Consider the following 144,179-nt stretch of genomic DNA (forward strand, 5'->3'; position numbering starts at 1 on the left):
GAAGTAGGAGGTACAAAAGTAGGCGTCTACGATAGGACATTTCAATTGTAGCTAATATTGTTTAATTTCGACGTTTCTTCTTAGCAATGTTCCTTATGAATCTATTTTTGTATTGAGATACATAGAATACGTCGTCTAATGCTCTTTTAATGTAAGTAATTACTTTCATATATTAAAAATACGCCGTAAATAGTTATTGAAGACTGAATTTTGACATTGTGACATTTTTAAATTAATACAAGATTTTGTACAAAAAGCCCCTGTCAAAACCAATCTTGTTAACCAACACGAAAACCCCGATTGGCAGTGTAACTCAATGTTCCTGTGGCAAAAAGTAAAAAGCAAAATATTAATTGATGCTGTTGGCAGTGCGTGCGTTGCCAACCTAACAAAACAAAGCGGCGGGAATCGTAAACTACGTGAACGATTTGCTAACAGGCAGATGTGGGTACAGCAAGTGAAATGTCAAGGTATAGTTACAACCTCTATGTAAACGTAATAGAGGTGTTTTTAATGAATTTGCTCAGACGTATGTTTTGTGGATTGTATTAAACTGGTACACACGGAATGCGGAACTAGTTCGAGCGGATTGTACCGGAATATCCAAGCGCACAATTGCTCCTGGCTTTTTGTTAAGATTCAATGTTTTCGTTTAGAAAATATTTTATGCGTTGTACAAACTAAATTTTTATTTAAAATTGACAGGAAAATAAATGAATTGATCTATCAATAACAAAAATGGACATACAAAAAATACTTTAGCAAAATTCATTGTCCAAAATTTAATTCATACTTACCTATAATTATGTAATATATACCTAATACTTTTACAAGGGAACCTTATGAATTTAATTTTATCTATTTCTTGGTAAATTATTATACTCTTATGATTTAGGCACGGCCATTCCGCTCGTTTTAATGATCAATCCGATTATCTTTCTAATTTAACCCCAAAATAAATATCAGGCTAAAATTACATCTTTTGTTATTCGCAGCAGAAGGCGATGAACAACCTGAATCTGTAGATGAACCTAAGGATAATAGTACACAAAAATATAATACTGAGAGTATAGAAATCAAGTCATCAAATTTTTGCAATATTAATTTGAATTTATATAGCTAAGTTACAGAAAACACATTGTAACAAGCTTTTATTTAACATGTAATTTATGTATTAATGTTCAACTCAATTTTGAAGTAGATATCTTCAACCGATTGAGCTGAAATTTTGTACACAATTTTGGTTTGGATGACAATATATTATTATGATAAGCTTGACTTGATGTAACGGCTCCCAATGAGGTTACTTATTAACGGATTACTGCCGGACGTGATTTTTATGTCACTCATTGAATTTGTCAAAAATGACTATTTTATAGCAAAATTTATAAATTAGACGACGCACTGACATCTATCTTGACTGAATACTTTTTGTATATAGATTTATTTATATCATAGATTATATTTATATATATATTATTTATGTAGATTTTTACAAGAAGAAAGGCGAAGCATTTGCCCAGCAGTGGGATACAACAGGCTAGTTTAAAAAGCCTTTTTCTCTGTAAAATTAATGTTTCACACCAGTAACGTAACAAAAATTAATCAACAACAGAATTATCCACTTATTGCCGAACACTAAATCACCGCGAGAGAGAGAGAGAACACGGCAAATTGCTCAAGAAAATAATAAAGGTTATTTAATGGCTATCGTATTTATTGGTGTTATAACTGAATGTATAGAAACGGTCGCAATAATGTGTAATAACAAGCTTATATGATTTAGAGCCGGCGTTAACGTAACAAATAAAATTGTTATTGCTGGTGTAAAGTGTTAGGATAAAGGTTTCGGATGTGATAATTATGTTAGGCATAACTCGATCTTTGTTTGCACCGTAATTTCTGGTCATTTTTTACAAGCTTTTATTTTGTACATGCAATGAAACTATGTTGGTGTGTCCCTATGTCGCGCTGCGTTATTTTGACGTCCGTCGATAGATGATCGATAGACATTGTGTGAACATTCGACGTACGTCAACTCACGCCATTGTCAAAATCTACAGAATACGACGTAGCTACAACAGCGTCATCGCATCTGACTAATTGGCAGCAAACTGTTGGCAGATTGAGTGTTCTAGATATGTTACTACCACTTTTTCAATATAGATACAACAATTTTTTTTCTGCACTCTGAAGTTTTCACAATTATTTCCGAAATATTTACTTGAATTTGTAAACACACGCACATGAGGAATGGGGCATGGCTTTAACTTACCGTCGGCACGTGGTTGCGGTTTGCGGTCGCGTATATCACAGAACAGGACAATTAATCAATAATCTATCATTTCCGTGGTGTAATGGCCGGACTCGCGTCATCTGCAGGTTCTGATTTTGATTTCCGGGTCGTGCGAAATCTGGGAGATCGTTCTGTCGGCTTCGAACCTTTACGGCTGAAGAAGAATCGAGAAAACAATCAAATGAGATTAATTAAGATTGTTGCGTGTGAATTCGCCCTAGAATAGGACTACTCCATATCCTCCCGTGTATGTCGTACAAGGCGACTAAGGGACACACAGTCTAGGCAGCAAAATTGTAAGTTTTTTTTACGCAGGGCTTCGCGGCTTCACAACGCCGAACGTAACCGAGAACATGCAGAGATGAGAGAGAGAGAGAGAAAGAGAGTAATTAAAAAGTTATTATAGCATTGAATTCACCTTGTACACAAATTTTAAATGATCCCCAAATAAATGGCTAAAGTCTAAACACAGAATTTACTACTGAGGGTCATGTTTTGCGATCATTAAGTGTTCAGTGGAAATAAATGTAACGTGCTAATGATCTGAAGTATTTTTTAACTCAGAAGATAAAAACAATATTTGAAGGTGCTTGTGCTTGCAATGTATGTATGTAATTACGTTCGGGTACGGGAAACTCGATTTTGAAGCAGAAATCTTCAACGGAGTTAGCTGAAATTTTGTAAACACTTTTGCTTTAGACAATGCATGTCAAGCATGACCTGATGGTGTACCCAGGAGCGGTTCACGACGAAGAAACTCCTCAACGGTTCGCTGCACGGACCTGATTTTTTTGGCACGCATTCAATGCAATAAGATTTGTCTGGTATAAAAGCTTTTGAAAAAAAAACCTTAACAACAAACTTTAAAAACGTAAACTTAAAAAACTTTTACAGAAAAACGAAATAAAAACAACAATGGTACAAGCCTTTCTGACTTGATTGGGACCAACACTATTTAAATGAGTTACTTTCGGCATTTCTCATTACTGTTAGACTAATTACACTAATTAAAATATTAATTACTCTATTAGACTAACTACTTACGAGTATTAATTACTCCATTAGATTAATTATTACTGTATATAATACTAAAGTTTCACTTTTGTACGTGATAAAATACTTTTTGTTTTAAAAATGTAGATTAAAATAGTGGGATTTTCACTTATTATATTATTATTATTATTAACTTGTGCCCGCGGCTTCGCCCGCGTCAATTTCTCACGGGGACAGTATTTTCTCAGAGTTCTATCATTTCTTGCAATATTTCACGAATGTCGATTGTATTGAAGATTGAAGTGGGAACATACAAACTCACTTTAACATTTATCGTAGATGTTAAATGAAATTGAAAAAGCGGAATAAGCAGGCTTGAAGCAATCTGAATTTTATTTTAGGACTCGATTGTAATACAATATTTGTTTGTTCTATCAAAAATAAAAATCAATAAATTAAAGTAGAGTAAATTTTTTTAAATTTATTTATTTATTTCCAAAAAAATTACAACAATCAAATTTACGCAATCAAATTTACTAACTACATATATCTCAGTTCATGACGAGATCCCATACGAGGTCGTTATGCCTCCTAGTTGCAAGGTTTCAGTCCATTTGTTTTATTTATTCATGGTCTCGGAAACAAGATGGAAAGATTCTCCATAAATCGATATAAATATTTTATGTGTAAAAATCTAAATGGGTTTGCTATAGCAAACTAATCTCTCTCGTCTTTTCCCGGTTGCTTCGCGGTTTCACGTCGTCGGAGCCCAGTATCAGCTTTGTTACTTTGTATTTCCACTTCGCACGGTCATCGATATCATCAAATCATTCGATAGACATTTTTCTGTTGCTGGGACTAGGAATAATATTATCACTTACTTTGTGAATATTAGGCCTATCCTACTTGTATTATAAATGCGAAAGTTTGTGAGGATGTATGTGTACGTATGCGTGTATGTTTGATACTCTTTGACGCGAAATCTTCTGGACAGATTGTTATGAAATTTGGTACACGGTTAGAATGTAACCTGGAATCACGAGATTCCCACGGGAGCGAAGCCCCGGGGCGCAGCTAGTATTTACATAAATTGTCATTTAAAGAAACAATTACATATTTTTTATTCTCATCAATTATCATTAGAGCTGTTAGCTTCGTAGACGACAGTGCTACAGTATAAAGTTCGTAGCTAATGCTACGAATGTCGTAGCTAATACTATGACGATGACAGTGCGCAATGAAGCGAAATAAAAAGTGCATATATTTATTATCATAGAAAATTTTCAAACATATGTCCAATCAATACATATAATAAAATTGAAAAAAGGCCAAATTTGTACATTGGATATTTTTTTAAAATTCTTCATGGAATATACTTGGTTACTGATATAGATGACGAAAATATAGTTTTGGACATTTTTGTCTATCTGTCTGTCTGTCTGTCTGAACGCGTATCACTCGAAATCTACTGGACCGATTTGCTTGAAATTTGGTATGTACCTTATATACCGGTTTAACATCTTAGATACATTTCATCCCTGTAAATGGTCAGGTTTCCGTTGGATAATTGAAAAACTAATTATGAATCAAAAATGCCTCAGAATCCCGGGTGAACTTATAGACATTTAATCCCGGAAAATACGCGATAAAAAAATTACTGAGATTTTGTTATGAAATTCACGCGGGCGAAGCCGCGGGCAAAAGCTAGTTAGATATATAATGTTTTTATTGCACATTACGAAAACCACATTTCGTATGGATGTATTTAAAGACCCTCTTTGAACATAGTCTATTTCTTTTTTTTTTAAATCAACCCTTTGAATGACAATCATGTCTGTTCCGGTTTCGCAGAGAAATTCACGCGGGCTAAGTCACGGGCTTCTAATCTAGTAATAAATAAATAAGATCAAAAGTTCGATAGTGAATATTTACTGCAGCAAGTAGGTGATGTAAATTAACTATAAATAGACTTCATTAAATTCATAAAGTGTGTCTAAAATCGAAAATTATTTATAATTATAAACCAGTCCTGACATGTGTCGTGAATTTAATATAACGAGCAATTCTAAAATGGTCCAAAATCGAGCGCACACTAAGCAAGGGTTAGGCCAATTTCGCTCCAATTTTAGTTACGTCATGAACTAATTGATTAATAGCCAGTGGCTGTGATATATGCGACCACAGCGACATCTGTGGACAAAATTATACTCAAATCTTCGACTGTTCACTCTAAGTTATAAAATCAATGTTTTATTCACTAGAATGCGTATTTTTTTTACACTATGGGACAAATTTGAAATAGAAACACGTTAGTCTCGAGAACTACAAGTGTTAATTATTCCAATAGAATAATTTACTATCTTGTGGCCTAAAACTCATCATGTTATAGAAGCAATTAAGAAGTAATATTTTTTTTTAATTCGTCATTAATCTTTTTTTTTCGGAAACTCTTATAGCTTGAGGTATTTTATCATATACTAACGGCCCGTACAGGCTTCGCTCGGGTAAAAACATAATTAATTATACCCCTAAACCTTCCTCAGGAATCATACTATCTATTGGTGAAAACCGCATAAAAGCCTTGCAGTAGTTTACGAGTTTATCGCGAACAGACAGACAGACGCGGTAGAGGGCTTTGTTTTATAATATGTATGGATTTTTGTCGCCATAATAGTAACAGATTTTGCCAAAAAGAGAGGTTCTCGCATGAATGTAATACTCGTGTCAAGCGAGTTGTATTGAGCTGGATGTTTGAAACTTCAAATGTTAAGTGAGGTCCAATTATCTAAATTTCAAAAAATTCACGGAAATAAAACATTGAGTCACAGCTTGTATAGTTATAAAATATTCCCATTCGAATGAAAAGCTTAGCATCAAAAGATGTTAATCTCGTTCCAAACTTCTTTAATGAAGGTTACTCATTAAGGAATAAAACAAGATGGTAGAAATGGTAGAATCCAATTGAAAGTCGGCAAATTGTCACGCTCAAGAGTTGGTTGTTTGTTCCTTAGCAACGGACGCACAAATAGATTTGCTGAATGCTTGAAACAAATAAATTTACTTTTGACTTTCGTCAAACGAACAAATTTTAGCGTTTCATCTTTTATCTAACATGTTTTAATGTCTGTGTCACATTTGTCCACACAATGTCCGGTGTCCGAGAACTGTCATGCTAACTTTTGATGGACGGCGCGCGTGGACAAATATCAATAGTACAGTTTTATTCTTTTTTTCTTATATTATGGTTCATTATTCGACGAAGCGACATTTTTGTCAACTTAATATGTTAAGCATGCTAAGGATACGGCACTGTGAAAGAGTAGCTACCGTCGCATAAATTTGACAATTTCCAATTTTGTTCGCAGCAAATTAGCGGAATCTAAAAATTATGGAATTATGTTATTCCCGTGCATTTCCCGGACACTTAAACAGGCTATATAATAGTGCTAATCCAGGTTGTGTCATATACCTGTCATATACCAAATTACGTCAAAATTCGTCCAGTAGATTTTGCGTGACTTAGTAACAAAGTGAATGTAAAATATTAGTATTTTATAGAAGGAATATAATAAACAAGCTTTTGCCCGCGGCTTCGCCCGCGTAAATTTCCCACGGAAACAGTTATTTTTCCGGGATGAAAAGTATCCTATGTCCTTCTAATTTAGTTGAGACTAATGTAAACAAAAAAATATTGAAATTTTTGATTAATTTAATTTAAAGATTGGTCGTAAAATAGAGTGTGAAGTGGTAACAAACAAACAAACTTACTTTCGCATTTATAATATTATTTAAGATTAAGATGTAGCAAAAATTCACAATCACAAATTTACATATTGTCACAATACTTTTTAACGTGCACCAAACTGCCATTTGGCCGAATATTTCCGAACATTTCCGAACACATATTAGGGGGGAAACAAGCTTATTATTTAGTATTCCGGTTCGCGCCAATACTCAATATTCCGAGTCACGTGAAGACGTGAAGGATTTACAAACAGCGTGATTGCGGAGTGGCCCTTTTGTCCCGCTTTGGGCGAGCGTGACAACCCAACGGAGGTTTAGGGCACTCGCAAACTTAAACAATATTTTGTACAAACTACTTGAAGAAGGAATTAAATTATAATATGAATAATAATGAAAAATATTCCATTGATATGAACTTCGTTCTTAAATTAATTCATGTTGATCTAAAGGTACTTCTTCAATATAATCTTGCCTCGTTACATTTCAAAAATACATCCCGTTTTAAGCAATATTGACTTTTTGTGATAAGTTTTTTTGTATGATTTTTTTAAAATATTTATATTTGTCTAAAATTTGTGTATTCGACACAGCATTTTGTCTTTATTCAAGCACCACTAGTAAATAACATGTCTATCTTTAAAGTTACTCTATTTAAAAATGGTTCTATTAATCGAATTTCATCTAAAAATCACTGAATTTGTTAAATAATTATTTTGATTTTGATGAAAAAAAAAATTACCAGGCTTCTGCTTGTGGAACAATTTTTTGCAAGCATGCACGACTATTCTGAAAGCGCATATATAGCATTTTGTCTTTTTTTATGTTTGTACATAAAGCTCTCATTTTAGTAAGTTTTGTACGTGCATAGTAACGATTTTCTATAAAAATGATTCATATTACACGAAAAACTTAAGATAAATCGAAATAAGTTTAAAATATATTGTAGTGTACGGCCAGCCTTGTGTTGTGTATTCGAAGAAATCGGATTTAATTAATAAAAAAGCTGTAAATGAGGAATGTTTTGGAAGACGAGCGAAAACGAGCGAAGGATTTGTTCAGACTACTGAGTGAAACGTTTGTGTACAGTCAGCAACAATACATATGACTCTATTCAAATTTAATCCTTATACCGCTTGGTTTAAGACCAAAGTTCACTTGTGACGCAAGGCACGTGATTCCTGTTTCATTCGTGTTGTGACTGATGATTCACAACATGTACAATATACCTATAGGTATGTACACAGATAAAAGAAAAATTGTATGTATCTTCGGTGAAAGCTGCTTCCTTTAATGTTGCTTTCAATAAAATGCTGTTTTCTTGAAACAAAAGGATATTTTCATCTCTTTTTTAATGTAGCTACATTTTGCAGTGATTACTCAAAAGCGTTATATAGCATTATTATAATTTTATTAAAACTAAAATGTCATGTTTGCTAACCATCAGATGGTACATGCTCGTTTAAATATATAAAAAAATATGGCGAGGAATAGATTTCATTAATGAAAATATAGGATCACTCACGTGTCGTCTTGAGAAAGGTCTACTTAAATTGAAAGTATAGTTGATTTTTCTGTATCCTATTTTAGCATTTGTTAGATATACATTGTTGTGCATAGAAGTCATTAACTTTTTAGTGTCTTATTTATTGTCAACTGAATAGTTAATATTGTGAATATTTCCAAAGAAATACAGACCCATTAATTTTCATTTCGCGCATATGTTTAAAGTTATAAATTATTAACTAAGGAGCTGCTTTTAATGATTTGATCATGTCAAATGACAACCCTTTTTTCTAAACATTTTTTAAAATCAAATGTATCTAATTATTATAAAATAGCTTTTACTCGCGATTTCACCCCCGTCAATATCAAACAGACATACTATCGCATTAATAATATTGTGGAAGAATTGATTATTATATTGTTGAGTTGTGTGTTAACATAAATATTTTTGTCTATAATAAATGAATATGTATTCTTATAAAAAAGAAACTCGTTTCATAGAAATGTTTTTCGCAAATTCACAAACCGATAGATTACGTGACATGGCTTTCACATTACCCTGTTGTGTTGGCATGTCTCAAAACAAAAGAATATGTTAAACCTATAACGTATCGGGTTTGTGAGTCGATCGCGAGATCAAAGATTCAGGTACCCACGTCAAGACTTGCCTCAGTAATCTGATGTTTTGTGTACGTCACGTCGAGTTATCTTTGAGAAACTGTGGCGTTTTTTCCCGTGAATAACGTTTAGATTTGTCGTGAATGATGTTGGATGTATAACACACTTTTATATAGCGTTTCTTCTCGGTATATGTTAAACAATAAGTCGTTAGGGTGTTAGTTTGAATAATTTATTACAACTGTGTTTCTCTCTCTTAAGTCTTATCTTTGCATGTTTTCGGGTCATTCGGGACTGTGATACCGCTAAGCCCGCTGGGCGTTACAAATTTGTACAATATATAAACAAAACGAACAAAACTAAAAATTAATAATTAGTTATTTGGATTTCAATATTGAATAAAGGAATATATTTATGTAAGTCGTCTTTTTAAGATTGGTTTTGCTATGATAAAACTAATATTGTTCAGAAATTAGTATTATTTCTCATATAGTTACGGAGGCAGATGGTATAATTATTTCTGCATGTTGTGTGAAGAGAAATGCGCCTGGCAAAAAAGGTGATTAACATGAATGTTGATTGATGAAGAGAAATATCGATATATAGAGATGGAAAGACAGCGCAATGAATTATATAGAAGTCTTGAAAGTGAATGAAATTATGGTTGGATTTGTTTTTTTTCATTTATTGTGGCACAAGCAGTCATAGTTACAAAAAGTATTATAAAACAGTATAACAATAGTAGACCAAAGAGTGCCAATGATGTTTATGTTATAATTGTTATAATTTGAAATAGATGTTAGTGGGAGCAAAATATATAACGCGTCGACCATATTAATATTGAGATGAGGTTAGTAACAAGGAGATTGTATTATTTTGAAATAAAAACCACGATAAAAAGGGACTCATTACATAGAATAAAGTAGTAAAGATATTGGTTCAATACCCAATGGTCTTTGTAACTATCCGTAAAGACGTACTTATCTATTAGGACATTAATGCCAGCGTTTACAAGCTCGAGAAATATCTAGTAAATTACAAAAATAAAGTTACCTGTTCTAAGACAATGCATTTAGGTTAAGCTCGCGTTCACACCTTCCGGTCGGTCAGCCGATCGGTCCGGTATAAAGTTCAAATATGAATTATGTAATTTCACTATTTTGAAGAGTATATATATATATATATATATATATATATTCTCGCGGCTTCGCACTCGTGAATTTCAGTTCTTAAAAGGAATCGAAGTAAAATTTATTTATTACTATGTGATTAAAATTCGTATTTTTTGTCATCTTTAGTTTAATTCCCCGTTTCCCGCTACGATTTCTGCTACGTGTCTCGTTCCAAAACTTGTCATGTCCCGTTTCCTGCAAATTGTCCCATCCCATCGTTTCCCGCAACGTGCCCCATCCCATTTCCCGCTACGTATATATGAAAGTCTACTTTGTCTAGGTTTTCTAGGTTGTTTCTATAGTCGTTGAACGTCGGAGCCCAGGGACCGCTTTTCTACTTTTTCGTTTCCACTTCGCATGGTCGTCGGCATCTCAGGTTGTAGATTTTGATGTTAGCACGAATTAGGAGTTGTGTATAACTTTAACGATTTCTTTATGAATTCAGACGGTTGAAATTATTATCATTGAGTCAATATAAATAGGCTCAATAAGACTGATGCAGGAAACTACATTATACCTCATATATACTATTTATTTAATAAAAAAATGTAACTATGGTTAATATACCTTGACAGACACCAGAAACTTTTTGCCAATAAAGCTCAAAATCCACTTAAACCGTTCAAAAGTTAGTAAAAGAAACAGTATTTTCACACGGCATTTTAACCGGACGGCCGCGCCGGATACTGTGTGCACGTCTCACGGCTAATTGCTATAGGAAGTGGATTAGTCGGCTTCGCAGACTTAAGACTTCCGCAAATCAGATTAAACCACTTTAAGTCGTTCGTAATAATGACACACTCGATATCCGCTCCTGGTCATTATTTAGGAAAGTGACACTAATTTTTATATTAAAAGAATAAAATGAATAAATAGGACAAATCTCACAGACTGAGCTAGCCCCAAAGTAAGCTCGAGACTTGTGTTATGGGATACTAACTCAACGATAATATATTCTATAACAAATACATATATAGATAAACATCCAAGACATGGGCCAATCAGAAACAGATCATTTTCCATTATGACCCGACCGGGGATCGAACCCGGTTCAGAGGCAAGCACTTTACCACTGCCACCGAGGTCGTCGCTCTAGACATATTAATGTAATCTGTATTTTATTATTTATAAAAATTGCATATTTAGGTACTTTCCTGTATTCTGAGTATAATAAAAATATTACAAAGTAACATTTTAAATTAAAAGTCTTCACAAAATCAACAGCATATTAACAGATCCAAATTGGCTTATTGTCGTTGTCAACCTGCAGTAGACTGTACTATTTGAAGCTCAGCATTTAATAGTACATCATCCATTAGATCTATTGACATACGTGGTGATGCATACGTGTGTGTGCATTCAATGCAGCATTTACTGAAAGATGGATGTGATTGGGACGCTCGTTTAAGTAATGCTTGATTATTGTAGTGATTCGTCGAAGGATTTATCACCGAAGTAAAGGAAAATCGTTAATATATTGTCCTTAATGATTGAAAATTACTAAATAAAAGGGAGCATACAAAAAAAATTAAAATTGTAACTTTACAACGTTGTACTGTTGTGTTGTTGTGCGCGCAGGCTAAAGTTGTTTGGTGCAACAAAACCTATTAAAGAAATTTAGAGGAAAAAATATAAAATTTTCCTTTTTAACAAGGATAGATTGAGCCCGATCGTCATCGAACAACGAAAATATTCATATTGCAGCAAATGTACACTAAACAGCGCAACAAAAATTCAATTAATCAAATTTACCGTAACATATACATAGTAACATTCGCATACCTTGGATTTGGAAGAATTTTGCAGTTCAGTTCAGACGTTAAAACCAATGAATGACGTTTATTCCGACTACAGCACATCATTTCCACTCGAATAACTCAGGTTTCATGACGTGACTACAAAATAATGAGATTAAAGAATTCTACACAAGTACAAGCTGTGTTTTTCAATTTGACAATAGACTTAAAAGTAAATTGACTTTTGCCAACGGCATCTTGGGAATTAAATAAAATACAACAATTGAATTATCTCACACATAGCTTGAATGGTTTACTATAGAAACTTGACTACAAGATACTACTACATATGTCTGTAAAGAAAAATCGTTCATAATATTTTTCATTCGCCTAAATACCGTCTCGTAAAAAAGTCGATGGAAATTGTGTGTTTAATTCCACATAATGAAATGACTACGACCCTCAGACATGAGGAAATAAGACTGAATGAAGAAAATAGAAGACATGACCTGTCTACAATCTCGATATTTGTGTTATAACGCATCGCGCCTTGACTCAAGTGAAATCCGAATGGTTTTCCGATGACATCTCGAATGGAATTGGATTGGTATCGTAATTGGCCCCGATGTCGACTAAGAGGGGGGTGTGGACGGGGGAGGGGGACGCAAATTACGATGCTTGAGGGTTTTCTCCTCGTTTTGACAAGAATTAAGGAAGACACTCGAATTCATGATATTAAATTGATTGAAGCAAAAAAATTATATTGGGGAAAACAAAAGAAAAATATATTGGAATAATGAGACGTAATTCCAGTAAAACTTAAGTGAGAAATAGACAAAACGTAGCACAATCACGTATAAACATAGTACGTAAAAGTTTGTTATGTTATTATTTTGATAAATAAATAGGTATTTTGATTTACTAACGTGTAGAACATTGACTAATTGATTAAATTAATTATACGAAGATCCAAAAAGAAAATTTTCAACAAATTTTATGTTTTTAAAACGTATTTCATAATTACGTTGATCTTTCGGCGTTTAGTCAAAGTTTTTTTCGGGATAGGAAGAAATAAGGATATTATAAATTTTGAGAAAAATTAATGAAATTAGACCGACAAGGGTGGATCGCAAATGAGTGCCCGATGCGACGGATCAAACGCCTCCCTTGGGCCTGCTGTAAAAATATTTTCCTATTTTACACTACACACTGTTGCAAAGAATGGCCAGCTTTTTTAGAAGAAAATATCTGATGTTTGATAAATAGGTAGATAAATTCGTTGCCACAATAACACACATGCATTTCAATTTAACAAAAATCAAGCCGGAAAGCGAGTGCTCGGATAACAAAGTATTGCAGACGTGTGCTGCAGCAATAAAAATGTCACACCTCAGTGCTTAACAGCCAGTGCGAGATAATTCATGACGTAATCATGTATTATGAGAAAAATATAGTAATATTGCGATATTTATTTCAGCAGCCAAACAGTGCATTTATGAGTTTGAAGGGTGAGAGAGGCAATATAATTACAAAATTCTCTGGGAAAAACTCCAGGTCACAAAGTAGGTAATGCGTATGTGAGACCCTTGGTGTTGCGGGTGTCCACAAGCTGCAGTAAACACTTACCATCATATAGGCCACATTTTTCTTTGCCTGCTTGGTAATTTAAAAAAACATGGATGTATGTATTTTGTGATTTGTTGTACAGACATGGTGTAAGTGCCGATAGTAGTAACTAAGTGCCTGTAGTTGCCGCTCTGTAATAGGATCCATATTCCCGTGGAAATCGTATGAGGCGACTAAGGGACACATAGCCTAGGCAGCTCATAGGCAAATGTAGCATTCCCATGGAGGGTTGACGTCTTGCAGGCGACCGGTTGTAACATCACATCCGAATCGTTAAAAATTAAGAATAGTTTTTTTTTCTGATACTGGATTTCGCGGCATCACAGCTCTGAATGAAATTCAGAACAACGCATTATCCCGCGAAAAGGGATGTTTAGGGATATGGGACGCACAAACATTATATTGGGTGGACCGAAAGCTTGCCAAACTTGCGGCCACGTGTGTCACCATCTTAAAAAAGAAAACGCATACAAAATGAGAGGATATTGCGGAATTCGCTGGCACCTTTTTAAATATGCAAATTTAAATACGATTACGTTGAGCGGGATAGAATCATGCCGTGCATTGCAGATTGCATAAGTGTGAAAGTGACAAACGTATGTTAGTAATTTCGTTCGCCTAGTTGCACACTTCAATTACCCATAGCTATTAGTGATTAAATATCCAACCTTAATGGGATTGTGGTAAGGCGGCAATCCATTGCTCTGGAGTATTTTTTCATGTTTCGTTCCGGTTAAGGACTCGGTTCATATAAATTTGCATTTTAGTGAAAATGGAAATATAACATCGGAGTTGGTTATGGAACTAGTGGCTTTTGCGCGCGGTAAAAGTATCTTCTTATGGGATTAATGGTAGCCTATGTCTTTCTTCGTAATCCCAACGACAGTAATCTAGTAATCTACTTAAAATTCAGAAGCATAATTTCTATAAATACAAATAATTTGTAGCAAATTTGTAGTAATAATATTTACCAAAGTAAATATTATTTAATTTAATATGTCGTGAAAAGTGCTTGTTAAGGCCTAATTAACAAATGAATGATTTGATGTTGATATGATTTAATAACACACAAATGAGCGGAAACCTGGAAAGCCTAAAACCAGATGGCGAGACGATTTAGATAAATATCGTCTAAACTGGAGGCCTTTGCCCAGCAGTGGGAGCCGTGCAACCAGCCATGGACTCAGGATGGGGTAGCTGTGTAAAATAATGTGTAACTAGCAAACTATACCCGTGATCCTGTCTCGGTCATTTATACACCCACAACTTATAGCACCCGATATCTGTATGTATAATTCGAATTATCCAAAACACATTATTGTTGTTCACCAACCTATACCACGAAATCTTTCATAAAAAAATGGGATCAATCAATATACCTAAACTATGTACTTTCGGATTTTTTAATTCGCTCATTAGAGCATTAATTGTAATATTTTGCGTAATTTTACGCTCACTTGCAAATTTAAAGCATTTTATGTGTATATATTTGGTATTCAGTAACCTAGATCAGCCATCATGCGTGTTCATACATATCGTATATTCGTCATGCGATTTATCATCACCACAGCATCCTGATTTCCCTGGTGACTGTAGAATGACCTAGGATAGAACAGGATAGAAATATATAGGAACGAAACTTGTGTTATGGGATACTAAACCAACGATACTATATTCTATAACATATATACATATACAGATAAACAGCCAAAGACTCAGGTTAATCTAAAAAAGATCATGTTCCATGTTGACCTGAACGTGGATCGAACCCGGGACCTCCAGTGTAGCATTAACTGCATTAACTCCGGAGTTCGTCGTTATATTTCCTATTTGTGGTTGATTTAGCTCTTGAGTTGCGGTGGTGACTAAGGTACGGTTGCACCAATTCAGTCAATTTTTCCGGTCAATTTTGACTGTGCCAGTTTCAAATCAATGAGTCCACAAGAATTTGAATGGGAATCTGGCTCAAGTAAATGTATTAATTCAATAAGAAACCCATATGTTTGGAATTTTAATTTAAAACTACGTCCCTCATATTCACAATTAAGAATTCTCATTTATTCTTTTGTACATAAAAGGAGCGCTTTTATTTCTAAGATTCTAATAAATATTATGAAATAATCAAAAAATAATACCGTTCCCTTCCCTTGGCTCATCCCTTTTTTCAAATATGGGAGACCTCGTGAAATATTTAATTTCATCGTGTGACGAGGGCGCTCCTTATTACGTTTGCACTTGACAAATTATATTAGGCGCTCTGTTTTGATTCTGGCTACACATGTATGTTATGAAAACATCTTGGTAAAAAAAGTTTGAAATTCTTTATTGTACACATGGAATTTGTAGGTACTCCATACAACGAAGTACTTACTAAATCCATGATTGCACACATAATAGATTTAAAAAGGTGCCCTGCACGCGGGGTAAACATACTATTTACCTACTAATGTACTACATTATATTTATTTGACAGCGTCTTCGCCCGCGTTAATTTTCCGGATTGAAAGGTAGCTTATGTCATTCTCCATACTGCGTGGGGGTCCTCCATTCTCCATTCTTCTACATGTAGCTTGAGTAGTAGAGGTTTCGAACGGACGAACGAACGGCTATTGGTATTAATTTTATTCCACGTAACTATCACGATCCCCAGAATGTTTACAATAAAAAGTTAAGGCACTTTCTACTTTTCGTGCAGATAGTGTGGCCTTTACGTTACCTTAATTAAGATTTAAGCGTTAACACTTCAACTGTATGTGAACTCGGGCATTGAATCCCAGCTGTCCGCATTGCGGCGAGGTTAATTACAGGTTCAACTGCGATTGTGTTTGTTTGTGAGACCCAACGTCCTAGGTGAGCGACTAAACGCGGTGCGACGCGACACAGCGGGAGTGATTACAGCGACGATATCTGACATATACGGTAGACTGCAAAAGTCTAGTAATACTAATGATTTTACAACGGTAATAAAATAGTCATAATTTAATTTTATAAAACAGTATTCTAGATAGTAGACCCAACAGTGCCGACTATGTATAATTATTATTTGCAGGCGACCGTATCTAAATCATGAAATACATCTATACTTACCTGATATTGTTGCGATACGCTGCCTAGTGAAAATAAGGCACTAAATAAGAAACTAGGGCTATGGGTAAATTACAAGGTTTTTACATTTTATATACCTATTTACGAGTACTATCATTTGTGCAAAAAGACAATTTGAAATTTGAAAAATCATTTATTCCGATCCATCGTGTTAGTACAACTTATTCTATATTAGTGTACATATTTAACTAAAGATTATGTAATTTTAATAAGGTGGCCCATCACAGCACACCCCATATCCATAGCGATGACCTTCAGAAGTCTGTTTGAGCTACCACGATTTCTGCTTAGGAGGGACGCTGAGATTTTTTCCTGAGTAGTGAAGAAAAGCTGTCCACTCCTGTCTCCGCGAACATTGATGAGGCGCTGCAGAATCGTGGCAGCCCCAACAGTATCCTGAAGGCATTGTTATATTGGACACATAGGACGCTCAAGGCACGTTGGGTGGTCCACAGGGCACTCGTGTACAGTGAAATGCAGTAAGCTCTGAAGTGCGTAATTTTAACTGCACGTGTACAATGAGCGAACCTGCGAGCCAGCATGTCAGCCCGCATGGCGAGCCCCCACCTTTCCCGCTCCATGTCACAATCATCCTTAAGGTCATCGGTGAGAAAATGCCCAAGATATTTAAACTTGTCGAACGTTTTCAGTGGTAGTCCAGTAGTTTCATGTAATGGGTAGATAATTCACTGGTTTTCTCCCACCAACGGCCCCAAAGATCATACACTCGGACTTTTTACTGTTGTAAATCAACCCGTGTGTGGCCGCATAATTTTCACAGATTCCAATAAGCCTCTGCAATGCTCTGATCGACGGCGCCAGCAGCACCATGTCATCGGCGTGGCTAATATTGTTAAAACATTGTCAATGTAACCCCCGACATGCGTGCTGCTCAGCTCGTCAATTAAGTATTTGATTTATTTTGAAAGTTACATATAGTTTTTGTTTATGCCAACTAGCTGTTGCTTGCGGCCGCCCATAGTTGAAAATAGCCCTCCCATATTCCATTTTTTATAGCTTATATTATGTGTCCCAGTGCTAGGCAAAGGCTTTTGCCTTCCTAAGGTCTCTATCCTGGGCCATTTGTTGCCAATTCCTCCTTTTATGGCCATCCCATAATGTCGAAAATAAATCATAATCCAGCTCACCAACTGTTTTCATGTCAAAAATCAAAACACACTTTCGCATTTATGATATTCAAAACGAGTAATTAATGGATATCCATCAACACTAGCAAAATCCTTATGGATTTTGTTTTAAATAAATGATGGGAATATGTACAAGTGAACATTTTATCATAATTAATCTGGTCTCGTTAAAATGTAATATCAAATATTTTACTTATTGTTATGTTTTGTATATCTTTATAATCAAATTTAGCAAAATATTTGAAGTATCATAACTATTTTCAGAAAATTAATTTTAAGTGAGAGCTTCCAAATAGTTTGAAACAATTAAAGTCAAACGTTTTTCATATCGAGAAAAGTTTTCTAATAAAATTGTAACAACCCAAGAAAGTTATTCCATTAAGATTTTTGGAAGTTCACTGCATACCAAAAGCTCATGGAATATTAAACTATATGATGGATAAATATTAATTTCGTTTATATTGAGCCCTTAGGCTATCTTTCGAAGTTTTAACCGATGGTTATGTTTTATGATACGCCTATTTAATCAATTAATAATAAAACAATTATAAATATTACATGCGTGTATGAGGCAAACATATGTAGTTATTAAATAAATACATAAATAATTTATTGCAGGCACTTGTAAAATACACGACCCCTATTACAAACTATAGAGATATTAAACATAATAAACTATGGCGCTTTCTCTCTTCGGAAATCACAATCCACAGTTCATTATGCATGCGACTAGATGGCGGTAAGTAGTCGTAATAGTCACATCAGATGCCTTTAGGCGACTTGAATAAAATCTGATACCAGTGTTAGCAATGACACACTCGATATGATGATGATGACTACATCTGATGTATATCTTTTCTTCTAAATAATTTATTTAGTTTCATCTCAGGCTGCCGAAGCATGTGTAGTGGAGGAGGAAAAATATAGACAAAGGCGGACGCTCTATGGATAGAAAAACGCTCAGACGAGAGAGTCTCTCAGACTACATCATTGTAGGTCTATTTATGGGTAGGGTCAGCAGATTTATCACATAATAAGCGATAATGATCGATTCTGTACGCGGCACGCTATCAATCAACCTTTTTGTCACGCCGACCCATTGTTTGTCTAACCCTACTAATGGTGACGTCTTCCAGATACGCAGTCTACTTTTTATTTAGGATATTGATGGATAGCATCGGTGTCATGTAGTGGCATGTTTTTGAAAATTGTGATTGGTAATCTTGGGATTATTATTTGCTTCTAAAATATTAAAGAAGTACTTACCAAGCAACATAATTTAATTTATAAGATTTTTATTTTTAATTTTACTGCTCAAAATGTGAACTTAACCCTATACGGCACTCTCAGTCAATTTCAGTATGGACTGAATTAAATATTCTTCCAGATACGCAGTCTACTTTTTATTTAGGATATTGATGGATAGCATCGGTGTCATGTAGTGGCAAGTTTTTGAAAATTATTATTTGCTTCTAAAATATTAAAAAAGTACTTACGAAGCAATATAATTTAATTCATAAGATTTTTATTTTGATGTTCAAAATGTACAAAAAGTGAACTTAACGCTATACGGCACTCTTTACCAGTCAATTTCAGTATGGACTGAATTAAATAAAAATATATAATGCTTTCTCATGATATGCAGAATTTGGCTAAAAAGGAAGTAACAGATCGGTTATTATCAGACAGGGAGAAGTGGAGGAGACTGACATGCTGTACCGACCACACATAAAGGGGGATAAGGGTAGGCTGATGATGATATAATGCTATCCCATATAAATCATCTCATTATCAATCAATACAAATGTTAATATCAATATTTTTGCGTTTTTCTGCTCAGGTTATAGTCAACGTCAAAGTTGACGGTGCAATTCGTTGTTAGTTGGCAAATAAATGAGAGTTATGATCGCGGCGCGGATCCGCATCTTTGTATTTTATGTTATATTTCAAACATTCATCAATTTGGCCCAAAATAATCTTAGCATAAATTGCACTAAGATTTTTCCAGAAACTTAAGAAAATTACAAAACGACGTAATTAATAATTTGTGACCATTTTTCGTAATATTTTCTTTTTCTTGACTTATTTTGTATCTCACTGCTGGGAAAAGGCATCCTCTTTGTAACAAAAATTATAACTTGCACCACAATATATTATAATCTAAATATTATGAAACTTGAACAATCCTATCACTTTTACAACAATAATTGTGACCATAACAACAAGTTAACTACATTTAAGCATAAGCGAGAAGTTGAAAATGCGCAATTTCCGTCTCCCATCAGTTAAAGGATTTCTTTAATTTTTCTTTTTTACTCATAAATCTGCAGTTGATTGTTACAATTTTATTTTCCAACTCATCAAAGTTTTATAGTACGCAATTTAACTTTCGGCCATTTTAACTGTCACAATAATTACGTTGTCATAATGTAATTTTCAAAGTGAAATTCTGGAATGAACAAATCCCAATGCCAACTAATATTATAAATGCGAAAGAAAGTTTGTTTGTTACCTCTTTATGCTTTATCTATATAATTTCTATCTTTATCAATATTCTTCAAATTTTGCATACAATGTAGTTTAAATTACGATGGACATAGGGTACCTCTACATCTCGGAAAAATAAATGTTACTTTGAGAAATCACGGAGGCGAATCCGCGGGTAAAAACTAGTAATTTAATAACTATAGTTCTTGCCTGCGGCTTTGGTGATTACGCTGTGAGAAATAACTATTTATATATACCTATGCTATATCCACGCTTAATTTATATCTTCTTTTTGACGTGGTAAATGGATACACAAACAAAATTAAAATACCTTTCAATATTCATTTGGTTACAACTTTTGAACGGCTGAACCGATTTTTATCAAACAATCTAAGAACCACGGTATATAAATTTGCTGTCAAATAAATAAAAAAACCGCATACAATTCGGTTCACCTGTTGATGAGCTACGGTGACACGGCGTACACAGACAGATAGACACACATAGTGGTAAAACTTGTAACACCCCTCTTTTTGCGTGGGGGATTAAAAATATAGAATCGGAATAACATTTGAGAACGATTATAAAGTAGACCTTATTACTCGATACCCACAAATTGTTTGATCTAGAAACGCAAAATCAAAAATTTGAGAGTAGCAAACTGTAAAAAAATTAAGTCTAATTTGATTAAAAAGATAAATCGCTAGTTTTCCGCGTGGTCAAAAATGTTTACCATCAAATTATGAACGTTACCCTTTTCAAAATTTCCCGCATATTGTTTAAACAGTATTTTGGCGGGAACAGACAACGTGCGGTTTCATTAGAGAGGAGCGAAACTGCTTTGTGGAAAAATTAAAATTGAACTTTGATGTTACATGTCTACAGCGGACGTTTCAAGTATTCACAAATCATTTATTTACCACATTGGATTCAAGATATTTTATTGTAATAATTTTGATATATTGATGTCTTAAACAACAATAATTGAAATAGAGATTAATTAATATGATTATATAATAAATGCTACTATTTTATATTATTGATATAATTTTTATTTTACTAAAACTGGACCAATTATATCATTTATGAAAATACAATATGCACAAAATGTCATTATTGTTAATGAAAATTTAACTTAAAATCAGGTCAAAATTATGAACCGATGAAAATTTATTTGTATTGAATTATAAATATATAACATATATTATATTAAAATTTATTTGAATCTAATACGTCACTTTTCTTTTTTTAGGGTTCCGTAGTCAAATCCTTGGGAATGTTGCCTAGGATTTGTCTATACCTTAGTCGCTTAATACCACCACATCTTCGGAAGGTTAAGGAGTGGTCCTGTTGTAACCATGATAATTAACTAACTTTGTATATACATATTGGTAGAACAATATTATACAGGACGATTTTCAGTGTCGTCTCTATAATTTTAACTCGATAAAACTCAACCGTGGCGTGGTCCAGTTAAACATTTATCTATTGTGACTGACTTTCTGGCGCACGCTAGTCTCATTTATTAAAGCCAACGGGAATTTTATTAAAGTTTCCAAAAAAAACAAACGGAAAATGCCGTAATTTTAATTTTCGTTTGATAAAAAACAAATGGAACAGACTTGTACAAAATAGCTTAAATTAAAGAAAAATTATTTCAGTTAAAAAGAGATATTTAGAAGAATTAATATAGAAATGCTAAGCGTGATTATACTGTTTATTGAACATTATATTAACATGTGCTTAATAAGCGAAATATATTTATTTACTATTTATTGTTATACAAAAGTAATGGCTTCTCTCCAACCTCCATAGGTGGACACAAAGTTTAGACTAGGAACTAAAAACCGCCAAATCCAACAAGAGTGACAATACAAAACCGTATGTAGCGTATAATTAATGTAAACGTTGACCCCCAAATAAATTGTAATACATCAAGGGACAAAACAATATGTAACTGACTATAAAAACCACAGATCTACAATTTCCGTCACTATTTCGATGGATTAAGGCCACATTTTTCGCAGTGCGTAAAATATTAGGCTGCGTATGCTATAAGTTGCCTCCTTAGTCGGGTCCCGGGTTCTTTACGATGGTTCTGAGCCAGATTTTCGGTGAATCTTTATTTATATCGTCTTGGATATAACCCTTTTAACAGTGTTTTATTTCTAAAATTCTATTGGTTTAGGCTGTTCCAGGTGGGCGAATTGATGTACATTGCGTAGTGTGTATGAGAGCTTTTATTTACTGCAATTAAAACCAGCAATGTATGCTGAATCCGCCAAAGAGTGGCGGACTGTTCAACGTTCAATGTATTAGCCGACATAAGGTTACAGCGTACAGATAAGAAATAAAATAATTTCCACGTAAATGTCTCTTTAAATTCTCAAATCCATTGCCTTAAAACAAGCGAGCAGAACGTATGTATCCCGTCCCAAGTTCCTAGCAAGCCGTAAAGACTCACCTGCATTATGTGCCGTCGAGTAACGAGCCATTACTCCCTGAACAAGTTAGTGCTACATGAGCACATATAGTGAATCTACTATTTTATTCATTCGCTTTAATTACTTTCCCGTTCAGGTTAGTTTTAGAACTTCTATCTCATCTGATCAGTTACATCTCTTTCTCTTATTTGCGGTTTAATTCTTAGCTGTGAAACCAATCCAAGGTCCGCGTATCAAATTTATGAGCAAGTAAAATAGTTATTATTGATTTTTTTAAAGTTTTGTTCGGATATTGTTTAGGTATCGTATAGCATGTTCCACATTCAGTAGAATGTTCCGTTTAACACAAAATAGTACTTAGGTACTAACGTTCTTTTGCAAATATTCTTTTCTTTTTTTTCTGAAGATTCGGCTCCGAGATTATGATGATGTCAACCCGTTTTGAGAATGTCATCGCTTCTTATCAACTCTCTCATCGTCATAACAGAATATAAATACCGGAATATAAACTTACACGCGTGCGAAAAATAACTGTGTACAGCTCTCCTCATATCACATTAACTCGACCACGATGAAACCTCATCTCGCACGTTAATTGGCACTAAATCAGCTTTCCATAAACGTTATTTGTAGCTAATAAACGAGATCTACCTTGGTTGGTACGTAACATACTAGATTAGTGGTTCGCAGTGCGCCTGACACATTTGTACTCCTAATTACATGTTTAGTGGGAACTGAATTAATTACTCGCTTTTGACTTGACACTGAGGTGCCCTATAACAAAGTAGATACAGAAGGTCAAGTATGTCAAATTCTTTGTCTCGGAATTAATTATAAAAATAAATATCTAACATGATCATTGTTGTCAAACATAAAGGGAAAAGTCTCATATAAAAATCTAAGATGTACTCGTATCTAAATTTTTATTTTATTCAGGCAGTTTATATTGTTTATTTTTTATTTGCAGTTTATACTTTTATCTTTAAGTTCTTTTTATATAAAAAATAAAACTTACAAGTGAACTGACAAGTATTTTAACATGGTTTTTAATAAGTTGTTTTAGTAAATTACTAAAACAAACTGACTTCAGCTCGCTGTTTTTTTCGACCATTACATTCATTATGCAGGGATAGGTTTATGTCTATACGCAAACTAGGCATAAATCATACAAAAATATTGTTCAAGCCCGCATCCTCTCAGCTATGGCAAAAATATATTCGCATCAGAAAAAATACGATATACTTCACGATGACGACTTTCTGTGGTCTTTTACTGTGGTATCTTTATTAATACAATAATGACAGTGATCTGCCATGTTAATCTTACACATACTTAGGATAATGAACATGTGTACTTAGCAGTGCTGCATTTTGGTTGAAGCATAATATTGATTCAATCAATTAGTGTATTAATTAATGTATATATCTGACTATACTATCACAGCCCAAGGATTTATTTTTGTAGGAATTTTAATAAGTATACTACTCAAATTAACTTAAAAAAAGTTATATTTGAGTAGTATACTACTCAAATATAACTTAAATAAATATTATGTTTGGATAAAAGAACATACAAATATAAAAAAAGTTTTGAAGCTGCAGTCTATGAGCCGAAATCTTATGAAATTTAGCTTTTTTAAGAACGAATTCCAAAGTATGCTAAAATATAGATCTAAATGCAAAAATTTTGATGCGAGTGAGGAAGGACTGATGAAGATTATGTTTGTTACTGAATCACACAAATTCAACTGCACAGATTTCTATGAAATTTAGTACACGAGTAGAACATAATTTAGCTCTGGAATAGCTCTTAACATTTTTTCCCGAAATGTTCACAGGAATGCAGCCTGAGACGCAAGCAGTTAGTTACAAATATAAATGTTATTCATAGTCTATTTTTTCATGAAAATAGCATCACGTTCAGCAAATACAAAACAAGTAACACGGAAACGGAAAATTGTTTCAGTCCAGTATTTTATTGGCACAAAATTGTTGACTCCCCTTCTAAATTCAGTTTTGCGAGTCAAATCTATGCGCGCCACGTGACTCCGTTGCGAATTCCGCGGAGCCACAGCGAGTATTCTGTCGACTGACCCCACTTCAGCTGGACCCACGGACCTAGTTATTAGAACAATTTTTATTGAAAAATTTTATGATTATTATTATCGACCTCGGTGGCGCAGTGGTAAATTGCTTGCTGCTAAACCGAGAGGTCTCAGGTTCGACCCCGGTCGGGTCATGATGGAAAATGAAATTTTTTTCTGATTAGCCCGGGTCTGGATGTTTATCTATATATATATATATATATTTGTGTAAATGAAAAATATAGGATTGTTGAGTTAGTTGGTATCCCATAACACAAGTCTAGAACTTACTTTGGGGCTAGCTTATTCTGTGTGATTTGTCCTAATATATGTATTTATTATTATTTATATTTATTTATCATTTCGATAACTACAAATGTAAAGGTCTATTAATATCATAATACAGGATGCGCCGAAAATTCGCAACAGCTGTAAAAGGTGACTAAGTTATAGCACTATTTGTAATTAATTTTAAATTATTGCAACACATGGTTGGCGAATAAATAATGTGAATTAGTAATGTCTTTCTATTGCAAATTCTAGGCATTTCGGTAGAAATCTGTCAATATCGTTCTATCATATCCTTTTAGGTATAACTCTTCTTCTGCGGCCGTCCGGTAGAGGTCGGTCCTGGAGGTAGCCAATTTTGCCCACCTTTCTGGTCGCAGATATTGCAATAGAAAGAGGCTAGTGGAAAAAAGAGGGGAGGCCTTTGGCCCAGTACAGTTGTGGAACAGATCATCTACAGGTAATACAATAATTATCAAAAATTTTTTTGGCAGTGTTGACTACACAGTATTGTCGACGGAAGATTCGTAAACTGGTCCTACGGGTCCAAACTTAGCGGGGTCGGTCGACAGAATACTCTCCTAGTAAATAATCTCGGTATGGAGAAATTTGTATTCAGTTTAGTTGGAGACTGCCGCTGGTTGGCCACATATATACAGTAAACAGTGCATCCAATAACAAAATACCCAATTTTATTGCAAAATCACAGCTATTCCTACCGCATAGAGGTCATTAGATATTTTTTAATGCATTTGGTCACATGTATCGAAGTAAACATAGATGGATATTTGTTGGAACTGTGATTTGAACGCCGTATGTGTTAGGAAAGATTAAGTATGTATACGCTAGCTTTTGCCCGCAACTAAACTCGCATTCACCCCCTTAAAGATGAAATTTCCAAAAATCATTCTTAACAGTAGTCCCTTAATCTACCTTCTCTTTAGGTGTATAATTTATGGTTGGCTGGTTCTTCTTGTAATTACATTTTTAAGTCTATGTCTCTAAACTGATAAGGCTTAAAAAGCTGACGACTTAATAGTCGAGACGAGTGACAATTATTATTCATCTCAGACCGGCAGATAAGCGTGGCTTTGAAACTTTATTACTGCTAAATAAACGTCTTGCTTATCAGCCACCAACTATGACTGACGATATAAATCGACTCATTTTATTATTCATAATTTGCCTAGTCTACTGTTCATGCTGACCCCGGGCTTCGCGGCGCCACATCCCCAAACATGTGGAGAACGCAACCGGAAACATGCGGAGATGAGAGAAAATTTGCATAATCGTTCTCTTATCAGGTGAGATTTGATGTTCTTCGTCATACTGAAGGTTATTTGCACCAGTCAATTGCGCCGCTGGCTTACGTTTAAATAAAATGGCGTACTTTGCGTTTTTTTGCGCATGTTAAAGTTAACGTCAAAGTCGACTGGTGCAAACCACTGAAACAGTCACATGTTTTTTTATCAAAAACTAGCGTCTCGCCCCGGCTTCGCTCGGATAAAACGATAATAAAAAGTAACCTATGTCACTCCTGAAGGTTCGCCTATATCTGTGCAATTTCTTCAAAATTGGCCCAATAGTTTTTGGGTTTATTCTTACAAACAGATAATACAAATCTTTCTTCTTTAAATATGAATATATGCGACGCGATATTTAGTGGCGTTGATTAAAAAAAAAAAACTTTGTCCCTATTTTTAAAAGTCCTTATAATCATAAGGACTTTTAAAAATAGGGACAAAGTTTTTTTTTTTAGCTACAAATAAAATCTCCTTCACTGTTTAATAACAAGGCATACATTTTTACACTATTTTCCTTGTTTATAACTATTTTTCGTAACCATCTACGAAAAAGGACGTATCCGTCACTGTTTCATAACAAGTTATCTATCAACTTGTAACTAAAAATAAACAATAATACTCATATAATCATCGAATTAAAAAAAAAATCTTGACCTGATTTCACCACGAACTAATTACGCAAAAAAATCAATACTTTCTGAGGGAGTATAACTGTATAATAAACTTATTGTATCTTATCGCAACTTGTGCTTAATATTTAATTTATTCGTACAATATAATGAATACTAATTGAATAAAGTTAAATGTAATTTTTTTATGAGAAGAAATATCTTTGAACCTATAAAAAAAGACTAGGTATTCCATTCTTCCGTATTCTGTTCGACGACCTCAATGGCGCAGTGGTGAAGTACTTGCCTCTGAACTCAGAGGTCCCGGGTTCGAACCCCTGTCGGGTCATGATGGATGGTCTTGAATGTTTATCTATATATGTATTTGTTGTAAAATATAGTATCGTTGAGTTATCCCATGTCTTGAATTTACTTTGGAGCTAGCTTAATCTGTGTGATTTGTCCTAATATATTTATTTTATATATTCATAAATTGAATAATGAAAAACGTTTTATGGAGAACACGTCTACTTTAGCAAAATTTGAAAGGTAACCCGCACCGTGGTACATTTAACGAAGTTAATAAAGAGGAAAAGTGCGGAAAACACATTTTTTCGTCCATTAATCCGGGACACCTATTGCTGTGATAAAATCCATTTGCACATTAACGTCTTCGAGTATTTAGTTTATATTCTGGAGACGACAACAAACCATTTCCATAAAATTGAGGCTTGTTTATTTATTAGACAACAAAGTTTTACTTTAACCTATTCCAACTTGTTCTACTTAATCCTATGTGAAGCTACTATATGATGCTATATGATGTACTCAGTAGAACTAGTGGAAGTATTATTTAATCCGTGGTGGAACTAATGGGTACGAGCGCTAATTATGGACAACTAGCTTTTGCCCGCGGCTTCGCCTACGTAGTTTTTCCACGGTAACATTTATTTTTCCGGGATGAGGTACCCTATGTCTATCCTTGTCCGTACTTCAAACTACGTGTATGTAAAATTTCAAGAAGATTGGTCGATTAGATAGAGCGTGAATAGGTAACAAACAAACAATCGTATTTATAATATTAGTTAGGATAATTGTGTCGAAATGTCTTCATTATAGGACAATAGTCTCGAGACTCGTAAGCAACGCGTCTAATATTGTCCTTAAGTGCTACATTGTCTCAGACTCGGCTGCAAACACTAGTTTATCGACGCTAAGGTCACCATCATAGCCGTTTTGTCATTTTAAACCGACTTAAAAATTAAAGTCAACTTCGTCTTGATATTTTTTAAGGTAATTTATTTTAAACGATTATATTTGACGTACCCATACTTATTAAAAAACATTTGTATAATCTTTTTTTCGTTTCGAGTGTGTTATTGCTAACACTGGTGTTAAATTTTATTATACAAGACGCCTAAAGGCATCTGACATTCTTTTACGACTACCTACTGACATATTGTGTATTACTTACCGACGAATAAATATGATACAAGTTTGACGCATCTGTTAATCTGTATCATCGCTCGTAGCTCCCAAACGAATGATTCTGATAATTATTTTCAAGTTTTAAAATGATTGTTTGTGCTTTGCTATGATTCAATGTCAATGTTTTAAGCTCAAACAGTAAAATAATTGATAGAGACATATTTATTTTAATTTATTTGTTTCCAAAAATTTAAGCTTCATTATCCCGTGATCATTTTTTAATGTTTAATGCCCTTCTTTACGTATGTTACTAAACTCTTAAGCGTTGTATATCCAAATATGTTATTAGCACATAAAACTATATTTGTTCAGCAAACAAAACTACATATAGGAAAACTGCCCACCATTCATGATCTGTTTGGACAAACCGACGTTATTTTCTTGTTTTTTCTATCATAACACTCGCTTGTATGAACTTCAGGAAAATATCACTATTACTGACGTCTTCTTCAATAGTTTTCTGAAATATCTCAACATTATTTAGTGTATTATTTAAAAACATTTTTTCTAAAAATATGTACTATATAGGTACCTCACTTTGTTACCTGCTAGTTCCCTAATTTTTAATGATCTCGATAAATCAGATGTATCTAGTGTTATCATCGAGTTCCTGCCCTGCTCTCAGTCAGACGGTCAGTAACAACAGTATTCCCAATGAGGGTCAGTCAATCGTCAGGCAGGCGGCCGGTGATAAAATCAGCGCCGAATCTTTAAAATGTAAAGACTTTTTTGTTACTCAGACACCGGACTTCAAAACCGTGAATGACACTGTTCCAACAATTAACGAAGACGATTTTTTTTATCACGTACTAGTATTTTCCTTTGTGAACACGAAACATTACTGAATCTATCCACTGCACATGTGAATCTACAATGACAATTTAAATTAAACCTAACCCTATTATCAAACTTTCCTGGCAAAGAATGCTCTTTGACGCTCACTACTACAAAATAATTCCTCTCTTAAAAAGCGTAAAACAAATGACGCCGCGACAGCGCAAAAACCTATAATACTGGCGACCCTATTCCCAGCAGCCTCTTTGCTCCCGGCGAATTTGCTCGAATGTCGACGAACTCTAAAATAAATAAGGGCTGTCGTTTGTCACAAACACAAACACAGCCGCTGCAAAGGACTTTGTTTGTAGGTATTCTGATAGTTACAATCTAATGGAGGCAGTGGCACAAGTTAGATTAACACTTCTTGTAAGCTTAGGTTTATCGATCTTTTGGGTAAATGGTTGCAAGGTAACACTGAGCCGCTACCTATCAGTATACCGAAAAAAAATCCTCATGATAAGAGTATATCGTCTACCTTACGAACCGGTGCAAGTGCGTCGGTCAAACAATTTGTGTATCTATCGTGTCTCTGTTCTTTGCAATCGATGAGACATATAAGATGAATATTGCCAAAAAAGTCGATGCATATGTTTCAAGTTCCAAATTTACACTGATAAGAGCATATAGAAATAAGAAAAACTTACTTCAATGACTTACATGAATGCTATAATAATATGTCTTACAATGAAGAAAAAAACTATTTCAAAATAGTTTTTTTCTTAATGGACCGATTATAGGAATTGATTTTAAATATTTCAGGCTATACTGACTCTTAAACGCTAGTTCTACATTCAAATAATTTATTTTAGAAAAATAGCATATTTTGGGTAAAAATAAGAAGTTTTGTAGTCAATAGACTAGTTATGTCAGCGGCGCGCGGGTTAAAGTCAAATGTGATAAGTGCAACTCACGCTAAGTGATATATATATAATGTTATGTCGAATTAAGTCTTTTGGTTTCGATGAAAACAGAATATAAATTCGACATATACTTTATGTACCTAGCTATCTATCTTTATCTATTTTTTATGGAGTGTATGGCTCCCAATTATATTCGGATTTGTTTAAAATTGTACCAGCCATTTTAAATCTAAACTGTCTCGGAAGTTGGAACTTAAATTAATCATTCATCAAACGCAATTTATTTAAATTATTATCTGTGTTACGTCCCTGGGTCTTACTGTAATAAATGAGGAAATAAATAGCAAAGTTTTAAGTTAGTACCTAACTTATAACATTTAATTCCTGAATACTTAGTTTGGTTGCATGTTACTTCATCACGACTCGATGGATCTCAAACAAATTTGATACACGTGTATTTCATCTCGAATTTTCTAATAAGTAGTAACCCTCTGGAGCTCCGCTACCAAAGGAAATTCTGGATGAAAGGAAATAGATTACAAATATTTTTATTTAATGTGGCAAGCCAGATTTGTCAGAGGTTATTTGTTCTCGTAGAATAGCAAAGTTGATGCGGACAAAGTGAGAAACCTACTTATAATTTTTTCAAATACTTAGGGTCAGTTGCACCAGTCAACTTTGACGTTAACATTAACCTGCGCAGAAAACTGCGCTGGTGAAACACACTCTTAATTCGAATCTGGTGATTGAAAAGTTTGTTAGCAAACTCTAGTTGATGATTATTAGTAGTGAGGGAAATAAAGACGGCAATGCCAAACCACTGCCTTTAATGCCAAGGAAGTCGGTGTGCATGTGTTACATTCCACGCAATGGCTACGACCATCAGCCATGAGGAATACGACTATGAAGAATAACTTAAATACTTTTGCTTTTAACATAAATATATAAGTTTCTTTAGGAAATGTAACTTTCAAAGCGAGTGGTAGGTTTAAAAATCTCTTTTAACTCGTAATAAGTCCCGGGTTGCCATTTTAGATTAAATTTCGCTTACCATTTCTTATTTCATTCGAGCGACCTATTTCGAGTTAGACTTCAGCTGAAAAATAGCACAATCTTATTACGAGCTTAAACTTGAATCTCGAATGAAATGATTACGTCCTAAAAGGAGACATTTAACGTTAGACATTTTTAATATGCTTTTATTTAACTTGCAATGTATGTGAGCTGAAATTTTATATACTTACTCGTCTAGTTTAGCTATCCATCATCACTCGCACGCATGGACATACATTTTTCGTTACGCGTTACTTGAAACAAGATCCCTCTAATGACAATAAAACTTTGTGTCAAAAATTTTTGGTATTTGTTCGCCATATAATATTGTTTCATTACTCGAATGGTTGAAATTGACACATATATATATGACACATGAACGTATTTCACTGTGAACGAGTTCCTCTCGGAGTTGTAAGTAAATAAGTGGAATTACTAATTAGTGTGGGACAATCAAATTTATCGTCCGAATAATGTAGTGGCAACAAAGGGATATAAATGGAACACACAGCCGTTTGCTGTGACACATGGATGTTGGAAAGTCGGGACATGGCTTTAAAATAGAAGTCCAAAAGAAAGCGTGACAATTTTTATCATTTAAAAAATAATAATGAACTAACATTTACAGTGATTCATCCGATAAATACGATACGAAGAAGAACAGAACAAGAAACGCTGGTTTGATGATATGCATGTCGTAATATTCTAAGGATGCCGAAGACCTTGTGAAGTGGATAGGAGTAAAAGTATGAAAGCGGAGCTCCGATGTCTGTGGAAGCAACCAAGAATATCCTCAGATGTGAGAGATAGGGTTACAAGTCTATACTTATGATAAAAATTGAAGTCTTTATCTGGATTGACTTTTACAATCTGAACCGGAAATAAAGTAGCTGGCATTCGCATCTGAGCATATTTCTGGTGTCTTCGTCGGCCGTTGAGCGTCGGAACCCAGGATCCACTTTTTGTCTCCACTTCGCTTCGTCGGTATCCCTAGTTGCAGTCCATCAGTCAGCTGGCACATACTATATACAAATTCCCAGACCAGCCAGAAAAGTAATAGTATTCTGAAATATTCGTATTAATAAAAAGATATGTCGCATCTGTCTGTATGAACGCGATAAACTCAAAAACTACCGGACGTATTTTTTTCACAAATAAATAATGTGATTCCTGAGATAGGTTAAGATGCATAATTTATTATGGTTTCACCCGAGCAAAGCCGGGACGAGATATTCGTTATTCCTCCCTCCTTGTATATTGTAGCCAGCTGCGAATTTCGGCCGAATTCTGTCAATTTACACAACAATGATTTATACTGATATGTGCGTACACCCGTTTCTCATTCACTCACAGCGATATGTACCAATTTGTGGTTTATTATGGAGATTCGTATGTTAAAAAATGAATATTCGGTCAGGTTGAGGAAGATGTTGGGATTTTTTTATCTCACCATAAATCTAACTGGATATAGGATTTATTGAATAACTAGCATTTGCTCGCGGCTACGTGGACGAATTTTCCGGGATGAAAGGTACTCTATGTTCTTCTCCATACTTCAAACTACATGTATGCAAAACTTCAAGAAGATTGGTTGAGTAGATGGAGTGTGAAGAGGTAACAAACAAACAAATAAACAAACTTACTTTCACATGTATAATATAGTTAGGATTAGGATAGAATTACGATAACTATTGTACTATATTTTGAAATGAAACGAAAATTTTTCATTCAGAAAAGGCTTTAATATAGGAGAACTCCATATTCTCTTGCGGATGTCGTACGAGGCGAATAAGGAATACATAGCCTGGACAGCTGATAGGCTAAAATAGCATTGCCTGACATCAACCCCAATTGGGACTGCTATTGTTGCTTCATAATCATCATCATCAGCCTGTAGCGTCCACTGCTGAACATATTAACTATCAAGACTTTGTGTTGCTTAGTCATCTCTTACGACATCCACAGGAGGATATGGAGTAGAGCTATTTTAGGGCGGAACCATACGCCATACAATAATACAAGCATATTATATACTATTTGAATTTGTCGCGGTAGTGGTCCTGTAGTTAAGACCGCCCCCCACCTGAGGTCGAAAGGTCCCAGGTTCGAATCCTACTCATGACACATGAGTTTATATATCAATCGTATTCACGTATTTTTAGTTTAGACAACATCGTGAGGAAACCTGTGTTTCGATTCTGTAAGAGACGTCAAAAAGCTCACATCGGATTCCGCGCGGACATGGCTAATTTATATTCTGTAAAACTCACTCGAGCACTAGAGCTACACTTACGGGTGCGTCAGCGAGTTGAACTAAACTCACTTCGGAATTTCGACAAAAATATGTATGCGTAGACGTGCAAATTTGCATTCTGTAAGGAAGACGTCAAAAATCTCACCTCTGAATCCGCTGGGAATCCGACGTGAGTTTTTTGAAAGATCCACTGGCGCTTGCCAAGTGATTGCAGGGCGAGGTGGAACTGAGTTAACAATATCGAAACTGACCATTGGTTGACAGTTTAACTTCACTACTATGTCTGCGACTACTTACCACTAGATGGTTTGGCAGCAGTCGTAAAAATCATGTCAGATGCCTTAAGCTGACTTGAATAAAATCTTACACCGTTCACAAGCATTAACGCACTCGAAAAGAAAAATAAAGACAATAATATAATAAACATAAACTATAGCCCATTTGCAGTATTCGAAAAGACTAGCTTTACATAATACAAATCTTTGAAAAAAGGTCTTCTTCATAATCGTATTCGGCATGGCTGAGGGTAGTGGTCATTACGTGGAATTAAACACACACAACAACTCTTGGCATTATTAATGGAGTGGCTTGACATTGCCTTCTCCATTTCACACACAAGTTAATGATCAACCAGTGTTCAGGTTTCCTCACGATGTTTTCCTTCACCGGAAGCGAGTGGTGGTCGATGAAAACTACTATTACATGAGTCAGTTTGGTATACAAACTCATATGGCACGAGTAGGATTCGAACCTGGGACCTTTCGATCCATAGGCGTCCATCTTAACCATTACACCACCACCGCTTCACCGAAAAAAGGTATACAGATTAAAAAACAATACGACAAATCGCATTTGCAATAAACAAAATTTATTAGTACCCAGGTGCTTCCTCTGTGATTTGTCGCAGAAGACTGATTTCCCTAGGGCGGTCTATGTTTAGTGATATGGCGCTTACAAGTTTATTTCAATGTCTGTGACCCTTTTTCGATTGACCAGCGTTATTGAATTTTTAAACCCCAATGTAAAAAGAGGGGTGTTATAAGTTTGACCGCTAAGTGTGTTTGTCTGTCTGTGTACGTGGCACCGTAGCTAATCAGGTGTACAGATTTGGATGCGGTTCTTTTTTATTTGATAGCTAATTTTATGCGGTTGTTCTTAGACATGTTTGATAAAAATCGGTTCAGCTGTTCAAAAGTTGGCAAAAAACAGCCTATGTTTAAACGGGGGTCTTTAACTACATACAAACCAAATTTTATCACAAGTGCGGCATTATTTATTTAGCCATCAAAGCGGAACAGACAGACAGACCTTCGCATAATATTAGTATGGATTATTTTTCAATATTTAAAAAAATAGAATCAACTAAACTATTTACCATATATATCAGAATATCTGTGATTTCAACGGGTAATATTTGGTATATTTCTCCCTTTTTTATTTTACACTTATACACGTAGCCAGTAATAATACTAATATTATGATTATTCTTTAAAATATTTAAAATTAGAATCAACCATAGTGCGCTATCGTGAAACACGTTTATTTTTTTTGTGTGCAATAAATTCAAACGGCCAGTATTTGGCATATTTTTTAACTTTTCTTTATTCAGGAGGGTACACAATACGGGAAAATTATCGCGTCCGACCGGAAATTCCGGATGGGTACGGATGTGTTACACACGCACCCCCCTTTTCGGAAACATGGTTAAGGTTTGTTCTTTTTCCTTAAAGCAGCTATTATTAATGTAATGGGCCTGAAATTGAGCTCGTTATACCGTTCTTAATTTTTTTTTGGGTTCTTTGGTTACAAATCCAGCCATTTTTAGAATCAGTAAAAATAAGTGTTTTATGTGGTTCTCAGAGCGATTCGACGACTCAGTACCGCTGTGGCCGCGCTGTCATTAACAAAGTCAAGAATTAGTTTTACTAGGTATTGACTTTAAAATATTTAATCTGTACTGTGCTAATGTCAATTTTATGAATTAGTGAACCGTAAGACCTAATAGAGATAGCATTGTGGTGTTATAAAATGCATCTGATATATAGAAAACTTACTTTATTCAAGTAAGTTATTATAATATAGATATAAGGCATCTACCAATTTACTGTCTGTATATATGGGTGGTTATCTCTTGCAGAGAGACCCAAGGTTCCATCTGTTAGATAGTTTTGTTACTGCTGTCATATTTAAATTTAAGTTTCATGATATACCTTATAGTGTACATGTCTTGGTTAAATAAATGTATTTATGTCTAAAGTCGACTGGTGCAACCCTGAAATAATTATTTTTCGGTAAAATTTGAAGAAGATTGGTTGAGCAGGTAAAGCTTGATGAGGTCAAACAAACTTACTTTCGCTTTTATAGTGCGCTATATGTGAAGGGCAGGTGATATTTTCTCAATCCGATATCGAAGGACCAAACGCCAAGAATAAACTGATGAATATGTATCATTCGGGACACGTGTGCCGTAAGCATCATTCACAAGATTGGTTCGGACAAAACTCATGCAAATTTTAATACAATTCGCCTATGGCCTATTCAAGAATAGATCGGCTACGGAAACTGTGGAGTTGTGATATTTTTCGTGTAAAAATAACGCCAATTTTTTTTTGTCTTTTATTAGCGTAGGTACTTAAGTAAATCTTATTTAATAAATATGCTAAAATTATTACGATCTACACAAATAGGTGGCTATTAAGTAATATTACGTTGACCTACGTTCAACGTTATACGTCTATATATAGACGACCTCGGTGGTGAACTGGTAAAGTGCTTGCCTCTGAACCGAGAGGTCCCAGGTTCGATCCCCGGTCGGGTCATGATGGAAAATGATGTTTTTCTGATTGGCTCGGGTCTTAGATGTTTATCTATATATGTATATGTTATAATTTTTTTGTTATAAGTTTATATATATATATATATATATATATATATATATATATATATATATATATATATATATATATATATATATATATATATATATATATATATATATATATATATATATATATATATATATAGTATCGTTGAGTTATTATCTCATAACACAAGTCTAGAACTTACTTTGGGGCTAGCTCAATCTGTGTGATTTGTCTTAATATAGTTATGTATTTATTTATATAGTATAGAAAGAAGAATGTCCAGCGGCACTTTTCTTAATGTCTCTATTAAGGGGAAGGCACTTTGTTTATGTACCTTATACACTATTATAAGACACATGAACAAAACGCCAAGTTTAAATAGATATTTATATGTGACATGATTTCTGTGGACGACCTTCGTGACCTAAAGGTCGACAGCTACATTGAAGGTCCCGAGTTCGATTCCCGGTCAGGTCAACATAGAAAATATATTTTTCATAAATATCCAACACCCAGGTGGTGTTGTATATTTATCAATATATGTACATATTATAGAATATGAGTCTGAAACGGATCTCCGACAATTACTTCGTCTACGAACGTTTCGTCGACAGAATGTTTTGACATCGGGCATTTGAAGGACAAAACATTATACGAGTATATGAGTCTAAAACTCAATCTGTGTTATTTGTCTGTATATATGATTTTGTATGTCATTACTGTCGCTATACGCCTACCTACTGTCTTGTAATAAATTGGAGTGTTTGTTACAGGGAACTTCAGATGAAGTTTTGGTTAATATTTAATAATGGCTTTACAACATCTGATATAACTTTTAAGAATATGCAGCCATTTAGAGAGGCTGTTGGAAAAATATTCATATTATTTATTCGCCAACCAAGTGTTACAAATCATCTTAAATTAATTACAATTAGTGCTTATAACTTAATCACCTGTTACAGGTATTGCGTATCGGGACCGTGGCCCAGCTATTACCAACGCCATAGTTTCAGTGGTCCCCCTGGCCACTCGTCACACACAAGTCCGCACAATATTGCACCATTCACTACCCGGTGACCCTTGATCAGCGATTCCTGACCCAGCACGTCTACCTTTGGCTTATTTGCTGCGTTATTTGACGCTCCATTTGTTTGGATTCGTATTAAGATACACGGATCTTTTGTGTATTTTCTCAGGACAAGTAGCCAAGACTGGCGTCAGTTTCAAACCGGCTATTCATTGTGACGATATACATTCTTGAGAATGATTTAGATATATATAATATATTTTTTTTATTGGTTTTATCCTAGCGAAGCCGGGCCGGGGCACTAGTATTTAATTGTTATAATTTAAAATAACAGAACTGTACTATTACTATTAATGTTTCAAAACAAGACATTACATTAAATCAATATTCGGCTATAATAAATTGAAAATAATCTATTAATTAGAATCTACTACATAAAGAAAGTATTTGGATGTATTCAAATTGGAGTAAATTGATCGTGTAATTTTTACATTCCATTTCACATAATTATATTCTATAAATGTGTCTCGAAATTGCTAACTGATGTATATGATCAAAGGTTTCCTCATTTATGAACTGGTATTACGATGTTTATTATTTGTAAAGCGACTTAGTTCTCTATATTTATGTCTGATAGAAATAGCATTTAACGTTAAATACGTCCATTGTGGTAAATAAATAGCGCAAGCGATTTTTCAGACTATTTTTCTCATACACCATATTTCATCGAAGCGATACAGAGTTACGCATACAGCATACATGCAAACCTAGTACTCAACTCTTTCACATTGTTTTGCCTCTCTCTCATACCGGTTCCTCAATACTAAAACAATATACTTTATTTGTCAGTATGAGTGTTAGAAATCCCTACGTCCACTAAGATCCATCTCTTGAAGATCCATCGACGGATCTTTTTTCACTTTTATATCCACTTTAATCTATGATACCGGATTTTTTGAAAAATGGATTTTTTCAGAACTAAACATGTGTCTAAAGATCCAATTTCACATGCAATCTCCTCCTTCCTACTTACCGTCTGAATCCTAAATAGCGTCCCGCCGTACCGCAAGCACTTGAGCGGTCTTAGCACTACGACAGTTCGATACGTTCGCACATTCTTAATAATCAGATCATTGGACACACATATCCTCCTTGACAACATGAAATCAGCAGTTTTTTGTTTACTTACCCCTTCTACTAGACCCAGGTTGGAACGATATGACTAGGCATTTGTTTTCCACGCAACGTGTCTATTTTCTCTTAATTGCTGCGTTAAGATTATGTCTAATTGAAATTAATCCTTAAAATTTTTGTATCACAAAACCCCACAGCTATGAAAAGGAAAACTCGCCATTTAGCAGGCATTTTTAGCCGCAAACTGGTAAAAAGTTCTTTGCAGAGTCGTTTAATGAGGGCCGTAGATGTACGTCGAGTAACGGGGAGAATTCATATACTTAGAAACTGGAGAAAATGGACGATCATTTTCTAGCGGCCTCTTTTATCTAGAAAATAAAAACTTTGGTAGTGTGTGCATCTTCACAATGTAATACTAGTGTCATGGTCGTTGAGTCAGGGACTTCCCGTATACTAATTTATTAGCTCAAATATGCAAATAGGACAATTTTCCACATAAGGAAACTAGTTAAGTTAGGTCCAGGTTGCCAGGCCATGTACTGTGTCCCGACAGTACATGGCGACCCTGGCAGGATTCCAGAGAAACAACGGTACAAGTGAAATAGCCATTACGATATTACACTGATTTATCATGAACATAGAATACTATATAGTTGAATATAATAACAAATGTGGCGTTTGTTCGTATACTATAATAAGTTTTTGATTTATTTGATTGTGAAACCGGTAAAAGAAAGTATTTTAAAAATTTTCTTAATCTCTTTTGTGAAAAATTTGTCAAGCACTATTTCACAGTCTCAGTGGTCTTTGTACTTTGTCCAGGCAGAAAATGCGGTTTATGTGATAAAGTTTAGGTAAAATCACCTGTGGATCCCCACAAGTGGTGTTTCTCAGTCGGTTTGCTAAAAGCCAAGGGAGCTCGATTCTCACGTAACGTCAAATATTTTCACTATTTGACGGAGTGATTCATGAGGAAGCTTTTGTATGTATTCATGTTAAAAAAGGATTATTCCTATGGGATATACGCGTGAGTCGAGCCACGAGTACACTAGTAATTCATATTTCGAGTGTTGTTAATTGTAATTTCGTACAGAATGGTTACGGCGTTAGCAAAGCTTAATCATTCTAATAATGACGATCGTGCTAATAATGACGTAGACTGGACTTCGCATGGTTTTCCACAGTAGACATTCTGGATCCAACATATTCTATTGCGCGTTTCGTTTTTACGCTTTCACGACGTAAAGGGTTAATTAAAAAGTTAGATTTTTGTTTAAGGACAAAACCTTTATTACCAGGACGAATTTCGCGGCCGTACATCAAAGATTTTCATACTAATTTAAAGCTTCTTTCACGAGGTTTTTGGTTAGTTAATTGAAGTTTTAATTTAAAGCTTACTTTAAAATGTTTAAGTATTTGTTGCACTTAAAACTTTAAAATGTTTATATAACGTAAAATCTTATATAAATATTCTCTAGTTATGTAACTGTGAATATCATGTTTAGAATAACCATTTCTTATGCATAAGCCTCTATTTACTAGAGGTAGCGATCTCTTACGACATCCAACGAAGACCACGGTATTTTGTTGGTCTTATTCAAAGGCGGGAATATTAAGTAGACTTAAAACTGAGGGTGGGTTCCACGTGCACCTTTAAGGTGCGCAGAATTTGTCTAAACGTCAGCGGCGCGCTGCTTAAAGTTAAGAGAAATTCGATGGTGCACCCTGTGGTAAACAGTAGGTTTGTAAAGCTACAATATGGTTACCAATAGCGCGTAGACGTAGAGGTTCCGAAGAAACGGTTCCTCCTTCTTTCTTCTTCCGAAGAAAATGTTTACACTCAATAATGATTTGTAAAAAATACAGGCCTTTACATAGGCTTGAGAAAAAAAGTAAATATTGGTAACTATCACTTAACACAATTGAAAAATAAGGAAATATTTCTATCCCGTGAAAATTGGGCACGAAAATCTACCCTTTGTGCTCCCGAATAAAATTTAATTAAAGTAATAAATACTAAGACGGTCCCCGAATGCAAATGGGACTTTCGGAATGAACTTTAGAAAAATATTTTAATTAAAGCCGGTATATTATTTAAATTCACCCCAAAATCTCTGGACGCGCCGAAATTTATGATTGTAAAAATTTAATTTAACTTTTCATATGGCGTGGCATGTGTGTTAGTTAAAAATGTATCACGTTTGCTTAATTTGTTTTCCATGATAAAAGATAAAACGTATAAACTTTACAGGACAATTTGGTAGCTAAAATTAAAAAGTATTTTTAGGCCTACAGATATTGTGCCTTTTCAATAAATAAAATAAATAATAATTAGGACAAATCACACAGATTGAGCTAGCCCCGAAGTAAGTTTGAGACTTGTGTTCTTGGATACTCAACCGTACTATATTTTATAATAAATACATATATGGATAAACATCCAAGACCCGAGCTAATCAGAAAAATATCAATTTCCATCATGACCCGACCGGGGATCGAACCTGGGATCCCTCGGTTCAGAGGCAAGCACTTTACCTTATCACTGCGCCACCGAGATCGTTTTAGAATGTGTTGATAGTTCATTTTAGTTAGTTTCAAAAAGGTTTTTTATAATCTTTAACATGCCTTGTGTATATGAGGGTAATTATTTTGGTGTTATATTTCTACTTAATCTATACTATTATTATAAAGTTTGAATGTTAAAAAAATCTTTCACCATTAGAAAGGTACATTATCCAAGATTGGTATAGGCTATATTTTATTACAAAATTCCCACTTAAGCCCCAGGAAACATCTAGTTTAAATATATTCGACAACAAAAAGTCAAGAATGTTTTTATTCAAGATTTATTTTTTAAATATACCGGTAAACATGACACCACGAATGATTTGTCCACATAGGAGATTAAAAAGCAGAAACACAAACTGGGCTCCGACGCTCAATGGCCAAGAGACCGCAAAATTCTCAGTAAAGAGAGATATTTATTTAAATAAATCTGAACAGATTAATTACGGAAAAAACCCTCTGTTGATGACAAATCTACATGGAAAAGTCACTAACAAAAATAGTTGCAGCTTGTCGACGTGTAAGACAGAAACAAGACCTATTTCGTGCGATGTTTTGTCTGTGCGCCACTCACGGGAAATCAGCGGCGTCGCCACGACAAATGAGCGTGAAGATGTACTAATATGTTAGAAGAGGCATTTTCTCGAAAACCTTTGACCTTATGTTTGTGTAAATATCGCTGTGTATGTGTAAATGTCGCCGTAAATATCGCTGGATGAATGGCAAATGGGGTAGTTGCAAGTGTATAAATTTATATAATGAAACACGATAATCAAATGTCACTTTATTTGATCAATTTTATGGAAGTAGGTAGTGGTCTATGAAATACTATACATGGCTCAGATTGGTATACAAACGAACGTGGCACGACTAGTATTTGAAACTGGGACCTTTCGAGCCTCTGGCGGGCATTTTAACCGTTACACCACCACGCCGCGGGCGTCTAGTGCAACGTTAAAGTTATTCACTATGACACCACATTTATGGTCAAATGGTAAAAATAAAATTTTTTTTTTACTACTTAGATAACCAATTTGTACAGTACCAAACAGAAAATGTCATCATCATCTCAATCTGTGTCCCTTAGTCGACTCGTACAGCATCCACGTGAGTGGTTATTCTAGGGCTATTCTAGGGCGGGACCACGCGCCACACGCAAACAGACAAAAACCGAATGTGCCTTAATAAAACCTAGCAAAAATATATTGTGAGGTTACAATAGTAAAATCATTGTTTGGTCGTAGTGGATGTTGTTCATTTTTTCGATTTTATTTATCTAACCACATTTATTGTCTGCTTCGAGTTGGTCTTACAGTGAGTAACCAGTCTAAGGTCTTAAAATAAGGAAGTAATAAACTAAGTAAGTGTACCGCATCAAATCTCATAAACTTTATCACATCGCAGGCAGCAGTCTTGGCACGAATTACGTTCGTATCCCGATACCTACCAGGTATTTAATGCTGATTGCTTTCCCGAATAGGGATTAGGCGCGTAATTTACCCGTTACCGGATTAAACTGGATTCCACCGGTATTACGACTTTTTCCTAACAAGTTTTCGGGATGACAGGATTTCTTTTTTCATGCCCACGTTGCTGTAATGGAAAATAATCATTTTTCTTTTTTGTATATATGTCTTAATAACAATATAATGTCTAGAAAGTGTAGTCTTACTTTTTTCTACTAACGTGTTATTTTTTCGCTCTGCTGGCAAGAGACGTGTTCATTTAACTTTCATATTTTGTAATTATTAAGTACAAAGTTAGTATTTCTTACCTAAGTAATTATCTTGGTTATATTTTCAGCTGTGATCTTGATATCCGCGCGGAGTCCGTCTTAAAGATAACCATTAAAAATTCAAATATTCGGAACGTGTAAATTAATAAACAAAAATAAAATTTGAATTATACTTTTAAATATTGTTTTTTTTTTAATACCAAATTTGCGTCTTCGTTTGCCACAAATAAAAGGGGTGCCTTTTATTATGTAAAGTCTAATCCAGAATTGTATACCAATGGTCTGACAAAGAGGATGATAAAACCGTGCGAAGCGGAGAAAATGAAGGAACGCGGGCCTTGGGCTCCGACGCTTCATGGCACACCATTGAGAGTTATTTTTGAGTTAAGTTATTAAGCAGCTAAATTTTGCAACTTTATAACATTACAAAATATGATTAGATAATTTAAAGTCCTTAAAAATAAACAGGTCATCCTCCTTTTGTAGAGCTAACATTTTTGAGTTACTCAACTGAAACTGACAAAAGAAAAATGGTTTGCATTTCAAATGAAAGCACATAATCAAATCATAAGCGGTGCAATGAAAGGGGCTTTCTGGAAAAGCTGAGCTAAGAAAATGGCGAGTTAATATTCACGTCAGCAAATAATATAGGTTAACTTTATCAGTTAAAAGGACTTTCGCATAAATGTTATACAGTTATTGCTATGATTGTTTATAACAATTACGAATTAAAATTACGTAATCTGTTTTTAGTTGAAAAATAATTTGTTTATTATTTAATGTATTTATAACTTCATGTACAGTCAACATCACATATCAACCTAACCGAATTCACTGCAATTTCTCGGGCATGTGAAAATGAAGCATTTTAATAAACCATACAATGTTGGGGAGTTAATAAGCTGAGTGGGATTTATACCTTTATAATAGTGTTGCGGTCGACATTAAGCCATAAAATGTGACGGAATGTGGCGTTTTGGTGGAAAACTTGAATAAATGCGATCCACGCATTTGTGACTTTTTCATGGAATGTCGATCGGACCGATTGTTATGAAATTTGGTACACGGGTAGGATATAACCTGGAATATTAATAAAGGATACTTTTTATCACAAAATTCCTACGGGAGCAAAGTCGCGGGGCGCAATTAGTAAATTATATAAGTATTATTATAATTTCGCTGCCATTACTTACACAGTAGACGTCGTTCAACTTTCTCACCTACCTAAATGTCACAATCTGGTTAATGTTAACACATTTATAAACAATGTGAGAAACAAATGTCTTTATAGCGACATATACTATTAGCAATCACTTCGCCATACTTTAGCGTATTTGACATACATTGCTGGTTCCCATGCTGTAAATAATAGCTCCCATACAAACCACGCAATGTACGTTCTTCACGTCGGCTCAACTCATCAACTCAGACAGCCGGCATAAAGTATCACTATAAAAACAACTTTTCAATTATGTAATATTTTGATTTCCAAAATACGAACGTAATTAACTTTTTCGCTTTTTAGTTTGAGAGCACAAAAAAGTATAAATGGAATGTTTTGTTTTACATTTTATTAAGTACTATTGTTTTCTTTGTGGAAAAAATGGGAGCGGATCACACAGTCAAAAAAAAACGTAAGTATACAATAACAATATCATTCTCATAAATGAATGCTTCGCTCAAAAGATAATCTAGATGCTTCTCCTCAACTCTTCTTTGGGGACTCTCCACGGCATACGATAGTAACACCAGTGCAACAATATTTTTAGAAATCGTGCTGAAAAATCTGTTCAAAAGTTAATCAAGAAGCTGATGACTCTCCTTAATGTCAATATGACGGTAATTATGGTATCAATAACTATTTAATGAATTATTTTATTTCTTAATAGTATTTTCCCACGGAAATACTTACAATGTAACAGAATTTACGAGTAAGCATGTTTATAGCAAACATTAATAACTTTGCTTCTCAGGCGAGTAGTATTCACACGCGCGTCTGGGCCAAATCTCGACTGGGAATAAATTTCTATCATATTTGAGAATGCACCTGCGCTACACTGGGTCTTATTTATTGACTCTGCAAAATATCGCGAATTGGTTACTATTAGATAGAGGCGTTTAGGTTTTGTCGTAAAGTATGCTATTCTGTAATACTGTTCGAAATTTAAGGGGTTATTGATATTTTTTTTATCCCTTTTGCCTTTTTCTGTTTGGTTCTAAAGTATGATTGGCAGAGAATGCTTTAAAGCTTATTAGTTCACCTATTATCAAGCTTTTTAAGTTGTTGAATAAAGGATAATTAAATGTAAAAAGTATATTTTTGAAGACAAATTATAGAGGAAAACAAACGACTTTACCTTTTGTTTGCATGGGCGTATAAAAAGCTTCTACCATACAAAGCTGAGTGCTTAATATCATTAAAAAATGTTCACGGCACGAATGTTCATATGCTTTTCTTTTCTATTTCAACGCATTTCAATGCCTATTGAAATATCACCCGTGCTTTATTATTGTACTGAAACCAGTCACTATTAAAGAATCATTAATCCACCAAGAAACCCATTTTTACAAAATTTTGTTTTAACTTGTAATTTAACTATGCAAATGAAATTGTGTGTCTGTGCTGTGAAATGTATGTCGCGATTTCCCTATGTCTCGGGTGGAATCTAGTGACTCAAATTTGAAGCAGATATGTTCAAATCGATTGAACTGAATTTTGTACACACGTTTTTTATGACAATTATATTTACAATGCATTATTATGAGCATGACCTATTGGTGCACCCAGGAATGGCTCCAGATGTGGGAACTCAATGGTAAAAATGATATTTTTGTAAAAAAACGTATTCACACTCAAATTCAAATCATTTATTCAGAAATTAGGCCACAAGCACTTTTTCTCTTGATATTTAATATACTACAGTAATTCTTCAAAAAGCTAAAAACTACTGACATTTGAACGAAATGAAAAAAAAAAAGATTGTAGAAAGCTGGTGGGTATAACAACTAGCAAATTTTTATTCCGTATTTTTAAAGTTGACGAGGAATCTTGTACATACTTCAATATATCTGGTTTATATGATATGTCTAGCTGCTTTATTATTACAATTCTGTTTTATTATTAAAATTATAATTAGGTATAGTGATTTCTTTTCTCTCTTTCGTCAAAGACAAGATAAGCTTTCCTTTTTCTTCTCTTCCCACGAACTTTGGCATCCTTTGTCGTTCTACCACGCGTATTTTTCTTGACAACATCAAACCAACACTTTTTGGGTTTATACTTTTCCCTTTTTTGTCCTTTTTTTGTCCCATTGTTCTTTTGGCATACAGGTTTTGGCATAAAACGTTTGGAACATTAGTGATTTTTGGAATACGGGTAAATGTGGCATAATTAACTTTTGGGTTAGGTTAGGTTTTAGTGGGTTCGAGCTCCATATATCCACGACGGAGTGGCAATGAGAATCGGCATTTTCACCTCGAAAAAAAAAAGTTTAGTTAATGCGTAAGAAAGTTATGCTTAAAATCAGTATTTATTATGCTTATAGATAGAGACCTCAGGACCAGGCGACATAGGCACTAATGGGCAGATATTTATTCCCTAATTTGCTTGTTTATGCAAAACCTGACCTTACCTGTTCAGTCTGTAGGTTTTTTCTGTTTACTACCGTCGATACGAAAATTATGCAGCCTTCAAATAAACTAGAACCATCGTAAGGAAACATGCACACTGGTTGACAGTTCATATTTAGTGTCTATGGGATTACTCGTCACTAGACGCCGTAGGTCATACTTGACACTAGTGGTAACCATTAACACACTAGAAAAGAAGAACTAGTGATTTGTACTAGGGCGCCAATATTGCCATATCAAAAACCATAAAAAGAGACATCTTGGTAACACTTGTCCGTTGAATGCTGGCGACCACTCCGGATTATTGCAGCGTAAAATCAGATCGTGGCGAGCGTTATGCCTCGTTTATCATGAGTCTGCTATTGATAATAATCACTAATTGAATTGTTTGAGTCTACCTATCCTTTCCATGGGTCGAACAGGCGGTGAATCTATAAATATTTAATGGCTTCGCGGCGTCACAACCTCGAACGCAACCGGGAACAGTGAGAGAGAGAAATAAATTTCTGAGTCTCTCGGAATACTTGTATGCAACCTTCGATAAAGTTTCTTGGAGTACATTTCATAACTGAACGGATTTACTTGTAGATTAAAGTTATGCCAATATTTGCATTCAGCACATACGTATATTTTGGAGCTGTATCAAAGGCGACATACCTTTGATCTGAGACTTATCAAACTAACTGATATACATATTACGTTATATTATAACGTTAGATGAATTTTGAATCAACATGTTTGTTTGTATTAATTAATAGCTAGAACCGATTCACAGTTGCGAGTATTTGGCACAGGTGTTTACATTGCGTCTCGTATTAAATCAAAGGTATCTATTTATTTTCTTAAGTAAATAAATTAACATGTTACAAGTTTACATTAATATTCGATTGGAAAATATAAAAACAAGTAAACATAAGGCTGAAAAGGTATAGTTCATCTCCCCTCCAACGTAGAGTGAGTTTAAGTGCAGAAAACACAAAGTACATCATTTTGCACAAACGTCAATAGCGCGCAGGTTAAAGTCATCGTCAAAGTGCACTGGAACAACTCACCTCAATTGCACCAATCAATTTTGACGTTAATTTTAATTATTATGATTAGATAAAATCGTGAACTTTATGTGGTTAAAGTTAAACTCAAAGTTGACTGGCGCAACTGAGGCTAAAAGCACCAATTAGAAGGTTTTCTACGCTCCGACAATGCGGTGCACTGCTGTGATAGCACAGAGCTTAAGCCTTCAAGCTGGAGGCGCTTGCGACGCTCAGCCGACCAACTCGTTAAAATGGAATTATAGACGGTAAATTGGCATCGTATGTGAGAAAACTAGTACTGACGATAGTTGAAAAGACGCATCTGAATTTTTTTTTCGAAGTTCTATATGGAATCAACAGAGAAAACAATTGACGACAAGGTCAGAGAATTGTAAAAAATATGTCAAAATCTAATTCAAATAGATATATTAAGATCATTCAAATTTGTACCGCGCGTCCCATGGACTCAAACACAGAAACGGACATAACACGCCTCGTAGAGAAATATTTGTGTACACATATTTTCCCGCGCTAGGAATAAACCTTACCTCCTCCAGACAGCGGACGTGGTGACCACTAAGCCACCGAGGTTTTCAAGCCAATGATAAGTTCGGGTTAAAGAAGAAATCTTTATTCTCATAAGAAAACATTCACTTATTATTGTAATTTATCCGTTGTATGTACGACATTGAACAATATTTTTATGGTGTCCGAGCAGCTATTGGTATCTATCTATTCATTGACTTGTCCTCTCCTTAAATCAGTAGTTTTATTGTACTTGTTTGTATAAGTTTCGAATTTATTGCATTATGAATAATTTTCTCTTCAGTCTGGAAAAAACCACTCTCGGCTTCATGAGACCAGCTGCAAGCTCATAGGTATAGTTTAATAGACGGTCCTTGTACTTTGGCCTTCTGTTTTTAATTTCCTCCATAACATTAACATGACATATGGTAAAAATATCATTTTCCATCATGACCCGACCGGGGATCGTACCCGGGACCTCTCGGTTGAGAGGTAAGCACTTTACCACTGCGCCACCGAGGTCGCTATTTGCATACACATGCAACGAATGTGTCATTGCTAGAATATATAGACTATATTCTAGCAATGACACATTTCATTCGTACTATATCTACTAAAAACTTGATTACAAAACTTAAACGCGGTCCAAAATAAATCTTTGTTTCCGAGTCTAAGGAAAGGTAACTCGCCCGTTCCGGACCATAAAAAGTCTTGAACGAGTTGTGACAAATACTGCTGTGAGGTTCCAGAGACGTGAAAAATGATCCTTTTAGATAAGGGGTTGGTGCACAGACTTAATATTTAGGATAATAGAAGTGGCATGTCCTGTTATTGTACTGACTGGTTGATGCAAATCTTGACCGGTTGTATCGTACTCTGTGGTGCTAAGAATACTTGAAAGATCGTAACCGTGTGGTTTATTTGCCATCAATAATCATACTTTTGCTTTTGACCGCGGCTTTGCCCGCGTGAATTTCCCTTTTAAACAAAGAGTCAAAGTAAAATCAATTAACGTTTAGTTAGACAAGATGAACATAATTTGCATTTTTTGCGCGACATTCCAACGCACCCATACATGTTCAACATTTAACTGCTAAGGAGAACTATGATAATAAAAGAGGAAGACTTTAAAAGAGATAGATAGTGTTAAGTATGATTTTGGGGATTATAGGAAGTGAGTTTGACAGATACAGATAATACTGTGGCGGGAAAAGATATTTTTTACAATGATCGCTCAAGAGACAAATGCGCTCCTTTTTTCAGTATTACATTAAATGACATTACTTCGATAGCTATGATTACGATTTCGAAAACATTCGATCTAGTTAAGTGGATGCAGTTGACCAATCACAGTCTGTTATTATAACGAGAAAATCATGTCTAAGTGCGGAGTCTCTGTTACACTACTTCGTCACAATGGTGTGACAAAAAGTAATTATGTATTACAGTTAGACTAGTGCGACACTGAAGATTGTTTCTTCACAATCACACCATATCTCTATGTGATTTCTTGGTTGTAAGTTACAAGATGCTCCGCATTTAGATATGATTATCTCGTTATAATAACAGACTGTGATTGGTTAACTGCATCCACTAGATCGAATGTTTTCGAAAAGATTCGAATTTCGAATCTCTTAGAACTCATGCAATATATATTTTCCGTTTGAATTTTAGTTACTTTTTCGTTGTCTATACTTAGGGTCAGAACGATATCATAATAAATATAGTAGCTACTTTTCTAGTCGTATTATATTTCGGATTTCTGTGAGTTGGGACAATTGTTATGTATACAGCCACCAGAATACCTTTGCCTCCCGTCTGAAACCAAATTTCTGGTGCGACGAAGGGAATGAAGGGTCTAGTATATTGGTCAGGAATGCCCTAAGGACGTCCCTTAGAGATCGACGGGCGAGCCGTAGCATTGGACTGTTAGAAATAATTTCTAAGCGGTGATATTCTGCTCTAAGATTGAAGATAATGTTTGCACTTTATATGGATTTTCTACTTAACGTTTGTGACGGTTTTAAGTCGGATATCACTTTTGTTTTCAGAACGTTTCGACCGCTGCGGCCGCGCTGTCATTACAAACTTTAACTTTTGACATAGACAAGAATTAGATTAATATCTGTCTTTCAAATAATCAATCTGTATTGTGGTAATATAAATTATGAATTGTTGATTTTGGAATTGATTCCTTCCCCAAGATAATTGACGGATCGTAATGACAGCGCGGTCGCAGCGGTCGAAACTCTCAGAGAACTACAAAGATGTTGAATTTTTATAATGATAAATTAATATTATATAGCAGTCATCTTAGGAAATCAAAATTTGTCTTGTAATAAATCAAGAAGGTATGTCCTAATATTCATGAGCAATATTTGTACTCGCATTTTTGTAACTTAAATTGTGGCCCAAGATCATATTTTGTTCCAGTTTGTCATATATTGTTTGTATAATTACACTGCTGCTTTCACCCTTATAGAAACAATGATGCATAAAAATGCGTCATTGTTTCTCTTTTGATAAAATATTGTGAAATGATGTGTAGCTAATAATAATAATAATTCAGAGGACAAACTGAAAAGGTTTTCGTGTTATCGTACATATCATTGGCGATAAATAAAGGGAAGTGATAACTGTGGCCCTGATAAGATTTCGTGTATAAACATATCATATATTATAACATGGTCACATATCTTCTTCGAATTCTATATCCAAAGGGCAGATACAAATTCCATTTTGAACTGTCCGACGCTGCATGTTTAACTTCGTTCCAAATGAGGGCGAATGCATTCATTTCTACCAAGACAGTACGATACGGTACTGTATAAATTGTTTTATTTTTATTTTGTTTTATTTATAAGGCAACATAACATACACTAAGTAATAATATTACAAAGTTTCTTATTAACTAATAGTATTCCAACTTAGCATCCTAAGCGTGTATGCACTATTGCTTTAGCTAAGTATGTTCTAAAGACAAATTATTGTTATAAAGGTACGGAAACATACTGATAAATTGTAGATTGGATAAAAAAATATTACATATAAACATATTGGATATCATATAGGTATTATATATTCTATATCATATACATATAACAACTGTGGCGAACATAAAAGGATTCAGGAGAAGATCGAATTAAATGATTCATTTTTAATTCTGGTGTTTACTCAGCAATGCTATATTATAAGTAGCCCGACTTAATTAATCTCTTGCATGAGTCATTGTTGTTATTATCACAGTTAGACTGATATGTGTTTTGTCATATATACGATGACTCAGCCCACCCAAAGCACGAGCGACTTGTGCTATATTGAGACGTTGTCAAAATCAAAATCAAAATCAAATCATTTATTCAGAAATTAGGCCTTCACAGGCACTTTTTCACGTCATATTCTAAATTAAATGATGTTTACCAAAGCTACAAACTATTAGCATTTCGGAACGACCACTGCTGAGAAGAAATGCCGAAAGAAACTCATTCAAACAGTGTTGGTCCCTATTATGCCAGAAGGGCTTACCATTTTTTAAATATAAATTTATGTAAGTATAATATTTTATCAGTAATATAACAATGTAAGTACACAATAAAATACATGGTCAAAAGGTATACTGAAACATATTATGATTGTGATCAAGTGCATGATATATATATATATATATATATATATATATATATATATATGTATGTATAATTAACCAAACAAAAAAAAACTTTTAATTAAACATCGAGCTGACCAGTTCCCTCCGACAGCATCCGTTCACGAGTTGACGCGTGAGTCAGCCATCGCGAAGCTCAACCACAATAGAGGGAACCTCCCGACCCGATCCACGACGCAGCTACCGGTTTGACCATTTGAGTGTGCATGAATCCATAATCTAACATAATAGATACCTATGTTACTTTCAGACACTTGAAGATCACAAATCACGTATATGTTTTACAAGTATATTTATATATATGTAATAAACATGTCAAGAAAATATATAAATAATTATAAAAAGGTAAGATCAAGTGTGAGAGGTGGAAGTTTTAGGAAGGGTCCAAGGATTTTTATCATTTAAATAGTCGCTAATTGTGTAATAAGCATTAGCCATTAAATCATTTTTAATATATGATTTAAATTTTGGCATTGGCAAGTTAATAGCCTCTACAAGGAGTTTATTGAACAATTTTACACTTTGACCCACGAAAGAACGCCTAACCTTTTTAAGTCGGAATCTGTTCATACAAAGTTTATGCCTATTACGAGTGTTTACCCTGTTAACATCGCTCAATGTTTTAAACAGGTGTAAGTCAGATTTAACAAAAATAAGTACGTCGAAGATGTACTGAGATGCAACATTCATAATATTTATCGATTTGATTAATTCTCGCAAGGAATCCCGTGGCTTAAGCCCATAAATAAAACGAATTGCTCGTTTCTGTAAAACAAAATTTTTCCTATATCAGCTGCATTACCCCATAACAATAATCCTTAAGACATTATGCTATGAAAGTAGTTGTAATACACGAGCCTAGCTGTTTCGATGTTTGTACACTATCTAATCTTTCTCACTGCAAAAGCTGCCGAACTAAGTTTTTTGGCCGTGATTTCAATATGTTTATCCCACTTAAACTTACTATCCACAGTAATGCCCAAGAACTTGGCACTCTGTGTACCCATTCCAATACTTTACCATTAACTATTAAAGGAATATCAAGTTGTTAAAATTAGCTTTTCAAAAATTTTACTTCATGCAGGTAGTATAGAAATGGGTCTGTAATTAGTGTTCTATTAATTAAAATTAAGGACCCTACGTGTTCAGAACTTTGTCTTAGGAATGTACTTCCTACTATATATTTATTTGGAAAAGCTATTTTAATTTCACCTATTAAAAAAATGTTCTGTAACACAAAAAATATCAACCTCTCTATGTTCCAAAAATTTCAATATATTTGCTGGTGAAACCCTGTATATTTTGATGAACAAGGTTTATAAAAGAAGGTTTCACCTCTGTCTTATTACCTAGTTTAAAACTAAATTATTGGTACTAGTATTATATTTGGAACATAGAGTTTTCAGAGTCATTAAATTATTTACTAGTTGTTATTTTGCAATCTCTCTCGCGGTGGTCATTATCATCAGTCATGAAGCGTTTTCGTTGGAGACTAGGAGCCACTTTTTAATTATCTTTCTCATTTCACGTGGTCTTTGGTGTCTTTAGATGTATTAAATCTAATACATCTATGTTGGTATCATATCATTTATATATGACGATTGTATTTATATTTGACGATATCCGTGGTGTAATTGTCATCACGCCGGACTGCTGCACTGGAGGTCCCAGGTTCGGGGATCGAACCTGGAGTTAGGGTCAGGTCGACATGGAAATAGAACTTTTTCAGATTGATCTGGGTCTTGGATGTTTATCTATATATTTATATGTTTATAAAATATAGTATCGTTGAGTTAGTATCCCATAACACAAGTCTCGAACTTACTTTGGGGCCAACTCAATCTGTGTGATTTGTCCATACATATTTATTTATTTATTATTATTATTATTTATTATATATAAAAACGCGATATCAGACCATTTTGCAGAAGCATACGTTATATTATTAGTCATTGTTAGTTTTTAAGAGCGTTTTGCACCGGTCAACTTTGACGGTAGCCTTTCAGTCCCGCTCGGCCCGATCAGATTGGATTCTAACCTTAACCTCGAAAGTGTACTTATAAGAAAAAGCCGTAATATAGTTATATCCCTAGGGATATGATTATATTCCTTAACATAGTTATTTATCTTATCTAATAAAATTAATCTAATAAAATTTGACGTGAAAAAGTGCATGTGAAGGTCTAATTTCTGAATAAATGTATTAGCTTTAAGAATGCAAAAATATAAAGCCAACCTACAAATAAGTTCGACCTTAAACAAGATAGATAAAAACTGATGACATTTACTGTCACCATGGTCTATAATCGCGCGGCAATACAAATAAAATCTACTGATTTTATGATGCGTTAAATCGTAACGAGTTTAAATTTAATTGTAGGACAGATTTTATATTTGTTTTCACTGTCTGACACACTGAATGTAATAACGCACATCATTTTAAAAATCTAAGCTTTACGCAAACGAGTTACCGGCTCACCTGATGGTAAGTGATCACCGCTGCCCAGATACAACTACGGTACCAGGGACACCACAGGAGCATTGCTGGGCTTTCAGGAAGTCGTAAACTCGTGGTCATAAGTTGTCGTTACAAAGTGGATACTTTTAAGCAATACAAACGAGTAAACTTTATCATTACCAGAAAATATTTTATTATCAAAGTTGACAATTGTCTCTTGTTTTCCCATTGCTGTGACTCCCCGAACCCGTTTTCCACTGTAGAGCACAAGGTTTGCCTGCGATTTGGAAATCTGCTGTAGACTGCTTTTTAAGTAATTTTTTAACGTCATTAAATGATTCCTATCATCCTAAGAGTGGGTTGCATCAGTCAACTTTTACGTTAACCTTAACCAGCGCCGAAAAACGCAAAGCAAGCCATTTTGTCTAAACATCATGTTAATTCATCATCAAAGTTGATTGTTGCAATATTTGTAAAATTTGATTTGAATTGTTAGATTATCACGCATTTTTAATCTTGACAAACCCAAGCCAGCAATTTTAGGATCGTGATTGCCTTTATTTGTGTAAATTGGTCAAACTTGCCGTCCGTGTGTCAGCAGTTTTAATGCAATCAGCATTAAAGGTTTATAGCGATCAAAACAGAAGCGGTCATCAATAAAATACATTTTGTTTTGGATCCATCAAATCAGTCGCCCTCCACGTTTGATGATTTCCCCGAAGACACGTCGACGTTCAAGTTTGATTCCAATTTTAGTATTTGAATTATATTGATTTTTAAATAAACATCGAACCAGTCTTCAATAGACCTCAATCAAGTCATTATTAACTGATAAATGTTATTATTATCTCTAGTTTATAGCCTCTTCCTTTGATTAACTTTTACAATGAAATATTTACAAGTACATACATACCTATATCTACTTTATATCGAAGGGTTGCAAACGCAACAAATTTCATCTCTCGCTCGCTCTAAGGAATGAAAGCAATAAGATAAGACACGGCATTCACATTATCAAATTTTATAAGGCGAATTATAACACTTTTTAGGGTCAAAGTAGTCATCTCTGTTTTTTTAATTACTGCTCATGTAAGATAAAAAATAAATATATAATAATAAAATATATAAGTATAATAAATAAGGATAATAATAAAAAAAACATAAACGTTCGTAAAAGTTTAACAAAATCTCCATGTGTTTTCGATAAAATCATGTTTATGCTAAAAGTGGCTGACAGTGCTATGTTTTCATTTCTATAAGACATTTTAGAACACCTATATCGGCAGCTAGATGGGTAGATGATGTAAAGGAAATGACTGGATGGGGATGGCCCAGGACAGAGATGGTTGGCGGAGACGGAAAGAGGCCTATGCCCAGCAGTGGGTCATGGAGGGCTGCAGATGATGATAATGATGAACACCAATAATATATTTATTAATTACACTCGGTCATTTCTGTCGATTTGTAGCTCTTCATCAGATTATTCTCAGAAATGACTCCATTTGAAGACATAGGGGAGGTTCTAAGGTTCCATATAAATTCTTCCAATTTGTTATTTTGATGACGTCATTAACCTTAAACGTGAGAGATGAATTCTCGCATCAGTTGACCAATCTCCATCGCGTGTCATTACGTTTTTGAATTGGGAGCTGTTATAGTATGGAATTTTATATTCATAATGTATGTTAGAGAGATCTGATCCTAGTAATAGGTTAGGTAATTATGCTAGTAGTTTGTAGCTTTGGTAAATATTACTTAATTTATAAAAGTGAAAAAGTGCCTGTAGGTGAAGGTCCAATTTTTGAATAAATTATTTGTTTCAGATTTTTGATTATGTATAAATAATCAATAAATATATTAGGACAAATCACACAGATTGAGCTAGCCCCAAAGTAAGTTCGAGACTTGTGTTATGGGATACTAACTCAACGATACGACAACGATTTTATAATAAAGATAACATTATGATGATTATTTATTGACTATTCAAAGATGTATTAAGCAAAAAGCGTAATGTACACAATAAAATGTGAAAAGAAAAAAAAATATTTGCAATAGGTAACATTCGAGTGTGGATATAAAACTAGAATTCGACAATCTAAAGTTTGATTAATAATTTAATCAGCTTTGATTTAAAAAAAATGCAATATAAAACTTTGTATCTGCAATTTTAAAAGTATTTTTTTAGATGTACGCATGTCTGTAATAGAATTTCAAGAAGTGTGCCCCCAGACACATTAAAAACTTTAACTTTCAGCTTGACATGAGATCAAAATAGACAGATATTTGACAATTGGACGACCTCGGTGGCGCAGTAGTAAAGTTCTTGTCACTGAACTGAGAGGTCCCGGGTTCGATCCCCGGTCGGGTCATGATGGTAAATGATCTTTTTCTAATTGGCCCGCGTCTTGGATGTTTATCTATATATGTATATGTTATAAAATATAGTATCGTTGGTTTAGCATCCCATAACACAAGTCTCGAACTTACTTTGGGGCTAGCTCAATCTGTGTGATTTGTCCTAATATATTTTATTTATATTTACGTGTACAGAAGAAAATAAAATAAAAACATGTAAAATAATATAAAATAATGGTATCTGCAATCCTAAATATGAACAGTTGTGAATTTAGTTATCAATATCTTTATAAAAATAAGTGTATCTATAACCTTTTGTCTGTAATGCCACTACGGGAACCTTAACACCGACACTATAAGATTTAAAATAGTTTAACTCAAGAGCTGATAAATTGGTATCAGTTGATAAATCGGTCGATAGCCACATGCCACTAGATATTTTCAATAGTGATATTACATTGTAATATTGTAGACGTGCGAAAGTAAAAAAAAAAAGTCAAAATGAGTTGTAAATATTACACAGAAGCAGCTCTCGGGTGGATCTTGAATAACAAAATGATAGTGTTTCTTGGATTGTTGTCATTTTGCCTATTTGTTTCCACATTGGCATTAGCAGGACAGAGAAACAGATATAAGGCGGAAGTTGAAGAACTAAAGTCATCGACTACTGTGGATCCTCCAACTGATGCTACGCCATTACCCCCAACGAATGCTCTAAATCTAGAAGCTCCTTTACCTGAAAAAAATTCTGGTGAAATAACTAATGCAGTAATTGAAAGTGCTTCTCTTATGAAAGATAGCTTTTTAGTTGACGAAGACGCTTACGATGCAAATCCCTTGGAAAAATCGGTTTTTGATTTAAAAGACAGTAAACTGATACAAGTGTTGAATGCGTGAGACTAAATTATAATTAATGATTGAGTGAAGATTGCGTAATGTTTTTTTAGACAATAACTATACAAAGTCTTTCTTTGAGTATTTGTAAAATACAGTTCATTCATAACAGTGCAATTTTATTCATTTATAACTATGCTGATCATATTACAATACTTAAAATTGTTTTTAATGTCAAATGATTGTGTCCAAAGAGACAATTATATTTATTTAAGTAACTTTATTGTTTGAGATAAATAGATGCCATCAAAAACATGCTGTAAAAAACCCAAGCACATTTTTTCTACCGTAAAAAGTTGTGAGATCCATGTTACCAAGTCGAATTATTTATTTAGTCCCACTATAATACTTAAGGCACTTTCTGTTTTAAGTGATTACGCAAGTTATTATCATATCTATTGATATTAAAAATCTTTTAAATAAATAGATCGACTTGGCCATCGCATGAAAACACAATGTATGTTATTACTTCTATCCTTTTTTTTCGAAGTTTCACTATGAGTCAAAATATTTCATGAGTCGTTTGAACTTTGTTTTGTACTTACTAATAATATTTTTAATCAATATGTTATATAATAGATTTGAATTCGAAAGCCATTGTTATTTTATAACATGACAAACTTTACTTTTGTAATGAAGAAATTTTATATCTTGAAAACCAATTTGATTTTGTTTCATTATTCATCATTTTCGTCTTATATTTTGATATTTATTTATTTTACAACTCGACTTAATTTTGTTACATATGTATATGTAATTTTAACATATCTTACTACTAATTACCTTTAGGTAAATAAGCACCTACCTACCTATATATTGTGCATATTTTTATTCATTTTAAAAAACACTTTTTATACCCCACTTGACGCATTTAATAAAATGGAACAAATACTGTAAGTATAAATTAAGACAATGAAAATCTCATCTTATTCCATAGATTTAGAACATCCTAAAACAAAGCAGTCTATTTTGAAAATTGTCTGAAATATATTATCAGTTGTAGAGACATTACCTTGAAATGATCTAGGATCCAAAGATCCCATCACGCAAAGCTAATTTTATATAAAACTCTTGAACAAAATAAATTGTTAGTTAAATCCTAATACTTCAAAACATTTCAATTGCAATGGAACAATATTGGTTAGAATATCTAAGCTACATTATTATAAAACGTTTTATGTTTACAGATTATGAACAAAATAAACCGATACATCGTAATACTTTTAATGTTTCATATGGGTTGATACATTATTAACTTCTACTTTCACCATAGTTTTGTAGCAACGTAGTTTGGAAACGCAACGAAGAATAATTTAGGAAATGAGTCTCGAGGAGTGAAACCTCATGGTGAAATAGGTGTCAAAATGATTCCGTTGGTATTAATAACTAGATTTTGAGTGATTTGTGGATTGGAGCGTTTTTGTGAAACTACGTATTAAAAAAAAAAACTGACGTCACAATACCATTCAATACAAAGTTAGTGTAATAACAGGGTAAGTAAGTGTGTAAACAGTTTTTCGTAGACTTTGTGTGACTTGTTAAATTACAAACTAAGTATAATGATACAAGTATGATAAAAAAAATCCACTTTTTAAAATAATGCTTTCGTATCTGAGATTCTACTAACCATCACTTATGTTGATAAACATATGCTACTTAGATTTTCAACCAAAACTAAAGGCGTTCATTGCTCAATAATAGACGAAAAACAAAAATACATTCAAATAATCATATCTGTAATCCTTGCTTTCAACATTTCCAAATATGTAATCTATAATCTTCTGATAAGTTTATATCAGTTGATAAATCTTTCGATGGCCACATCACTTACCAAAATATATTTTCATTAGTCGAATCGCTTTGCAATATTCTACACGTGAAAAACAATACATCTAGTGCACAAACTGATTCAAAATGGTCAGGTGTAGATATTACACAGAATTAACTCTTGGGTGGATGTTAAACCATAAAATGATAGTGTTTCTTGGATTGTTATCGTTTTGCCTCTTCGTCTCGACTTTATCTATGGCAGCACAAAGAAATAGATACAAAGCAGAAATTGATGAAATTTTATCATCGACTACGGTTGAGCCTCCTACGGTTGAACCTACCACTGAAGTTCCAACAACTGAAGTCACAACTGAAACACCAACTGAAGTTCCAACTGAAACACCAACTGAAGTCCCAACTGAAACACCAACTGAAGTCCCAACTGAAACACCAACTGAAGTCCCAACTGAAACACCAACTGAAGTTACAACTGAGACAACAGTTGAGTCAACAACTGACATAACAATTGAGTCAACAACTGACATAACAACTGAAGACACAGTCCAATCACATGACAACTCCAGTAAGAAAATATCTGATGAAACTAACCTAGAAGTTTGAATTTTAGCACGCCACAGTTAAGGAGGGTGTTACAACGTACGTTGAACTAATTACCGAACAAAGAAAAGCAAGTGCTTTTAATTTAAAAGACAGTATGCTCTTCAAAATTTTGTCTTCACATGCTTAGAATAGAAGTCGTAACGTAGTAACTCCACGTTTGTTTAAGTATATTTCTCTTATTTTTTAAATCTATCGTTGTTGGATTTGATATCAGAATGCTTAGAAGTTAGGGGAGACCTTTCCGCAGCAGTGGAATGAAATAGGTTATTTCTGTGAGTCGTTTTAGGTTTGCATGGTGAGGTTGGTATGGGGCACAGTCATGAGTATATTATATTAGTATTTTTTGATGAAAATATATTTGTATTGTAGTACAATGTAATATTTGATGATATAAGTCATGTAAATGTTTTTTTGCCTGCCATTATTCTAATTTTTAATAGCTACAGATTTCAGTTGCAACATATTTTGTCAAAATTCGAAAAGAAGTGACGTTGAAATATTTATTTACACTTTTTTCTGGAGAATAGACTATTATTTTTGATTTATTAGCAAATTGCTATTATGTGTGGGAAATATTAATAAAAACATTCGATTTATACTAATAAGTAGTATTACTTTTCAATCTACATATTTATCACTGAATTTGGGGACAGTGTAGTAATTTTTATTGTTATTATACAATATGTATAAATGAATACATATTATATAATATATAATTAAATAAACATGATAAAATAAGTTTATTATTGTAATTGAGTTTCTGTTATAGAATAATTTATCAAATTATGTATAATTACATATGAAATTCCTTTCATTTTGGTAAAGCTTTACCAAACAAAATCCAAATCAAATCTTGAATTTAAAAGTTCATTTTTCACGCGAAAATCTGGTTTCGGGGCATTACAGCTCCGTATCCGGATACATACGGGGACAACACGCGAAGATGACATTGGATGACAGAGGATTTCACTAGATCATTAAGGTGAACTGGTAAATACAGGGGGAACAAAAGGATGTGAAAGATCCTTATCTTTCTCTTCTCTGTGTAGAGGTTGTAATGTCTAGCTATTCTGTGGCTAAGCGGATTATTTTATACAGCCGTCACCGCCAACACTCGGCCCTCTAGCGAGACGCCACACAATTAGAATATAAATTGAACTCTTTATATAAATTTTATAATTTGCATTTAAGGGGAAACCTGCCACGATTTTTGTTACGTCTTTAAATTTATCAAAAAGAAGATGTTTAGACTTGAGACAGTATTATATGTAATGCCAATGAAAATATAGATATTGATGTAACTTTTTCATTGTAAATGAAGCGTCTACCATGATTTTGATTTTTTTTAATATTCTAATTACTATTATTATATGTATTTTATATAAAAAGACAATCATTCACACACTTCTGTTTGTCGAAGGCGAGAAAGCCGATATCGAGATAATTGGGAGCTTATCATATTCGATTGAAGATTACCTATCCATGTATAGATATGTTTGTAGATAAAGATTTTGTTTGAATGTTAATATATTCTAGAATATGTAAAAAGTATTACAATTAGATAGCTATTTATAATTAGTAGGGGGAAGTCCCCTAATGGCGGATACATTTTCACAAAATAAAACAAAAACTATTTCGAAAAATTTAACTTTTTTTATTAATTACGTAAGTCAATAAACGTTTAAATCAGCATAAAGTAACTAAAATGTAACCTCTGCATAATTATATTTAAAAACGAAAATTAAACTTTGGAAAAAAAGATCGTTCCTTGAACGTGGTACCCAGGACCTGACAGACTTCGCTTCAAACCCTTAGCACCGACATTTTTAAAATAATCGCCATCGATCACATAATATGTACGTGTATTATGTACGTAATATGAATGTGTATAATATATACAGAACATTCTGGAATATCTGCACATGCTCTATGAGCCTAACCTATGGCAGCTACAGCACTGTATTCAGTCTTCGTTATAGTCCTTTTGATATGTCGAAACGCGACAAAGCTTCTCTCAAACTCAATTCTTTTATTGGAATCAATCGCAATTTGTAAGGTTCTTCTTATTCTTCTCTTCAATTTTGACTTTTTGTTACTTTGCTGACCTGTAAAATAATAAATCAACAATCATAAAAAAAAAGCTATTGATGAGAAAAATACAATTATTTATTATCGTACATTAAGGGACTACTGTGTGTCCAGGATAATACCAACATTCTATGGTGTATACCTAATCTGTATTTAAAATTAACAGAAAATGTGCTTGATTATGAATAATAATGAAACTCTACTTTAATTAACAAATACCTTAAAGTTTTCAATACAGAAATTTCGTTGTAACACTCATCAGAATGACGCTGCGTTTTCTCGCCAACAGCACACATCGACCGCTCCTCTGAGATCGCATCGACCATCACTGACAAACTCCATCTCGCACCCCTTTCTTCCGTATGTGATACGTTCACGCTTCAACTTGTCGAGCTAATACAAGCATCCACTAGGGCACTAGTTGCCGTCCGGCTTTACGGGACTTCCTCCTACTGTTTCATGTAGAAGTGGGTAGGTACCTACTTTTTTCCTTTTCATTGATCTATGATAGATATAGATAATGTAAAGTACTTCCCCGGGAAATATATTTTTCATGAACGATAAAACATAATTGTTATTTATTTGAAATAAAAAAAAATCCATTCTACGTAAATTAAGCCGTCGACATACGAGTATACAAAACTCTATCTTTCTAAGCATCTCATCAGTTCACGTAAGTTATTCTCCTTAACCACCGGTGGCAACATGAACGTCGTTCAGCTAATATGTAATAAATATTCATAGTCATAAGTAGCTTCCACCTATCGAACGTTTACGACTTAACCACTACAACTTGACGCGTCAATCTCAACATCTACAAACACTTTAGAGCCCAAGTAAGCTTGGTCATCTATACATTACCCACGAACGGGATTTCGATACACATTATACGATATTTCAATACCGTATTTATATTTCCTTTGGGAGTCGATCCAAATCTAGGGATGGATGTACGTTTCAGTTGTTTAAAGATGCGTTTTTTATAATACAAGTCGATCAGGGCATAGATCATATTATTTTTGTCTTCATCTCATAAAACATTCACACATAAGAGAAAATATTTTTATATAAAAGAAGGAAAGCTGCGAATTTTTTTCTTTTTTCAACCAATGAATAGGAAACCGTACGAAATATTGCTTTTCGTGTCGATTTATATAGATAATTAATTTTGTATATTTTTTTAAGGATATTGATTATTGTGATAGAAAATAAAAATATTATTTTATGTCCTAAATAATAAATATCAAATCAAAACAATAGTTCAGAAATTAGGCTGTTACAGGCACTTTTTCACGTCATATTCTACCTTTTTTTTTTGTTTACCCAGGGGAATGCTTGTTACGCACTGAGTGTGGGACTCCTGGGCCGCTAGTCGGCCCAGCCTACCCACTAAACCCCTGGGGCGTTTCCATGCTGCCATAATGGGGGACGTCACGGGGTCGCTAGGCATTTCACCGCGACGCTCCCCCGGCCGGCCTTTCGGCCCCGATCTGGGCGGGCAGCAAGCACAAGTGCTAACCACCCGCCCCTTAAGCCAGCGTGGCGCGGACCATCAAGCCCGCTCCGCGTACCAGTCAGAAAGCTGACGGGGGGAGCGGGCATCACCGACACAACACACACAACAACACACACAGGACACACACAAAATCTTAATCTTGGGTGCCACAGGGCACCCAAGTCTGCCCCTGTACGGGCGCAAGAGGCAGGTGACACCCACACATTGCGCCCGATACAGAGGCAGCCACCCTTCGGCCGCAGAGGACAGGGGGATCGTCGAGAGACATACCGACTCTCCTCTTCCCCTGCGGCCCCACCGCACCGTGTTCAGCGCCACGGCCGCGCTGTGGTCGCAGAGGACAAACCCCCGCGACCCCACCTCTGGTCCCCTCTAGTTTCCACATCCAAAGGCTGGTGGCGGGTCACCAGCCAATGGTAGTACTACCTAGGGGACCGTCCACCAGGCCCAGAGCACCCACCAAAGTCTCTGTTCACCGGGGTGGCTGGTTGTGTCAGACCAGCCCCCCCGGTTACTAAGCCCCACCATCGCGACAAGATGGGAACCCGTCGGGGGGGACGTCATATTCTACCTAGTCTAAGTAAATTAAATACTATTCACCAAAGCTAAAAACTACTATCATTTCGGAACGACCATTGCTGAGAAATGCCGAAACTTGTTTAAACAGTGTTGGTCCCTATCATGCCAGAAGGGCTTACCATTTTTTAAATGTAAATTTATATTTTTTTTCTCAGTATTTTTTCTCAGCTTTTCGTTAAACGCATTATTTTACTTTCTTTATTTCTCACTACTTTATCTTCTTACAATCTGTATACTTTTCTGATTATGTATTTACTTTATTGTGTACTTACATTGTTATATTTATATTTTTTTCTCGGTAAATAACATTAAATACATAATGTAAGAAGATAAAATAGTGAGAAATAAAGAAAGTAAAAGTATGCGTTTATCGAAAGGCTTCAATGGAAGTTGTTTTGACATAATAGCGGGAAGTTTGGCAGTTAGTGGGCCTAGATATTTCGGGGATGGTACAAGTAATAGACTTTTAGATTCTTGGTTGTAAAATCACAACAGAGTCTTCAAAATTTTAAGTTTTTTGATTTACGTTCACCCCGACCTTCGCGTCTTCACAACCCCGAACGCAACGCAACCGGGTATATACAAAGAAGAGAGTGACGGAGACTGTTTCGACATTTTTTTCTTGACGACGACCTCGGTGGCGCAGTGATAAAGTGCTTGCCTCTGAACCGAGAGGTCCCGGGTTCGAACCCCGGTCGGGTCATGATGAAAAATGATCTTTTTCTGATTGGCCCGGGTCTTGGATGTTTATCTATATATGTATTTGTTATAAAATATAGTATCGTTGAGTTAGTATCCATACACAAGACACAAGTCTCAACCTTACTTTGGGGTTAGCTCAATCTGTGTGATTTTTCTTAATATATTTATTTATTTATTCTTTACGCTCAAGCTTGCAAGTTAAGTCTTACTCCCGGTCCCACCTGCCCTACGTACGTATTACGGTCCCCGCTCTTACTGGCCTTGTCCTAATGACCAAAGTTTCAGTGTTGCCAACTTAATACACACGAAATTGCCCTAACAGGTACGATATGAGGCTGCCTAATGGCGAAGGTGGTTTTAAAGTGTGGCTTCCAATCTAAGTTTCAAGCTTTGTATCGATTTGTGTTTCGGTTGCCGAGTGGGTGACATCTGTGACTTCTACGCAGATCTACACATGCTAAGCGATACGGTTCGATCGGTTTCATGCATTTTTTTCACATAAAAAAAATAAATAAATATATTAGGACAAATCACACAGATGTAGCTAGCCCCAAAGTAAGTTTCGAGACTTATGTTATGGGATACTAACTCAAGGATACTATATTTTATAATAAATACATATTTAAATAAACATCCAAGACCCGGGCCAATCAGAAAAAGATCATTTTCCATCGTGACCCGACCGGGGATCGAACCCGGGACCTCTCAGTTCAGAGGCAAGCACTTTACCACTGCGCCACCGAGGTCGTCGTTATTAAAATATTTTAGGTTCACGCACATGAATCTTCTTTCGAGCTAGTCTGACAGAAAACATCAAAAACAAGATTTTGTTTTTTGCTGTCGTGCGTGAAATAGGACAGTAATAGATAGAATAGTAATGAACAAAATGGCCAACCACCGCAAGACGCGTGACGACCACGACCCTCAGCCATGAGGAATACAACCATGAAGTTTATGAATTACTTAGATTGCATATTTATCTATTTAGACATAATATAAAGCAAAGTTGCTTCCTGATATCTGCTTGTCCAAATACATGCTTAGATCATTAAAACTACGCAACGGATTTTGATGTGGACCGCTAGTTTACTACAAAATTCACCAAAACTTTTGTGCTGTTTCTGAAAAATGACAATTATAACGACAATTATATATATTTCACGACCTCGGTGGCGAAGTGGTAAAGTGCTTGCCTCTGAACCGAGAGGTCCCTTGTTCGATCCCCGGTCGGGTCATGATGGAAAATGATCTTTTTCTAATTGGCCTGGGTCTTGGATGTTTATCTATAAATGTATATGTTATAAAATATAGTATCGTTGAGTTAGTATCCCATAACACAAGTCTAGAGCTTTCTTTGGGACTAGCTCAATCTGTGTGATTTGTCCTAATATATGTATTTATATTTATTATTATTATTATAACAAGAGTTTGTTTAATCCACCGAAATTGTTTCTAAATTCGCCACTTTTACTTCGAGATCTGTGCAGTAATGTGACAGACAATAAATTATTCTATTCCTTAAACTATAAAAGATATAAATATTGAAGTAATTCGAGTAATCGCTGAGGTATCGAGCGACCCCGTTGGAATATAGTGAATCGTTTTACTCGATCAAATATATTTTTACGTCCATACATCATTCGAACATAGCTAAAGCCTTTATCAATCTGAAAGTGTGTTTGCGAGAGCATGTTTGTATGCTATATTGTGTTTTTTGTGTGCAAACTTGTTTACTGACTAATATTTTGTGCTTTTTAGGATGTCAATAAATCTCAATTAGTGAAATATTTTCGGTTCACGTACTTGAACATAGATTATGGCATCTTTTGGTTGCAGTATAAAATTTCATTTTATATCCTTCCAGGGATGTTGCGACTGAGGGATAAAAAGCTTTGACAATTTATCGACAGCATTCCCATAGAAGGTAGCCCTCAGGCAGTGGCCGTAAAATCTGCTGATTCTGAAAAAAAAAAACGTTTTATTACACATTACGCACGGCTCCTGGAATATAACCGGGAATAATCAAGGATAAGAAAAAGGAATTGCCGTTGGGTGTTGACAATGATATGATGTTAAGTAAATACGATGTTAAATAAATAAATACGTATTTACACCAATTTATCCTGTGACTTAAAATGTAATACTAACAATTTTTATCGAAAAATAAAATGTACTTACATTATTTGGTTTGAAGTTGCGTTTCATTTTATTTTCTTTTCAATTCAAAACTATAAGCACCACATAAACATTTTTTCAAACAACTGTGAAACATTATTGTACGTATTTATGTTACTTCTTACATCAGTAATAAAGAGGCAAACGCTACGACCCGCGCAGTCTACGACGTAGCTGTGTGCTACGACTGTGGCTACGACAAACCAGTTTGCTACGAAACGCGTATCCGAGCGGTCGCGTCGGCTACGCAGTTACTCGACATCGAAATTCGACTTGTTGCGATGTTTTTTCAATTTAAAAATAAAATAGATTCCAGTTCTTTTGTCTTTGGAAAATAATTAAAGGTGGACATTTAAGTGGACTATGAATATTTAATAAAGACTGTCAACAAGCACGGAAGTAACATTTTGTATTCAATATATCTCTGCTGTATAAATAAAATAAATTACACTCCTGTTAATTAAACTGCTAGCAAAGGTTTGACTATTCATACAATGATATGTAACGTGATAAATAAATTGAACTGTCTTGTAGTAATAGTCATTGAGTTATGAAAAAATTGCGTGTAAGAAATACTATTCACTTGACCTGTAAATAACATATTATATACTTACATAAAGTTTTTATTCTGATTAATAATAAAAACAATAACGAAAAAATAAACGTACGTTTAGATACAAGTCCAGGAACGTGTTATGAAGCGGACATAGACAAAAATGGAACAGTGCTAATGGCCGGGTGGAATGGACGAAATGTGAATGAAAATGTACAGTTTTGGGGCCGCAGTGAATAGTTGATGAGGCGGGATGAAGATTGTGAGGACTTGTTTTTGGTCCTTGCTGCAGGCTCTTGCACTCTTACCAACCATGGCCCAGAAAGGTAAGCCCGTTTATTTGTATAATTATTTACTTTCTACACCCCAGAGTTGGATTCTATGGGAATTTCGGGATAAAAAAATTATAACGTAAGTGCTAACCCTTCCACGTCCAGTTTCGTCCAGTTTAAATGTAGTATACGGAAAGAGTACTATTAATAGTACTCTATCCGTTTATTAAATTTTATCGAAATCAGTTCGTTTAGCGTGATTAAGCAACAAACTTCCATGCGCACATTCAAACTTTCGAATTTATTTAATGTATTTTGGTGGACAGCGGTTATCTACTTCGTCCTGACACCATGTCATTTTTGTATAACAACCTTGATAGCTTAAAAGAAACAATATCGAATATTCAACATTAAATGGTTAATTTTTTATGCAGACTTCGGGGCATCGCAATAAAAAATAGCACCGGACACATGAGAGGATGAGAGATTATATTCTAGCTTTTGACCGCGGTTTCGCACGGCTTCACTGCGAAAGCGGAACGCAAACTTTCACCCCTCATTTTAGTCAATTGGGGGTTGATTTTTGAAAAAAATCTACCCTATGTTTGAACGGGAGCCTTTAACTTTCATCAAAATCAGACGTGAAAGCGGGAGAGTCAGAGAGACAGATAGACAGACTTTCGCATTTATAATACCTATTAATATGGATTATAAATTCTATAAATACAATAAAAATCATGGCTGTCCTAGACATTACACTCTATGTAACCCAGTAAATTATTTACGTTGTCATTTAGTACAATCATCAAGAAATAAAAGACAAGATAAAATTCGTGACGTAAAATCTATGGCACGAAACAGAGTAGAATGGAAAGGACTCCATCAACAAGAACCTCGTTCTTATATTGATTCATTGAATACAATCATCATTTCCATGATGAAAATATATTATTACTAGCTACGCACCGGGGCTTCACTCCCGTGGGACTTTTGGGATAAAATTGCCCTATGTGTAATTCCAGGTTATTTATACCTGTACAACAAACAAACACGTGTATGTTTGTGTTATACACTCCTAACAAACTTTCACATTTATGATATATAAGTAGGAAGGATATAAAACGAATACTATATTTAATGTTATAAGAATTTACTTGATCGAATAGCCCCTATTAGGCTATAAACATTTTTAGTTTAAATCAACGATCGCGGTTTAAATAAAATAGTTTTATATTAATGTGTCTATTTAAAGGATGCCTTGAGTTTGAAACAGAAAACTCTCACATCATCAAACCAGAAAATTTGATTCGACTGCGATTGCACAACCGACCACCCGCCTCTCTCTTTAGGAGTGCTATTGTCTTTCGTCCGCTGCCAAGGTTTTGTGTTCTTTAGTCTCCTGGTATACCATCCATGGGAGAGTATACTGAGGTCCTAGAGTGGAACCTTACAACAATCTCTCGAAGAAAGTAAAGGAATTTGTTTTCAGTTTCTTCGTTTAATTAACTTCCCATTGGCAGCGACAAAGTACTTAATTGTTCAAAAGTTGAATCTCGTAACTTGTTACTTTAGGGAAAACTATTTTAGTAACAATATACAATTACTTTACAAATCATACTAATCCCGATATTTGCAATGATTTATTTCCCGTTGGAATTTTGGTATAAAAAGTACCCTATTTTATTCCAGGTCATACCAGGTTCTATTCAGATCTGTTTTGTTCAGGTTCAGTAGATTTCGCGTGAAAAAGTAAAAAACATACACACACATGTGTGTATGTATGTTTGTATGTAAGGATATATGTATATCCTCACAACTTTTGAATTTATAATATTTGGCAGCCTATTGCCCACCGTAGGAAACCAACTTGTGTCAAATAGAAAAGGCAATGGCAAACCACTCCATTAATAGTGCCAAGAAATTCGTTGCGCGTAATGACCACGACATGAGGAAATACGACTATGAATATGATAATAAACTAGAACTTAACCTAAATCAAACAAAATTAGATTGTAATATGTTTATTGAATCTACATACTTAAAAAAAATACTTTAAATAAATATGCACAATGGCGTATTTATCACAGGAAGGGATCTCTTCCAGTCAATCGATATCTAAAATAGTGCTTCACAGTGCTTTCACGTCGTATATTACATAATATTTATCAATGCAAAAATCTACTATGAATAAGGAAAGACCTGAAAAGAAATGCTGAAGAAACTCATTTGAACAGTGTTGGTCTCTATTATGCCAGAAGCGCTTACCATGAAAAATAATTAAAAGGACGTGAATCTGTACAATACCACAAAAATAAATATTAGTATTTGGGTCTAACAGGAAAAAAAAACATGCGCCGAAACTAGAGAAAGAAATTAAATGTTATAAATATAACACACTAGATTTTGCCCGAGGCTTTGCTCGCGTTAATTTTCCGCGATGAAAGGTATACCATATGTTCATCTCTATACCTCAAACTAGATGTGTACAAAATTTCAAGAATATTGGTTGAGTAGATAAAGAGTGAATAGGTAACAACAAACAAACTTACTTTCGCATTTATAATATTAGTTACGATATCGCTTTCGATTATCATATTCCTCCTTTTTGCGAAGTGGGTTAACAAAGCAAACTGGCATTTAGCAGAGAACCGAAACAAAATCGTGCCAAAAATCAATTTGCGTACAAGCTCGTTGCGGCTGAGTTTTGCCGACTGAGTTTTTGCATAACATAGCACAGTGAGCCGAATTCATTTCCTGGTTACCGGCGAATTCCCGTTACTAATGTCAGATTTTGGGTACAGATAAATGATAAAAGGAGATATTGTACTGTATATATTGTACTGTATATTGACGACTTCGGTGGCGCAGTGGTAAAGTACTTGCCTCTGAACCGAGAGTGCCAGGGTTCAAACCCCGGTCGGAGCATGATGGAAAATGGTCTTTTTTTGATTGGCACGGCTCTTGGATGTTTATCTATATATGTATTTGTTATAAAATATATAGCATCGTTGCGTTATAGTATCCTATAACACAAGTCTCGAACTTACTATGGGGCTAGCTCAATCTGTGTGATTTGTTCTCATATAATATATTTATATATAGCTTTTACTCCGGGAATTTCAGGATCCTTATAGATTATAGGATCGAAACGGAAGCCTTTTCCTGGGATAGACAAAGCTAATCAATTATAACGTATAGTCAGTCTTTATTATGTTTGTAGGTATGTATGATTCATAGGAAGAATTGACCATTGATAGGCCGATAGTATCAGATAGGGAAATTCGTGATATAAACTGAATTCTAAGGCTTGTATCCCCATTTGCTCATAGTAACTGTTAGCCCATAATGTAACACAGAACAGAACAGAGCATTAAAAGTTGTGTTTCACAAGGTTTGGATAGTAACTAACTGAAAAATAACTACAGAATAAATATGAATAAACTTATTTCCCAGTCACCACTATATAACACTTGTGAAACATAATTAATGATATTCTAGTATATGTATACGATATGAAAAAGAAACCACGAGATTATCTTTTCCGTCATCATGTTTTGGGACCAATTATGGTAGGTAGGTATGCGCTTTCTAAATGGACCTCTAATGTCGTGGTTAAGCCTTTTCCTGTATCGATGGTATCCTGCTTGTACTTAATTTTATTTGGATGATTAAAGAGTGAGAGGTTATATTTATCTATACTATTTGAGATCTCTCTCTTTCATGAGAGGTTTGCCGGTTCTTCCGCAGCCGTTGAGCGTTGGAGTCTAGGGTACGATTTCTACTGTATTTACTTTTTCGTCTCCACTTCGCATGGTCGTCGACATCCTTACGAGTGATTCTCAGACCATTGGCACGTATAATATGTCCTTGACGACATCAAGCCAGCATTTCTTGGGTTCGCCTTTTTTTATCTATGGGTTTGCCCCTACTATTAAGATCATTGCGTGTATCTAAGAAATTCCTCTTTTTAGCTAATTGCAACAAAGTAATCATTAGTTTTTCTTGTATGTTTGTATGTAAATTACTTTTTTAAATTCTGTTTAATGAATATTTAGAGGCTTTTCACTTCCATTATGTATATTTTTTCTATAATCTGAGTGCTATCATCACAATCGCCACAACGGTTTAGATGTGAAAGCGTGACAGACAAACAGACCTTCGTATTTATAATATTAGTAGTATGTAACTAAGTCCTGTGTTACCTTAAATTTTGACAACAAGAAAAAGTGCCACGAATAAAGTAATTTCAAATAACAAAAGTCAGCATTCACCACGGCACATTAGCTACAGACGTACGATATTCGTTCTTTGCAACATTCCCGCCATTTTGAACGATATTAGCATTCGGTGACAGGTGGCTACTGGCGCCGCGCGTGACATTTTTTTTTACTATTTTCACGTTTTTAGTTTGGCATTTTATGTAAGTTTTATAGCTGTTTTAGTGTTGTTCCATTTTGCGCCACGGATTGGCGTTCCGTTTGAGTTGCTCGTTGTTATTAATGCTATTTTATTGTTTTAGTTTGGACAGGGAAAATGTTATCTGGGAAAACTACACAATAATCCAAGTAAATCAGTCTATAGGTATCTTGTATTCAGTTTTATTGGCATTGAAATCTTTGGCATTGAAATGGCAACAAATTATACGGAAAATTGGAACTAAGCATAAAAAAATCTTTTGTTTTATTTATGTAAATTAACTAATAAAAGATCTAAGTAAATATGAACTAAACTTATATAATAAATATACTATGCAAAGTACTTATTTAATTTAATTAAACACAATTTTCCTGTTCGAGAACTTGCAAAGGAAACTAACTAAAATCAACACGAAGCTAGCTGGATTAAACCAGATATTTCCGGAATTTCTTACAGTTAAATTAACTCTATCCTTTTGTGAAACCTTTCTAATATTACGCGCATATAATATTAATTCCAACTTGCTGAATATAATCATAATCTTTTATGTATATAAAAGATTATTATAATAGACTGTGAGCATATCTAGTAGTTAAAAAGAGTAGCTTTTATTTATATATCATCTACTTCGTGTATGTTCCGTTATGCAATTTTTACACAAATTCAAATTTCTTTAAAGTAAGTACAATTATTAGTCCACACTGGAATTCGAATCCAGGAGCAGGAGTGGTGACCACTACGCTATTGAGGTGGTTAGAAATATAGAAGATGGTAACCCTTTCAATGATCTAATTACTGGCATATGATATCCTCAATTTAATAGTCTATTTGGTGCTTTGTGTGTCTATGTTTTTTACACAAATTCAATTTATTTCAACTTAACATACATATTGATGTCAAAACTACTACCAACTTTCAATCGTTGGTTCTGTTATCGATACTATAGCTTTTTCTCAAACTATCGATAGCCATCAATAGTATCGACGCTATCGATAGTTGTAGACTGGTAGAATTGTAGATTGATAGACTGTCTAACGGCAACAGATCTACTTTGTTTTAGAACTATGGCCAACATGGTAGTCATTCACATCAATTTATATTTGTCACAGACACTAAACGTCAAACTGTCAGAACGTCCATTATAATGTCAATTAAAGTCTGCCGATAGTTATTTGTCCAAAATGTAGATATTGTAATATCTAAGCATGTATTATTACCACATGTTAAGGGCAGTAGTTTTGTACTTAAATAAATATCCACCTCAGTTTCCCATAGCTTGTGTTAGACCGCGGGTCATTATTAATATTTTTTCCAAATGTAATCTAAATCAGCCCAGCGTTTAAATACCTAGTAATTCCCTCATCTAGCTGATGTTGTATTGAGGAATCATCGAGATATATCGATTATTCATGCACCCATCAAAAACTGCTATACTCGGTAATAGTATAGAGTATGTATGGCACCGAAAATTTATAACAAAATTCCAAATCAATATAAAAGCTTTAACTTAAATCTATTTCAAAAGCATCTCGAGTCTTTATTAACTGATAAATGTTATTATACTTTAAATTATTTCTTTAATGACAGAATTTAGTGCTAGTATACATTATAATTCTTTTTTTTTGTTATTTGTAGTGAATAGCACGCTCCTCTTTATTTATTTATATTTTTTTTTTTTTATTTTATTTCACATATAAAGAACAAATATATATAGTACATAATATAAGAACACTGACAAAAACCACAGAGGTTTGTCCACAGTGAGCATCAACGTCAGCAGTAGTATAAAATATTTTGTATTAATCACTTAACAGTAATATAGGAACCACGTACGTAGACCATTTTAAACATTTGCATACCTATATTCGGTAAAACATGTAGGTAGGTTTAATTTATTATAACATCAATTTGTATATTTGTACTCATGTTTTTGGCAATTAAATATGTTCTTTCTTTCTAGTAGACTCCTACGCGTGACTTAAAAACAGATTTTCGCATTTATAATGTTAGTAGGTACAATATGAATTACCTAACTATTTAAATTTTATTTTATTCAGAGATATATCTCACTTTCACCTGAGCTTTCTCCCTATTGTATACATGGATGTGACGCTCCGAAGCCTCCGTCCGTATAAAATAAATATCTATAAATTTTGAATATTCAGCAGTAGTTTTACGACCGGCGTCCTATTAACCCTGTTTTGGAATACCGTGGTTGCCTATCGGCTGTGTTGCTGGGGCATTATTGTCCCTTAGTCGCCTCGTACAACATCCATGGGAGAATATGGAATGGCTGTATTCTAGGACCGGTTTATAGGTAAAATATGACCAAGATTTCTTTGCAAAGGAATTAACATTTTGTTTGTTATTTTTTCACATATTTTTTTTACTAAAAAACCAATCTCCTTGAAAATTGACTTACACATAGTCAGAAGTACTGAGAAGGACAAAGGGTAACTTTGGTACTGTTTATGGAACTTTAAGCAGGTAAAGTCACGGGCAAAAGCTGATAAGAAATTAATGTGTTGGAACAGCTAATCAGGCAATAACCATTCACGATTTTAACCTTTTGACTCCGGTCACTCAAGCAACTAAGTTCAGTCAGATATTACTAAGTACCCACCTGACATAATTTTCAACTTAAACTTAGGACCGATAACAAAGAGAATAGCTTCTAAGTTATCAAGTTTGCCAGACAACTTTCAACCTAATCCCAAAGTTATTAAAATCGATGATTTCAATCTAATAATGTTAATGGCATTTTGACTATGTTTCAAATTGGTGGTTTCTGTTACAAGATACTAAATTAATTACATTTATTTGTTACAATTTTTAGTGGGCCTTTCTGTCAGTTTGTTACTTTGTTACGGCTAAATCATTGGACTGCTAGAAGAAACAAAATCTATTATAATAGGCCATCTTTTTGGAATAAATAAAAAAAAGTTACCCTCCAAAAGATAGACACTTTATATAAATGAACAAGCTTTTTCCCGAGGCTTCGCCTATTTGAATGTCCCTTATAAAAACAATCTTAGTCATTTTATCGCGTATTCTGTAGGACTGGTAAAATTTATTAGATTAGTATTGTCTGTTCACGACGATTTCCGCTTCGTTTTCTTTTATGTTTCTCATCGCGGTTCACGTAATATATCTAATACCGTTTCCCGCAATGCATTATCCTGTTTCTCGCTATGTGTCAATCTGCGTGATCTTCTTCTTCATAGTCGTTACGTGGAATTAAACACATACAACAACTCTCTTGACATTAGTAATGGAGTAGTTTGCCTTTGCCTTCTCCATTTCACGCAACAAGTTAATAATCAACCAGTGTGCAGGTTTCCTCACGATGTTTTCCTTCACCGGAAGCAAGTGAAGCTCGATGTACGAACGAGTAGGATTCGAACCTGGGACCTTTCGATCCACAGGCGGGCGTCTTAAGCTTTACACCACCACCGCTTAGGATCACCTAATATATGTGTATATCAATACATGTTATATTCTTAAGTCGCTCCCACACCACCATTGAAGACTGGCGACGTGCTTCTCGATATTGAATCTCTGTTGTAGATGCCAAGTGTATAGATATAGCCAAATACTAGTCCTTACATCCTTACACATTATAAAAATAAATCCAGCTTGTCATGACGCGTACATTCGTACGCGATAAACTCAAAAACTACCGCGCGGATTTTCACACGATTTTCACCAATTGATAGTGTGATTCTTGAGAAAGGTTTACATGTATAATTTATGAGGGTTTTAACCGAGCGAAGCCGAGACAGCTCGCTAGTTTATACAATAAATTTATGATATCTCCAGCTACCAGCCAAGAAATTCTCTGAATCCTGACTAACCCTCCCAATCTATGTAAATGATGTTTAACTTTCGTAGCTGTCATAACACAGCCTAAACCACTTACATACAAAGTTAGATTGTAGTTATTCAAAACTGTAACGTGGCAAGGAAGCCAATTTCAGGATAAATCGTGTTGAAATAAAGCAATCACAACGTTGAAATAGAAATCTGAGTTTGGTTTGTGAAAACTCCTGTCTAACCTGTCCTAAGTGAGCGACAAATGTATGGCAAAGTAGCGAGATGCTGCGTGGTGCGTCAATATTAAATATGTATGTATCTATTTGTGGCATATGTTGTCACTGTATCTATCATACACGCTAAGGGTTAGCGTCTTTATTGAATCATGATGATGAACAATGTTTCTATGCGACACGATGCGTTATGACAATAAACGCGTTGTAGATTGTTTTTGACTGTACAGACAAGAAGTACTTGTAAGACTCATATTTGCTAATCGAGGTCTTTGAAGAAAATAATGCGGTGAAATTTATTGCGCCGCTGCTTCTTCATCTGCGCTTTGAAAGTCGGCAGTAGACTTAGTTTTGAGTAAATTTTTGATTCAATAAGTAAAGTCCTAAGTTGGATGAAGAATTTTGATTTGACGTGATCGCGTCGCATCGCATCATTTTGTCTCAATGAGGCTAACGTCTAAGAGTGGCATAGCTCGTGATAGCATTGTGATAAATACTGTGTGCTAGGTATGTACTAGGTGATAGGTATATCTATACTTGCATGCATCTACGCGTTTACAAATTAGCTGATTAAAATTATATCTTATCCAAGCCTAGCAAAGTATCTTAATCAGATAAATGTTAAATATATATATATATATATATATATATATATATATATATATATATATATATATATATATAAGGAAAGACTGTGTGCCCCAGCAGTAATGTTTAAATGGCTGATGTTGATAAGATTAATTTTAACGAAACTTTTTCTCCTGTTCCAGATTCCCAATTGACTACGAAGAAATTTTCCGAAGACCCGGAGTTTGAGAGGCCGATAGGGAACCACACGTTCTTCGTGGGAAGAGAGGCGGTATTAGGTTGTGCTGTGTCTAACTTAGGGAAACACAAAGTGAGTAATATTTTTAACCCCCGACGCAAAAAGAGGAATGTTATAAGTTTAACGTGTCTGTCTGTGTATCTGTCTGTGGCATCGTAGCTCCTAAAGGGATGAACCGGTTTTCGTTTACTTTTTTTGTGTCATAGATAATTTTATCTCTAGTGTTCTTAGCCATGTTTAATGAAAATCGGTTCAGCTGTTGAAAAGTTGTAGCGAAATGAATATTGAAAATAGTTTTTTTTTAATTTGTCTAACAAATAAACTTGCTGTAGCTTTATCTACCAGAAGAATATAAGTACATATGAGTAAACAACTCTTGTTGTGGTTCGACTAGAATAGGGGCACCATGATCAACTAACAACAACCTTGGCTGTGACCTACCAAATCGTAGGTCATAGATGGCCAATCTTCTAACTTAAGCTCCTCAAAATCGCTCCTTAGCGGAAATATTCCACGACTCACACTTTCCTATCTAAAAAACCAGCACTTATTTAAATCGTCGGAGACGTAGGTACCTATTGAAACTTCCCAGCTCGACATTATTACGTCATTTATAACTTTTTCTCGAAAGAAATTCGAGACTCCGAAGTTTATGTACTCCCCTGGAATACCTTTGCGGTACAGTCTGCCACAGAGAAATCTGACCCCCTAAGAGATGGTGTTCAAATCGCGAGGGGGTCAGATTTCTCTGTGGTAGACTGTACAGTCAACAGAACTTGCAACTACCCATGTTAATTGCAGAGTCGCTATTCAAATTCAAATATTTTTCAACTTACTATATTATCATATAACTTGGTTGTCAAAATTATTACTTAAAACTAAATCTGGTGCCGAAATTGATCGGAATTTCCATTGTTTGGACGAAGCTTGTTGCGAACTTAAAAAATATAGAAAATCTTTATTTCAATTTAACGATCATAAACATCATGTAATCATGTAAAAAAATACTAAAAACTATTCTACTGCCGATTCCCAAAGCGCAGGTACTTCACGTGTAGTGTTATTGCTTACACTAGTGTCACAATTTATTGTAGTCGCCTAAAGACATCTGACATGACTTTACTACGGCCATTAGGTGGCAATTAGTCTCACACTAGTGAACTAAACTGCCAAACAGTGTGCGATGTATCCTCACGATGTTTTCCTTTGCCAGAAGCAAGTGGTGGTCTATGAATACTATACTATATAAATTGTCTATTATACTATATACAATACATATATTATAATTAAAATTATATATAAATGTGGCGTTCCAAGCAAAAGGATACCACTGAGCAGATTCTAGTTTCATTAAACTTTTTAGCGATTTAAATTTATTTTATTGCAACATGCAAAGGCCTATTCGTTTTCATACAATAAATATCTCTAAATCATGTACACATCGTGAGAAAATTGCAACGCAGAAAATTGTTTAGTAACTAGAACTCCTGGCTATTACAGTTTAAACTTTCAATGTCTGTGTCTCAACAACTTGAAGTGGGAACTTTGATTTTTTTTTCCAATAAATATAAATAAAATTAATTGTTTTTTTATTCTATCTGATCAACCAACTATTTAACTATCTAAATACCGCCAACTATCCAAGCGTTTAGGTACCACTTGGGTGGTATTGAGTTAACCACCCAAGTGGTACCTAAACGCTTGGAACGCCACAAATAACTACCTACTTCCATCTAATTATATTGTCGACTGTACGTCCTCCGGATACGTGTAAAGAAAATTCGGAATTGTTCGAAAGCTTGCGTCGGCGAAATTTCTCTTTTGTGGACGTTTTAATTTGTAATTGAGTAAATAAAAGTTTTTGTTCTCGTCTCAAAGACTATACATAGTCTTTGAGACCAAAAATCTTGTGTTATATTTTTAGACTAAAAAGTTTTGATTCGATTTTTATGTAGGCTTTGAAGCGGTTGTTAACATTTTAAGACTTTGCAGTAAATTGCTTTAATTTAGACCATTATTTTCATTCTTTCTTTTGTATCGTGTGTGTTATTTGTGGGTCATTCTCAAAACTGCGACACGATTGAAAAAAAAAAATCTTACACTGATTTATGTCACTTTATTCATGAGAATCATTAATATAGACCTATAAACAGTATTTTAAAAATGGTAACCGAGCATGAGATATAATAGGTATTGAGAAAATTTAAAAATTAGAAAATGCATGTCCATGGTGCCGAACTGTAACCACGGAGCTTCGCATGGAGTAGATTTTTGTCCACGGAGTAAACTTGTGACTGACGATATTGACGAATAAATGAAAAATATACAAACATTTTGGAATAATAAACATTTAATATTACTAGAAAAAATAGTAACATTATTCAGGAACATAACTGAGATCAAGTTTCTTTCACAAATCACAATAAAACTTATAAAAACCTTTGGAGAAACAGTAATTTTTTTTAAAGAACACAACTAAGATAAAGTTTCATTCAAAAATCTCAATAAAACTTATAAAAAACTTTGGAAATACAGTAATATTATTTAGGAACTTAACTAAGATCAAGTTTCTTTCAAAATCTCAATAAAACTTATAAATATCTTTGGAAAAACAGTAACATAATACTATAACTGAGGTCAAGTTTCTTAAAAAATCACAATAAAAGTTATAAAAAAATTGCTTTAACAAGTAATTAAAAAATATTATCGTAATCATCATCATCATCAAAGAAATTTTTATATTTATTATTATTGTTTCCAGAAGGCACATCTTTAGGCATTTCAGTATTTATATTTGCATTATCTATCATGACATCACTATTATTATTAGAAATATCTTTCAAAACCGACTCTTCATACTCGCTGTCGCTATCATTTGTGGAAAACTTTGTGATTCGGTGCTTAAAAGCCATTTTTTTTCGAGAAATGCTTCCAACTTGTTCTACATCTTCGCTATCACTACTATTAGTTATATCAAACATTATTCGGCATCTAGGTCCCTTGTAAATCTCAGGTTCTTCCATTTGCCCTATGAATTGTAACATCTGATCATCATCATCTAAATTTTTTGGAATGTCTGTATCTTTTTGGTATACATATTTTCCGATACCGTAGCGTTGGCAATCTTTCTCACATTTAAGACAGCTTAGTCTTCGCAAACAAATTGTATTTGGTTCAGAAATGTTCCACTGAATTTGGTGGACACGCATTGTGTTTTTTATCGTTTTTAGCTCTGGTATTTTAGACAAAAGTTCATCGGCAACGCTAATTTCTTCTTCTTTTACTAAAAATACGTCTACTTTTGTTTCTACTGCAGTGAGGGTTTTGTATAATGCCTCTAGATCTTCAATATCTTTTCCGAGAGCAACATGACGATCAGCCGTCCTTTTCACGTAAGCACCTATCCCATCTGGGGCACCCTTTCCATGCCCCGCTTCATGGAAATGCCAGCTAGCTTTTTGCAAGCTGTAGTGTTCTACTAAATGATTTGCAAATAAATAGAACATTTTTTTATTACGGTACTGGGTAGATGGACTGTCTGTTAGGATGTGCAAAATATTTATTGGAGTAAATACTAAAAGGCGAGATAATATTCCTTTGAGATGAGCAAATACTGCACATGCATCATGCCTAAGGGATTCGGACAAACTGCAGAACGATTTTGCTACAATATCACCAGTTGTAGGTGATTTATGGTAAGTCACAACTGTGTGTAAAGTAATTTGCTGGCGAGAAGCGCCAAAATGCACAGACTGTATCTCTTTACTGTATTTACACATGTAATTCTCTGAAAAGTCCATGTGAATGAGAACTTCCCCATCTTGGAGTTGTTTTCTCAAATCAGACATTGTTTTTGCTTGCTGATTCCATGCATGTTTGTGTTGTAAAAATTTTGGCAACAAATGTATCATTTCAGTAATAAGTTTTACTTTCGTTGTGGATATATCTTTTTTTATTATTCTAGAAACTTTTTTTGCAACTCCTGAGATGATTCGTTGCTCGCTGACCTCAGTCCACTTTTTATAAGAAATGAGGCCATCTTCGAAGGTATTTAATGCGGCAACTTTATGACAGCAAATTGGACAATTTCTCATCATGCATTCATCATTATCTGTCGAACATGTTACACTTTTTGCTATGTCATTTGAAGTTTTCTCGCGAATCAACTTAGAAATATGTAACTTGTCAATTATAAACTGAAAATTCTCATGAGTACTGCACAAACATGTTTCTCTTTTAGATATATTTGGTTCTAGAATCCAAAAAGGTTTGAGACGGCAAAAAGTTGGGTAACTAATCTTATAAGGATGACCAAGAGATATGAACTTTTCAAAGAGATTACGTAAAGTATCTGATAGTAGGCGTCTTTGTTTTTTTACTTGATTGCGGGTAATTGTATCTTTCTTTCCGGGCATTATTCTGCTATTTTCATCAGATTCTAAAAACTTCAATACATCTTTCTTTCTCATGGCAGTTGTAACTTTAGATCGATCCACAATTCTAGCTCTTGATGGTAATATTTCTTTATCCCTTTGCGAAATTCTTACAGCATTTCGAGATTTCTGAACCCTAAGTGTATTAAGTTTAATCTGTAACTTTTTGATGGTTTTTTGTTGGTTTTCAATAACACGCTTTAGTAGACTATAGTTACGCTTTTTGAGTCTTTCTCCAACAACTTTCTGACGGGTGCTAGTTGAAGATGCCGGTGATGAACAGCCAGAAATCTGTGATGGACACTCTAGCGAATGATCCAAATTATGAACGTTTCCTTGCAAAGATTCGTCATCTGTAGTTGGAGGTGAATTTTCAGCTGCAACTCTCATTGCACTTTCTTGTCTTTTCTTTACTTGTTGTTTAGCTCTGTACTCTTTTCTCCAAATAGCTCGTTGCTTTCTTTGTTCTCTTGGTGTCATATTCTCAATAGTCTTGACTTTTTGTTCAGCCTTCCTTTTCTGCCACCTTACTCTTTCTTTTGCTTTAGCTGCTTCGTATGCTACGGGATCAGACTTGATTTTATCTCTTCGCCGTTGCTCACACTCTTTCTTTTTTCGTTTGCGCTCCTCTTTTTTTCTTTCTGACTGAGTTCCCGCCATTTTAATACTGCTGACAAAAAATATATTTGTCTAATATTGCCTTTTTTAAAACAATATTAATACGGTTTATATATACATATAAATTTAAATAAACAAGCTACCAACGTCTCCATTCCATGGACATTCCTCCCACTCCGTGGATAAGTTGTGACCATGGCGTAGAGGTCCATGGAGCGTAGATTTTTGAACGTTTACCCGAGTGACACAAAATTCTTGTACATTTGGAGGTTAGACAGTAGTAATTCATTAAGATGTTCAATTAGAGAATATATTTTCATTATGAATCTATAGGAATACTTACGTATTACTTCTTAGGAATAATCCACGGAGTTGTTCATTTATGCTTTCTAATTTTAAGTCTTTTGAAATGTAATCCTCAAAAATATACTAAGCACTACAGGTGATGCACTGACACTATTTCTGTCAAAGCGATCGTTAATAAGTTGCCACTTTAAGAACAAAAATAGCCCAAATATTGTAATATGATTTTTTTATAAACATTTGATAGTTGAAGAACATAGCGTTCATGGAGTGGTAAAAAAACTTGCCGGTGAGATTAAAGCCGAAACTTAGGTACAGTAATAGGTAATATTAAAGCAAAAGTTATGTAACAGCAATCCCTAACCTTTTAGCATATGATTATAATAGATAAAATACCACGTTTTTTTGAGAGAACATGCCTAAAAAAAATGTTTTGATTATAAACTCGTAGTTGTGACAAGGCATGGAGCGGAGTTTTCACCTATTTAAAAATTAATAAAAAATTCTACATAATAATTATAGCTATTTTGTAAATAGGCACTTTTAAAATAAGTATGTAGGTTAGCATTAAATCTAAAACTAATACAACAAAGTAAAAACTTTAGTCGTAAAACATGTGTGACAGTTTTGCTGCTCAATTTTGAGAATGGCCCTTGTAAGACTGGCGTCATCGGCATATAGTAGTAGGTAATTGCATATACAACTGAACTAGCCTGTTACTAATATCTATTTTACTATTTGTCAACTAATGTGCAAGAAGGTTTCCTCACGATGTTTTCCTACACCGGACGCAAGTGCTCTATGAAAACTACATGAGACAAGTAGGATTCAGATTTTTCGATGACAGGCGGATGATCTTAACCATTGGACCACCATCGGTTCTTTTATTATTATTCTCATGCTAATAACATTTTAATTTGTCTGATAAAAATCTGTTAGACGTAGTGAAACACCGTACTGGTTGACAGTTTAAGTTCACTAACTAGGTGTTGACAGGTAGTCTTAAAAGTTATGTCAGGTGCCTTTAGGCGACTGGAATAAAATCTGACACCGGTGTTTGCAATAACATACTAGATAAGAAATATAGTGCAATCATTATTTATGTATTTGGAGTCTCGCAAACTTTGTCACTGTTCGCCCCGTGTCGATCGAATTTCACAGAAACCCTTGGGTTATATGTGCCTTAAGGTCACTGAGCGCTCATTTATTATGACGACAATCAAACAGACCTGGCCTCATCCCTTGACCTTTAAAAGAATAGAATCTGTTGACATTTTCCCTTGGGAGCACCTGACTTAAGAGAAAAAAGAAATCTTCATTCCGTATATGTACTTATTTTAAGATAATTTACGTTCTAAATCTAGGAAACAACCGCTAAGAAAGGAATTTTGGAAATTTCAGGGAGTGAAATAGGAGTTGCAAGATGAACTTCCAGATTCTACTTCGATTTTTTATTGGAAGCCGCGATCGATATCTAGTTCAATATAAAATGTATTTATTACCTTATTCAAAAATGGAACTATTGTATTGTATGTGCCATTCTATAGCTTATACTACACAGTTACTGCAATACATATATTTGAGTTTGAGTTTAAGTTTAGGGTTTATATATCCATATTGTTATTATAAATTCGAAAGTCAGGCTGTCAATTCGTTACGGTTAAACCACTGCACTGGTCCAAATTTTGAAGTAATTTTGAACAGATATAGTTAATAACTTCTAGTAAATAATAATTTAGAGTTGTGTAACTGTGCCATAGCGAGTGAATATTCCGTGTAAATAGTTATCAAAATGCTTTGTTGAAATGAAATATTAGATCACAAGTTAATTTATTTCAGGCTTAGGTACAATTTTGCATACAGATGTTGCTTTATGCAACTATTGAATAATGCAGGAATTGCAGCGTTCCTGTTTCTGGTCTAAACTTGTTTATAACTTTATTAGTTTAGGTTACTGTGCAACTTTGTGCTATTAGGGTAATAATTGCTTAAACAAGTTTGGTACTGTTGCTAGGCTGTCTTGAGACCATTGCCATGCTATCTTAGTAATATTACAAACTATCTGTTACTAAGTTTGACCATGGTTGAAACTTTACCTATTACAATTTTTATCATAATCGGCCCAACGGTTTAGCCGTAACAGCGTGTCAGAAAGCAGACAGACTTTTGAATTTTCAAATTAGCTTAGCTTAAATTTAAAAAAAAACCTAAATGTTAAAAAAAAACTAAAGCTAAGCTGGTGTAATTATTTAAAAAAAAACTGTTATTCTGCCATCGATTTTATAAAGCGCCATTGACTATCTAGCTTTTTCACTGAATTGTATTGCAATCTCATACTTTTGGAAGTACCCTATGTTTTAATCCATTCTCATTTCCATCCAATCCGTTATCAGCTAACTCAATACCAAATTTCTTTTGCCATTTGAGCGTGAAGAAGTAACAAATAAACTCACAAACCTTTATAATATTAGTGGGATTTGCATTTTTTTTTTCAATTAATAACAATAAAAACTAGTCACTTGTGACTAGTCACTTGTGACTAGTCACTTGTGACTAGTTTTTCACAAGTGACTAGTTTTTATTGTTATTAATTTCGAAAACAAAGTAACGTGGTAATATTTGTATTGTAGTACTTGTACTACAATACAAATATTAGCACGTTACTTTGTTTTCGTTCTTTGGTAAAATTAAGTAAATAACGTCGCTCTGTACGAAACAGAGGCGACCTCTAACAAAGCGAAGAGAAGAAACGAAAACAGAACAAAAAATGGCTGCCAGCAATCCAGATTGCTGTTTGGTTTTTGCCAAAATACCGCTTTTATATCCAACGTGACGGTTGCATGTTTTTATTTAGTTTTACCTGTGCTATTTATCTCTTTGTAATGAAATCATGCCAATTTGACCCTTGTCTTGTTATGGTCGAGCTTATTTTTGCGTGTACATTCAATACGACGTAGCCGAACGACCGCAGGTGCTTTAATAAATGGCTTGTGTTTCCGCCCTAAAATAAGACTACTCGCCTACTATATCCGCTCGAGGATGTCGACGACTAAGGGACTTATAGCTTTGTTAGGAGGGCATCAAGGGCCCTCCTAAATATCACCTATGAAGAATCAGAAAAATTACTTATAGTTTTCAAATAATGTTACTTGTTTCTTTTGTAATATAAATTATATATATGATTAGTTTTGTACAAGTATTTAATATTATTATTATATTATTATTATAATACCTGAAACACAGGATGATTTTTCTTCCTAGCTCAGGCACCCTTTGTTTTATTTTATTTTAAATCTTAATCTTGCTCTATTGTATAACTTTTATTTAAGTAACAGTAATAAAGACATATTATAGCTATTATAGCTTATAGCACAGTAACAATATTCCGAAGGAAGGTTGACCAAGGGCCGGTTGTAAAAAGTTACAGTCAAATCTTTGAAATTTCAAGGTTTGTTTTGTGCTGCCCCCGGCTTCGCGACGTCACCGCCCTGGATGTAAAGGAGAGAATCGAATCAAAGTGTGTTTTTTGACATTAATGTCTTCTAAATATTTTTAAATCGCAGAATTTTCTTAATCTCAGTACATCAAGTTTTACGAACGTTACGTTTTACGACGTTAGTTTTATTAAAAGAAGAATTAGCTAGAACATTCATTTGAGACCGACTGACAAAAGACCCAAAAATCCATTTTAAAATCTCTACGGATTTTTCAAACTAAAAAGTATAAAACAAGCTAAATGTAGCTTTGTCGTATCGGATAATGTGAAAATGCTCTGTGGTATTAAAATTCACGATGCAGCCAAAGTAGGGTAACCAACTAAATAAAAATATATACAAAGGACTAATATTACTGAAAAAAAAAAACTCGGTTATTCCGTTTCTGTCCCAAAATAGCTATTTCGATATATAATGTGAAGAGCAATTTATGCATTATTTAGGGCCAATCTATACTAATGTCGAGAAAATGATAAATTGTCTGCTCTGGATCTACACACGAGCACGGAGAGCTGTTTGCGAAATCCCATCGCACTAAGTTGCCTTTTCCGTAAAATGCCACCATCATGGTCACCTTAGCTAGGTGCAGCTTGATTTTTGTGCATTGTTATGCTGTAGGCGTTGGGCCAAGCTACAGGGGAATGCTGTGGGAATTGACAATTCAGATCCAGTGTTACCTCACTGTTGGATTTCTAACAATTGTTTGTGCTATTCTATTTGAGTCTAAAACTATACTGAATTCGGTGCGTGACAACTTGTGGGATTTTTGTATTTAACTTTGATATTTTGTAACATTTTGAAACTTTATAACGTAAAAAAAAGAAATGTAGCTGTGAAATAAATAAATATGGATAACACTCAACGGCCCACACTAAACTTATTTTACGGCTCCGATGAAAATAAAAACAAACAGGGGCATAACACACCTAAAAACGCAGACAAATAGCTGTGATCACAAATCTACACTGCGCGGGAGCCGAAATTTCTTTAAGCGAAGTACTTTGTCATAATATAGGTACATTAAACTAAAATTTAATATTTTTTATAAAGTATGAAAATACAATTATTAATTGATAGTAAAAGTGAAGAATATTTTAACGAAGAACATTTGGCAAAACACATTCTCCACCTGACTTTTAAATAAAAGAATTGAAAACCGCGTAAAGACCTCTAACACACAGATAAACAGAGCGAATTACAAATATACAAAAACTCAATTACAAATACGCAAAAAACCCATATCACAAATTAGGCAGGCTAGTTAGGTAGGCAAACATAAGACCTTTTTGATTAAAAAGCACAGACAACGAAAAGCTCCTTTGTCTCTGTAACAATTAAACCAGAGATTTAAATTGGGCTGGAAGCCGCACGCCTTGTGACCAAGCGTGCCCTATACTTAAACAAAATTTAGAATAATAGACCTAATAACAGTGTGGTTCCTCCCATGTGCTCTGAGGTCGTGAAATGTTTTCCCTAGAGACTACAACATAAAGTTCTTCAAAAGCCGGGAAAAGTTTAATCTAGGACTGACAACGCGCGTATGTCACCCTAGCAGGCGGTTATACGCTGTGGTATTAAGGTATATATTTAAATATTCCATCTGCCGTTTCGTGAGGTCCTCACTAAAAACTGTTATGAACAAATTTCACATAACTTACACGTACGTGTTGTGCCCCTGTTCAAAATGGAGCCTACTTGCTTGTCCCCCGTTCTAGAAAACCTGTACTCGATATGATCTAATATTGACCACATATAATAGGTATAAACAATATAGATTCATTATAGCGCTTCGACACACAAAGCAGAAGAATTATACATGCAGAATTAGTAAATTGAGTATGTGCTGGTACTCGGTGGTGGGAAGTGGAGACAAAAATTTTAAAAAGCAGTTCCTGTGTTCCGATGCTTTACGCCTAAAGAAGAAACCGAGAAACGCTCAGAGGTGAGAAAGAGAGACTCTGTCGCGCTTCATGTTCAATTTTGATTTCGTACAGAAAACAAGTCAAGTTATAATGCTAAAAAAACACATGGGAGATAGCAATTTTTCATAGGAAAAAAATATCACGGAAAAAAAAAACTGACATATTTTGTAATACTGCGGCATCTAGCATATTCATGAATCTATGAGTTGTACCCACAAAAATTTTGTGCGATTAGCTTTCATTGCCAGTTCCGGCTTTGGACCGTTTCGGGTCCGGTTTTCCCCGGAAAAGGGACGTACGTCCGGTTAAAAATAAAATGTACAAACCACGGGGTTTTGGTTAAATCAGAGTTGTTAATGAAACAACCGTCGGCTTGTAATTACTGGTGGAAAAGAGGCTATCTGTTTTACGTTGGTTATTTGTTATTGTGTAGTTAATATTGATTTTGGACGTATTGTGAATTAAATAGTGTTATTTTTAAGTACTATACGTCAATAGTACGGGTATGTATAAGAGCTCCGGTGAAAATCAACGACACAAATCAGATTATGCAACTATCATGTAATTTATAATTAATTAATTAAATTTAATTTATAACTATCCGTGAATAGTTACGTCAAGAGTCAAATGTCGCTTTACTGTCAAGGTGTGAACTCGCTTTTCACTTCGATTGCAAGGAAATTGACAATAACGTTATAGGTATAAAACAGAATCCTAATGTTCGCGCCCATTTGTCGTGGCTAATTAAATTACTGGCCACATTAAGCTGAATAGAAGAAGAGTTTCTTTTTTGCTCTTGAGCAAAGGCGAAGATTTTACAATACAATACAATAATACTTTACTGCACAAATTAGTTACATAGTATACATAAGCACAAAATGTATTATCACACATATTAGTACGCATTAGTCAAAATCAACTTTTAGGCCGCTTACAATCCAATCATAATGTCGAAATTTACGAGCGTGAGAAGTGAATATATTTATTTTTTCAGGTGGGTTGGCTACGTGCAGAAGATCAGACAGTGTTGACGATGCACGAGCGAGCAGTGCTGCCGGCGAGGTACTCCATCAACTTGGACGCGCCCATGACTTGGCAGTTAAGGATTAGACGGCTGAGAGCCGAAGACAGGGGCTGCTACATGTGTCAGATCAACACACAACCCAATATGAAGTACCAGATTGGCTGCATCGATGTTTACGGTGAGTGTCTTCCAATCGTGTTTTAACTGCAAAAGTGGCTAGATAGAAGAATTTTACGTAGATTATAATAGTACGAGCTGCAAGCAGAAATTCAAGAGTTCCATCTATATTCAGTCAACTTTGGTGTTTCCGGTCTCATGGGCTGTAACGCCGTGCAACCACGGGTAAAAAATAAACCTTAATATTTTGTAGAATCGGCTGTGATTTTACAACTGGTCGCCTGCTTGATGTCAACTCCCCTTGGGATACGAGCGGGACACGAGCACTCATAAGTTTAATAATATCTGACACTGTAGTACCCAGTTTTTTTTTAGAAAACGAAAATATGCGGCATTTTCGTCAAAACTGAAATTCTACCCTTCCGACCCATCGATCAGCGTCTTAAGTTTCAGATCAAAGAATGTATCAGATATTGTTCTGTGTGTAAAACAATTAAACTCTTTGTAAAATCAGTTTCGCCCAAGTTACTCGTAGATTACCATTTGCCGTGATCACTTTCTCTTGTTAAATATCAATGATGTTACATCAATTTCCAAAATATATTTTTTACATTTATACTAATATTATAAATGCGAAAGTTTGTCTGTGTCTATCTGCCTGTCACGCTTTCACGGCTAAAGGGTTGGGTCAATTTTGATTAAATTGGAATAGATATAGTTAATGGCACAAGGTCAAACATATACTAACGCACGCGGATTTGCAGTTAACAGCTAGTTGGAAATTAAAAAATAATTGTATTCACTAATAGAGACTTGATTATTTCTTTTTTTAAACAATATTTTTATATTATTTTTGCTTATACAATGCAATCAAAATCTCATTCTAGTTTTACCAGAATAATGTGTGTGTGGTCTGAGGGCGCACTTCTTGAAATTCTGTGAAAATATGCTTGGGATTTAGTGAACATTTCAAAAGAATTGTGAAATACGCCATCTTAGTTTTAAGCAAGTTATTCTAAAAATACAAACAACACTTAAAATTTATATCAAATTGAAATGTGTAACCGAAAAATAGTGAAAACTAAATATCATCTCCTTCATTCTTCAATCTTGACATGCCCCAGAAACGGATGGAAATAAAAGGGTGCGGTTTAAATGTACAGCCTTCTACCTGGCAGTCCAGGGTGATCGTAACCGTATATCTTCATGGATATTTTCGGGTTGGAGCGGCGCGGCCGAAGCCGGAAAATGTATGGCCGAATATTTTTGAAGGTTGCATCGAAAACCTTTTGCTTTTGTTATTTTTTTTGAATAGTTTGAGAATAATTTTAGTTGAATAGTATCACCTATCATAGTCGTATCTCCTCATGGCTGAGGGTCGTGGTCATTACGTGGAATGAAACACACACAACAACTTTCTTGGCATTATTAACGGAGTGGTTTGCCATTGCCTTCTTCATTTCACACACAAGTTAATAATAATCAAGTGTGCAGGTTTCCTCACGATGTTTTCCTTCACCGGAAGCAAGTGGTGGTCTATGAAAACTACTATACATGAGTCAGATTGGTACCTATACAAACTCATGTGGCACGAGTAGGATTCGAACCTGGGACCTTTTGATCCACAGGCGGGCGTCTTAACAATTACACCACCACCGCTTCATAAATCCATTTAATTTAGTTTTTCTAACGTCGCTAGAGAAAAATCAGGTGGCGCATTTTACGTATTCTTTCTAACCAATCACAGTGTAGTGTTGTTATCCTTGCGACTACACGATGCCACAAAGAAAGAACTATATCCTTCTTAGCGACAACGCGATTGGCTGGTTGCGTCTCACCATCATTAAAACAACGTCAAGTCCCCAGAAGAAGACTAAAGTAGTCAAGTCAAATCAGATATTTTTTCTATGTGTCAAAAACAAAAATATATATATATTGGGCTTGTATGATAGTAACAAACTAGTGACGTACCTAACTAATATTGCAGTCATAAAGCGTTTTAATGCAAAAGAATGCTAAATTTCACTATAATCATTCCAGCCTCTTTGTGCCCACTGCTGAGCATAGGTACGCCACTCTCATCTAAATTTCACTATAAATTAAATTCAATTCAATTAAAAGGACAATTTTGATTATCACTTTTCATAAATTTTATTTTATACACAGACAACTAACCCACTGACGCCATAACAACATTTCTGTATATACTCACACTTTGTATTTATTTGTTGTCAGTTTATGTTTTACAATCGCCTTAGACAAAGACAAAACTGACTACACTATAATCAATTCCCCTACACATTTCATTCAAGAAGGCGATCATTAATTTAGTCATTTGTATCGAGAGTGGGCGCTGACAACCCTCCACTGGTCTCTAATGGTCTCATGTCTTACCGCACCCACGCGCATCGATCGTCGCCACTCATGTCAAGTTATTAATGTATTCTAAGGTTTATTGCGCTCTGATAGGTACCTCAACCGGGAGTGGACAGGTAATGGATTCCATCATGAGATGATGCCAGTAGTTTGTAGCTTTTTGAGATATCACTATCATACAGACAGCTTCTACAGCTGACGCGTCTATATCAGGCGGCGTTTCAAAAAGACACTTCACTTATATTAATTTATAATTTTATTTTGAGTTTTTAAAAATAAATAATACATTTTTCATTTCTATTCACTTGTCAAATCTGTTAATGAATTATTATTAAGGTGACGATAAATATTCGTATATAATTAATGCTCTTGAAAACCATAGAGGATTAAATTACAAATTTATTTTTAATTCGGCATTGCAGTTAAATATTCTATGTAACCCTACTACGGGGAAGTCACGCGAGCCTCCAGTGGAGCCCCACACAAGATTATATTACCTTAATCTCCTGGATTAACCTGACTTAGGACCCCAACTTACTGCAAATACGGCAACTTAGGGTGTGTGTCCACAGAGTTAGTATCGCAGAATCCGTCATCAAAAAATAAAATTGTAAGAAATGATAATGGTCTTTTTGTCATGATAGTGACAAACACTGATTAAAATTTGTTCCGTTCGGCATTTCTACTCATCAGTGGTCGTTCCAAAATGCGAATAGTTTGTAGCATTTTGAGAAATATAAGTAAGTACCTAATAAAAAAATTGTCGAAAAATATCCGGGCCGAAGAAGAAGGTGAAGGGTTGGCTCATGTCTTAAACCTTTACATTTTAATAAGAAAATATTTGGAATGAGTTAATGTCACGATCTTAACGTTGTATGACACCGTTTTTATCAGACTAGCTCCATATAGAGTGAGGTATATCGGTCAATTTAACGTTAACTTTAACCTGCGCAGAAAACGCAAAGTACGCCATTTTGTCTAAACGTCAGTGGCGTGCACGTGAAAGTCAACTGACTCTTAATTATATTTATGCAAAACTTCTGTATTATATGATTAAAATTTATGAGAAACAATCCAAGCGGTCATTATTTACGGCCAGTTAAAAACGATACGACAAATTAAAAATTAACACCTGATTTTAAAAATGGAATATTCGCGTATTCCTTCCTTTAGTTCTAGCAACACGTTTGCACTGACGTCACATCCGCTCGCTCCACTATATATGGGTCGCCGCGCATGTAGCAGTCATAATTACATGCAACGGCATCCCCGGGTCCACCACTGTTCTCGATTCAAACTTTTTCCGTGTTGAAATACTGGCTGGTTTGTATAAAATAAAATGTTTTTAGGTTTTTTTATGCATAGGAATTATGGTAGGTATATCTCATAAAAAAAATAATTGTTATCGTAAGAAATGCACGAGATTGGAGCCACAGGTAAATTCTAGTAAAATAAAAAAAGCATAATTTCTTACACGAAGTTAACACTTGAAATTGACGAAAACAATAATCATAAAGAAATAAAACAGCGCCCTTCAAAAGGGCAAATTGTAATCCTAATATTGTATGAGGGTTAATTTATAAAATTTTGTTAGTCCCTAACCCCGACGGAGTTTCGCAATTTTGCCGGGCAATATTTGCATTCGCCAGAGATTTCTTTTTCAATTTCCAAGTTGTTCGTTACTTTATTCGGCGGGTGTCACACGGCAGGACATGGAACTTATACTATTACTTGTGAGATTGATATAAAGCGCTTATAACGCTTTATATGTTGCTAGTTCTGTGAGAAAATTTAGATTTTATATGAAAAAAAAGGGCCATGGCCCATTCTCCTTATCCATCTATAAGGAAGGCCTGTGCCTCAACATTGGAGACGTTTAAATGGCTGTTGATATAGATTTAAGTTTTTTTTAACACCACATTGTAAAAAAATGTAAACTTATGTTTTTGCAAATAAATAATATTTTTCTTTGTCTTTAAAAAATATGGAAATTGAACAGAAAATATGATTATCGTATTAAATATGGTAATATTATATATTTGAAATAGTGGTTTAGTCTATTGAGCTCTCTCTCTATTATTCTCCTAGCTACTTTCTCGACTAATATGCTTCGAAGGTTTATATAAATATAAAAATAAAATCTTATGAAACTAACCTGGCACTATCAATTTAACACGGGTGGGGGTCAGGTTTATCTGTCCCTGACTGTAGGTAAACAATTAACCTGAATTTTCCACGGGAAAGAAGCCAAGGGGTGATGTTAGTGGTATTTGAATTGTCTCGAAACCTTTTTAATTTACTTAATACCGAAGTCAAATCATTTATTTAGAAATCAGACCGACAGACAGACAGCGGGAAGCGACTGTTTATGGGCGTTTCGACCGCTGTGCGGCCGCGTCGTCATTATGATTCGTCAATTTTCTTGAGGAAGGAATCATTTCCAAAATCAATCATTCATAAAATTGAAATTGATCACAGTACAGATTAATGATTTTAAAGTCAGATAGTAAAACTGATTTTGGTTAAAATTGGAAAAATTGACAATGACGCGCGGCCGCAGCGGTCGAAACGCTCGGAGAACCATAATAATTATAAATAATTATGTAGTCAAGTTTTATACGTATCCCGTGTGAAGCCGGCCCGGGTAGGTACTTAAAATAAGGTACTTAAAACCGCATCTATTTGAAACACTCAAAGCGTTTTCCGGATGCCGTCTCGGAAAGGAGCGTCGCGTGACACACATATTGCATTTTAAAATGAAATTCTTAAGTAAAAACCTGCTCGCGTCGAAAGGAAATGTAAATAAAATACCACTTGGCGCTGGGCAGACGAGCAATACAGAGTTTTGTGGTAAAATTCCACAAGTAACTAGCATTTTTTTTTATTAGCGTGTAAAAACATAATTATACACCTAAACCTTCCTCAGGAACCACACTATCTATTGGTTAAAACCGAATGAAAATCCGTACAGTACTTTTTGAGTTTATCGCAAACAGACAGACGTGGCAGAGGATTTTGTTTATAATATGTAAGGATGGTGTCCCACTTCGCCATTCATACCTGTCTGTTGCGTATATCTGTATCTACATGTGTAATGAAAAACTATAAGGCTTTAGAAAAAAAAACTTTTATTTTCAGACAGCAAAATCCGTAGAAGGTTTAATAACACATTACACTAAGTTAGTATAATTTTGAAAACCTTTAAAAACTAAAATATATATTTTACACCTACTTACTAGCGAGGTATGTTTCTATAAAAAATCTTGTTTGTTTGAAATAACTTTATTGCATAATAAAACACAAATTATTTATCTATTGTGGCGCTGGCTGTTAGCGAAAAAATAAAAACATTTTAAACGTTTTTTTTTTTTTTTTTTCTCTAAGAAATAAAAAAAAATACGTTGCTAGTGTGCAGTATGGTGTAATACAAAGCGCCATAAGTTGGTTATTGAGTCAATTCTCTAGTGGCGACAAATGGAATAGTGAAAGTTTGTTAATATTGTTATCGGAAAAGTTGTACAATTTCCTTGTATTGTTGGATATTAATTATAGCCATGTAACTAGGACTTGTGAATGTGCCATGGGATTACTAAGTTATTTGCAATTGGCTATTTGACTGGGTAACAAATAAATTGCATGAAGGTATAAAAATAATTAAATATCCCTTTAATTGATCAGTTTTATTAATTACGAGAATTACTATTTTTTCGGTCTAATGAAAGTATATTATTATTAGAATGGTTTTTGACTCCAAAATCCGTGACGTTACAATACATCACTGTCATACAAATTTGATTATAAAATTTTGTTTTTGACATTAGAAAAAAATATCTATTTGACTATTTGAAGAATAGCCAAGCCGTGTTACCAAAATTGAATGATTTTTGTGGATGAAACGATAAAAAAAAATATGTCTATATACTGTACAACTGTTATATACAACTTATAATAATATGATTCCGGGCGTTTCAATATAAAATTGAAAAAAAAATGATCGTAGTACCTAACAAAAAAATTCATACATTCGAAGATACTTAAATAAAAAACATCCACTGTTTTTATCATCCGACCAAAATAACGCGTAAACCTATAAATATTTATTTGAGCAGGGGAACCGAACGCACGACCCTCGCTGCTATCTTACGCTCACGCAACCAGCCGTGAAAAAAATTACGATCCCATTCCGATGGATTGCAGGTTTCAAGTATCGAGTGAGACGTTTACTGTGAAGACTTACCTCAAAGTTCAATGCACTCCACCCTCATAACACAAAACTTCCCATTTCATTTCAAGATTTTGTTCCGTTCTACGCGTTCAGTGAAACATAATCTTCTAACGTTTTTTTAAACATTTTTTTTCTTCAGCGCATTCACACAAAGGAGTTTTGCAACACTTGCCGCAATACTGCGTTTCAAACTGGTTACTGGCAACTGTGAAAAGTTTTGCAATTTATTTTTTATTTGCGCCTGTGATTTGCATGAGTATGAAGGAAATGTCGCGATTCCGTTTCCAATTTCGAACTTGTTCCATAATTGAATGTCGCGATGTGACTGTAATCTACGCGATTAGATTTTTTTTACATTCATCTTGTACCTGGCTGAGGGGAGATTTTTATTAAATTGTTACCCTAATTTTTTATTATAAATTTTTATTTTCTTTTCTTAATAGTTGGCATAATGGTTTTATAAATATTTGTTGTCGAATATGAACTAAACAAGTAAAAAACTTACCTTAGACGCAAAGAAATCTAGTAAAAAGTTAATAAATAAAAAAAAAAAAAATTACAAAACCAAACTTTTCGTTTTTTCACGGGTTTTATATTTTACCAGAATTGCAGCTTCAAGAACGTTAATCCTGATTTGAAAGCAATATCCACGAATTTCGCCCTCCAAAGTATCGGCTTTGAAATGTCACAGAGGCTTAATTCTTGCACACGTTTAAAATTGATTGATTGATGTTTGCTCAAAAGGCTATACCAATTCTGATCCATGGATCATTGATCCACGTTTTATGGATCATTTTGAGTGGCGGTTGTAAACCGTTTTATGTGTGGAAAGGTTGAGTGTGATGAAAGCGAGTTTCATAAAGGCGTCGGTTTATAGGGATTCTATTTGATATGAATTTATTTGTTTTTATGTTTTTATAAATTGGCAAATTATATTGAAGAAATTCTCGAAGCTATATAATTTTAATTTATTAAAACTATTAAAATATGCAAGTGCTTTTATAATATTTTTTTGTTATTATGAATTGAATATGAATTATTGAACGAAGGATCGAAATAAAGGTTCCTATTTGAAACGCGTGCTCGAATCGTCTGGGGGATCGTGGTGAAATAGCAAGAGATTTTCAATCTCCCGGGTGATTGAAATAGGGGATCCTAGTGGAACGAGTGGGAACTTGTTTATTATAATGAAATTTATACATTTAATTTCATTTTACACCTGATTGTTTTCACGTACCAAGCACATATGGCATTTTTTAATCTAAATATTTATTTAAATACGAATAAAGTTAAACAACCAATAGCAAAGATGAAAAGCTGGAAAACATAGAAACCTGTGTTGAATGGGAATGTTTTGCCGCGGTGCGTTTAGGGGAAAAACTTGGAGTATTAAACCAACCGGAGAGGCCTGTTGGCGTTACCGTCTGCCAAAGGTTAGACCGACACTTGGCAGAAACTCGATTTTAATCTTTATTTTTAAATATATATGTATTGTGTATGTAGATAAGTGGATTATTAGATTATTAAAATTAACACACATGATTTTTTTTATTAATATATTTCATTCCTTGGATGTTAGTAACGGCGCTCCACAAAGCTGTATGATAAAATAAATTAATTATTAATCACGAAGGTTTGATCGTTAAAATAACGATCAAACCTTCGTTTTAACGAAGGTTTCAGTTTAACGAAGATAGATTATTTACTACCCAAAATAATGCAATCGTATTGTTAATGGATTTTATAGTGTTACATTTCTTCATAGCTAGCAATATCTTGGGATAAAGTTACGAGTTACGGTGTTCAATCAGATTCTAATTAAAATTTAGGTCAAATTATAAGTTGGGAATTTTTTACATGTTTGTGAGTGAATAATTTAGTCGAACAATATATAAGTAGATAACATTGTAAGACTTTTTGAAATTTATTTAGCATAGGAATTAGCGTTTTCGGCCTCCCCGGTTGGTTTACCACTTTAAGGGGAAAAAGTTTATTATTGCGAGTCAGGGACGATAAATCACTACAGTATTGTGGAATTTTACCTTTAGAATTCTAAAGTTCTAAATTAAAAATATTACTTTACTTCCACACCAAATCAACAAAAGTTATAATCCTATATACCTATAACTTTTGATGATTTGGTTCGGATTGAGAATCGTGAAAGTGTTTTGAATTTCAATCAAATCAATTTTTTTGGAAATCGTTGGTCCTAACTTCTAAAAGAGATGTTGATACACATAATTTTAGCTTTTGATTTCAAATTGCACGATTGAGTTTTTAATTGATATGCGTCTAGTAAATTTCCCGTGGTTGCCCAAATTTTCGCGTTTCATTAACATTAATAGGGTAAAAATATAAATCATGACTAACATATTTGCAGCTTGAATAGTGGGAGAACAAATAGCATTATAATGCAATTATAATGCAAAACAAACTGTCATATAATACTCTTGATTAATGCAAACGGCATTAATCAAGCGTCTTATATGACAGTCGTATAGCCCCGTTACCTCATTACATGGCGACCCTGTCAGTTGTACCGTTATATCTATTTAATATGCTACCCCACAACAAATACCCTATTTAAGGAACCTTTATAACACGGGTAATTTTCTTAAATTATCAGTATTTTTCTTTTGGAGTTTAGAAAAGTTTTCGTTTTAAAAATTGGCAGGCCCTTAGCAGCTATTTCTGCGCTCACTTCGTTTTTATCGCTCAACTCTTTGGTCCCGAGCCAAATATAAAATTTGTTGTATATATTTTGTTTTGTCCACAGTTAGTACACACGTGTATTTTCTGATAAGGTTAAATGTTTTAAATCTTTTTCATATTTTGAAATTGTTCTTATCTAAGTCCACATTTTTTCAGATTCTTACGCAAGCATCAATATACGTAGACATAATATAAAAGCATATATATGAGAACGTATGATGTATATAAAATATAATTGGGCTGATGAGTTTAATTAAATAACGATTAGATTTCGTGTTGATTATGAATAATTTTTTCCCAAAAAAATGAAAACAATAGTAATAAAAGTGTTTATACTTCGACAAAGATCTTAAACATGTACATAATATAAGAAATGGGCGAAACCTGTTGAAAAACTATATAACTTAATAAATAACTAAAGGAATATGTTTTCTATTTAATATATTTTCAGAGGATATTATTTTGTACGAACTCTTTCGCTCTCTATTGCAATAACAGCTTATATGCGCTGGTAGCTACCAGCGCAGTGACAATGACATGTGTTTTAATATTTCATTAAAATCGGAAAGCTAGATTATATAGGTTTTTAAATTTATTTTCTTCCACAGTGCCACCGGACATCGTCAGCGATGACACGTCAGCTGACGTCTCGGTCCAAGAGCTGGAGAATGCCACCCTCACTTGCAAGGCCACAGGTCACCCTCCTCCGAAAATCACATGGAGAAGGGAGGACCACGAGCCTATACTGCTGAAGAAACTGCAGTCCAGAGATTTTGAGAAAGGTACGTGTAGTTTACATTTTAGAGTTTTGATTACGTTGTGGTTAAAGTTTGATTCTTGCACAGATGGAATCTGGGGTACTCTAGGTACCATTCATACTTCCATATACTAAATTGTAAAGAATAGGAATGTAAGGACTGTAGATACAAAATATTACTTTAGTAAAATCATCAGACGATCTTGTCAGCCATCTTAATGAAAAATGTACGTGTCTCTCTCTCGTCACACACGCGAAATGAGCTTGTCACAAACCACGTGTTTCATGAAAATGTGAAAATTCCCGAAAGTTTTTAACATGGAAACATTAGGAAATTCATAGAATAGCTTTGATTGAATAATATATTTATTTAAGTAGGTACTTAGTTAAGTAATTAAAGAAATAATGTATTTAGTTATTTTTTTTTATATAGAGTATATGCATGTTAAACTGATAATATATTTTTCCAACTAGAATCTTTTAATAACGTAAGCACTATCCTAGTTGATTGAAAAAAACCATTTCGTTATTTGTCATGTCAATAAAGTGTATGATGATATCTACACACGTAATTATTTACATATCAAAATATTTCTTACGAACTAACATTTTTTTTCCATTAACGATCGACTAGTAAGTAGAGACCTCTATCGACTAAATACTAAACTTGAAAAAGGCTCTTATATAATATGGCTCTAATAATAATGGAACATACTGATATTAATAAATATTGTGATGGAAATACATTTTATGATTTTAATTTATTATTTATCGATTCTGTTTGATAGAATCAAATGTTTGGGTTAAATTATAATGAGCTAGCGGCACGTCCCGGCTTCGCTCGGGTAGAACCATTATAAAATAGTGGCCTATGTTACTTCCGAGCGTTTCGTCTGTATAAACAAAACATTTTTTAATTAAGTCAGCTTGTCTACTGGCTGAGCGCGCGTAAATATTATCTAGGTTTTATCTAGTTGCGGCTAGTAAACACGCCAATGTAGTTATCTATGAAAACGTAATAGCCTAATAATAATAAGCCTCTCTTCCGATTCCTTATTCATGTGCTTTTAATTTATGCAGTAAAGTATAAATAAACCCGTCATGTTTGAGCTCGATCCGCATATGGGTTTTTTATAATCAACCTTGTTATATCCTAAAGTAAGGAAAACATTGAATTTTCTTTGTTCAATCTCTTTGACATATAACCATACAATGTCTTTTATATTGTATTCTATTTTAAGGAATCGATTGAGACTCGATTCTGTACTGTGGCCGTTTGCATTTGAATAATTGATGTGTTTGTCAGTTCCCTTATTTAGTCATTTGTATTTTTGAGGCGGCGGCGGCGTCGAGTTTAATCTTCATACATTAAAATGTAATCAGACTAATTTGACTAATTTCGTTTCAATTGCGATCTATTATATTTTAAACGCTATGATTGGGCCATCAGGTTATTTTATTGTTTTTAATATGCACAAAAAAGTTTGGTTTCATTTTACGTACATACGAATGCGTTAATAAACATAAAATACCTATATAATTTGAAAGTATACTATATATTAGTAAATCGTACAATTAAATGGCAAGATGCATTTTATGAAATTCAGTACAGCTAATTTTTTTAATTACAAAATTACGCAAATTTTGTAGTGGATAGAGTCAACTATACATATATTGAATTACCTCCATCGGTCATCGTAAAAAAAGAACCTGAAAATTCAACCGGTCGGCTGCCTGTCAATCATCCAATGGTATTGTCGCCTAGTAGCTGCCTAGGCTATATGTCCCTTAGTCGTCTCGTACGACATCCACGAGAGGATATGTAGTGGTTCTATTCTAAGGCGGAACCACACATCATTATATGAGGTTACCTCTATGGAGCGGTACACACATGTCAAGTTCTATCTATGGAGTGGTTGGTAAAAGCGGCGGATTTACAATTAATTCGGTTAGACAGTTAAGCTGTTAAAATACTTCATTAAAATTAGTAACGCACAAGCTAATTATGGTTTAGTAGTGATCATAATTAAAATGGTTTACCGGAAATACCCGCGAAAATTAATATAATTATTTATGAAAATTGCTGATGCCGGAAATATATGTAAATTTGAGGATTATGGCTGTTTTGTATTTTTTATTTATTCATTAAATCGCACTATATCGAGTATCTCACACACAATCCATACTAATATTATAAATGCGAAAGTCCATCTGTCTATCTGTCTGTCTGTTCCGCTTTCACGGCTAAACCGCTGGATCGATTTTGGTGAAATTTGGTATGCATATAGTCCTGTTCAAACATAGATTTTTTTTCAAAAATCAACCCCCAATTGTCTATAATGAACGTTTGTGTTCTGCTTTCGTTGAATAAATCACGCGGGCGAAGCCGCGGGCAAAATCTCGCGGCACATTTCCATTTTTCACCACATATGGCTGAGGGTCGTAGTCAAGAGAATGAAACCCTAACTACTTTGTTAGCAATATTATTGAAATGATCTGTCATTATTTTCTCTCGAAACATGTGGTGGTCGATCAAAACTAAATTATATTTACGTGAGTCGGATCGGTATACAAACTTATATGGCACAAGTGGGATTCGAAACTGGGCCCTTTCGTTACACAGGTTCATTATATTAAACCACCCAAGGAAGGTTCACAGTAAAATAAAATAAAAGAGATGATGGGAAACAGACAGAGGTTTTTTATAGGAGCGCAATAGCCATGTATAATTCGGAGTTTCCAGGAAATAATAAAGGAATAATGTTCAATTTGTTGGATACGAGAGATAAACTATGTAATTTCTTCCAGTTGAGAGCTACGTGGGTAATTCCCTGCCTCTGTGGCGGGTGGACCGCAGACAAATGGGCGCGTTCCTCTGCATAGCGTCCAATGACGTGCCACCGGCTGTCAGCAAGCGTATCATTCTGCTTGTCAATTGTAAGTATACCATTTCACCTTGCATTGGTGAGCTACTAGGGTAAGTTCAGTACCAACGCGTTCTATTATGGCCGCGCCACTATTGCTTCATCGTCCTCTGTTGATTTGACGTTAACAACTGCACATAAATCTTATGGAGATTCGATCGTACTGACGCACGGCGATGGAGGCAAAACCCATGGAAAACAGCGGAGCGGTAAAGCGCGAGCGGTTAAGCGCTGTACCGGTAACGGTGAACGACGCAGAGATGGAGTCGGACTTTCGGCATAGATATAATTCATCATAATATATAATTCATAATTTAGTATTCTATAACTAACGCTGAGGATCTCGATGGCGCAATCATATCATCGGTAGTTAAGCAACTTTCTCAATGGTCAGTCATTCGCTAGATGATAAACAATTTTTTGTCTCGAACTCTTCCATGTTTCAAAAGGTATGTTAAGTTATTAGCCGTCCTTATCCATCGATAAGCCCCAGCAGGGGGCATTATTAAGATAATAATTAATATTAACATTAAATAGAGCGCAAGAGAAAAGTATATCAGACTATTTCACGAACATAGCATTTAGATTAATATAATCCAATAGCAACAGAAAGCTTGTCTTTATACGCCGTTCACGTGACTGCGCGCAGTTTAAGCTTAGAATGGAAACTAGAAATATATCTTAAAAGGAATTGTAAGTAGAATTCGTAGAATAGAAAAGACTAGTATTTTTAAGAATAAATTGACCTGTTTTAGGTATATGGGAAATTTGGTGGAGTAGTTCGCACTTTTGGCCTGCTGTACGGCGGTTATAATTGGACCAACCGCACACACTAGCACCATCACCACAATTTTTTAATTACCAAGCAAAAAACAAAAAAAAATAATAAAAGATTATGCTACACTAAGTACTTAAATGATTTTATTAGAACGTATTATAATTTTCTATAGAACAAAGTTGCCACACTGAAAAAAATCCTTGCCGTTAATTGTGGCGTTGTGACTACATTTCTTATAATGGAAAACTATAATACTATCCAATAAAATCCTTTATCTAGTGTAGCATTACCATTTTTACAATATATTTTTATGAAACTTTCCCAACGAAAACTAATATTATTTTCTAATTATATTTCTCATATTTTAAATATAAAACTGTATGCATATAAAGACGTGTTATTAAGCTGAAATGACGTATAATCTACATTAAAACATTATACGAGTATAATGCGATAGTACAGATATAACACACTCAAATTAATTTATTTCCTAGATAATCTTTTACGTGACAAGATAAAAATACGGCATCAAAGTTTAGAAAATCACAATGAAATTAAAATTATGCCGTAGTCACGGCAATAATAAAATTTATCTAATTTTTTTATGGATATCGATGCGTTGTAGGGAATTGAATATATAGCTAATTATAACAAGTTTCTTACCAACATCCGATTATAATTTTAAAATTATTAAATCAGTTCTTTTAAAACATTTAAATATAACCTTTTTATAGTTCTTTAGGAAATTATTTAAAAAACTAATCGGAAGAAAGTTATATATTTTAATCATACAGGAGACAATTAAGGAAACATGAAGAAACAGGAATAAGGATTATTTGATAAGATATTTTGTGTCAAAATGATATACAATATATCATTTATTTCTATGATTGTTGTCACCTGATATCGACTTTGTTATCTGTGTTTTACTAAGTAGGACAATAATAAAGCCAAAGATTTTGTTTGAACTCGCTAATGTCTAAAACTAATGATTTGTAAAAATTTTCCGTTTTGTCTCAATTTCTACTTTCACTTGTTTTTGGTAAGTGGTTATGTCGCATCGCAATCTCAGTGAAGATCTCAGAAAATACCATCAAAATCATTTATTAGGCACTAGCGACCGATCTCGGCTTTAATAGTCTTTGGATAAAAACACAATAAGTTATGTATAGTAAACACAATAGTAGTACAAAATCTAATATAACTATACCTAAACCATCCTCAGAAATCACACTGTCAATTAGTGAAAACCGCATGAAAACCCATGGAGTTTCAAGCAGTCACTCAGTCGGTTTTTTAATTTATCGCGAACAAACCGACAGAATATAAAGTCCTCTGCTGCGAAGATTTTGTTTTATAATATGTAAGCATAATGAAAATATGTAAGGATATAATATTTTGCCACAATCCAGGCGATCCCAGCCTCCCCTTTAATGCGATTTTCTCTGTATTTAAGAGGAGGTTTGTCACAGGGAAGTCCTAAGAAATACCTTTGAGTTAGGTTTTAACCGGATTAAACCACTTCTTGTAATGTAACCTCGACTGCAGTAAGAAATTCAACCGAGGCAAGAACCTAATACTATATTATGTTTGATCTACATTATTCACAAAAAATTATGTTTAGTGTTTTATGGTACAGTCAACGGAATTTCACCGTCCCCAAATTCAGTATGAGATCGCCGCAAATGCAACTGAATAAAGATGCCACACTAGCCTGAAAAATAAGAGGAGTATCCTAGGTATCTAGGCGGATAATAATTGTTTGAAAATTTAGGTAATTTATTGTACCTACATAAGTCTAAGTGGAAGAACGAAATTGATATAAAAAATATTTATTTTGTACAGTACGTACGTAATTAAAGAAGATAACATTTTATCCATACATGTAATAAAGTTCTAAGTGCGTTATGTCTGATACGTAGGTATGATACATAGATAGTAAAGAAAAATATTTATGGGGGACATTTCTGAAACAAATAAAATCCAGTCTGTCTGTGTATTTGTTCCCGTAAAAACTTTGACGACCTCGATGGCGCAGTGGTAAAGTGCTTGCCTCTGAACCGAGAGGTCCCGGGTTCGATCCCCGGTCGGTTCATGATGGAAAATGATCTTTTTCTGATTGGCCCGGGTCTTGGATGTTTATCTATATATGTATTTGTTATAAAATATAGTATCGTTGAGTTAGTATCCCATAACACACGTCTCGAACTTACTTTGGGGCTAGCTCAATCTGTGTGATTTGTTCATACATTAATTAATTAAATAATTAAACTACTGCATGGAATTTGATGTCAGTTATGTAGCAAACGGTCTAACTTAAAATTTGGAGTAAGTTTTATCGAGATACTTTGCTTAGAACCTAAGATATGGACAAAAAATAAGTTATGCAGCAGACGCATGAAATAATGAATACAGAATAAAAATGAAAAAAAAAAACGATAATTTTCTATCTTACAAATAAACCCGGTTTAACACGGGATAACACGGGATAACAGAATAACCCGTGAAAAAGCTAAAAGTAGAAAGTAGAAAAAGTATGAAGGTGGTTACCTCAACACTGGCATGAAAATTTAGTGTGTAGGTAAGTAAGTTTTGAATTCCTTTTTTCTAAAATGTAATTGTGTTCCACCAGTCGCTCCAACAGTAAAAGTGCCAAACCAGTTGCTGGGCGCTCCGCTGGGCACCGACGTCAAGCTCAAGTGCTACGTGGAGGCCTACCCTAATACAATCAACTATTGGATCAAGAATCGAGGAGAGATGTTGCTTGATGGGTAAGACTTTTAGATGTTACCAACTGTTTATCATTCGTTGTAATTACTTCTAAACTTTTATAAAAATATTTAAGTTTTTCATTTTGTGCACAGTAGCGCCATTTATTTTATAAAGCGCCATTGATTGTCAGACTTATTGAACAAATACTTTCAGGACAAAAAATACTCATATGTTAATCAAATGTATCAGGTACCTCAATACCAAATTTCAAAAATGGCCCAGGGGTTTGAGCGTGAAGAATTAACAAACAAATGCTCACAAACATTGAATCTTCATGGTATTAATGGTAATAGGAGTGGGATTTACAATATACATAGTAGATGAGATTAAAATTAGAATTACTTGGTTACAAGGTTTGTTTACTATACACGATGTGGCTTCAAGAGCGGGTAACTTATATTTCCACGGTGCAAAGAGGTAATACTGACAGCTATCTTGGAATCCTTTCTCGTGGCAACGCTGGGAATTCCCAATTTATAAAAAACAGAAGATAACATTATTGATTGTTTTTTCAGTGTATTTTGTGTTCCAATCCTAGGCAAACATTGCTAGGCATATCATTGCTATATAATATCTTAAAACGGCACATGGAAATTAATTTATGTTGTACCTATCTAGTACACCATTTGTGAGATTACTGACTGATTTCTAGTTGATAGAAAAAAGTTTAACAGTACCGCTAAACCAGTACAGCTAAAACATATTTTTTGGTTTTCGTAGAATCCTATTATTATTCCGTGATCCTTTCCAATAAAGAAAACTTATTCGTCTATTCAAATAACACATTTCAATGTTGCGTAATTTTTTCCTGTAGGAAAAATTTGGTAAAGTTATGAACATAAAGAAAACAAGGTGGAATATTGAAAATTAATGCCCTAAAATATAAGAAAAATTCTTGAGTAAAAAGTATTTTTAGACTTTTATTTAGTAAAGAATATCTTCAGATATTCTTGTTTGGTACGTTTATAATAAAAACAAAAGTAAATGAAACAAATGGCCATGACGACGCCATTTTGTTCCAACGTGCGCAGTCGAGCCTGACTATGCTCCAGGGATCTGGATTGTGTCTTCTGCTATGAACATGTTTTTAAAACTATTTTAGAATATAAATTTAATGAAGTATAATGTCCTTCAATGATTTAATGATAAAATATAATAATTTTTGCTAAATAATGTGATGCTTATTAAGTCTTAGTCTTCTGTTTATTTTTTGATTGAATTTCTATTTTAAGATATTGTTATGCTTCGCCGTTTCGTATATAATAAAACTACCGTAATTTACTATAATTATAGGTATATTATATAATACACTTATACAAAAGTACTTACCTAATATTCAGACGCATTGTAAACAAAAAAAAAAACTGGTATAAACGCACTATAAAAATACAGTTGGTATTTTTGAATTTGATCACTTTTATTATATATTTACATTGTTTTTATTATTGTTATTATTTTAGACATACGAGATTTGGGTTTGTCTCGTTCTAGTCTCGAAACGAAACAGAAATCTTTCGGTTAATAAAAATATTGTTTTTATTTTCGCTCTAGAGAAGTATTTAGTAATTCATTTAAAAAAAACTAGGTGAGACTAGATTAGGTAAATTCGAAATTAGAACTTCTGCAATTTTTTCCATGAATTCCTAACTTAGGTCTATGATATTCTAGATCTTCTTTCCTATATGAAAGGAGGAAATGAGAGGAAAATTTAATATTAATACAAAATTTCTTATGCACCATTGTACACAGTAACGTAAGATGCAAAGTAATTAAAGGTGTTTATGCATCAAGTAAATTAAGAAATTCCTCGACAAACAAAAGGATGGGCGACGAATTTCTGAGAGAGTTACGCGAAACTTTGCCCCGAAATTAACATTGCACTAAAGTTGCCACTTTGTTATAAGTCTAAGATTACCATTATTTAGTTATATATTTGAACTTTTCTTGCAAAGGTTAAACCAATACTTGTATGAAAAGTAAGTAACAATTACTGACATGGCATGACAGCTGACATGATTTTTATAAGTGTTTGTTTTATTCAAACATGAACTTATCAATTTAAGATTTAATGAAAGCAGTTTCTTTTGAAATTAGAAAGATAATCGCTCACCGTTCACACCTTAATCCAGAACGGTTAAAATTATAATAGAAGGTGTAATGTACCAAGCAACACGGTAAGGTTCAATGGTTCCTAATGTATTGAATAATATTATTTCCCTTCCCATTCGTTCTTGAAAGTTAACATGCTTATTTTGTTCTGTTTACCTGAAAATGTACACTAAACTTACTTTGCAACAAGGTCGTTGATGATAATAGAGAATGGAATCGAATCACTACATCATTTTTTTAGTTTTGAGTTATGTTCAAGAACACATTAGCCTTAATTAATTCCGCAGCCAAGCCCGCGGGTGCGTTGAAATTTAAAAAAATTGATCTGTCAAAAGATGAATCACATTTTTAATACCATTGTTAGATTGAGCACGGCGAGACACTACAAAATACCAGTTAAATTCAGTCTACTAGCTTTTTATTTACTTCTCGAAATTATCCAAATAGGAAAATCCTTTTTTTTTTCAAAACTTATCAATTGCTATAGCATACTATAAAAACTAAATATAGTTGTTTACTACAACTATTTTTAGTTACATAGCTATATGCCTACATACTAAACTCCCAACTGCCAGTTAAAAACCTCCGAAATCATGTTTAGAAATTACAATTATTCTTACTCACTATCACTTCATAATCTTCCCACGAGGCGACTAAGGGATGCAAAGTATTAAAGGTTTTGTATTGTATAAATCTCTGTTAATAAATTGTCTAAACAACAGTGAAAACTGCATCAAAATCCTTTCAAAACCGACGCGACCTGCGACTTTGTTTTATATACTAATGTACTGATTAGCAATATTAAAATTACATATCTTTTCAGGCCTAAATACACTATAAGAGAAGAGAAGACGTCATACAAGGTGTCAATGTGGCTGACAATCCGTCAGTTCTCCAAAAGTGACATTGGCACTTACAACTGCGTGAGTACCAACTCATTGGGCAAGAGTGAAGGCACCCTTAGATTATACGGTGAGGCAAAGTTTTTCAATTTTAATAACCAAGTCGTTCCAAAAACCTTTATACTCAGAGTGGTTTGCACCAGTCGACTTTTATGTTAACATTAACCTATGCGCCACCGATCGTTTAGACAAAATGGCGTATATTGCGTTTTTCGGTCAGGTCAGGTTAACGTCAAAGTTGACGCATACAAACACACCCTTATAGTTCTTTAATGAAAATCACAGTCTTCAATTATTTTATGTCTGTTTTTTTACGCTTCACGGCGTCATATGAATGCGCCCCGAATGAAACCTATGCAGTTCTTGTGGTGAATGAGCTTTTTTTACGATGTAATATATGGTTTCAAAAATCATATTTTTGGCTTTTGTGTATTACTTGTAAGAAGACCTCCCTTAGTAATATTTTTTTTATATTCAATGTACAGAATTGGCTCCTCTTACAGTTTTATTATAGTAAGGATATATAAGTATAATTTTTGACCATTCATTGGTCTAAGTAATTAAAGATTTTTTTTGAGCTAATTTTTTTAAGACTGGTAAACAAACTATACTATCTATACGCTAAATGTACCGTGTACCCGGTCAGTAATAGGAACTATGAGAAAAAATCGTCAGAGAAAAACATACGAAGAAAAACATTTTTTTTTCACAAAAAGCACTGCGAGTTAATTTGTTTTTGCGAAAACCGTGCCGTCTACGCCCTACTAAATAGACGTAGTAAAATCTACTAAATCTTTCCTAAAAGTGTGTAATATTTAATAGCCCAACCCTACATAATCCAACTGGAACTTTGTTTAAATAACTTAAAGGCTTTACAAGTGTCCTTGCTAATCAATATTGGCATAAAAATTTACATGTGTCGTCAAAATTTTGCAAAACTGTATTATACTGTCAAGACAGTATAATACAGTTTTGCAAAATTTTGCAAAATTATAACAAGTTATATACTTATATAATTAATGTGGTACGTTTGTTTGTTTGTCCTTCTTTCTCGTTACGAGGGATAGATTGAGCGGTTATTTTGTATGTGATTTCGCCATAAAATATGACCGCTCCATATCCTACCGTAGATGTCGTGCGAAACGACTAAGGGTCATATAGTCTCGGCAGTTGGTAACTATAGGTAACAACCTCATTCCTCAAGAGGCAGGTCGGCCGGTTTAAGTGACGAACTTGTAAACTATCTCTCTTATCGAGTGTGTTGTTTGTAATAATTGTGTCAAATCTTATTCAAATCGCCTAAAGGCTTCGACATGAGTTTTATTAACGACGTCTAGTGGGAAATATTGGCATAAACATTAGTAAATAAACTTTCAACCTGCAAGTTTCCTCGCGATATTTTCTTTCGCCGAAAAAAGCATGTGATAACTACTATACACGAGTCAGATTGTTATACAAACTCATGTGGCACGAGTAGGATTCGAGCCTTATAATCATATATAGTCTTATCTACTAGGCCACCATCTCTTTGCAGCATGCATATGCTCTACCTAGTGCAATATTATATACATCACTCGTAAAATATAAGAAAAAGATTCCATAGCCTTTGGGAAACCAACAAAATTTTACGATCGCTCCACCGTTTGAATCATATTTCAGATTATTCCCTAGAGCCAGTAATTTGTAAGATTAATTTCAACTTTTATTCTAATTTGAATTTCCATTTTGCAGAAATAAAACTGAATTCTTACACGGAGGACTTCAGCAATCAAATCAGTGTCGCCGGAGGTGAGAATTTTTTTTCCTTTTTTTTATTTTTATTTTATTATATTTTTCGCTCTATTCTGTTTCAAAATTTAATCCCTCGAGTATCGGGTTTTTCTTTTTACATTAATAATGAAAATTTCTTTTGAAGATATTAATGTTTTGTTTTTGTTTGTACGAATTATTCGTGGACCTCGGTGGTCTAATGGTCATAATGCCGGACTGCTTCCGAAACTGGAGGTCCCCAGTTCGATCTCCGGCCAGGTCAATATGGAAAATGATATTTTTCAGATTGACCTGGGTCTTTATTTTATTAACATCAACTTGATCTCTGGCTTTTACAGGGTAAATAAAATTGCCGCTGAATACAATAACACTGGATATAGAAGGTCATTAGAATATAACACAAATCACAGATTGGTCTATTTTTATTACTAAGTGTGCTACAAAGTACAATCATAGAGTTACGAAATAATAGACAGGTTTTTTATTGAATTGCCATTGCTCTTAAGCGCTCATTTTCAAGGTATAGTCTAGAATAAACAACAAAATATAACATTATGTGATAATAACGTTTTAAGGTTAGCACGCTCCTATGTTTACAACAATTGGCTTTCATGATGACACGGAAAACTTACTTCGTCCTATTGTTTAACAATGTTTATTTAAAAGATTAATATTTAAAATGTGTACTCCAGTACTCTCTGAAGGTTTTTTTTTACGCTTAAGTATAAACTTTGATCGCAGCTCAAATATAAATTCGATAAAGTAATTATGATAATATTCTTAACTATGGGATAACCAATACTTGTATTTTTTACAGTTATATGTAAGTAATAGTTTAGATAGCTTTTGCTCACGTTTCTGTCTCCTGTACTTAGAAGTGTTTTTATTAATTATAATAATAATACCCCACTGATCCCAAGAGACCCACCATCGGAGGGCTGAGTGCGGGAGTCATAACGTCTGTTTGCCGCTCTTTTCTTTTCTTTTTACTACACACATATACCGTATATAGTGTCATACCGGGTGGGGGACCTGGTGACCCCCAACACAGGTTCTTTTGACACATAGTGCAGGCACCAGATCTCCACAACGATTACGTTTACTGGTATTAAGTAGTTCATAACTTATATGAACCTATCTACTTTTAAGGCCATTTTGTTGTGGAGTAAATAAACATATTTTTATTTCATTCTATTTTGGTTTTTTGCTCTCGACTAACCAATAAGAACGCGCGGAACCCCCCACCACAAACAAACATCATATTACTAGGGTTATTAAAATGTCACTGTTGCGGTCCCGTGACATTACAATATCACTGTAAAGAGATCGTGAAATTACGAAAACCGGTCGCTATTTACAATAATCTGTCTAATTATAAATTCACTAGTGAAATTATAAAATTACGTCTTTGATAAAGTCCCTGCGACATGTATACAAAAATAAAATATATACTTGTCTCTTTCTCGCACCCAGGTCTCACGGAAGCAGCCAAAGGAAACTCCAGTGCGGAAACTAAGATAGAAAGAACATTGTTGTTACTATTATTCTGTTACATTTTGTGTATGTTCACGTAGTGTAATGTAAATATTGTTAAGAGATGCTTTAAATGAAACGTAATTCAATTACATGTTTCAATTTGTGTAAATATCTAATGTATTGTAAGATAATGTTCGTTGTCAGGTAGTGCGGGTTTACTCAAAGTTGGTTTTAGAATTAATTGGGCCTATAATTAAAAATACGACCCAATCGATTGTAAGCAAAAACTAGGTGACGTGTCCTTGTTTTATTATTACTTCTTATAATGTATAAAAACGCTGTAATTTTCTTTTTCTAGTTTATATTATAACTTTGGGGCTAATTCAATCTGTGTAAATTGTCCGGATATATTTATTTATTTTGTTTATTTTTCTATACTATATATAATTAATACAAAGGCAAACATTTGTGATTTTGTATGTTTGAAGCGGGTAATCTCCGAAACTACCGTACCGATTTCAAAAGTTCTTTCACCATTACAAAAGTACATTATCCAAGATTGCTATGGGCTATATTTTATCCCAAAATTTCCACGGGACCGAAGCCCCGCGCAACATCTAGTTTTATATAAATTGATGCACATCATATTATGCGATCACTGTTTAGTTTCATTAATATTTCGAAATAATTTTTGAAAAACGAATGTTTTTTTTTTAAGTGAGCAACTTTGAGTAAAACTCTCCTACCTCGATGATTATAAAAAACACGTAACAACGACAAAATTATATCCAATAATTAGATCGTGTAACAGTTTGCTTAGAACCGCCAAATGAAAATTGTTTGTATCATCGCTCGAATAAGACTGTTTACAAAAAAAATAAATGAGATAATACGATTTCAGTATTTTTATTGACGCGCTCAAAGCGCTGCCCCATTGCTCCGTCGCACACTGGTTCGAAAATCGTATATGGTGGACTTAGGGATCAAAGTGCAGCTATCACGCTGATTTTTTTTTTACATACTCCTTTTAACAATAGCTTTGACTTTTGTTAATAAGGTTTTTGCTAAAAAGTGCATTTTCATATTTAAAAAAAATACTGTTTATTTTTTTGTATGGAGAAAAAGTAATAATCATAAAAATCTTTGAAATGGTAATACTGTTAGGCAGGGCGGCTAGTAGGCGTTATAGTCCGCACAATTCTCAACATTTTATACCTTGAAGTCATATTCATATGTCTGCCGCTTTGGCGTCCACAGCGCTTGGAAATTTTCCTTATTAAATATATAGGCATCATAAACTAAATTACCGTACCCATACTACGTGACCCGTTCAGAGGCGGATGGGGAGTCTTTTAAAATACCCGTACTTGATCATACGAAGGCTGGGGGGGAGGTCAGGATTACGATGAAATTTTTGATTGAGATGAAATTTCATACTATTAATGATGAAACGATTATCTTTTTAAAGCAAGACCTTTGCGACAAGCACACAAAATTTATACCGTGCGAGAATTTTATACATTAGATATTGACTATGTTGCCCAAGAAATATGAAGATATAGATGGTAGCCCTGAAAAGAGCTTTTGTAGAGCTCTGAAAAGAGCTGTTGTAAAGCTAAGAAATATGAAGATATATATGGTAGCCCTGAAAAGAGCTTTTGTAGAGCTCTGAAAAGAGCTTTTGTAGAGCTCTGAAAAGAGCTTTTGTAGAGCTCTGGAGAGAGCTGTTGTAAAGCTCTGAAAAGAGCTGTGATATTGTGCACACTAAAGAGATGATTATTCCAAAGGATTTGTCTTATCCACTGAAACTTCGTCGATCTCCATTTCTGCTTCTTCCTCTACCGCTGATTCTAATAAGTCAATAGCTTCTGAAAATAATTTTAATTTATTGAATTTTGCATACTTTGGCCTGATGTGTGATATATATGGATCCGAAGTTATTAAAAAGTTATGAAGAATGTCTTCATTATTCTGAATCCTTCCCATTTTCCGAGTGTGTTGCTCCCTTGTATTTCTAAATTCCTTATTTCTTGCTTCGGATGCTTCTTCCGACATTATTCCAATAGGCAGACAAGAGAAATGTCGGCAAATATCAGCCCCATGTATGAGCAGCTTGTGCACACTTGCTGGCATATTGTACCATGGATAGAGGTGTACAAAAAGTTCAGCTGTCTCTCTGCAATATTCCCGGAATTTCTCGATGTTGATGGCATTCCCAGAGGATATGACCTGCAAGATCACAGCGAAATGCCTAATGAGATTCTCATCAATCTTCGTAATCTGTGCACTCTTCTGGTATTCTCTGAAAAATTTTCTTGCAGTGTTGCCATCGTTCGTAGTTCCGAAGCCCTGTTTAACAATATCTATCAAGAGTCCCATCTGCTCTTTGAATTGTTGTTGCGTGAAATCCTTCCTTGCTTTCTTGAGGTTTTTATTTTCACCTCGTGCACACCACATCTCGAAGTCCATATTGTACGATATGTGCAATAGACACTCCATGCTTCTGATCCACATGTGAAGTGTAGAGAGTCCGTACTGGTACACCTCATCCCGAACTGGTCTTGAGAATACTTCTGGTAAGTTATTCATTTCACTGGGTTTTGCCAGACATATATTGCAAGTCGCTGCAGATGGAGTATCGGTGATGATTGTAGCTATCTTGCCATCAATCATCGTCATGTGCAGATCATGACTGATCTCGACTTCCCCGCATCTTGACACAGTCAGGTTTCGGATTTCTTCTTTCATCGCAGCTTCTTCTTGTTTGATGAATTCGCTGGTTTCCTTTGCGAACTGAAACTTCACTGGTCTACAGTAAAACGTGGAAGAAGGTTTTGGATTTTCCCAGATCAGCACATTGTCAGACTCAAGCTTTAATGGCACAAGACTCGTCATGAATACTGATGAATCATCGAAGTCAGGTTGCCCGCTTTTCTGTCTGTAATTACTTTGTGCTGAAGATCCGTCGAATCCCCATTTGCTGGTCATTTTTAGATGTCCATCTGGGAGATTTAGAGGTTCGCCAACAACTTGCAGGATCCTCTGTACAGTCAAATTCAGTAATGACTGCAATTTCACCTTTGCTCCATCTTCAGTTACTTCAATATCAGACGTATCCGGATAGCATTTCTTCTTAGCTTTCAACAGTTTGTAGTACGAAGGAAGCTGTGCAGAACCTTCGTAGTTTGTCAAGAAAGCCCTTAGCGTCAAATATCTCCATTTTGACAAATCCAGTGAAGTAGCAAGGGCCAAAGCTTGATCTTCCTCGAGAGTTTCCTTCTTCTCCTTGTGAAACAAATATGTTTGAACTTCGTGTGCTCGTTCTGGGTTTTTCATAAGGTGCCCAATCACTTGGGCAAGGTCGATTTTTCCTTCCGATTTCAGGTTAGAGACGAGAGCAAAAGACAACTCATCTGCTGTATAGTCAGTTAATGTACCTGACCGTCTTTTTTTTTGCTTGTTTCCCAGGTCAGAAAATGGTTTTCTGACCGGACTTTCTGTAGAAGTGCTCATATCCTTTGTAACAGAAGATGTGGATGGAGTGACGTAATCTGTAGGCTCTGGTAGCTGATTTTCTTCCTCTATGGTATCTTCAAAAATCTTCGCGAGATTCAGGTTATTGCACACAGGCCACTTGATTCTTTCCTCTAACCAGCCCATATGTTTATTCATAAATGTTTTCTGAGTTCTGTTTGCCGCGGTCCATCTGCGATTCAAGTTGACAGTGATGGATCTTGAAAACTTTAATATTTCTTCAGAATCTTGGTCACAAACACTGAGTGGAATACCAGCCAAAATCGCTTGATGGAGCCTTTTATAATCCTTGAGGTCGCCTTCTCGTAGAAATATGTAGAAGTCCAAGTTGGTTCCAAATCGAGTCATGGTATGTAGATGATAATAGAGCGTCACTGATTTTATGGAGATGTATCTTCTTCAACAGTTCAATTGGTAGTGATTTTTTTATCGTACGCGCCTCTTTTATATAATTTCTACCTGTTCATGCATCACACTTTGGACGAGATTACGGGCTCGACCAATGAGAGTCGAGTATTTTTTTAGTGGAGGGGATGGAAGAGCGCTATGGAATCTAAGTAGTATAATTTTCAGTGGAGGGGAGGGCTCTGGTAATCTGTCTGGCATTCAGTCACTTTTAATGTATGGTACTAAATAATAGACGTATAAGAATATTAAAAGTGGCCGAAGTTCTCTGTTGCATTTTTAATAATTTTTCTGTGACGATATATTATTAAAACATGCAAACATTTTTGTTTTGTCCATTTTTGTTTGAAATCTAGACAGTTTAACTAATATACTTGATCTACAAAATATAAAACAATGTTTCCTGTCTAGACTATTTTTATTATACTCGATCTAGAATATTTATATTTAATATATATATTATATTAATAAGATAAGGGAACGTACCCATACTACGTATAAAAGGATCCATTTTGTTATCCCCGCCCCTCCTCCTTTTCTGTGATCCTCTGATTCTCTCTGCGATATTGTGTACGTGATGATGAAATCCCCCCCCCCCCCCCCTCCTATGATCAAGTGCGGTATTTTAAAAGACTGACCCATCCGCCTCTGAACGGGTCACGTAGTATGGGTACGGTAATTTAGTTTATGATGCCTATATATTTAATAAGGAAAATTTCCAAGCGCTGTGGACGCCAAAGCGGCAGACATATGAATATGACTTCAAGGTATAAAATGTTGAGAATTGTGCGGACTATAACGCCTACTAGCCGCCCTGCCTAACAGTATTACCATTTCAAAGATTTTTATGATTATTACTTTTTCTCCATACAAAAAAATAAACAGTATTTTTTTTAAATATGAAAATGCACTTTTTAGCAAAAACCTTATTAACAAAAGTCAAAGCTGTTAAAAGGAGTATGTAAAAAAAAAATCAGCGTGATAGCTGCACTTTGATCCCTAAGTCCACCATATACGATTTTCGAACCAGTGTGCGTCGTGTCCACTTTAGATTTAAGTGTGAAAAGTCATCCGAGTTCTTATATACTTTCACAATAGAAAAACAATGTCGAAATAAGACTTTTTAGCTGTATGTATATAGTAGCTTAGGTTAAAATAAATAAGTGTATATTTAATTTACAAAACAAATAAAATACAAGACGCAAATAAGACTTTGAAATTCTTTAAAATATGATTTAGGTATATAGATTACCTACGTTATGTAATAAAAATCTTCAGTAATGGATAAAGCATATGTTATATTCTTTTTAGTTTAGTAATATTATTTTAAAAAATCACGCATACTAAAAATGGTAACTAGAAATTTAGTGGTCGGTTCTGTCTGTCTTTAAAACAACTTTTAAAAGTAATCATTGCTTAAAGTAGCATAAAAGTATTAGAGCAAGTTTTTTTTTTTTGAGTTGAGAAGAGTTGAAGTCGAGAACAGTTCTTGTACGCGACAACTCATTAATTAATAAAAAATAAAATAGTACGTCAACACTCACACAAGCGGATTGCATAAGTTCATAGTGAGTAGCGTAATAAATTCCAATGTAACCGACAGGGAAAGGCTACATCAATGAAAATTCAATGAACTTCTGTGTTCCTGGTGCAACGGATGTAAAGATGGCCGAAGAATTCGTAGTGAATAGCGTAGTAAATCGTAAAGTAATAGACAAATACAGATATATAACAGACAGAGAAAGGCTACATTAATGAACATTCAGTGAACTTCTATACTCCTAATATAATCCTATAGGCGAGTCTACGATTAGCCTGTGTCCTGCACAGTTCTTTTAGTAGGATTCGTTGTACATCCATTGCGACTATATTCAAACTTCGAGGAAACTATATCTAATCTATCACTACTTCATCATATTAATCAGAATCAAAGTAAAATTTCAATATTCATTCATTATTTAACTTAGGATGTTAAACATTACTGACGACCTCGGTGGCGCAGTGGTAAAGTGCTTGTCTCTGAACCGAGCGAGGTCCCGGGTTCGATGCCCGGTCAGGTCATGACGGAAGATTTTCTTTTTCTGATTGGCCCGGGTTTTGGATGTTTATCTATATATGTATATATTATAAAATATGGTATCGTTGAGTTAGTATCCCATAACACAAGTCTCGAACTTACTTTGGGGCTAGCTCAATCTGTGTGATTTGTCCTAATATATTTATTTATTACTAAATGACGTCAAAAATAACATTTACCTACTGCCGACTTCCAAAGAGCAGGTTTTGAAATACCATATAATAATAACAAAAGCAGCAGCCTGTCTATTCCATGGAAGTAGTAGCTAGTTGTACGAAGTACTTATTAAATTCATGGTCTATTCTAGCTTGGCCAGAGGCACAGCCGTGCATCTCAATTCAGTACGTATAATACTCCAATTTATTTCGTGCCACCAAAACAGGTGGGCGTAGGGTGGGGAATGCAATTTGATAAAATATTCAGGCGGTGTATTTTTGCCGCGACACATAACTGCAGAAAGTATGCAGCTGAGACCTCCCACTTCCGCTTAGGACACCTGTTTCGACACTGAACAATAGTTTAATGTATAGTGTGTGTCGTATTTCCTTATTAAATTTATTTATGACTGAGGGTCGTCAATTATGTGGGATGAAACACACACAACGAGTTTCTTGGCAGTATTAATGGAGTATGCCATTGCCTATTGCCATTGCATTCTAGTTTTATATAACTTGATGCACATCATATTATGCAATCACTGTTTAGTTTCATTAATATTTCGAAATAATTTTTGAAAAACGAATGTTTTTTTTTTTTTAAGTGAGCAACTTTGAGTAAAACTCTCCTACCTCCATTATACACACACAGGTTGATAATCAACCACAGTGCAGGTTTCCTCGCAATATTTTCCTACATCAGAAGTGGTGGTTAAATAATTGTTATACATGAGTTAGATTTGTATACATTCATGTATGGTATGTATTCATGTGACATAAGTTGGATTCGAACTGGGACCTTTCGGTTCACGAGCGGGCGTCCTAACCATTACACCACTTTAAGACGTCGTCATTTCTTTTTTTTTTCACCTTTGTCATTCCTGAATATTTGATTTTGTTTTCCCTTTATGCTATCAAATATTAACCTGAGAACGTGCAACCTGGTGGATATTAAGGCGACAACTATTTAATCAGCTCGAAAAATAGTTCATTTTGTATGCAACTTTTTCAGAGTTATCAGATTTGATATGTTATTGTAAAACAGTTATACCAATTCAAATCTTACAATAATGGATAATATACATACTATAATAAAACTATAAGTGAGCTATGTACATAGGATAAAAATAATAAGGTCTTTATTTGGGAATAAAGACCCACATAATATAAACATAACCTACTTACAGTTTTATTATATGTAATAAAGACCCACCATAACTAACGGATGGATTGTAATGAAAATTTAGTACATGGGTGGAATATAACCTGAAATAACACATAGGGTACGTTTAATCCCGTAATTCCCACAGGTGCGAAGCCCCAGGGCGCAGCTAGTTTCATTATATTTTGATACATTTATTTGTGTACGTCTTTTGAATTAAGAAACGGAAAGAAGACATTATACACACTATACCAGTTACACATCATCATCCGTAACGGTTTCAACTCTTAAGAGTTAAGAAACTCATAGGCTACATTTAGCAATTAGTGGAATTGAGATTCAAAAGTGATAGATATCGCCCATCGCATGTGAGAACAATCTCCAGTTTATGGCCTCCTTGAAAATACAAAACAAAAAATATATTTAAGCATCAAATACATTAAATGTAAGTCGAGTGCACTGATTGTGAAATAGCTGCCATCGATTCATAGTCCCGCGGGCGACAAATGAAATATTACTACACGTGTTCATTTAACCACACATCAACCCGCACAAATTCATTCCGAATTCGCCCTTATTACCGCTGAATATAGATCAGTGTGTGCTTTTTATGAAGCCGAATTATACATTTCAGGTACATTAGTTACTGGGTCACTGGATTCCCGATTCGGTCATGTCAGGAGTAATTATGATGCCAACTAGTATGCCGAAATTTCTGGTTGCATATTTGTGTTGATAACATTATGGTCACTTAGGGTGAGTTGCACCCGTCAACTTTAACTTATGCAGCAAAACTTAAAGTGTGTCATTTTGTCTAAACGTCAGGGGTGAGCAAGTTAAAATCAACGTCTTTGAAGTCCTGTCCCTATGTATGCTTAGATATTAAGAATTGTGCAACAGATGTTGATACTGGTTTTTTAAACATATAGAGTGATTCGAGAGGAAGGTTTAGGTGTATTATTAATTATGGTTTCAACCGAGCAAAGCCGGAACGGGTTAGCAGCCCGTCCAGGCTTTGCTCGGTTGAAAAGTTTGTTATAAAGCGTTAACAATCTATACCATTATTATAAAGAGGTAAGCGTTTGTGAGTATGTGAGTTTAAGGCGGTAAAAGGTATATTACATGACAGTATGACATTACAACAAATATATTAAAGAATTGTGCTCCTATTATTGCACCAGTACTTAGCCACATAGTAAATTTATCTTTTTCTGAAGGAGTATTTCCGGATCGTTTAAAGGTGTCTATTATAAAGCCTATTTTCAAAAAAGGTGACAAAAATTATATTGAAAATTATAGACAAATTGCTTTAATTTCTATTTTTTCAAAGGTATTTGAAAGGGCAATGCACATCCGTATATCATCCTTCCTTGACAGAAATAATATATTATGTCCAGAGCAAAACGGTTTCCAAAAGGGCAAATCAACTACTTTAGCAGCATTTAATCTAATAAATAAAGTAACGGAAAACATAAGTATAAGAAACCCTACCGCTGTTACGCTATTTGACATGTCGAAAGCTTTCGACCTAGTCTGTCATGAAATACTTCTGAGCAAATGTGAGATCAATGGTATTCGGGGAAAACCACTAGATTGGCTGAGATCTTATTTATCAGGACGAATTCAGTATGTAGAAATTACAAAAATTGATGAAAATAACGAAGAAATTCGGTATAAATCACAAAACCAAATTAATAAACAAGGCGTGCCGCAGGGTAGTATACTAGGGCCACTACTCTTTCTAATCTATATTAACGATCTGCCTAACGTGACAGAACATGAATGCTCGCTGTTCGCAGATGATGTGGCTTTAGTAGTATCGTGCTCTAATAAAGAATCTTATAATAAGGACATAAACGAAGCTATATCAGACATTGCGAAATGGCTGAAAGCTAATAATCTTAATAATCTTAATACATCTAAAACGAAGTATCTGCAATTCCATAATAGAGGTGGTAAAGGACAAACTTTAACTTTGACTATTAATAATGAAGCAATTGACGAAGTAGATCATGCAGTATTTCTCGGGATAACTATGGACAAGTGTTGTACATGGAAACAGCACATAGATAAAATTTGCTTAAAATTAAATCGTTTTGTGTATGTCTTAAGACGTCTTACTATGATAACTGACCAAAAAACAGCACTGCATGCCTACCACGGATATGTTGCTTCCAATCTACGATATGGAATTCTGTTGTGGGGTAATTCGGTAGATATACAGAGGCTCTTTCTTATCCAGAGGAAGTGTGTTAGAGCAATTTGTAACGTTCCTCCTCTCACCAGTTGCAAAACACTCTTTAAAGAACTTAAACTTCTGACTCTTTCTGGCCTATATATCTATGAAACTTGCGTCTTTGTTAAAAACAATATGCACCTGTTCAGGAAACGAGGCGATCATTGTAATAATAACTGCAGATATCCGAACCGCTTATTGTTGCCCGCTAGTAGATCTATGATATGTTCTAGAGGTTGTTATGCTATGTGTGCTAAAATATACAATAACGTTCCTGATGAACTTAAAGAACTACCTCTAAGATTGTTTAAAAGAAAATTCCAGGATTGGCTAATAGAAAAAAGTTTTTATAACATTAATGAATTCCTAGAACCAAATTACAATTAGTCATTCAATTTATTCAAATAATATAATTTAATTTTGCTGTTTGTATTGATTATTGACATTTATATATTTTTTTTTGTTTGACATATGTTACGCTTAGACATCAGTTCTACATCCTGAAAAATTAAAATCATATTTAAATTGACTTTGTAATTGTAAGTAATAACTTTGACTCATGTAATGCATATAAATAATTTTACTTTTTGCATGCCAGAAACGGCTAAGTGTGCGAACTAAAATTTATGTATTTCACCTCATGTACCACATTTAAGCAAATAAATTTCATTCATTCATTCATTCATTCATTCATTCATTCATTCATTCATTCATATTATCCAAGATTACTATACACTATATTTTATCTCAAAATTCCCAAGGCAGTGATGCCCCGCGCAACATCTAGTAACCCATAAAATACGTTTTATCTTTGACCAATCGATGTCTGGGGTTAAGACCCCGGGTAACAGAATAGGTGTTAGCACCTTTGACTGCGTTGTTATTTCAACAGTTTCCACTTAATTGATAAATCCAGAGTGATGCAGAATTGATACAAGCATAATGGATGTTCAAACCGAAATTTGACGTAAATCCGAAGACTTGCAATCTCGAGTCCGTAATATCGGAAATATTGACAGCAATGTACCGTGAATGCAACCCTGCATTTTACGTCAAAATCAGAATGCACTGTGTATTGCAGGATTTGCACGGTGTTTATTGAATGTAATACGGTTCGTTTTATTACTGTGTGAAGATTTGTGAATAGAAATTGTAGCTGGATTTTAATACAACTTATACGTTCAGAGAAAAGAAAATATATCACTTGACATTTCGGATTTTCGCTTAACTTTCGCGCAACCATGTGCTCTGAAGGCCTACCATGAAACATACAAACACGTACCCAGGACATTACAAACGTCCACATGCTGTCTCTTTTTCGCATACCGTGTACGCATCGCGTTAAAAAGAGAGTGAACTTGTGGACGTAATGACGTGCTACGTGTTTTATGTTTCATGGTAACCCCTCTGATAATTAGCAGCCGAGGAAGTAACCGAAAAATTGCTCAACAAGAAAGAGAAGAAATGTTTATATGCCGCACAATAACCGCTGGCCTAAACACTGCAGTATTTAGGATTTTACAAGAAATTCCTCACTTTAACTAAATTGTACTGCAGGAACTAGCAAACTAAATTAGAAAACTGGAGCGAACTAAATTGTTCTTCTAAATGTATTCTGTACTTAGCCTGAAATTGTGCAGGTGTATATTAACTTTAAAATAAGCAAGCACCTGCTTATTTAATCTCCTAATCTGTCTAAGATTTCACAAAGTATCAAGTTCGTTTCTGAGTTTCAATTTATATAGAACTAGCCTTTGCCTGCGTCTTCGGTCGCGTGAATTTCCCTAAAAAGTAATTTGGGGGTAGATTTAAAAAAATAGCCTATGTTTGAAAGTCTTTAACTACATAGTAACAGCAAACATGGTGAGCCATAAAATTTTTTCGAGATAAAAAAATGCAAAGCGCCTTCGCCACAGCGCAGACGCGTAGATAATACTTATGTATTGGTATTTTGGTAGTTCTATAAACATTGTACAATAAAACGTCTGGTACCAAATGTTTTTCTTCTTCATAGTCGTATTCGCCACGGCTGAGGGTCTTTGTCATTACGTGGAATTAAATATATACAACTAGCGGTCCGTCCCAACTTCGCTCGGGTAAAACAAACAAATTATATATCTAAACCTGCCTCAGGACTCACACTATCTATTGGTGAAAACCACATGAAAATCCGTGCAGTAGTTTTTGAGTTTATCGCGAACAGACAGACAGACAGACAGACGCGGCAGTGGACTTTGTTTTATGATTCGTAAGGATTACTGTCTTGGTACTATTAATGGAGTGTTGAATGGTCATTACTCAATGGATCACCACCGCTACCACTGGTACCAAATGTAGGTACTCAGGTACGTTTCCATTTCCAAAATTAACTTATTCGTTCAGCGTTCCAAAACAAAGTTTGTGTGAGATTTCTACTTACGAATATGAAACATAGACAAAATATAGACAGAACAGACTAAATAAAATAATGGCTTATGCAAATAGTACGTACATACAATACGACCGGTTATCTATTACGGTGCTAGTTATTTATACTATTACTCATCCTCGTGTGTATTTTCGGCTGTGAATCCCGAAGGCCATTTTTTATTCTTTTATATATTTTTATCTATTGTGTATTTTGTTATTGAATATTAAACACACATTTAAAAAATATCTAAAATAAACTAGAACTAATTAAACAATAAAATTCAAATTTATTTTGAATATTCGATTCTGATTTTATGAACGGCCTGCCCGAATCAAAATCCGTTGCGTAGTTTTCAAGATTTAAGCATATATAGGGACAGACAGACAGCGAGAAGCTAATTTGTTTAATACTATTGGTGACGGAGTCGCCATCTATTCCTTATTTATGTTATTTTTTTAATTTTATGGACCGCTAGCGCCACTGATTTTATTCGGCATTCATTAGGATTCTGCTGGAATTTGACAGATGTCACTTTTCGCGGCAAAAGGTCGCTGCGTGGGAGAACACCCGCCATTTTTTCTATATTCTATTCGCTTGAATATTTCGCGCCGCATCGAGCTCCAATAGCTCTCTTTAATATTGTTATAATTTCGCATATTTTGTCATATATGTGAGTCGTACGGCATCTCCATGTCCCTTTTGTGAAGTGGTGTGTGAAATTTTGGATCATACATGGACATGACATGGAGTCTGAACTTTACCCAAGTGCCGGTACATCATTTAACAGACCGAGATAGCAGTAACCAGAAGACAGCAGCTTATCTTGACGAGGATCTCGAGAAGGAAGGCAGATCTGAAGGTCAGTGCTAGATATTTTTTGTTTGTTCTAGTGGTCCGTTCTCTCACCAATTTCCCTCCGCCCAATAATGCCTTTCGTCTAATATTTAATCCCGTGACAATCACAGGTAGGACTATTTACACGTCCTACCAACTATATAACGATAACGATACTTATGTTGTCTGTTCACTAAGTTAGCTCTATGACCTACATACGTCTAGAGTTATCGCGCACATAGGTCAACCAGCGTCTAATCCGCGCTGTTCTAGTATGTCACTATTTCCTCTTAGAACGAAGAGAAGTTATTATTTAAGCACACGCTTGTCGCTGACGGGTTTAGAGCGGGCGTGAGTTTTAAGCGGATAGCGAAATTCATTGTTTAAAATTTTCTTTGCAATATCTTTATTGTACAACCAGCGCACAGTTCCGAAATAGCTCCGGTATATCTATACTTAGGTACTAATGTTATAAATGCGAAAGTCTGTCTGTCTCTCTATTCCGCTTTCTCGGCTAAACCGCTGGACCAAATTTGATGAAATTTGCTATGCATATAATTGTGTATATAATGTGTGTATGTAATATGTTAAAGACTTTTTCCAAAAATCATCCCCCAATTGACTATAATAAGGGATGAAAGTTTGTATGAAAATCGTCTGTTCCGCTTTCGCAGATAAATTCACGCGTGCGAAGCTGCGGTCAAGAGCTAGTACGTAATAAATTATACACCTAAACCTTACTCAGGGATTACATTATTTTTTGATGAAAACCGCATGAAAATTTGTAACAGACAGACGCGGCAGAGGGCATATGTAAGGCTAAGAACATATCCTAAAATTACACACCCAATACAAATGTAAATATACAATGACGAACTTATGTAAATACTTATTACATACATATTACTTATATAGTACTTACCCTTTTGTGATGGAATTAAGACAAATGGTATGTTGAATGTGTGAAATCTACAAGCAGTTGAAATATGGAAATAATTTATCTTTGGACAAATTACTAACTAAAAAACTTATCTTTGCAAACAAAATCAAGTATAATTATGTCAGTAAAAATTAATGTAATATACCTTTTTAAAAACCGCAAGAAAAATTAAGACTAACAAAATAAGCGCTAGATTTCAGTAAAACCATAAATTTGTTAATAAAAGCAGTATAAGAAGAATCGGTGAATAATAAAAAGATAGCGCCTGAATAAAAATTACAGCATAATATATTTCCCTCTTCCAACTATTTGCATTTTAAAATATTATGTAGTGAACACCAACGACTTCTTTCATGTTTTAGCACAATATGCGTAGAAAATACGAAATGTTAACGTTTAAATTCGAACATAGCTGAAAGAGATGTAATTATATATTATGAGTGTTACACTATAAACTTTGACGTTAACTTTAATCTGTCATTTTGTCTAAATGTCAGCCGCGCACAGGTCAACGTTAAAAAAGGGCAATCACCCTAACAGTGGTCGCACCAGTCAACTATTGATGTTAATCCCAATCAATGCGCAGCCGCCGATAAGACTATTAATTATTAGTGATGAATAAATTAATGCAAAATTTCGAATTTGAATAAAATAATTTTGAGGTCACATTTTTATAACCTCAATAGCAATTATTAGTGCGAAAGGATTTGTCTGTCACTTTTTTAGGGCAAAATCGTTGGGCCGATTCCAATGAAATTTGAAATATATATTGTTAATGATCCGAAGTTAATTACAGCGGACGGAGCTGCGGACAGCTGCTTGTACGATATTTTTAAATAGTACAGAATTCATAAGCAGCCCAAACCCTTACATTTTGGTAAAATTCTAAAAAAAAACATTATTTTTTTACAATTACAAGCGCTTTTGTGAATGAATGAATGAATGAATGAATGAATGAATGAATGAATGAATGAATGAATGAATGAATATTAACACACAATTCAAAAAGGTCATAGCTCAGCGAATTTCTTTACACACGACTGAGATGAACAAAGCACTGGTTTTCTGCTATAAATAAATAGTGAAGTAAATATATATTTTTTGTACAAAAGTACAAAGGGATATCTATCTAAACTCATTTCTCCGGAGATATAAGCTTATAAACGTAATACTCTAATATAACGGAAATACTCGAAGGAAACATTCGGCAATTCTATTATAGACGTTTTATATTTATAACTAGCGGCTCGTCCCTGCTTCGCTTGGCTTAAAACATAATAAATTATAAACCTAAACCTTTCCCAGGCATCACACTATCTATTGCTGTTAACCAAATGAAAATCCGTGTAGTCGTAGCAGACAAACATACAGATGCGGCAGTCCACTGTCGAATTGCTTTGCTTTATAATATGTAAGAATAAAGATATTAGGAGGGTACTTAAATAATGAAATTAATAGTATTATATGTGTTCAACGTGCAATTTGTTATTAATGGTATCCATTGAAATAGTGTGGCAAAATACAATAAATTATTAACTATAGATAGATCATACTAAGACGATTTGCACTAGTCAACTTTAACGGTGACTTTAAATGCGCGCCGCTGGCGTTTAATCAAACTAACGTACTTTGCGTTTTTCTGCGCAGGTTAAATATAATAAATTTAATAATGTCATGGTTGACTGGTGTAACACACTTGACGCGATGTGTAAAATTTCTTCTCTAATCTATAGTATACTTTTGTTTATTAAATTTAAGGAATAATTATTGTATGTAAGTATATGATCAAATATAAAAAACGGAAACATACAAGAAAAATTAATGAAGTATTAATATACAATTCATACAATACAAATTAAAATAGAAACTAAAAGAAGTCGGAGAGTTTGTTTTCCAGCGATAAATACTCCTGTAATACAAGTGCATTCCCGTCCAATAAGCGACAAGAACTTGAAAAATGTTCTATGTTTACAAGGTTTCTTGGGGGTTATTGGTTTATACGTTACTTTAGTAAAAATCAGAACGCGGTAAGTGAATTTATGTTTAATGGTATTTTCTTTATGGTTACCCGAAATATAAAAAAAATGTTTTAAATATTTAAACGAATAACGGGAGTTGTACATAAGCGTTCCGTTTTTTTTACATGAAATCATGATATGAACTCAGCGATTTAAACGATTTTAAAGCTCCACCGTTGGAAATAAATGAATAACATTAAAGGTCGATGTAATTGCTATAGATATAGGTAGGTACTATAACTATTAAACGAATTTAGATAATATTATAATGTTATTGTAAATTCACAGTCATCATGTGATTTTTTATACATTGTTTATATACATAATTATATGAAGTAGATATGTCATGCTATCTCAAAGTTAGGCACTGTAGCGTGCCAAACTATGTTTTTCCGTCAACTCGTTATCGTGAAGATTATGTATATGCATACGTATCACGTTCTCGTTGAGGCACAGTTTCGAAAATAACGCACCTGGACTCCCTATAGCAAAGGAAATTACTGGCAAGCAATGAAATGAAAGCTCAGCCATTTACCAAGTTATGCGCTAAAGCAAAATCCCACACTGTCATCTGCGGAGTCCAGTCGACCGGATATTGCATGCTTGTCGTCTTGCGAACAAGTGTTTAAGGAAGGAAATAAACATATTTAATGCTAGTGCAGACCGAATGCGTAGTGACGCAACACTACGCACTCGGTACCATTATATTATAGCCCGGGGCTTGGCCCGTGTGAGTTTCCCACAGGAACATTTATTTTTCCGGGATAAATGGTACCCTATGTCCTTTACCCTAACTCAAACTACATGTACTTACTTATGTCAAATGTAAAGAACATTGGTTGAGTAGATTAAGCGTGAAGAGGTAACAAACAAACAAACTTACTTTCGTATTTATAATTTTAATTAGGATAGGATAATATAAATTATTACATGAAGCGCTTGCGTGCACGCATACGATAAGTAGCCACCCACAATTCCATACAATATACGCACCGTCACGCATTGATCTACATGGCCTTTACACTTGCGCGCTGTTTGATAACTATTACGTTATTAAAAATTACATTTAATTGATTTTATTTCGTTTTATAAAGAGACTGGGATGTCCTGGAAGTGTTTGAAGGTACTTAATAAGATTTTATTTTTTTCTATCTTTTAAAAAGATTATTATGTCCAATTTGTTCTGCGGTGTATACGTAACTTCTATCATTGTTCTATGAATTAAATTCTATCAAGTTATCGAGTCATAACAAGGAAGCATCTAAAAAATTGAATTTATTTGTATTAGAATTGGAGCTCCAATATTTAATCCCAAACAATATTTAATGTACTCTTTCACAGCCGCTCGAAGTATATTTCATTCGCTCAAACAGAATTCCTAGAAATCCCACGGGATACAAATACAACCGCTAATACCTAGATAAAGTTTATGAGATGTTTTCCAGCAATTTTCGGATATAAACAGATGGGTCAAGGTCAGAGGTCAGGAAAGGGTTGGAACTTTTTCCCTGAGGTAACCCAGGAGGGCACAGAAATATGCTTAGCCGTCGTTAAAAGGATATTTATGACTTCACAGTTGTTAGAAGGTGGAATTATAACAAAATTAATAATAAAGCTAGCAAGTTCTCGCATTCCCAAATGCCAGTAGTTTGTAGCTTTTTGAGAAATACTATATGATATGAAATTTGAACTGAAAAAGTGTCTAAGATCTAGTTTCTAAATGCATGACGACTTGTTAATATAATAAGGCTGTGGCACGACGTTTAAAAAACTTTGGAGGCTTTAGGAGGCTTAGGAAAAAGGGAAAATTGGCCTCTTGCCTGACGTCAATCCTTCTTGGGAATGCTTTGTTGTCGGTCAGCTGTAAGGGCTATGTTCTCGTACGATATCTACGGGAAAATATGGAGTGTCCTTTTTAAGGCGTGAATCAAGTCCCGCTCATTTCAGCACAAACAATAATTGCTTGTATTAGAGACATGAATCTCTATTTCTTTTTAAATGGATTTGTGGATATGTTACATGCTTTTTAACTTATTTTTGTAAATAATAATGAAATGATAAAATTCTGGATTCGAGCGGGGATTGAACCAGCGCCCCTGTCTATCCGGAAGACAGTGCTTTTGACCACTGAGCTATCGAACACCATGCAGTTCGGCTGAATTAATTAATCTCTTGCGTTTTACGCCGACGTACAGTATTTTCATTAGAGAGTAGAGTAGCTACTCTTCTAATCAACATACCCATATCTATTACTTGTTTATTGAAGTGAAAAAGAATATGAAAAATGTGGTAAAAAAATAGATATATACAGGTGTATTATAAATAAACCCCGTGCACATATGAAACGGTGAGATAAGGTCCTTGAGTAGATCCTCTATGTGAAGTTTCAAGTAAATATTAACATTTCTGTTTTATTTGCGCCTGAATCTTACTTGTTTACGTATGGGAATTTATTATCACATATATCGAATTCATAGTTGCTTTTATCCTTTAACAAAAACAATATTTCCAGGTGGTTGTGTCATTGCTAAGTAATTTATATGCGTTTAAAAAAATACCTTTCCATTTTGTATAACAATGAAAAGGTTATTCCAAGAAGCGATCGAGAGAATGAGCGAATATTTTCATATTGAATTTTTTATTAAACATTGCGGAGACAGAGTTCTTATGAAGATAGTTCTAAGCGGAATAAAGTGGTTTAATATCTGCATTTGTAACTGGTGCAGTGGAAATACTTCTGATATGTGGAGTTTCTGTGAGAATAAATAAAGCTCCGGTTTTATTTTAATTAATTTTCGTTATATGTTGTATAAGAGATAATTAAAGAAAAATTAATGTATACGAAACTAGCTTCGCCCCGGGGCTTTGCTGCCGTGGGAATTTCGGGATGTATAGTACCCTATGTATTATTCCAGGTTATATTCTACCCGTTTACCAAATTTCATAACAATCGGTCTAGTAGATTTTGCGTGTAATAAACAAACATACATACACATCCTCACAATTTTTCGCATTTATAATGTCAGTTGGATAGGTCAAAGAATGGAGTGTGCATGAGGAGACCTACAGCAGTGGTTGGTGATTGTGACGATGGTTGAAAAAGAAGAAGTTCTATGTATCGATTTTATGGCGGACCATGTGCTCCAACATGGAACAGCTAAGGAATAATAATAATCATTGAACATGAACAGTTACTGCAAATAAATTTTTAGTTATAATTATCTGATTGTTTCGATTGAATCCCATTAATAAATACATATAATAAAATTGAAGAGAGGCCAAATTTGTACATTGGACATTTTTTAAAAGTCTTCATGAAATACCTATACTTAGTTACTGATATAGAAGAGGAAAATATAGTTTTGGAATTTTTTGTCTGTCTGTCTGTCTGAATGCGCATCACTCGAAATCTACTGGACCGATTTGCTTGAAATTTGGTATGTAGGTACCTTATATACCGGGTTAACATCTTAGATACATTTCATCCCGGTAAATGGTCAGGTTCCCGTAGGATAATTAAGAAATTAATTATGAATAAAAAAATCCTCGGAATCCCGGGTTGACATCTTATAGAAATTTCATCCCGGAAAATGAGGAGGGTCCTGTAGGAAAATTAGATACATTTCATCCCGGTAAAAGAGGAGGGTCCTGTAGGAAAATTAAAATAACAATCTACGGAGCCGATTTACTTTAAAATTTTGTAGAAAGGTGTAAACAGAATATAAACAAATTGTTTTTATCGATGAAAGTCTGATAAATATAATTAGAAGGTCAATTTTCAATTTAATTTTGTTATATTTTAGTTTTGAACAAGATAGTAGTAGTAGAGATAACAGATGGCGCCACCAAGACTTTTAAAATGCGTAATGGTTTCGCTCAGACAAAAATATATATTGTACTTCCAAATTTAATCACTAGATGGCGCCACTAAAACTTTTAAATCTCTAAATCACGCTATGGTTTATATTATTATGTTTATATGGTTTATATATATATATATATATATATGTCTCTCTCAAAAATCCATACTAATATTATAAAGAGGTAAGCGTTTGTGAGTTTGTATGTTTGAGGCGGGTAATCACCGGAGCTACCGAACCGATTTCAAAAATTATTTCACTATTAGAAATCTACAATATCAGAGATTGTTATAGGCATTGTTTTGGCCCTACCGTTGATTATACACATGCACACGATGTACTACAAAAATATAGGTTTTAAGTAGATCCGTAAAAAAGTCCGCGACACAATACTATCTTTTATAATTAAGTATCTATAAGGCATTTGATATGTAAAAAGACATTGTAAATTAAAAAGAGCATTTTTACTATTTTAAATTACCTACACAAGCATAATAATCCTTACGGTTAAACGTATTGAATAAGTATTGAGATTACTTCATCATCAAGAGAATTTCACGTAGATAAAATTTGCCCTTTACAGCACATAAATTGCATTAATAGATTCTGAAATATCGTGAAATTAAAAAATACGCACGCTAAATTATTTGAAGTAGGTACCTAGATATTTTTATATTGTTGAACACGGCACGCGGCGACGGCGGCTCGCGGTGTAAACGCAGAGCGCGGTCACAGCCCGCAACGAAATCGTAAGATTTTTACTTGATACTTTGTGCACAAGGTAATTTTATTTATTTTCGTTGTATTCATGCAAAAATTGTTATCAGTTGTCAGAACGACATTCTCTGTATACTTTCTTTAATTCTACAATACAATACAAAATATATTTATTGCCCATAAAAACAATAACAGTATTGTGCATACATTATGGACCAATGGTGGGCTTATTGCTAAGCAATCTCTTCCATACAGACTTTATGTAGTGAAAGAGGATAAACAGAAGAGGGTAGGCGCATTGTGGGCGCATTATGTATTAATAAATAAGTATATAAAACTCTTCCGTTACTGAGTGACTGACTGACTGACAGACAACGTACACCCGAAACTGCTGGGCGGGAAGCTGAAATTTGGCATGTAGGTGAGTGTAGGTGCATGAGCACTAAGAGAGGATTTTTGGAAATTCTACCCCGAAGGGGGAGAAAGAGGTGAAAAACTGTAAATATGAAAGTTCTACACCGTTGATGTAGGCAAAGTAATGAATACGTGATTCAGATATTTCTGAAAATTAACCCTCAACTCCTTCAAAAGGAGCGTGAAAGATTGTATGGGACTTAATACTATTTTCAAGATGAAACGATGAAAATTGGCACATATACAAAAAAAATAATTTACTTTTGTGGTTAATAAAAAATCGGGACATAAAACGTCTTGGAAAATGGGACGGCACACGTTTCAGAAAGCGGGAGTGGGAGTCGGAGCGGGAAATGGAAAGGAGACACGTAATGGGAAACGGAACGGGACACATTGCAAAAAACATGATGGCACTATATGTAGGAAACGGTACGAGATATCGACATTACATAGCAGGAAGCGGGATTGGACAAGTTTGCGGGACGAGACACGCAGCGGGAAACAGGAAATTGAACTAAAGATGAGAATAAAATGCGAATTTTAATCATATATGTTTACCAGTCTTACAGTGTACGCGATATAAAAATTACTGAGATTTTGCTATAAAATTCACGCGGGCGAAGCCGCGGGCAAAAGCTTGTTGTTATATAAATGCGAATGAAGCATAAGATCTAAAACACTCCACGTCCAGACGTAGCTTAATGCTTATTCTTTTTTACGTATTAAGGATTTTCTAACACAGTGGCCATTCACGAGAACGATTGATCTTGACACGGGAAAAAAACCATCCTATTTTCAATTCGTTAGTAATCTTCTTTGTTCATTTACAAATTCTAGTACTTCTTAATTGCTTTTTCTCTTTGTCCATTTTATTTTCTACATTCTTCTCTAGCATATAATTAAAATTCAGTATTTTGCATATCAAATCAGTAGTTCCCAAGATTAGCGACGACAAACAAACAGTCAGCCAACCTTCATATTTGATTAATGTAATACGATAGATATACTCACACAAAACGTGCCAAAATGTTCTTCATTCCGATCTCCAGTAATGAGCTATTAGAAGCATGGGCGTGTGACGAATGACATCACATCTTCAGTGCTTATGTGGGGATTAAGTGGCGCTCGGCTGGATATATGAAGTATCCCGGGTGATTCATGCTGGCACGTTTGCTTAGCGCCATTACTACAGGTTCTCGATCGTGTTTTTCACTTTGTTTTTTTACGAGTCTTAATAAACAACCTGCACAGAAATTCATTGGAAATTGATCAAATATTATTATTTTTAATATGTTCAATGATTTTTTTGACACACTTGCAATGCTATTTGATGAGATCTCTCTGGCAACCAAGCTTGTGTAAACAATGACATTTTTGTAAAAAAAAAAAAAACTTACCTATTTAATCACTACATAGTACAAAACAAAGTAGCTTCACGATGTCTGTCCCTATGTATTCTTAGATCTTTGAAACTACGTAACGGATATTGATGCGGTTTTTTTTAAAAAGATAGTGTGATTTCTGATGAAGTTTTAGGTGTATAATTTATTATGGTTTTACCCGAGCGAAGCCGGGACATGCCACTAGTAAATATTATTATACGTGCAATTGTTAATTGACGTCTTTAGAGAAAAGGCGTTTCTTCTTCACCCGCACTAGTTGTTGCGCCGCTTCTTCGTCATCCGCGCTTTACTACTGCGGAAGTGGACAGTACAAGTAATTCTTTGACGTTAATAAGTGAAGTATATCATACTAAATTGAATTTTCGATATGACATGAATAATTTAGCACCCGTGCGATGCCGGGGCGGGTCGCTAGTATTCGATAAGAAGAAGTACTCTATGATAAACTGCACACGGTCTTTACTATTTGTCCCTACTGCAAATTTAGGTAAGAAAACATTCGTAGTAACTCACGCATGACAATTTTTATGAGGCAACTTATCATCTTCGGCAGAGCCATTTCTCTGAATGTTTCACCTCGTTACGCTGATGCTTGGATTCCTTTGGATGGTTATCCCGTCTTCAAATATGAAAATTTCGTACACTTTTTCATATTTGCTATATTTTAGAATTTACTTTTTGTCATTATACCTTAAGTTGACAATGAGATAGGTATTTAATAATACATATTGAGTACTAGCTGATACCCGCGACTTCGTTCGCGTGTCCGAACAATTTTTGGCAAGGAGGCAGATTACGAACAAAATACCAATTTATCAATGTAAAATAAAAAAGAGTAATTTTTTCTAAATGAAGAAAGCAAGATGGATAATAGGCGCAAAGAAATACCTGAAAACAAATCCATTTATTAAAAACCATTTCATTGTCATTTCAATATTAAATACTCAATCAAAAGCAAATTATTTTTTCCAAAACACTGAAATACGATAGATTATTATATAAACCCGAATCCGACATGATAAAAAGCCATTAATTTTCAACTTATTTTCGCGCTAAAACAAAATAATTTACATTTCGAATAAATTTGTTTTCGGTGGAACTCACGTGTAGGGAGTTCACACTGCACGAATCAGATTATTGCCAGAAGATTTTCTTTCCTAAAAATATTATGTAATTATGATGAAAGTTTGTAAGTGTATATATGGCCGTCCAAGCCAATATGGACCTTATGGCGCCCGACACCTGCGCAATTATTGCCGTTAGGTATTTTTTAAGAGACCTAAGTGCCAGCCGCTGCGTAACTCGTATTGAACTCCTTCATGCAAAATGTACTTAACGGATTTTCATTCTGTATCCTGTTATTTCCATACAAATAATCGATCGAAACACTCCAATCGCTTATTTATTGACGTAAGTACCTATGTGGCTAAGAAAAACTCATTTTTTACAAGCTCTTATTTAGTTTCACGTGTCCCGTTGTAATCAAATCTTGCATGTTAGATTTCTCCTACTTCCAGTTGATCTACAGAGTTGAAATTTCCCACGTCGCTTGAGTTTCCATGATAATGCATTGTTATTATGGTTGATATTATAAACCTAGCCTAATATGAACATTACACCAGTTTTATTGGAAAACAGCAGCGTTCGTTACATCAGCATTAAAATGCAAATGTATTCAAATATAAATCACAAACCCGAAATATTTTACTGCACACAGAAATTCGGTTATATACATGACTGGAAGATAATCGTGCAATAATTATGTGTATGTTTACATAATTTGTACTAAACTGCCGTCACACTGAAAACTAAAACACATTTGATTTTTTGTATCGGAATATTATTGTCCCTCCGGAACGATCGGCCTGTTCCCTATAGTCTACTTATTCAAACGGTTTAGGTACTTGTGTTGCCGCTCCATAGTCGACAATCGATTGTTAATCGATAGACTATCGATTGTTCTATCAACGGTATCGAGCCTTTTCGAATGAAAGCTATCGATAGTAAAACTATCGATAGTTCGACAACACTACGGTCTACTTTACAAGTTGGTTACTTCTCCAAATAGTCTAATACATTATATGTTACAAAACACAAAGGCATGTAGTTCCTCCCTATAAATTGGTCCTCTCTTTGTTTTGTCATATAAGGCGACTAATGAACTCATACCCTACACAACTGATAGGAAACAATAGCATTCCCAAAGAAAATTCACGCGGCGGACGATTGTCGTTCAGTACAAGATTTTTAAGTCTATTATCCCGTGCTTCGCAGCGTCACAACCTCAAATGATACTGGGAATAGATACTGGGGATAAAGCGAAGTTACAAACAAAAAAATACATCTATATAAAATATATTATTTATACAAGTTTATAAATAATATATTATAACCTATATAAATCGTGAAAAGATAAGTAACAAATTCATTTTCGGTTTTGTAATATTAGTTGGCACATGCAAATATTATCAAATCTGACAATGAATTTCCTATCTGGCAACACAGAACCGTAAATCTCGGAACATTGATCATTGACAAACACACGAATCCAACATTATCAAAGTTTATTAGCTAGACGTGATATCTCCAACTAATGGGCTGTGATAAATGGTTTTGGTATTACAGTAACATTAATTATTTCCTATGATATACTATTAATATACGCGATTGTATTGCGGTAAGCCTTATGTAAGAAACAAGATTATAATCATCCTTGCTTACTATAAATAAATATATATAAATATATATACATATAGGAATAAATCACACAGATTGAGTTAGCCCAAAAGTAAGTTCGAAACTTGTGTTTTGAACTTACTTTTGGGTACTAACTATTGGATAACTATTGAATACTAACTCAATGATACTATGCCTGTTTGTTCGTGATAAACTCCAAAACTACGGCACGGATTTTCATTCGGTTTTTACCGATTGATTGTGTGACTCCTGAGGAAAGTTTAGATGTATAATTTATTAATATTTTGCTAGTGTAAATTAAATCAGATAATTTGAAATTCTCGGCGAAAACATGTCTATTCCAGAAATGATTTTCATACAAACTTTCACCCACCAATACATCTGTTTGGGGGTTAATGTTTGAAAAAAAGACAATCTTTCTTCTTTAACTAGACGTTTCCCAAATTTTACTTGATTTTTTATCCCACTAGACTGAGGAAGGTTAAAAATTTGATGTAGTTAAAATTTAGTCAATTTCTCTAAATAAGACATGTGAAATATACGATACTATCATAGAACACAAACTAACGCCGATAATAAATAGTGTTTGAGATATTGAGTAACATTAATTATTTCCGTTTATATGGAAACGTGATATTTGGGCGATACGAGTATCGTGGTACGTATTTATACCTAGTATTTTCCATGCTTCCTATTACTATTACACATTCATTAATATATAAAGATGTATATTTAAGGATTTTCGAAAATAATGTTATTAGCCTGCAGGCATATATATTAAGAGAAGACAAAAATCGCTGAAAAATAATGTTTCTAAATTTTTTTATATAATCTAAATATTTCTTTATTTCCAATAAAAACAATTCTTGTGTGAAGAGTGAACCGAGAACGCAAATTCACGTCAAAAGCATTTTGTGATGCTGGTAATCGTTTTTTTTTTAAATCCCACTTACCACTAGCTATACCAGAGCTAGTTGCAACACGAAAATTGCTTTTCAATTTCCAAATAGCGTTATAACTTTTAGTTGGAAGTGCCGTCAAATAAAACCCACAGCCCAACGAGTCTGGTGTGTCTCGTGAGAAATCTATTTGTGAATCTTGGCTTTAGGAAAGGATTTCAAACTTTTGTCAATATTATTTTATTCTTTATGTACCTTATAGGACTCTAGACTACATATAGGCTTGGTTGCGGTAACGTTTCGCATTAATTATTTTAAAAGTGAATCTTGGATTTTATCCCTTGAGCAAATTGGTTTTTATTTGTATTTCTTCTTTATATCGTCTCGTCACGGATCATTGTCACTACTATCTCTCTTTCATTCTTGCGTGTTGCCGGTTGCTTTTGCAGATGTGATGCCCAGGCACTTACTGCGGTTTAATGCGGTTCAAATTTATCATTCCAATATGTACATACTAAACCCGTAAACAAAAAATGTTCATTAATGGTTCAGTCTAAGTCTAAGCTTAGTTCATAATAAGACGGACCATGACAAATATGTGTCTGATCTTTTAGCTATTACGGTTTTTCGATAGCTATGGCACTGTTTTACTGTTCAACTAAGTAAGTTGAACAGTAAAACAGTGCCTTTCTAAGAAAAACGTGCTCCAATTGTAAAAAGTCATGAATTAGGGAACCAAGAGCCGTGTCTTTAGTCACGGTGCGCGCCACTGAGTTACCGATGTGGCAAACTTTCTGCTCCCACGGGTAGTTGAACAACGTGGAATGAATGGGATTCTTAAACCTGTGGCGACATCTACTTCACAAACAGAAAAAAAATTTGAAAATTTTGTCCCAATACACCGCTGCACCCACACATTGGTAATATAAAGAAACTCGACCCTGAAAACAACTTCTGTATATTGGGCTCTATTCCGAGAAACTGTTTGACATGATGCCAACGGCGAAACTCCATTATCACATCTCTCGCCACCGAAGGGCTTTAGCAGAAAAGCTAGCATTTTAGCCAGAAAGGTAGCCTTTTGAAATCCTACCTAAAGCTAGCATTTTAAAAGGAACTTCCTCCTGCATACTCTGAGATTGTAGATTGTTGATTTCTTTAGAGATAGCAATAAGGAGTTCTTCAAAAAAGCGTGAAAAAATATATATTTGACACTCCTGGTGCAGAGGCTGCGCAGTCTACTTATTATAAGGTAGGCCGTATGCTTGTTTACTTGCTCAGTAGTAATAATATAGCGCTCTTTGTAGAGTATAAAATATATTGTATATCAAATACGTTAAAACATAAGTCTGGTTGAGGAGATACGTAGGAACAGACGTTAAGTGAAGTTGGCTTGACGCCACGAGCCGTGTTCCCGCGCTTTATGGGCCTTGCATGTACTTCTACAGGACATAATTCGTTGGGGATCTCATGCTCAAGATGGCTTAAATTGTTATAAACCAAGAAAACTTTCAGTTACAAAAGTCTTTTTACAATAATTTTACATGATTTTATTTAGTTTCATCTGTCTTGTCTTTCTGTCGTTCTATCTGTAGTCGAATCGTATTAGTTAAATTTCTATAGCTAGCTATACATATTGTACAATGAACAGCACATCGAGTTACCCTGCATGAATCTCTATGGCGCGGCAATAACGCCGAGTTTGCAATGAATTTAGGTAGGTTGGTGTGCTGTTGACTGTACTTTGATCCAACGAAAAATTAATTCGCTTGATTGTACTACGCTTTGATCCTACGAAAAATTAATGCGCTTTTTGATTCAACGATATGCCTGTAGTATTGTCTATTATTATCATAAGGCTTTTTATCCTTTACTTCTATTCGCACACTAGAATATATTATTACACACACTGTAATGTTTTATTCTAGTTCTATTCTAGCATGGAAACCATGAGGAAGAACCATTAAGAATAATTTGCAAATTTACACAAGCATTTAATTTCTAATTAAATACTTTCTCTTACGAAAACCCAACACATGTTCCTAATGTGTAAGTAAAGAAAACAAAAACATACCATATGTATAGCACAGAATAACAATTAAAACCGGTCTTTAAGAGACAGCGTCATTTCAAAATTAGGTACTCAGATCTTCATGAGGTGTGTTTTATGTATTTACTGCCATAGATAAATCAGCTTTAATTATTATTAGTCGCGTTTTACGAGGATATGAGTAGGACGGATATAGCACGCCGCAGCTTTTAGTGACAACGGAATATGAACTCTCGTGCCCCAGCAATATGTTTCAAATCTATATAGCAGTTACGTAAAAATTTATAATAAACTAGCTACGCCCCGGGGCTTCGCTCCCGTAGTAATTTCAGGATAAAAAGTACCTTATATGTTATTCGAGGTTATTTTCCACCCGTGTACCAAATTTCATAATATTCGGTCCAGTAGATAATGTGTGAAGAGGTAACAAAGAAACAAACTTACTTTCGCATTTATAATATTAGTTATATAATATAGTACAATATTAGTAGTGAACGCAACGCCGCATAGCCATCGTATACAAGAATCTAAAATGAAGCCTCGATCAACGCGATAAGTATCAATTTCATTTGGCCTTACAGAGTGTACTTTCTATACGTTTTATTTTACATTATTCTACTGAGAGGTACTTACCAAAACGAAATTTAATTAAATAGCAAGAAATACTACAAAGCACTCTCGTCGGCTAATTGTAAGTGGATCGACCTCCATAGAAGTCTTTGTTTAATTTTAGCCGCTTAATTTATAATAAACCTTTATGTAAAGTACGATAAGTACGGCAGCATAAGCTTATTCTACTGCGTGGGACAACATTTTAATATATAATAAATAATATATGACACTCAGCAATGGTGGTGTAATAGTTAAGACCGAACCGAGAGGTCCCAGGTTCGAATCCAACTCGTGCCATGTGAGTTTGTATACCAATCTGACTCATGTATAGTAGTTTTCATAGACCGTCTGCTTCCGATAAAGAAAAACATTGTGAGGAAATCTGTACTTTAGTCGACATACTATGTTGCCAAGTAAGTTGTTATGATTGTGTGTTTAGATTTATATTTTATTATGGTTTTATCTGACCGAAACCGGGACAAGCCGCTGGTTACATGGGTTATATTATATGTGCCATTACATGGGTTTTTATATATGCCGTTACGTTTCAGTGTCGCATATACGAGTATGTTTCTGTAACCCGAAACTGTTCGCGGCATAACAAATTAAAGTTTAATAAATGGGCTACATTAGGTATATATAAAAGCAGACAAAAACTTTTTGATTTATATGCCCAAAAACAATATAGGTTCGATACCAATTTCGTAGAATATATTAAGAGTTATTCAAAAATTTTCAAAAAAGTATGTGGGCAAACCAAATCTAATTATATTAAAAATAAAATTAATAAGGCTTTTAACAAAATGAAAGAGACCTGGAATGTTATTAATAAAGAAATTGGTAAAACAGTAGTTAAGGAAAGCATTCCAGAAATTAATTATAATAATAAAAAAAACGACTTCGAAAAAAGAAATACCTGATTTATTTGAAAATTATTTTACTAACATACCTCTAGAACTCACTTCTAATATAAATTCAAGTCCTAGTAATGTCCTAGTAATCTCTACTTAAAACTAATGTCACTGCATGTAGATCTAAATTTAAGTTTTCACACATAGAACCTAGTGACATCATTAAAACTTTTAAACAGCTAAATCTTAAAAATTCTGAAGATCATTGGGGTATGTCTGTTAGTTTGATTAAAAATATAGCGTACCTAGTTGGTAGTCTCAAAACAACATTGTACACATATACAAACATATATGTCTACTACACAAATCATAATATAAGTTGGGATTTCTCCTATCACCTTTATTAACGCCATCCATAACATAGATACGTGAAAATAAACAATAATAATGCTTCAACATACGCACGTTTTTAAATCTATACGCGCGGAGCATTGCAATATTCCCGTAATATTTGTGATTCATGAACCATTAGGCAATGGCCACGAAAAGTGCCTAAACTTTACAAGCGGAGCGGAAACCATTAATGGAATAACCATTTATTTTTGTTCAGTTTCCCAATATCTATATGTATAGGGTCAACAAAAAACACCTACAGGAATTGGCTTTGAAAATTTTTTCTGTTCAAATATTTCTGCCAGGTTTTGCGCACGAAAACTGTGACTTTAACACCAAACATGTATAGATATGCTGCAGTTATAAATGGGTTATGCGGACACATGCCAGTAGCTTGCACACTTACAAGCAAAGCAAGTTGCACGTGCTAGCTACCATCGTACCAGCTACTTTCCCATTTTTCTTGCATGTGTATCTTCGTCTAAATAACCGTGAAAAAAACCATCAAAAACCTTTTTGATGGTGAAAAAATTTGCGTCGGACATCTTTATACAATTTGATGTGATTCATTGTTTTTATTATCTACAGGCTAGAATGGTTAAAGGTGCCTTTAGGCTACGCATTAACACACTCGGAAAAAAGCAAGTTCGCTCCACAGACTCATCTCCTTTGAATGACTTTTGTAATATTCTCTCTTAGACAACAATACGAGTTTTTTAGAATATAATAAAACATATGTAATGGAAAATATTGTTTAATAGCCACACACCTCACAAATTTATTTTGAAGGTGAGGCCAAAGGACAAAGGTAAGACTTATTACATTGGTGGAACAGCTTTCATAAAAATAAAAAAAGGCGTAAGTAATTCCAAGCATGGTATTTATGATTGAACGGTACACAGAGTGAAATTAAATTGATATATAAGCTCGGAGCATCACGCTATCTTTTTCATAAAATATTTCCTTTTATTTACACTAAAAAATATTGATAAAATAAATTTAAAATTTCCAAAATACCAACTGTACTTTGGGGATAGCATTTGGTTATTTTTTATATTTTAATATTTAGTTCTATTGTATTTTAAAATATGTGTTAACTTGTGTGTTATATTTTTTGTTTTTTGATGATCTATATAGTATATTATGGACGGTGATGTGTACAATAGTTAGATCTCCCTAATATATAATTCTTAACACGAGTGCAACTCAGCCCTCAAATATGGCCATAGATAAAAGATTTTTTTTTTCTCGAATATGTCGATAATTACTCATTAGTGTTCCGTATTTTTCATTGTAATCTCTGTTTCTTATATTACGTTTACCAAAATAAAATATACCCAGTCTTACAAAGTCTGTCTGTATGAATATGATAAACTCAAAAACTACCGAACGGATTTTATAGGGTTTTCACAAATAGATAGTAATTCTTACGGAAGGTGTATAATTCATTATGGTTTTATCCAAGCGAAACTGGGATTGGCCGCTAATATAGTAATAAAAATAAATTAAACTTTACAGCCGACGTAAATTGGTATAAAATACAACTATTTGCATTTCTATGTCCAAGACTGATGTGTTCCGAGAGAGACCTCAGTTGGCGCGTTATTTACAAAACTAAAAGATGGCGTTATTCAGAACACGACATAAATAAGGCTTGGCTTTATTTCGTCCTTTGCTAAGAGTAACTACTATATCATAGAGCCTGCTTGTCGGAGTAAATCTCACTATCACACAGAGAAAAGCCTCGCTTTTAAATTATGTAGATCATAGTATTATTATAGACCTTATTATGAAAGTAAAAGTAGCTTGTTTTTAAATAATTTACCATTGACAATAACTTATCAGATTGTAATGCCGTGAAGTCACTAAAATGAAAAAAGAAATATTTATAAATTAAGTATATTCGTATAATTCTAAAGAATGAGTGTGAGTTCAAAAAACCGAAAACTATATTCAAATTTAATTGTTTGGCCACGTGAACTGAGTCGCGGCCATCAGCTAGTTCAAAATAATTGTAATATCCTATAATAATAACTGAAATATCCTATAATATTTATGTGCAAATTCTTTGATATGTGCAATTATGACTGCGTGCTCTACTATGACTTACGTTAAGTTGTAGTAACTCTATTGGTCCTTCACCTCCGCCTTCGGAAATAGGATGTCACCGGGAATCCTGACATGATTGAAGATGGCTATTTCTCGAGATTGGCATCTGATTTGAGAGTTCCCCTAATTTTGGATTTTCATATCGCTATCTTGACCCAGCCGATTTTATTGGACTAGTTTGATACTGCGGTTGTGTTTCTGGGAGAATAACGAATAAAATTATAACTGTAATTATAGGGCAATACCATAATCAAAATGTCAATTAAATGGTCAATTTCTTAATAGTAACACTTAGTAGTTTTTATTCTCATTAAAGTACAATTAAAACGCTTTTTAACTCCAACATTTGTTCTTATTTAAGCGCAATTAAAACACTTTTTTAACTCCAAAATGTGTAACGTCACTTGTACCACTGTTATAAAAGCCCTGAGCTATATAGATCATGTCAGTTCGGCTGAATTAATTCATCTCTTTACGTCTTACGCCGACGTACAGTATTTTCATTAGAGAGTAGTTTACTTAACTAATCGACATACATCACTGTGACAAGATATTTTTTTTAATACTCATGCGTAGTTAATCTTATATATTCTAC

General features: G+C 34.3%; 2 protein-coding genes across 2 annotated transcripts; both read left to right on the forward strand.

Annotated features, from left to right (window-relative positions):
* The first annotated feature begins 57,083 nt into the window (after nt 1-57,083).
* Nucleotides 57,084-61,256, forward strand: LOC128676072 (uncharacterized). The gene is made up of 2 exons (XM_053756012.2): nt 57,084-57,531; nt 59,440-61,256. Exons 1-2 carry the CDS (start codon nt 57,140-57,142, stop codon nt 59,921-59,923), a joined length of 876 nt encoding a protein of 291 aa, XP_053611987.1. The 5' UTR covers nt 57,084-57,139; the 3' UTR covers nt 59,924-61,256.
* Nucleotides 61,257-67,212: 5,956 nt separating this feature from the next.
* LOC128675841 (limbic system-associated membrane protein-like) lies at nt 67,213-112,701 on the forward strand. The gene is made up of 9 exons (XM_053755545.1): nt 67,213-67,862; nt 77,041-77,168; nt 88,861-89,068; nt 98,929-99,102; nt 101,886-102,014; nt 105,412-105,550; nt 108,484-108,632; nt 110,294-110,350; nt 111,806-112,701. Exons 1-9 carry the CDS (start codon nt 67,790-67,792, stop codon nt 111,904-111,906), a joined length of 1,158 nt encoding a protein of 385 aa, XP_053611520.1. The 5' UTR covers nt 67,213-67,789; the 3' UTR covers nt 111,907-112,701.
* Nucleotides 112,702-144,179: the final 31,478 nt, after the last annotated feature.

This window comes from Plodia interpunctella, chromosome 15 (genome assembly GCF_027563975.2).
Source record: "Plodia interpunctella isolate USDA-ARS_2022_Savannah chromosome 15, ilPloInte3.2, whole genome shotgun sequence".
Taxonomy (NCBI): Eukaryota; Metazoa; Arthropoda; class Insecta; order Lepidoptera; family Pyralidae; genus Plodia; species Plodia interpunctella.

What these genes read in the sequence shown, in the direction of transcription:
- LOC128676072 (XM_053756012.2), top strand. Translation starts at nt 57,140, where the DNA reads ATGAGTTGTAAATATTACACAGAAGCAGCTCTCGGGTGGATCTTGAAT. An exon ending in CTGATACAAGTGTTGAATGC is followed by an intron (nt 57,532 to 59,439) that starts GTGAGACTAAAT and finishes GTGCACAAACTG; the next exon opens with ATTCAAAATGGTCAGGTGTA.
- LOC128675841 (XM_053755545.1), top strand. Translation starts at nt 67,790, where the DNA reads ATGAAGATTGTGAGGACTTGTTTTTGGTCCTTGCTGCAGGCTCTTGCA. An exon ending in GGAGAGATGTTGCTTGATGG is followed by an intron (nt 105,551 to 108,483) that starts GTAAGACTTTTA and finishes ATATCTTTTCAG; the next exon opens with GCCTAAATACACTATAAGAG. An exon ending in TCAAATCAGTGTCGCCGGAG is followed by an intron (nt 110,351 to 111,805) that starts GTGAGAATTTTT and finishes TCTCGCACCCAG; the next exon opens with GTCTCACGGAAGCAGCCAAA.